The sequence below is a fragment of the Chenopodium album genome, chromosome 2 (assembly GCF_948465745.1).
Source record: "Chenopodium album chromosome 2, dcCheAlbu1.1, whole genome shotgun sequence".
Lineage (NCBI taxonomy): Eukaryota > Viridiplantae > Streptophyta > Magnoliopsida > Caryophyllales > Amaranthaceae > Chenopodium > Chenopodium album.
Genome location: NC_137835.1, coordinates 59,484,091 through 59,628,269, shown reverse-complemented (window position 1 = coordinate 59,628,269; position 144,179 = coordinate 59,484,091). Strand labels below are relative to the sequence as shown.

The window sequence follows — 144,179 nt, the reverse complement described above, 5'->3', positions numbered from 1 at the left end:
CCTTTAGTTCATTTGTAACTTAGACAGAAATAACCTAGTGTTTAGATACTCCTCTTAGTTTTAAACATTAATTTAGCTTAGTTTTCATCAAATTAATCATTGTAATAGTTGGTTTCAAGATTCATCCTCAAGAATTGGCACTTTGTATTCAACATTTCCAAGCCTCAATTAGTAACTTCCTTCTACTTTTCTCCATTTAATTTCTAATTTTATTTGTTGTTGCATGATATTTAAATCTTCTTAGTTCTTGATAATTTGTTATTGGATGATAGTTATTTCAATTGTTAATCAATTTTCCCCAATTATTGAAAAAGTTAAAACCCTAATACTTGTTTGCATGTTGATAAATATGAGTTGTGAGTAGTCTACTTGCTAGGGTTTGGGTGAAGCTCAAGCTTTTGGGTTAATTATGAAAATGTGGGAGAAGCATTGATGTTTGTATTGCAATTAAACTGATTATATGAGATTTCTTGTTAGTTCTTCAATGATAAGATTAGCTACCCTTGACTTAGGAGCTTGATAGCATGATATGCTTAGTTTGACATGGGAATGTAAATTGAGTATGTCATTACTTATTGCAATTTGATTATGTATCATCTATTTCTAGACTAATGAGGAATCTAAGTTTACTTTTGTGAGTTGTTTTCTAATTGCATGAGGTTGATTTTACATATTGTCCTTGCTATACCTTGTCTATTTTGCTCCCCGTTTGCCTAATTTCCTTGGTTGAGTGGATCCCATTCCCTAGTGTCTTTAATCCATCGATTTAGAATCATAGTTTGTTTGTCTACTTGACGAACCCCAATTGACATAGACTTTGAATTAGCTTAAGTGTTAAGATCTTTAGCAACCATATCCCGTTCCTTGTGGACCGAACTCTTACTTATCATTATGCTTGGTGTGTAAGGTGTTTGTTAGTAAATGTGTTTGATTGAGTGTAGAATGTGTGACCGTTCTAACGTTCATCAAAATTGCACCGTTGCCGGGGAGCGGTGTTGTTGATTGCTAATTGATTACTTGAGTCTAGTTCACCATAAAACAACAAAATTTCAAAAAGAGTGTATTTATTTTTTTTGCTACACTTGTAGCCTCGTTACTAATTGCAATTGTCGAGAGTGTATGCGCAGAAACAATAACAGGATTTTGGTGCCTTACGATCCCGAGATTGAGCAAACTTATAGGACAAGAAGGAGAGCCGGTTCTAGGCCATTAACTACTTCCCCAACTAGGTAGGTCAATTTTGAGGAAAGACAAGAACAAATGGCCGGCGAGGAACAACCGATCCAAAAACCCTTGAAGGAGTTGGGAACTCCGGGAGCTTATAGAGCTTCAAGTGGCATCGCTCCACCGGTTACTCAAGCCAATGATTTTGAAATACGCCCCACAATGATTAATTTGATCGAAAGGAGGCAATTTAGTGGAGCAAATCATGAGAGCCCTCTTGCACATTTGAACGAATTTGAAAAATATTGCAACACGATCAAGGTAAATGGGGTAACTCAAGAATTTGTGAGACTAGAACTATTTCCTTTCTTCTTGATAGGAAGGGCTATTGAATGGCTTGAGAAAGAAGTAAGGCCGAACTCCTTGAGAACTTGGGACGAGGTCATCACGGCTTTCTTAGGGAGCTTTTACTCTCAAAAGAAGAAGGCCGAGGCAAGGGCTTTGATACAAGTTTTCCATCAACGGGCTAGTGAAACCATTTATGAGGCTTGGGAGAGGTATAAAGAATATCAAAGGGAGTGTCCCCATCATGGCATTCCAACCTACCAAGTGCTTCAAATCTTCTATGGGGGCTTGAGCCCACAAGGAAAGACTAGCCTAGATGCGGGAGCGGATGGCTAGATTATGAACAAGACGGAGGAGCAAGTCATAGAGATAATTGAGGATGTGGTGAGGCACCACATGGATTGGCAAGAAGGAGAGAGAGAGTCTCTAAACAAGGGAGGAAATGCGGTTTACTCCGTTGATCACCTTAATGCCATCAACAATTTGACTTCCCAAATCGCCAACCTTAGAAAAGAGATGACGTCCATCAAGGCAAAACTAGAGACCTCTAGTTCAACATAAGAGCATCCTTCCCAATCTAAGGGGAGAGGTATGAATTCTAACTCTTCTCCCTCTACTTCTAATAACATGCCTCATGGATGTTTGTTTTGTGAAAATTGTGGGTCATATGACCATGATACCTCTTCTTGTAATTATGATTGCCAACCCCAAACCCAATACGAAGATGGTAATGAAAATGAAAATGAACAAGTCAATGCCTTGTCTTATGATAATAGATATAGGAATGACAATCAAAGATACTTACCACAAAATCGAAGAGAACAAGGGGGAAATTCCTATAACCAAAGAGGAAATGATTACGATTACCATAACCAAAATCAATGGGGAAATAGGAACCAAAGGGACCAAAATCCCCAATGTAACTACAACCAACAAGGTGGTTATGGTAACCATAATCATAATAATCAAGGAAACTATAGGAATCAAGGGCAATATCACCAAGGGGGAAACTCTAATAATCGGAACAATTGGAACAACAATAATAATAGAGGTTCTTCTAATCAAAATGCTTCCAATTCGAATGTTAGAGGTAATAGAGCTCCCCAAGACAACTACTATGCACAAGCACCACCTAGTAGGTCTAGCTTGGAGGAAATGATGGAAAGTCAAACTAAAATGTTCAATACTTTCATGGCCTCTAGTGAAAAGAAATTTAGTGAAGTCATGACCCATAATAAAATGCTTGAAACACAAATTTCTCAATTGGCCAATGCCTTGAAGGATGGGACTAGCACTTCTAAACTTCCACCCCAAGGACTAGATCCTAAGAGGTCCGTAAATGCTATATAAACAAGGAGTGGTAAAGTGTTGGAAGAAAGTGTTCCTAAAAGAAGCAATGAGAGAATGAACATGAGTGAGCCTCCCCTTAAGAGTGATTTTGAACAAGAGAGAAAGCAAAACCATGAGAATGAAAAAGAGAAAGAATGTGAGAAAGAAAAAGAATTTGAGAAAGAAAAAGAATGTGAAAAAGAGAAAGATTTTGAAAAAGAGAGTGAAGAGAAAAGAGAAAAAGAGAGAGAAACAAAACAATTGCAAAAGCTACCATATCCTCACAAATTTGTTAGAAACAAATTAGATGTGCAATTTGGAAAATTTCTTGAAACATTGAAACAAATTCACCTTTCAATTCCTTTTACCAATGCTATCAAGCAAATGCCTAACTATGCTAGGTTTTTGAAAGATATTTTGAGTGGAAGGAGAAAGTGTGAATTGGTGGAAACAGTGAATCTCACCGAGAATTGTAGTGCAATCATCATGAATAAAATGCCACCGAAATTGAAAGACCCCGGTAACTTTTCTATCCCTTGTGCTATATATAATATGCAAATTGATAATGCTTTATGTGATCTTGGGGCTAGTGTTAGCCTTATGCCATATTCGGTATATCAAAGACTTAAGATAGGGGAACTTCTACCCACCAACATTACCTTACAATTGGCCGATCATATCGTTCCATAAAATTTCCAAAAGGTAAGGTAGAGGATGTTCCTCTAAGGGTGGGAAAGTTTGTAATCCCGGTGGATTTTGTTGTGTTAGAGATGGATGAAGATGTAAACATTCCAATAATTCTAGGAAGACCTTTTCTTGCTACTTCGGGCGCTTTAATAGATGTTAAAAGTGCTAAAATTTCACTAAAAGTAGGAGATGAGGTGATAGAATTTGATTTGAATGAGAGCATAAAATATCCAAGCTCTAGTCTTGATAATTGTATGATGATTGACACTATTGATTCTATTGTGACTTCTATGCATGAGCACTTGCTCACTACTAACGATGCCCTTGAGAATGTCCTTTTGAATAAGGAAAAGATAGGTGAGCAAGGCAAGGAGATGACATTGTATGAAGGAATGCTTGAAGGAAGTACGGAAGAAAGCATTGAGCAAGTATGCATGGGAATCACAAGCAATGATGCTTTGGAAATAGCTACCTCAAGAGAAGGTAAGGGTGTTCTAATGGTAGAGTTAAAACCTCTACCATCACACCTAAGGTATGAGTTTTTGGGTCCTAATTCAACTTTTCCGGTAATAGTGAATTCTTCTTTGAACGAGTGCCAAACTCAAATGTTATGTGGTATTTTAAGAAACCACCAAGGTGCTTTGGGCTATACCATTGATAACCTCAATGGTATTAGTCCCGCTTTATGTATGCACCACATAACACTTGAGGAGGGTGCTAAGCCTTCCATTGAGAGGCAAAGGAAACTTAATACTCAAATGGGGGAGGTGGTGAAGAAAGAAATCACCAAACTCCTTGATGCCGGTATCATCTTCCCCATTTCGAGTTCTAGATGGGTTTCCCCCATTCATGTGGTCCCTTAAAAGGGAGGAATGACCGTAGTTGAAAGTGATAATGGTGATCTTATTTCAACTAGAACGGTGACCGGTTAGAGGATGTGCATAGACTATAGACGTCTAAATGCATCCACTAATAAGGATCATTTTCCTCTTCCTTTTATTGACCAAATGCTTGAAAGACTAACCAAGCACAAGTATTATTGCTTTCTTAATGGTTATTCGGGTTTCTTTCAAATCCCCATAAACCCGGATGATCAAGAGAAGACAACTTTTACTTGTCCATATGGTACTTTTACATATAGGAGAATGCCGTTTGGACTTTGAAATGCACCGGCAACCTTTCAAAGGTGCATGATGAGTATCTTTAGAGACATGCTTGAAGCCGAAATGTAAGTGTTCATGGATGATTTCTTGGTAGGGGGACTTTCATTTGAAGATTGTTTGTCCAATTTGGGCAAATGCTTAGCAAGATGTGAGAAGATCAACTTGGTCCTAAATTGGGAAAAATGTCACTTCATGGTTGAAGAGGGAATCTTCCTTGGTCACAAGATATCAAGCAAAGGGATTGAGGTCGACAAGGACAAAGTTGAAGTGATTGAAAAATTGCCACCTCCAATTAATGTGAGAGGAGTAAGATCCTTTTTGGGGCATGCCGGTTTTATAGGAGATTTATCAAGGATTTCTCACAAATTGCTAGACCCCTAAATGCTCTTCTTCAAAAGGATGCCATCTTTATTTTTGATGAAAAGTGTCTTCAAGCTTTCAACAAATTAAAGGAGGCTTTGATCTCTACTCCAATCGTGCAAGGGCCAAGATGGGATTTGCCGTTTGAACTTATGTGCGATGCTATGATGTTGCAATTGGAGGGGTGTTGGGAAAAAGAATTGAGAAGAAACTTCACGTCATTTAATACATGTCCAAGACCTTTAATGAAGCTCAACGGAACTACACCACAACGGAGAAGGAATTTCTTGCCGTAGTACATGCTTTTGAGAAGTTTTGGACCTACCTCATTAGTTCCAAAACTATTGTTTATACCGATCATACGACTATTAGGTACCTTGTGGCAAAGAAAGATTCCAAACCTCGCCTTCTTCGATGGGTCTTGTCTCTCCAACAATTTCATGTTGAAATCCGAGATAAGAAAGGGGACGATAATGTGGTTGCGGACCATCTTTCCCGATTAGAGAATGTGAAAGCTAGTGATGATGAAATCCCCATTTATGATGAATTGATAGATGATGTGCTCTATATCTTGAATGAGAAGGAGCTTCCATGGTTCGCCGACTTGGTGAACTATTTGGCTTGTGGAGAATTCCCTCCCAATTTCTCCAAAAACCAAAGGAAGAAGCTAAAAAAGGAAGCAAGGCACTATGTATGGGATGACCCCATTCTCTACAAGAGAGGAGTAGATGGTTTGCTCCGTAGGTATGTTCCGGATGAAGAAGTGCAAAATGTGCTCAAGATGTGTCATTTCGATCCTTGTGGAGGGAATATGGGAGCAAACAAAACAACATTGAAGGTTTTGCATAGCGGTTTGTGGTGGCCTCAAATCTTTAAGGATGCTTGGGGGTTTGTAAAGACTTGTGACCGGTGTCAACGAACCGGCAATATATCCAAGTGAAACGAGATGCCTCAACAACCGATTCTTGAGCTAGAGGTATTTGATGTGTGGGGTGTTGATTTCATGGGGCCATTCCCTACTTCTTATGGAAATCAATACATCCTTGTGGCGGTCGATTACGTATCAAAATGGGTTGAAGCCATTGCCTCCCCAACTAATGACCACAAGCTAGTCATGAAGATGTTCAAGAAAGTCATATTTCCAAGATTCAAAATTCATAGAGCAGTGGTAAGTGACAACGGTTCACATTTCGTTCATAGTGCTTTTCAAAAGATGCTAAGAAAGCACGGGGTTCACCAAAGATTCGGCCTTACCTATCATCCACAAACTAGTGGGCAAGCGGAAGTGTCCAACCGTGAAATTAAATTAATCCTTGAGAAGACGATTGCAAGGAATAGGAAGGATTGGTCAGAAAAGCTTGATGACGCTCTATGGGCATATAGAACGGCATACAAAACCCCAATAGGCACAACTCCATATCATCTTGTGTATGGAAAATCTTGTCATCTACCGGTGGAGCTTGAACACCGAACTCAATGGGCAATAAAAAAAATTAACTTCGACTTGGCTAGCGTGGGAGAGCAAAGATGGCTTGATTTACATGAGCTTTAAGAGCTAAGATTGGAGGCCTATGAGTGTGCTAGAAACTACAAAAATCGCACCAAGGATTGCCACGACCGCAATATTGAAAAGAAAGCATTTCTTAAAGGCGATAAGGTACTCCTCTACAACTCTAGGATGAAATTGTTTCCCGGGAAACTTTTATCAAGGTGGAGTGGTCCTTTTGCTGTCAAGAAAGTGTTTCCTCATGGAGCCGTGGAAGTTTGAGATTTGGACGGAAAAAGATCCTTTAAGGTGAATGGGCATCGCCTCAAGCTTTACTATGAGGGTGCTCATGTCGGTGTAATAAAATCAATTCAATGTAATCTTACCTCCTGAGTGTGGAGGTCATCAAGCTATTGACGTTAAAGAAGCGCTTCCGGGAGGCAACCCGAGTAAAAAAAAAGAAGAAAAAAAAAAAAAAAAAATCGAAGAGAAGTAGAAAATGAGAAATAGAACGATGAGTGAGCAAGAAAAAAAAGAAGAATGTTGGTAATATCTAATTTTGGCTAACATTTGATGGAATTATGTTCTTATGGTTTTGATACAGGAAAAAAAAGGGAGCAAAAAGGAAGCAAATAAGTAAATAAATCAAGCCATAAGCAGTGAGGAACGGGCGCTCCTCAACATTGCACGCCCGCTCCACAGAGGGTGAAATTCAACAGCCGAAACAAAAGGCTTTCCAAAGCTTAGGAGCGGGTGCTCCAAGGAACTGCACGCCCGCTCTGAAGCCAGGAGCGGGCGCTCCAATATTTGCACACCCCCTCCTCACAGGGTGACCACTTTTAAAGGAAAAAACATAAGGTTTTCCAAAGATTTGGAGTGGGCGCTCCAAATTCTACACGCCCACTCCTCACATGGTGATCCTTTTTTAAAAAAACAGTAGGTTCTCCAACATTTAGGAGCGGGCGCTCCAAGTCCATGCACGCCCGCTCCGTCAGATAGAGGGGAGCTCCTCCATGTGCACGCCCGCTCCTCAACGAAAACCAAAAAAATAAAAATGTTTGCCCAGGTCTGGAGCGGGCGCTCCCCCTTACTACACGCCCGCTCCACCTGTCCGGGTAAAAGAAAAGAAGAGAATCTTACTCCTCCTTTTAATCTCCTTCACCCATTTTCACCAATCATTCTTACATTTATATTCTCTCTCCTCATTCCCATCTACTTCTCACTCTAAAAACCCTCATTTTCTCCAACTTCTCTCTTCATTTTCATCATCAAATCCTAACTTTCTTCACTCTAAATTCATAAATTCTTATTCTCCATCAAATTCTCTCTCCAAAAACCACAATTTTTCACAAATTTGGGCAAAAATTTTGAAGACCCACAAGTTGAAATTGAAGAACAACAAAGGAAAAGGGCCAAGATTGCTAGAGAAGGAGGAAATTTGGGTAAATTTGAGGATTTTAGAGTATTCTCATACTATAATTGGTAAAATCTTCTTCCCTACTTTACTTTTCATCTTAAACCTTAGGGTTTTTTTTCTATCTATCTTTGAATTTGTTTATTTCATGAATGTTGTGTGATTAGTTGCATGATTAGGTGATTTAAACAAGCTTACTTGCCTTTGATAATTAATTTGTGGATTCTTGTGATTAATTATGGAGTAAGAGAATTGTAGCTAGTTTCTTGCTTAAGTTTGATTAACTTGTGCATGAAAATTGGTTAAATTGTGTGAGATTGTGAATTTGTTGTGTTAGAATTGTTGTGTTGGAATTGTTTGTTGGGTGTGTTGGAATTATATTGAATTGTGAGCAGGTACTTGGATTTATTCGGGGGTTTGAAGTTTCGGAGATTGTTTGTGGTGTCTTGTGAGTTTGTTTGTGGTGTTTTGAGTTAACTTTTTAATCCAAACCTCAATACAAAATGTTTCTTCGTTTATTTGGAGGTGCGGGAGGGAAGAAGAGGAAGACTACTTCAGGCATCCAAATAAATGAAAATCATCATTCTAAGAGCCCAACCAAAACCCCAACCGAAACAATAGATCAAACCAATCCTCCCCCTTTAATAAAAATACCGGAAAATCCAAAGGTTACCACAAAAAGCTATCCACACGAAAAATGCTTCCAACACGATTCTAAGACCAAGAGTCATGCCAAATGCTAGGAATTGACGACGGAATTCGTCAAGTGGCTGCAAATTTATGATGGTTAGACTTCCTTAAAAAAAGGGAGGAAACATTCGAATCACTCACTCTCGAATTCCTATCCACCCTAACCGTGAGAAAGACTAGTGGGGAAGGAGAGCCGATTGAGTGCGAGATTAAGTTTAACATGTTCAATAAACCTCAAACAATAAGCTTAACTCACCTCAATCAGATATTCGGGTGGCCCGTTAGCAACTAAATATCCAAACCCGATAGTTACAAGCTCACCAGTTATGACGAGTGTAACTGGTGGAACACTATCGCGGGGTACCCCACATTCACGTCCCAGTCTAGCCACGCTAGCCATATCATCCACCCCGTACTCCGTATATTCATGAGAATTATGGGGTATGCTTGCTTCACAAAGCAAGATCTCAGGAAGCTAACAAAAGAGGAGATTAAATGCCTCTTTATAGCTTCCCGATTTGAGGGGAATCTTGAGGGGAACGTGAATATGGGGTACATATTCATAAAGCGGTTCTGCGATATCAAGATTAGCACAGAGTTGACGGGTGAGATTAAGTGTGGTAGGATGATGACAATCATCGCCAAGGCATTGGGTTTCACCAGTTGGGTTAACCAATTAACCCCAATTGAAGGCCCAAATGCTCTTAACCTTGTCGGTTTTGCCACAATGAATATGATTGTGGAAATCCGGGGAAATGTGACCACCTACTCTTGGTTGGTCAAAGGGAAACACCGTTGCATTCTCCCTAATGCGGCGGTTATGAACACCGTGGAAACCACTTGGCAAGTGCAATGAGCCACTCCTCGGCAATGTTCCCGACCTTGATCAACCATCTCAACTCCGCCGCCATAGCATTTCAACCATTCCTAATTTCATGGGCGGTCAATCCTCCTCCTCATCTTCCTCCTTCAACCTCGAGTCGGCTTTCCACCGCCTTAACCTTCTAACCAAAGAATCTCCAAGAAAATGAATATCAAAGCTATGTCTCCCAAATGTCCTACCAAAACCTCGTTGAAAGGGGAGACTTTCTCCCCTATGTCAATTATCCTTACCGACCCGTTCAAGAAGGGTTGGTTGCGGGTTGGAACGACAACCAACCCACCTATCCATATTAGCAAGGACCCCGTAGCTCCATTTCGGAGCTACGTTCCATCCCTCCCTACGATTATACACAACCCGGAGGTTGTGATTTTAGGGGGGGACCCCTCTTACTACCACTTCCCCGAGACATTGATGTGTCTATTTTATGTAGTATTTTACCCCCGTCCCTTGGTCATAATTAGTAGTGTTTTTGGCTCTTTAGAGCCACTTTTATTACTAATTGGTGTTTTCTAGTGTTTTCGTAGATTTGGTTGACTTTTGCAGGGATTTATACTTTTGGAGTATTTTCCCGAGATATTTTGGAGCAATCACGAGCATTGGAGAAGCACGACCAGATTCTATAGCCCAGGGATGGTTAGAGCCATCGAACCGGTAATTAAGGGCTCGGTATAGGTGATACCGGGGCATTTAGACCGAGTATTCAAGACCGGAAGAGGAAACCCAGATTGGCCCGAAGAATTGGAGCCCAATCGAAGTCCAAATAGTGGCCCAAATGAACCGCCCGGCCAAGAAGGCTGGCGCCCGGAGGCGCGCCCGACCTGGCGGGAGAAGCTTTGGCTGGCGCCCGGCCGGGCGCGAGATTAGTATTAGGAGCAAAAAAGGCGCGCCCAATCGGGCGGTGCCTCGCCCGATCGGACGCGTGTATTTCTTAGTAGACGATTAGCGTCGTTTTAATTTGTTTTAGTTTAGGATTTTGTACGGAGTATAAATACTCCTCCGTAATACAATTTTAGGATCTCTTCTTCTCTCTTTTTACTTTTTCTTTACTCTCTTAATTATTCTCTTAGAATTCTCTCTCTAAACATTTGTTCTTAATTCTACTCTTAATTCCAGATTTATTTTGGTAACGATTCCTTTTCTCTTAATCTTAGTTATTTATTCTCTTCCTTTAATCATGTATTATTTAATTGCTTTGATTAGTTTGGTTTTTAATATGTGTGAGTAGTTTTATTTCTAGGGTTTATGGGGATCCATAAATAATATGAAGGGGTAATTTATTGTTGTTAATTATCAATGCTAGATTAATTTCCTATTGATTGGTTTAATGCTCTGTGACTATATTTGCGCACATCTTTTATGCATGAGTTTAACAATATTGATTCGAGATTCGACAGATGAGAATTGATGTTTAGGTCTAGTTTCAATAGGCAGGTTAATTTATAAATGGTTAGGTCGAGATTCGAAAGATGAGATTTAATACCGGTAAATTAATTGTGTGATTATAATACGTAGCGAAAGCCCTTTATAATCTGATTAATTATGCATTGATGAATGATTATTATATTCAACCCTTGAATATTATTTATTGGTGAACCTATGCCCTAGATCCTTTTATATATTGTTTTCTCTCTATTCTCAATCTTCATAGTTTAGTTTCTTATTCAAATATAAATATTGGTTACTTCATAATCTAGATTATTTTAGTTAATTAGGAATAGAAAGACTTGTTTCCCTGTGGAGATCGACCCTACTTCCCTATCTACTTTAGTTAGAGGACTTAGGTATTTACTTTTGATTTGGGGATACGACTTTACCCTGTCAAAATTTGGCGCCGTTGCCGGGGAAACGGTTTTATTTTTATTTCTGATTGTTTTTGTAGTCTAGATTATTTCCCTTTTGTCTCAGAGAGCGTTAGTTCTCTAAGACAAATCTCATATTTGCTTCTAGTTTTTGTTTATGCCCAGGTGTTCCAGATCAGGTTACATCCCATTCGATCCTGAGATCGAACGTTCTTTCGATAGACAGAAGAATTTCTACAAGCAAATCCTGGCGGATTCTGGTGATAATAACAATAATCACCGAGATCCTCCAACTGGTTCTAGCGATTCAGAGACATCATCAGACGTAGAATCAGAGATGACGGCTCCAAAGAAGCTTAGTGATTATTCACAACCAAAGCTTACGGATTTTCCACATCTCACCCCTACTCCGGCTCTTGATGGGGTTCAATTTGAAATCAAACCTCAATTTATAACGATGATAGAGAGGAAGCAATTCAGTGGAGCCAAGGGTGAAGACCCGAATCTTCACATTGCCGACTATTGTCAATATTGCAACACCATCAGGCAATCCGGGGTCACTCAAGACCAAATCAGGGAGATTCTCTTTCCCTTCTGTTTAACTGAAAAGCTAAATTGTGGTTTAATGGCTTAAATAGAACTACACTTGGTATAACTGACTGTGAAACTCTTGTTTTGAATTTCTATAACAAGTATTATCCTGCAGAGAGAACAACAGTACTACGGAGTGCGATCCAAAACTTTGCCCAAGACGCCGATGAGTCTTTATATGAGGCTTGGGAGAGGTTCAAGGACTTACAAAGAGAATGCCCTCACCATAATTTAGCGCAATGACTGTTAATCCAAGCCTTTTATAACGGCATTGGAAATTCCTCTAGAATAATTTTAGACTCTACAGCTAGTGGGAAATTCATGAATCTTAATGTTGATGATGCAGGTCAGGTTATTGAAGATATGGCGATACACAATTCCCAATATGGGAATCCCAGAGGATTTGCTAACAAGGGGAAGCATAGTGTCGACTCTGTATCCTTTTTGCAAGCTCAAGTAACCTCTATTTTCCAAAAATTAGATAATCTGAGCACTGCTAATGTAGCTAATGTTTCTGCAATTAATAATAATTCTAATGAGGCCTTCTGTGAAAATTGTGGTATTGTAGGTCATTGGGAGAAAGATTGCAGGAGTTCCGTGGAGCAAGTTAATGCCTTCCAAGCTTATAGGCAGAATAACCCATACTCCAACACCTACAATCCTGGGTATCGGAATCATCCGTACCTTTCCTACCGGAGCACTAACGTTCAAAGTCCACCACCACAAGAACCACAGGCGCCACAGCAGCAGAAATATTATCATCCCAATGCTAGCCAGAAGAACCAACCACAACAAACCCCCTCATCTTCCGACCCTTCTCTGGCGGAAATAAGAGCAATGTTGGTTAATATGCAAAAGCACATGGAGAGCAGAGATGCGACAATTGATCAAATTCTAGTGCATAATAAAATTATGGATAATCAAATTGCGCAACTCTCTGCTACTCTACAAGCCCGCCAACAGGGAGCTCTGCCGGCACAGCCGACTAGGCCTACGGATCAAGCATTTGCAATTACTCTAAGGAGTGGTTCAAACTATGAAGGGCCCTCTAAGCCCGGAGTTGATAAACCTGTTTTATTAAACAATGCTAATCTTGATTCCGTTAAACCAAACAATGTAGTTGATAGCCCTGCAGGGCTAAAGGATAATACTAACATATCTAATTATACATTGCAGGGTACAACTCCAGAGAAGGTGGCTACTCCAGACAAGAATAATAATGCTCCAAAGCCAATTATCAAACTTCCTTTCCCCAATCGTCAATTGAAGACAAACTTGGATAAGCAGTTTGGTAAGTTCCTGGAGGTGGTTAAAGATTTGAAGGTAACAGTTCCCTTTACTGAATTGATCACACAAATCCCCTCATATGCAAAATTTATGAAAGAAATATTGACGAGAAGAAGGTCTATTAGTGAGGTAGAGACAGTAGCTTTCACTGCAGAGTGTAGTGCCGTACTTCAAAATAAGTCTCCACCTAAATTAAAAGATCCAGGTAGTTTTTCTATCCCTTTTCATATTGGCAATCTCTTGATTGATAATGCATTATGTGATTTGGGTGCTAGTGTTAGCGTCATGCCATTATTTGTGTGTTCTAAGTTGAATATGGGTAAATTAAAAGCTACTAATATAACTCTACAAATGGCCGACCGTTCTTTCAAATACTCCTTAGGTGTTTTAGAGGATGTTCCCGTTAGAGTAGGTAAATTTTATATACCTGTAGATTTCGTTGTTCTTGATATGGCTGAGGATACGCAAACCCCAATTATTTTGGGTAGACCATTCCTTAACACTGCAGGAGCAGTCATAGATATAAGAAGTGGTAAGTTAACACTATCAGTAGGGGATGATAAAGTTGTTTTTAATCTGAATAATGCCCCTAAAAGCTCCATGACTGAGGTGAAATGTTTCAGTGTTAATGTGGTTGTAAATTATTCTAACAAGCCCCAAGCTCTTGAAAAAGATCCCTTGGAGGCGATATCTTGTGTTGCATCCTTTTCAGATAAGATAGACAAATGGCAAAAGGAAGTCGATGCAATAAAAAGAGCACTCTATAATGTTGGTCTTGGTTTCGAGGACGAACAAGTGGAACCGATCGAGCAAGTTGTGCGAATCGAGCCTACGGTAAGTGTTCCGCCAGATCGAGCTGCAAGTGTTGAACGCAATGACAATTTGAAGCAACATTCGATCGAAGAAGGGATTTTAGTGCGTAGCATTGAAAATCCCCCAATCCAAGTCAAGGAGGATCCACCAGATAAGGAGATTTGGCGTCCCACAGGGTATGTCAGGAAGCCGCATCGCAGCCTAAACATTGCTAGACCGGGTGAGAAACCACCCGATCAAGCGCTAGGCCAAGGGTCCTAGAAATTGTACTTGGTAAGAAGGTCGTGCGGGACCTAGATAAACCAGCGCTTTGCGGGAGGCAACCCGTATTTTTAATGCTTTTTAGACTAGTTTTTCTTTTCTTTTTCTTATGAGAGGAGAGACGAGGGAATTTAACGAGTTCTATAAGTGTTTGTACAGGTTTGAAGGAAAAGAGTTAGCCAAATTTTGGAGAAAAGAAGAAAATTAATATTTCGCCGATTTAGTCTCGGGCCCGACCGGGCGAAGCTCGCCCGATCGGGCGCGAGAGCAAGGATCTGAAAATAAGTAATTTCGCCCGACCGGGCAAGTGGCGCCCGACCGGGCGCGAAATTCATCGTATACGGACTAATTTGTCCGCCCGATCGGGCAAGCCTCGCCCGACCGGGCGCGAGAATGGCAAAATTTTTGACTTACAGATCGCCCGATCGGGCGAATTGCGCCCGACCGGGCGTGAGAGATAGAAGGAATCAGGTCGTTAGATCGCCCGACCGGGCGCGAGAACCAGTTATGAAAATTTTCCAGATTGCCCGACCGGGCGACACACTGCCCGACCGGGCGCGAGCGTATCCGCCCCCTTTTCTTCTTTCTTTTCTTCTTTCTTTCTCCATTTCTTCTTTCCTCCATTACTTTCTCTCTCTAAAACTCAAATTCTCTCTACCTTCTCTCTAAGATTTCTCCTCCATTTCTTACCCAAATTCAAAACTCTTTACATATTTGTGATCCTCTCTTCATCCTCTTCACTTTCATATAAAATTTTTTCAGTTTTAATTCAATAAATTTTCAAACCCATTTCTTGAACATGGCATCAAAGAGGGCTAGGTCCAGTTTTGGTAGGAGCACCAGTTCGAGGGAGGAATACGACCCGGACTTGCAACTCCCGTACTGGCCGACGATCCGGATTGTGAGCCGGGAACAAAAGGAACGACTAGATCATTTGGTCAGTCGTGAGGTAATTCCTTCTCGGTGGTTACACCGCCCTACCCTAGAATCATTTGGTTTGTATGATTTTGTTAAACGATTTTTGAATGACATTGGCATGAGAAAATTTGTTGACATGCACTATCCTACATACCGAGAACTTACTTGTGAATTCCTGTCCACTTTTCATGTTGTTAGTAGTAGAAATGGGCCAAATTTATTTTCAGGTTAAATAATAGAAATATTAGTTTAACTTTTGTAGAATTTTGTAAAATTTTTGAATTAAATTCTGAATTATCTCACCAGTGGCATGCGGACAATAAAATGGGTGACTTATATTATGCTTTGACTGGTTTACCTACCCCCGACCCCCAACCCCCAACATGCTAGTACCAAACCTATTCACCACCCTGTCCCAAAAATTTGGCAAAGATTTGCGGGTTTGTGTTTTTTAGGTAGGGCAGAGCCCCATAACGCTCAAACTAACGAACTAGCTGTTATAGGACATTATGTGTACGGGTACGGGAAATTGAACATAGGTAGGTTTATAGTTCACCATTTGAGTAGGCATGTCACAGCCAGCACCACTTCCAAGTCCCCTATCCGTTTAGGTGGCCTTATCACTCGAATAGCGGTGAAAAAGGCCGGTTTTGTAGTAGACGGACCCCACCAGCTGACCAACTGTGGACCAGATACCTACATGACTGCTAGGTATTTTGAGGATGTGGGGTGGGTTAGATCGGATAGCGAGCAAACACCATTTTGGTGTATTCGGACTGGGAACGAGCAACCTTTGCCCATTTTTCCCCTACCCAGTCCAGACTTGACCGCCTTTCCCCCAGGGAAACTTTCTTACACTTATGATGTTTTAGTTGCCAACGCTAGGGGACAGGCACCACCACCACCCCAGCCTCAGCCCGAGGTGGCTTTCTCTCCACCTCGTATGTCCCACTCCGTCCCTCATGTTAACTCTGACCCAGTTTGGGATCTTCAGAGTATAGGTCAGGCCCTAGGACGTATCGAGCATTCACATACTGACCTTAGGAGGATGGTAGGCTCCTTAGACCAGAGGTTAGGGTACCTAGAGAGGAACCAGGATAGAGTTCTCTACCCTATGTACGATGATTATGCTCGTCGGGGCAACATTCCCGACGACGCTATTCACCCTGACTGGTTTCAGCCTCCACCCCAGGGATACGATAGGGATCCCACTGCCCGTGGTATTTACACTGACTATTCTTCTTTCTTCGGGTACGGGTAGGACATTTCTTTCGGGGGACCGGCGGGGGGGAGTTTTCACGCTGATTATTTTGGTGGTAGCTCTTCTAGTGCAGGTGGTGCAGGTGGCAATGGAGGTGCGGGTTTCGGCTCGATGGACGAGGATGATGAGGACTAGCTATGTTGGGCTAGTTTCCGAGCCAATGTGTAATACCCCGTATTTTTATACGTATTTTATTTAAAGTATGTATTTTATAAAGTATTTAAATAGTTGTAATTATTTTAATTAAAGAATTTTTATTAATATTATTAAAGGAAAGTTTATTTAATTATTTTATTTAAAGCTTAGGGTTTTATTTTAGGAAAGTTTGATTTTTCAACAAGTTTAGTAGGAAAGGGATTAGGAAAACCTGGGAGAGGGTTAGTAGAGAAGGGGTATAAATATCCCACTTATGAGGCAAATCAAACTTTGCCAGAATGGAGAAAACCCAAGGTAAACTTCTCTCTCTCTCTTCCTTATTTTTTTTCCTTTTTCTTTTTTCCCCTTCCCCTTAAATTTTTGGCTGCCCTCCCTCACCACCGCTGCCAGCCACCGGCAGGCTGGTGGCCGCCGCTGCCAGCAGGCGCAAGCCGCCGGCAGCCGGCAACCGGTGGTGGCTGTCGCCCTCCTTCCCCTTTTTCCCCTTCTCTTTTTCGAACCTTATATATATAAAAAAAAAAATTTAAGCTTTCTTGTTTTAATTGAATCTATTCTTGGATCTAAATATAAATTATGAGTTTGGGGGTTTAATTTTGATGTTTGATAATTGTAATTGTATGAATTAATTTTCAGATTTGGTTTTTAATTAAAAAAACCCCAATTTTTGAAACCCTAGGTCCTTGATTTATGAAAATTATGAAAGCATATGAGGTATTAATGTTTAGATCTTCAATTTAAGTGTTTTAAGACTAAATTACAGCAAGTTTTAATTAGAAATAAATTGCTGGAATTTTATGTAGAGCACTTAATATTATGTTTTTGAAGGAAATTTAAATTACCCATTAAGTGGGACTTAATTAGAGTGTTTTAAATATAATTTCAGCTTATTCTAATTATTTTAAGAGGGGTTTTAGGATAGTATATATTGCTGGAAATTTGTTTAGAGTGGGTTTTAATGCTCTATTATAATTTTAATGTGTAGGAGACTTCGAAGTGAGCAATTTTTACTAGTCGTGACGATTTTAAGATCGTATTCAAGGTACGTTCGCGTACTTAGCATATTTTGATGATGTAGAATCATGCTAGGTTTAATTTCAATCAATTACAAGTAGTATCATGCTAAGGTTTATGTATTGAATCGTGAATTATTGGTGTTGGTGATTGAATTGTGAAGCATGAATTATTGTGATGGTTTATGGATTGGAAAGTTATATTTTGGCATGATTATATGGACTACATATTTATTTATGGCATGATAGAGAGCATGTTTAATTAAACTAATTGTTTAATTATGTTTGGAATATTGAAAAGAAATTTTATTATGGTTCATATAATTTTTATTGATGCTTTAAGCATGAGGAAGGAGCTATATAAGTGTCTATGTACACAAGGAATAAATTGTATGTCGGTGCCTTTGTGCACTTAAGGTGTGTTTAACACCGAGGGATAGGATTTGTGGTGCATTATGCGTTTAAGGTGTCTTTGACACTGAGGTAGAATTAAAAAGGGTTCAGAAGCATATGGAGAAGGTACCTTTTTCACTGAGATGTCGAGTGTTTTGAAACCCGCTTTATCTATGTTTTTCCGGCTCCTTCGAGGAGTCACGAGGCACTACCATTAGGGGGGATTTGAACTGTTTGATAAGGACGCAGTAAGATGTGTTGAATAGGCTTGAGTTGAGTATTTTCGGGAAGGTTAGCTAGGCCTTGGATAGTCATGACCGTGGTTGATCTTAGGCATATACCTCATGCTCGAGTTTTATTGCTTAAGGATTCTTGAATCTATGCATGTGCTTTTCTTTGAGCAAATTGATCTTGGGGTTTATTTTTTTGGCAATGTGAATTGCTTAAGGACGAGCATTTGGCTAGCTTGGGGGGATTTGATAAGTGGTTTATTTGACCACTTATTGTCTTAATTTAAACCCGTTTTGCATTCATCTCCCCCTCTTTCTAACCCGTTTTGAATGAAAATGTTTTGTCTCGGCCTTGCCCCCTCTTGTTTTGTGTTTGTCCATGTTTTGCAGGTCTATTGACTTAATTTGGCAAGCATTCAATGCATGGTTTGTGTTCAAGGCAAGGAAATTAGAGAAGGGAGAGGGCGCTCCAGTTGGAGCGGGCGTGCACCCCTCAGGAGCGGGCGCTCCAAACCTTCTGCCAAACTTAATGTCAAGTGCACCCTGTGAGGAGCGGGCGCTCCTAGCCGTGGAGGGGGCGCTCCTCCCCAAATTTTCAAAACTGTTTGAATTCTGAAGACAGCTGGAGAGGGCGTGCAGCATTCTGGAGCGGGCACTCCTGGCCGTGGAGCGGGCGCTCCTTCGCTGGGAATCCGTTTTCTTTTGACGGATTTCCTTATATGTTTCGGGGAGTATAAATACTTCCCCTTTAGTTCATTTGTACTTTAGACAGAAATAGTCTAGTTTTTAGATACTCCTCTTAGTTTAAAACATTAATTTAGCTTAGTTTTCATCAAATTAATCATTGTAATAGTTGGTTTCAAGATTCATCCTCAAGAATTGGCACTTTGTATTCAACATTTCCAAGCCCCAATTAGTAACTTCCTTCTACTTTTCTCCATTCAATTTCTAATTTTATTTGTTGTTGCATGATATTTAAATCTTCTTAGTTCTTGATAATTTGTTATTTGATGATAGTTATTTCAATTGTTAATCACTTTTCCCCAATTATTGAAGAAGTTAGAACCCTAATACTTGTTTGCATGTTGATAAATATGAGTTATAAGTAGTCTACTAGCTAGGGGTTGGGTGAAGCTCAACCTTTTGGGCTAATTATGCAAATGTGGGAGAAGCATTGATGTTTGTATTGCAATTAAACTGATTATATGAGATTGCTTGTTAGTTCTTCAATGATAGGATTAGCTACCCTTGACTTAGGAGCTTGATAGCATGATATGCTTAGTTTGACATGGGAATGTAAATTGAGTATGTCATTACTTATTGCAATTTGATTATGTATCATCTATTGCTATACTAATGAGGAATCTAAGTTTAGTAGTGTGAGTTGTTTTCTAATTACATGAGGTTGATTTTACATATTGTCCTTGCTATACCTTGTCTATTTTTCTCCCCGTTTGCCTAATTGCCTTGGTTGAGTGGATCTCATTCCCTAGTGTCTTTAATCCATCGATTTAGAATCATAGTTTGTTTGTCTACATGACGAACCCCAATTGACATAGACTTCGAATTAGCTTAAATTAAGTGTTAAGATCTTTAGCAACCATATCCCGTTCCTTGTGGACCGAACTCTTACTTATCATTATGCTTGGTATGTAAGATGTCTGTTAGTAAATGTGTTTGATTGAGTGTGGAATGTGAGACCGTTCTAACGTTCATCATCAGCATTTTTCCTTTCAGCCTTTTCTAGTTTCTTGATTCTTCTCTCCTCGGCCTCTTGAGCCTTTTCCTCTCTCAAACGAAGAATCTCTTGTTGAAGTTCTTCGATGGTTGGCATTGTTGTTGAACTAGGATTAGTTGTCGAAGAAAAGTGATTTGAAAGGGGTTGATCTTTGGGTGGTAAACGTAGAATGCGAGTGCCCGGGGGTCCTCTTTCCCAACCTTGGAAACCGGCCCTAAAGGAGTACGAAAGGATAAGTAAATCGACACGCTTGTTTTAAAAAGGAAAAAAAAAAGAAAAAGACGCAAAATATATTCAAACGGATAACATCACTATAGGGATTATTTCAAGTGTTAACCCCTAACTTGAACCCCACTGTGATCATACACTAAAGTACGGTGGCGTCCAAAGGGAAAGAAGATAGAGCAAAAGAGTCGCCAACAAGTTTTTTAGGAACTTGTAAACCGTTCACGAGGTGAAGGTTACACCCTTAACGATCCAAGAGATCGTCAACTACATAAGGTCTTGAACCAAATAGGGTTCGGGGATGAAGGTACAAATCCAACCTAAAAGAGATTGAACCTGCCCTAATAATAGGCCTCTACTTTATTCTGATCGTATTCATGTGCGCTTTTTGACTAACCTACAATCAGTAGGATTAACCCTAAACCTGTTTATCTATGTTAGTTGAATATTAATGCACAAATAATCTATTATTGGCGATCACTTGAATTATAATCATATTAACCCTAACAAGATTATTAATTATCTTATATAAGCATGATTACAAGTACCAAATTCCCTTTAAACATGCATTATAAAGTCGTGATCAAGAAATAACAATAAAAATCAAGCAACATAATAATTAGAATAACAATCATAATAAAAATAATCATAATAATAATAATAATATATTCATAATCATGTTAAAGCACAATAATAGCAAGATCCTAGGCATGATACCAACAAGATTAATAACAAACCCTAGCATGTCACTAAACATTAAAAATCAAAGCTTTAACCCTAACATCATACTAACATTCATAAATATTAGGAAGAACATAAACGGCATCATACTTTTAATCATACTTGATATTAAAGTTACCCTAGACATGATACTAGGAATTTATTGTTGTCACCCTAAACATCAAATTAAGGAAAAATCCTAACATTATACTAGAAATTAAAATAACAATCTAAGCAAGATTTCTATATCATAATATAAATAAAAACCATTAAAGTACTTACTTGGATGCCTCGTATCTCTTTCTAATAACAAAATACACACCTTAGTAACTTCAAGGAAAATAACAAAACAAAACAATTAAATTAAATAATAATTGGAAGAGAAATTTGGGATCAAACCCTCAGGAATTAAAACCTTTCACGTCTAGGGCGAAGGCAACTTCGAATATGGCTAGGTGTATCTAGATCTAATGAATGCGGAATTTTGTATTTGAGAAAAGGCTAGTTTAGAAAAGAGAGAGAGAGAGTAATCAAGAGAATCTTGATAAGAGTTGGTTAGAGTTGGTAAGAATAAGAATTGATGAAAATTGATGAATCAAACGTTATTTATAAAGAAAATCAGCCAAAAAGATAAAATATCAAAACAGAGTTCTGACGCAAAACACCGAGTTGGCGCCAGACGCTGACCTTAGCGCCAGACGCTGACCTTAGCGCCAGACGCTAAGGTTGGCGCCAGGCACCAAGTCTAGCGCCAGGCGCCAATCGTAGCGTTAGGCGCTACAGCTGGCATTTGGCGCTGACTCAGAAATCCACGCGTTTTCTTAAAATCAGGTAAAAATTGCTGTACGAGAGGATAAAATCGTATTTTCCTCAAAAAATGTTCTTTGATTCAAATTAAAACTCTAAAAAGTCAACAAAAGTCAATTTATCAATGCTAATTGAATTAGGAATGAAAAGAACCTTCTAGAAGAATCTAGAAGACTAAAACCATTTCTAATTGCATTAGGAATGATAAATCTATATTAGGCCCTCCTCTAGATCATTGGGCCGCATATAAGGCTCAAACCGGGCCCAGTTCAGTAAATTGCCTTAACTTCCTAAATATTCATCGGAATTGGGCTTATAATATATCATTGGAAAGCTCTTGTCAAGCCCCATCCAACTACACTACTATTGGACCCATATCATGGACCAACCAAACTGAATTAGCTATTTTCTTAAAATAAGTTTTCAAAAATAGAGAGAAGAGAAAAGAAATTAAAACTATCCGCAACACTAGACTTTCCACACTTTCACTTCATTCGATTATGATTCGACGCGAAAGGTACTCATCACTGGGTTTGGTTTTGGGGAGACACAAATGGGTGTCTACAGAAGCCCCCATTTTGACTGAGTTTGGAGAAGCGTAAGTTTCGAAAACAAAAGTCAAAGTATCGATAGGGACGGAGAATGATTCAGAACGTTCTACGATCCTAAATCATTCTTGTAACGCCGATACCTGCAAACTAGCGTTAGTTAAACAGATAAAAGAGTTAAGAAACGCGTATCTTGCACCGTCGAGCACACGTCTCTGAAAGTAACCGATTTGCTGTTGTATTCTGTTTTGATGAACTCCTGCCATGAGAATGTCATCCCTCTTGAAAACTGCTACGCTTGTAACTGCCTCTAATATAGAAGATTGCTTCGCTTGAAACGATCCTCTTCCGCTTTGATAATATTCCACGTCTAAGGGAACACTATCAAAGATTGCTTGAAACAATCCTCTTCCGACAATTTCGCTTGAAATCACCTTCAATTCTTTAAGACAACACTCCACAATCTTGGGAACGCCATCTTGCTGTTTCGATGTTCACTCATCTCTGAACAAAGAGCTACTTTTTTTTGGATATGTTCACGCGCCTCTGAACAAAGAGCTTCTTTTTTTTATATGTCCACGCGTCTCTGAACAATAGAGTTTCTTTATTTTTTGGATATGTCCACCCGTCTCTAAACAATAGAGCTTCTTTATTTTTTTGATATGTCCACGCGTCTCTGAACAAAAGAGCTTGATGATAGGATGCCCACGCGTCTCTGAACAAAAGATCTTGATGGAAATGTTCACGCGTCTCTGAACAAAAGAGCTTGAAAATAGGATGCCCACGCGTCTCTGAGCAAAAGAGCTTGATGGAAATGTTCACGCGTCTCTGAACAAAAGAGCTTGAAAATAGGATGCCCACACGTCTCTAAGCAAAGAGCTTCTGAATGATATGTCCACGCGTCTCTGAACAAAAGAGCTTGAATATTTATTGCGATAATATTCCGAAGAAAAATTTTCGAAGACCAACACTTGTCGATCTCTAAAGCTCGCTTGAACTTTGCTTCCGCTATGCCAGTACGTCGACGGTTTGCTGCTTGTGAACCATTATGCCCGTGATGAGCCAATTCTTAGGCGCTTTAAGCTAAGTGAGACGATCTTTCGTCAGGTCGATCACTTAGACTGTAATCAAACCGAGTACTTAATCATGTCAAATTGCTTATAGGGGCTAACTAGCGTACCAAGGAACCCGAAATTGCTGTATGAGGTCGAAATCACCTTTTTGAGAGGCTTCGAGCTCTGTCGCTGCTGAAATATCTCTGGCTCCAAGAATTGACTCTGTCGCCAGACGTTGAGATCTAGTGCCAAGCGCTGAAATCTATTTCCAGATGCTAGATGCTGTCGTCTGTCGCAGGAGTAGGGTCTTCCCTATTCTGCTGCACCAGTATTTATTTTTTACTATAGAAATTTGATAATCTGTTTAATTATCTTAGGGTTTACCTAAGGTTTAGCATTGTTTGACTCATTGACACGACATGACTCAAGGTATAAACTTGACTCACTGTGATTGACTCGAGGTTGACTTGACTCAAAGTGTTTGACACATGTGCTAGAATCAAATCAAGGTGATATGACACAACATGACTCAATGTGTACATGACTCGTGTGTGCATTGTAATGTGATCGTGCGACTCAAAAAAGCAAAAAAGCAAAAAATTTCCGTCATTTTTGTGGAGGGTACCGACTTTCTCCCGAAAAAGAAAGACGCGAAAAAGAATCGAAGTTTTTGAAGGTGCATGTTAAATGAGCTTAGTCAAATGTTGTTTGATACTATCTCTCAAGGTGCAAGGATTAATCCATCCTAGGCTATCTCAATGGTTGACTCAATGATGAAAGTATTTGGGTAACTTAGGCACGGAGGCTAAGCACTTCATACTTTGTGATGTAATGACAATTATGATTGATGAGGGATGTTGATATGACAAGGCATGCTTCAACGTTGTGTTAAGATTCCATGACAAAGGGTTCCTAATGGAAGGTATATTTGGTCGTGTATTTGTGATGTGTGTGAAAGTGACACTAAGGTTAGGCCGCAAGAGCTAAGTGTGTGAAAAGATATTATTTTTAGAAGAGTCAAATGACGGTGACTCTTAGGCTAGGTAAGCTAATGATGTAGGGATCGAGCCCCCAAGTCTAGCTCTACATGAATAGGGATGAGAATAGGAGATCCCTTGATATGATCATTGTGTGTGAATGCGAATATGAATGCATGTTTATTACGGCCGCATCTCGATTTGAGGTTGCCTACGTATCAGTTAGGAATCAGGCCGAACGTATTTCTAGCCGAACCTCGCACAAGTGTGTGTATAACTCAAAAAGTTCTTTTTTTAAGGGTTGTAACGTGGTTAGGCTAAAGGTTGAAGAAGAAGGGGATAAAAGGCTCAAGACCCTAGATAAGCCCCCAAGGTGTGCAACTTTGCTTTTGGATCTTTGTATATTTTATGCTTGAGTTTCTACTCTTTTTTAGCTCTCTTTTCTCTCTTTTTTTTGGTTTAGCTTTTATTTTTGTAAGTGTGGGCAATCCCGATCATGCGGTCTATCACTCACTTGGCATTCATGTTTCTTAGGCACGGTACCGAGCACTCGATAAGAGACGCAATCTGAGACGTGTTCTTATCAAAGACATTTTCATGTCAAAGACATTGGAACACTTGCCCTTTTGCACCCTTTTATTTTTTTCATTATTATTTTTTTTTATTTTGATCTTTTGAAATCACTCAAGCTTAAGTTACACACCATCCCATCCCAAGGTTAGGTAGATGTGGGTTGAAAAAAGAAAGGTTTGTCACTAGACAAGGCTCAAAGTGGTTTATCAAAAAAAGATTGCATATTTGAAGGGTGAAAGGTAATATGATGTGGCTACAAGAGGTGCCTCAAATCATTGGTATACCTTGTGCTTAATTCGACATGGATTTTTTTTTTTTAAGAGAATAAATGCTCATTTTATTAAAAAGGGGAAAAGAAAGAATCTACAAAATTAATCTAAGGGAAAAGAAAGGTTCTTATGCTAGACTTATTGGGTATAGGGTAAATAAAGAAAAAGAAAAAAAGATGTCATGAAATCTCGTCGTTGAAGCTCGCCTCTTGTCTTGTGTTGTTTGCTTTATCATCACTCGCTCTTCTTGCTAACTGGAGGTATGGGAAGCTTGTTATTATCAATCAAATGCTGGATAGCCTCCTTTAGCTTCCAATAGCTCTCGGTAGTATGACCCCTACCTTGATGGTACTTGCAGCGCACATTTGGATTCCAACTAGGCAATCTCCTCTCGAGCAGGGGATCTTGAAGAGGTCCAATAGGAGTGATGAGTCCCTTGGCATGAAGTCGATCGAAAGCATCATCGTAGCTAATTCCAATAGGGGTAAAATCCCTTTTTTGTTGCTTTCTAAATCCTAAGATCTCATTAAGGTCGAAAGTACCAACACTGTTGCTAGAGTAGGTGTTTTTGGAAGGAGAAAGATGGTCGTTCTTCTTCCCTTTACAGCCACTGTTACTATCGTTACTAATCTTGGCCTTCTTGTAACGCAAAGGAACATGAAGGAGATTTGAATCAATGAGATCTTGAACACGATCCTTGAGGGCGAGACATACTTCAGTGGTGTAACCACGACCTCTATGGTATTGACAATAAGAATTTGGATCCCAATTGGGAAAACGTTTTTCCGATGGAGGGTCTTGACTGGGACCAATGGAGTGAATATGACCTTGATCATGAAGACAGTCAAAAGCTTCATTGTAAGTCATTCCTATTGGTGTGTATTCTTCAATGGTCCGTTTTGCCCGTGGCTTAGGAGCATTGAGTTCTTCATTAAACCCTTGGCGAGGATTTTGTTCGATAGCCATCACCCGATTTGCTAATCCTTCTACTACGTTCAAGAGCATGGCAACGACATCTTGCAATTTTCAAACGTCCTCTTTTAGACTTGACGAGTCTTCCCTGGTATTATCTAAGAAAAGACTTTCATCCTCCCCAATCATGGACACTTCATCGAGAGAGGTTATATAAGTTGTCTCGATCATGGGCTCTCCTACAGGTGTGATAAGAAGTGATGGATCGAAGGATGCTTGATCTTCTTCGATGGCTAGAATTTCGAAAGTTTCATTGTTATCGATCAGATCTTGAATAGCTTTTTTGAGTTTCCAACACTCCTCAGTGTCGTGACCCTTTCCTTGGTGATATTTACAGTGCTTATTAGGGTCCCACTTGGTTGGCCTGGCTTCTGGAACTGGATCTTTGATAGGCCCTATGGGCATGACTAGTCCCTTGGGATGTAGCTTCTTGAAAGTTGTTTCATAACTCATACCAAGTGGAGTAAACACCCTTTTTTATCTTTGGATTCGTGATTTAGAGGCGTTCGTGGTATGTACCTCATTGATGGGAGAGGAATAAGAAGGATGGTCGTTCTTCTTTCCTCTCGCGCTATTATCTTTCAGAAGGTCATCTTCAATGTCAATGCCTATATTATAGACAGCCTTGAAAGTATTCAAGTTGTGTTGGTACTTTAAGTGCCTTGAATACTTCCCTTGGAGATTCTTGTTGAACATCCTCACAGACTCTTTTTCGATAGGAGCCTTGACCATATTAGCGGAAGTTTCCTTCCACTTGTTGAAGAAAGAAGTGAACCCTTCGTTTTCTTTTTGTTTTAACATCTCGAGTTGTCTATGGTATGTTTCGTCTTCGATGTTGCACTTATATCTATCTATGAAAGCGTTTGCTATGGACTCCCAGGTGGAGGTTTTTTCTTTCTCGAGAGAAAAGAACCATTGCTGGCAAACGGTCTCGAGAGATAGTGAGAACAGAGAGGGGAAAACCTTCTTATCGATACCCTTAAAGCTCATTATAGTTTCAAAAGCTCTTAGATGGAAGTGAGGGTTATCTGTTGACTTAAATTTAGGGATGTCAGTGGCGTTGAACTTATGCGGAAGAAGTTCCTTGTCCAGTGAGACCCCTTGTGAACTAATGCCCTGAAACTTATAGTCGCTAGATAGCTTGCTCAACCTTTCTTGCATGAGGGTCATTTGTTGTTGCTTCACAGGGTCATCAATTTTGAGGGTTAAAGCCTTTAACACTTCAGTCACGTCATTCAATTGATTCCTAAGTTCATTGACCTCTTCTTGACTTGCCATTATCTTTTTAGCCTTCCTCTTTTGACGAATTGGTTTATCAAAAAGTGAGACTTGAATAAAGAGGTTGTCCTTGATTAATAGCCCTTCTCTCCTCGACCAAGTACCGTGGAAAAGGAATTTGGGGGTATTCATTGTTAATTATTTGACTCAAATTTTATTCAACATGCAATGGATGGAGGAAGTGAAGAAAGATTGGAATAGAATGTGAAGAAAAATGATGTAGATGGAGGGATATGAAGAATTAGGAATAGAATGTACCCCAACTCAAATGACGGAAAAAAAACCGACTCATGCATGAACCTAAGACATGGTCATGGTGATATGTACTCAAAGTGTGTGCTAAGACTAGTGAGTGTAGGTGACATGTTAAGACTCGTGTCATGACCATGTGGCTAGACTATGTGACCAGACTCAATTAATGACTTAACAAGGTATTATTGACAGTAAAATTTAACCGAATTATTTAGCAAACTGGTTAATTAGACGCTAGGTGATGACTCAATCAATAATCCGAACTGTCGTCAAAACGACAGGACTGGCGTCGCACTGTGTAGTGTAGCGCTAGACGACAGAATTGTCGCCAGGCGCCACACTCCACAGAGTGGCGCTACAGTTCAGATTTTGGCGCCAATGCTGGAACTTCAATCTGAGACTGTTTTCGATGTTATTAATCAACAGGGGTATGCCTAAAGTCGTACTAGGTCAATTCTGATTAAAATATTAAACTTTATTTACTCAAATTAATTAATCAATTAATTAATTAGGCAAAGTTCTTTAAGTCATTAATTTATTAAATCTCAACACAAGTCAAACAAACGGTTAAAGAAAACATATACATGCACAACAAATAATGCACAATTAGTCAAGTAGGCACAATATGATGCAATGAGTTTGCAACCTAACCATGGCTCTAGTTCTCTAAAGTTCGAGATATGGTTTAGTTAATAGAGGGTCCATGGTTAATTGTCCGGATGCACCGCGCGGAAGCCTAACCGTGAAGGGTTGGCGCGAGTGGATGGGACACCACGAGTTTTAGAAAAAACTCGCTTCCATGGTTTGGTGAATTCAACATTCTCGGATGTACCCTTTGTTGCTCAGAGCGTTCAATCAGGTAGATGGAGCATGAATTCCCAGAGGGTTATGTCCATATGTAGAACACATATGGGTTTCAGAAAAGTGAGAAAAACTAAATCAGGAAGTAGGATCGAGCAAACAATGCGAAAAAATGGTTGAAATTAGAACGCATATTTCTGGCTCGGTATTGGAAGAATTTGGCGCTAGCAAACAGAGGTTGGCGCCAGGATTTAGCTGTAGCGTCTGGCGACAGAGCTGTCGTCTGGCGCTAAAGTTAAATGTGTGGCGCCAGCTTCTGTTCGCTGACGCTAATTCCTACATGCCTCAGCAGATTTCTGTGCTCGATAAAATTTTTCCAGTTTCGCGCAGTGTTATTTCGGTCCTAGTTGTGAATGATATTTCTCAAATTTCCTACGTGTAAAAATCCTATGTTTTAACTCATTACGGATGGTCTTTCCAATGAGATATTTTTTATGCATATGAAAATAATGTTAATCACAATTACGCACATGAAATACTTAGAACGTTTCGAGTCTCATCCACTCATTCTAAATCACTGCCGAAACAAATTCAGGAATTAAAATAGAAATCCTCCCAAGTGGAGTCGCCAAAAACTATAGGGAATATTTCAAGCGTTAACCCCTAGCTTGAACCCCACTGTGATCATACACTAAAGTACGGTGGCGTCCAAAGGGAAAGAAGATAGAGCAAAAGAGTCGCCAACAAGTTTTTTAGGAACTTGTAAACCGTTCACGAGGTGAAGGTAACACCCCTTAACGATCCAAGAGATCGTCAACTCCATAAGGTCTTGAACCAAATAGGGTTCGGGGATGAAGGTACAAATCCAACCTAAAAGAGATTGAACCTGCCCTAATAATAGGCCTCTACTTTATTCTGATCGTATTCATGTGCGCTTTTTGACTAACCTACAATAAATAGGATTAACCCTAAACCTGTTTATCTATGTTGGTTGAATATTAATGCACAAATAAATATATTATTGGCGATCACTTGAATTATAATCAAATTAACCCTAACAAGATTATTAATTATCTTATATAAGCGTGATTACAAGTACCAAATTCCCTTTAAACATGCATTATAAAGGCGTGACCAAGCAATAACAATAAAAATCAAGCAACATAATAATCAGAATAACAATCATAATAATAATAATAATAATAATAATAATAATAATAATAATAATAATAATAATAATAATAATAATAATAATAATAATAATAATAATAATAATAATAATAATAATAATAATAATAATAATAATAATAATAATAATAATAATAATAATAATAATAATAATAATAATAATAATAATAATAATAATAATAATAATAATAATAATATATTCATAATCATGTTAAAGCACAATAATAGCAAGATCCTAGGCATGATACTAACAAGATTAATAACAAACCCTAGCATGTCACTAAACATTAAAAATCAAAGATTTAACCCTAACATGATACTAACAATCATAAATATTAGGAAGAACATAAAAGGCATCATACTTGATATTAAAGTTACCCTAGACATGATACTAGGAATTTATTGTTGTCACCCTAAACATCAAATTAAGGAAAACATCCTAACATGATACTAGGAATCAAAATAACAATCTAAGCATGATTTCTATATCATAATATCAATAAAAACCATTAAAGTACTTACTTGGATGCCTCGTATCTCTTTCTAATAACAAAATACACGCGTTAGTAACTTCAAGGAAAATAACAAAACAAAACAATTAAATTAAATAATAATTGAAAGAGAAATTTGGGACCAAACCCTCAGAAATTAAAACCTTTCACGTCTAGGGCGAAGGCAACTTCGAATATGGCTAGGTGTATCTAGATCTAATGAATGCGGAATTTTGTATTTGAGAAAAGGCTAGTTTAGAAAAAAGAGAGAGAGAGTAATCAAGAGAATCTTGATGAGAGTTGGTTAGAGTTGGTAAGAATAAGAATTTATGAGATTTGAATAAAATTGATGAAAATTGATGAATCAAAACGGAGTTTTAAACACGTTATTTATAAAGAAAATCAGCCAAAAAGATAAAATATCAAAACAAAGTTCTGACGCAAAAAACCGAGTTGGCGCCAGACGCTGACCTTAGCGCCAGACGCTAAGGTTGGCTCCAGGCGCCAATCGTAGCGTCAGGCGCTACAGCTGGCGTTTGGCGCTGACTCAGAAATCCACGCGTTTTCTTAAAATCAGATAAAAATTGTCGTACAGGAGGATAAAATCGTATTTTCCTCAAAAAATGTTCTTTGATTCTAATTAAAACTCTAAAAAGTCAACAAAAGTCAATTTATCAATGCTAATTGAATTAGGAATGAAAAGAACCTTCTAGAAGAATCTAGAAGACTAAAACCATTCCTAATTTCATTAGGAATGATAAATCTATATAAGGCCCTCCTCTAGATCATTGGGCCGCATATAAGGCTCAAATCGGGCCCAGTTCAGTAAATTGGCCATAACTTCCTCAATATTCATCGGAATTGGGTTTATAATATATCGTTGGAAAGCTCTTGTCAAGCCCCATCCAACTACACTACTATTGGACCCATATCATGGACCAACCAAACTGAATTGGCTATTTTCTTAAAATAAGTTTTCAAAAACAGAGAGAAGAGAAAAGAAATTAAAACTATCCGCAACACTAGACTTTCCACACTTTCACTTCATTCGATTATGATTCAACACGAAAGGTACTCATCACTGGGTTTGGTTTTGGGGAGACACAAATGGGTGTCTACAATCACCCTTAACAATTCTTCAATGAAGATATTGTTCGGACAAGTCAATTTGTTTTTTGAGAAATCAAAACTGACTCGTCCAGTGGGCGCGCGCAAGTAACTCAGTTGCGCGCGGCTGTCGCGCGCAACGATATCACTTGCGCTGGGAGGGGGGGTCGTGCAACTCATTGAATTGCACGCGCCACCTGCTCGTTAATTGATTTTTTTTAATTCGAGCGTTTTTTTGTCATTGTTTTTTTTTTATTCAATTTTTTTTAACTTGATTTTTTTTATGCTATCCTTTGAATATGACGCTAAATCACGAATTGACAACTTCGTAATTGTTGTTTCGGGGTTTTTTGTCCCTTGGGAGAGTTACAACACTGAGACTGGATTCAGCAAAGGACGCTTGTACCTGCAAAGCAAACGGACCGCCGGATGGTCGGTGGTTCGCCTCCGAAGATTAAGTTAGTAAGCGTTCGGTAGCAAAACGTGCGGAAGTAAAGTTATCTGCTCGGATTCTAAGCTCAGGTAAAGTGTTGTCTGTTCTTTGAAAATGACAGCTCTGTATTAAGTGACGTATTGTCTCGTATTGCGTGTCTCTTCCTTCCCCGTCATAAATGTAAGAATGTCCCTATTTATAGGGTCTTTTGGAAGGTGTGCCCTCCCTAGGGTCTGGTGACCTAGGGATTAGGTCACGCCGCAAAACGGCGCCTCAAGGTTTGGGCCCTTGAAGGCCACCATTCAAGAGGCAATGCCTGAATGTCACGTGTCACTGAGCCCAAAAGGCCTTTGGGCATCTTTTTGGGTGACACGCGTCGCCCTCTGATTGGTCTATGCTGGATCATCAGTCTGTTTAGGGTAGAGGAATGTCAACCCTCCACGTGTCATCATCTCATAGGTCCAAATGGCACCTTTACTGAGGACACGTGGCGTTTTATGATTGGGCCACCTGGCCTGTTAAAAATACCCAAATCATTTGCCCCTCACAGGGGTCACGTGCATTGCACGTGGCACCTGTGATAGGTGTCTTCATATGACTGGGTGGATTTTCAAATTGCTTTTGGGGGAAAAAATTAGGGTTTCCCCTTTCTATAAATAGGAGGGTTTGACTTCATTTTTGTTTTCACACCTTTGCGAATCTTGGAGAATCTTTGGACTTTTGACTCTCAAAGACTCTTAAAGACCCTAACTTTTGTCAAGCATCCGACCCTCGGCTTTTCTGACCGACTACTTCAGCCAACCAGGCGCCTCAAATACCTTCTTCTAAGGTAACTGCATGCTCTTTTCTTTTATTTTTTCTTGCGTTTTTCATTTATTCAAATGGTTTCCCAAACGTACACGGCACGGCCTAGGTTAGCGATCAGCCGGTCACCGGGGACGGCTGAATCTAGAACTAGGAGTGCCGAATGCTCGTTCGAGAATTTCCTTTAAGTACATCTCCAAATCCGACAGTGTCTGTGCATCTGCAGGACACGATGGCTCGAACAAAGCAAACAACAAGGAGATATAGGCCGGATGGTACCTTTTACCATTCGGACAGTGAGACTCCAAATTCAGACGGCTCCATTAGGGTGCCAGCTAGTGAGATTTCTGAGCACCCCCCAAACCCTTCTTCTGACCTTCCCCGAACTCCAACTTACTACTCTCCCTCTTCTTCAAGCGGCACCCCCAGTGATACTATACTGCGGGAAGCCGACAGTCAGTACCAGGCCGAGCCTTCAGAACAGGCGTCGGAGGAGAGTCTACGGGAGGACCCTGGTGGCCCTAGCCGGAAGTCCCCTAGTTCTGGGGAAAGTTCTGATGACGATTCGGCCACGTCATCTTCTGATAGCGCGTCTGTTAAGTCAGAGGAGGCCCGAGCAAAAATTGAAACTGCAAGGGAGTCCTTGTCAGTAGAAAAGGGGGAAGGCTGGGCGGATCCGAGTGCTTCCAGGTGCTTGGAGCGCGCCCCCTACTATCACCATGTTCCGCAAAGCAAGCGGACCTCCATGACATCCGATCTTTCCAATTTCAGGCGCAAGACCGTAATGGGGCATGGCTTCTCCTTGTCCGTCCCCAACAAGGAGGATACTATAACCTGGCCCTCCCTGGCCAGTTATAAGGACAAAGCCTTCGGCTGCTACGAGGCGGTCCTTCAGGCTGGTTTACGCTTTTCTCTCCATCCGGCCGTGGAGAGGATTCTGGACGGATACCAACTGGGTATCTGGCAACTCGTCCCGAACTCATGGATAAATATCATCGGGTACGTTGCCGCATGTGAATGCTGGAGGTGGATCCCAGCTTTGAAGCATTTGCCCACATGCACTATCTCAGCCGAGCGCCTGCCAAGGGCGGCGAAGGCTGGTACACCTTGTCCACTTGCAAGGGGTACATGATGGCAGTCGGCAAAGAGAACAAATGGAAGGACTGGAGAACAAAGTTCTACATTGTCCATTCTTCTGAAAACCGATTGAACCAAAAATACAATCAGTGGAACAAGGATCCGCCCCTCCTGGCTGGCAAGAGCGCCTTGCCCCCTCTCCCTAGGCGGGCCCAGGAGGAAATTTTTGACCGGGATCTGTTTAAAGTGTCCGTTCGGACAAATGAACATGAGGAGAAAATAGTCGTCCCCTAGAGCTACATTCCCCTTTACAAGTGGCTAGAAGATGGGGTGTACTTGGCCGCTTGTGGTCTAAGCTCTGAGATGGCGAGAGGTAGTCGGCCGTCTGATTTTATGCAAACTTTAAATTGCTTTTCAGTGTATGTTTATAAAGCCTAACTCCCTGTTTTTGGTGCAGACAAAGCAATGGAAAATCTCTCGGCAACAAAGAAGTCGGTTGCCGTCTCTGCAGCTAAGTACCGCACCAACGTCCTCAACAGGGCGAGTGACGAGCGGAAAGCAGCCGGGACTCCTAAGGTAGTTGTTTATGATACTTGGTATATTTTTTCAATAGAGGTTAAATTTTGCCCGCCTGCTTTTCTGACGCCTTTCCTTTTGTTCATGTAGAGCGTTTCCACCAGGCCTTCTCCCTCCAAGCAATCCCAACCCAAAATTCAAAAAACAGGGGCAGGTGATGTGAGTGCATCCGGCAAGAACCGGAAGCACATCGCTCACAAGCCCAAGAGAGGGGACGGCTCTACTCTCGAAGCTGACAGGGAGGTCAGCAAACCGGATGCCACTCAGGCATCGAAGGGTGGCTTTAAGCAACCCAGCACTGTTGTAGGCTCAGCAGGAGAGAAGAGGCGTCATGGGAAGGAGAAGGAGGAGGAGGCTCAGCCGGACGGTATGAGCCGCATCTTTATTGAATTTCAATACTTAATATTGTTTCTTTGAACTTCCTTGACTAACTTATAATTTTGCAACTCCTGTGCAAAGGCCGACCGTCGTCCAGATGGCCAAGGAGATGTTGTGGGCGCTTGATCCAAAGGATAAGGCGTCCATAAGAGGAGTCGGCACCCTTAACTTGGATGCCATCTTGGGGAACCTCTGCGAGGTAAAAAAGTTAGCTAAATTTTCCTTAACATTTAGCACATATCCGACTGGTTTTGATCATCCGGCTTTTTCTTATTTCCAGGCCATCCTGCGCGTCCAGGGGCTAAGACGGCCAATCCAGGAAAAGTCTAAAGAGGTAACAGCCGCTAAAGCTCGAGTCGAGTCCGCCTTAGACCGAGCTCAATTTGAAATTGCTCATAATGAGCTTCTGACCCTTGATATGATGTATTCCCAGGCGGACGCCAACCTGCAGGTGAAGAAGGACTTGGATTCGGCACGCTCCAAAATCAACGACCTCAAGGCTGAAGTTAAAGGCCTTAAGGAAAATCTTGAGCCTCTTCAAGAGGCCAAGAAATAGGCCGAGAGGGCTAAGGAGCGGGTTGGTCGCCTGGAGGGGCGCCTGGCGAACCAGCAGAAGCAGCTGAAGGCCAAGTTCCAGTCCCGAGCTGAGGAGGAGAAGCAGGCCCTTGTCAAACAAATGATGGAAGACTATGAATCCATCATGCGGACGGCATGGGAGGCGGTACAGCCGGGTGCTGATTTTGGCATCTGGAAATCTAAGTTTGATCAGGCAAACGAGGATTTCAATGCTGAACTCCTTCGTCAGGCTGAAGAGGAGGCGAACAAGGATGACGCTGATGGTGAAGAGGCCGACTCCTCTTCAGGCTCCTCCGGGGACGAAGACGGGGAAGAGGAGGATGATGAAAATAAAGAGCAGCCGACAACTGATGATGCGGCTGCCAATGCTGACAATCCCTCTGCCCCTTAAAGCTTTTTAGTTATTTCTGCGGCCGAATGGCCATACATTTCATCTTCCGGCCTGCGTGCCGAGTATTTATGTATCTTTACCAACCGAGGGGTCAGGTAAGTTGACAATTCCTCTGGCTTTGCCAGCAAACAATCTTACCCAATCGTCTGGTGGCAATTGGTCTTTTTAATTTAAAATCATTCGGCCGTTTGGCTGAAGTTATTCATATTGTTGTCCTTCAAATTTTTCATTGCATGTTTTTTTTTTTTCGCTAAGTATTATAACCTGTATACCATGCGAATGTTCTTGCCCCTGGACGGATGTCGAGTGGTTTCAGTTGAGTAGATTGATTGACTTAGAAATTATTGATACTTAGAAGAGTATACATGGTTTCTAAGTCAATCAATCACTATGGTTATTGCCCCAAACCACGCGACAGACGGCCATCCGGAGCGAATGAATAATTTTTTTCATTCGGCCATTGGCTCAAACGAAATACAAGATTCTTGACTTAGCAAATCTACTAAAAAGAAATCCCTCGCCTGTTTTGCTCCAAGAGCTAAAAGCATGCTGGCTAAGTCTTATAACATGTATACCATGCGAATGTTCTTGCCCCTGGACGGATGTCGAGTGGTTTCGGTTGAGTAGATTGATTGACTTAGAAATTTTTGATACTTAGAAGAGTATACATGGTTTCTAAGTCAATCAATCACTATGGTGATTGCCCCAAACCACGCGACAGACGGCCATCCGGAGCGAATGAATAATTGTTTTCATTCGGCCATTGGCTCAAACGAAATACAAGATTCTTGACTTAGCAAATCTGCTAAAAAGAAATCCCTCGCCTGTTTTGCTCCAAGAGCTAAAAGCATGTGCATCCAGCCTAAGGCCTCGACGAGATAAGATGCTAAGTTTTAACTTAGTCTTAATTTTATTTTAGAATAAACCGCCTGTCTTGCCCCAAGAGCAAAGAGCAGGCGCATCCGACCCACAAGTCTTTTTTAATCTGCTAAGTATTTTAGCTCGTTTTCTTGGTAAGTAATAGTCCGCCTGTCCTGTGTTTGGGCAGAAATAGACGTATCTGGCCAAGAACCTCATTAGTTAACTTGACTTGTAGATTAGTAAAAATTTCCTCCTGTCTTGCCCCAGAGCAAAAACAGGCGCATCCGACCTAATGCCTCAATAGCCTCTACTTATGAAACAATAACCCTTTCCCGACTGTGCTAGAACAGTTAGAAAATTCTAGCCTTTAAGATTTCACTTTCGATTAAACCAAACGGCTGCGAATGTTGCCTTAGCATTCGGTAGGGTCGCTTGATGTATTTGTAGAGCAATGTGCCACCCAAATGGGAGATGCTTCTCCTCGACGAATTCGCCCGAATGGGCGTCGTCGGTTTTCTGACTCATGTTGGAGAAGACGGTCATACTCATGTTGGAGCAGACTATGACCATTTGGCCTCTATATGTTTTTCCTAATATCCGGCCGTTGGCCTCAAAATTATTTTATCCGGCCTTAGGCCTTTTAAAGATTTAAGAAAATATTCGTTAAGTGTTGGCATAAATTTAAAGAATTTCGTAGAAACGACTGCTTTAAAGCAGTCGGCTTCTTCAGAGGGATCGGGACGTCTGCTGTTGGGACAGACGCTATCCAAATACATTGGCCGTCTGTATTTTGTATAGGCGCCACTAATAATAAGAAAAGACAAGCTGGAAATGAAGGCATATTCTCATTAAACAAATTTTAAATGACAAAATTTGAGGTATTTACATTCGTACTTAGAAGTAGTACTTTTTCAAGTTGTCTACATTCCAAGTCCTAGGCAGCTTCCTGCCGTCTGGTTCTTCCAGGCGGTAGGTGCCGTCTCTTACTTCCTCATATATTCGGTAGGGGCCTTCCCAATTTGGGGTTAACTTTCCCTGCTCATTCGCCCTACCGACTTCCTCCATTTTCCGTAGCACAAAGTCCCCCACTTTGAGAGGACGCTTGTGTACTCTTTTGTTGTAAGCCCGTGTCATTCTCAGACGGTTAATCTGATGGCGCAAGGCAGCATTGCCCCTGCGCTCTGGAAGTGAGTCCAATGCCAGCCGCATGGCCTCCCAGTTAGCTTCTTCGTCATATAACATGACTCGAAGAGTCGGCTCATAGTGTTCAATGGGCAAGACAGCTTTTGCACCATACACCATGAGGAACGGGGTTTCTCCAGTCGCCCCTTTATCAGTCGTTCTGATGGACCAGAGGACGTGTGGTAATTCATCCGCCCAAAGACCACCAGCCCGTTCAATGTTCTTTTTAATCCCGTCTGAGATTAGCTTGTTGAAGGCTTCAACCTGACCGTTTGCTTGGGGCCGGCCGACTGATGCAAAGAGGCTTGAGACCCCTTGCTCTCCCAACCAAGTCTTGAGTTGAGGCATCTCAAATTGAGGACCATTGTCAAAAACCATAGACATAGGCACCCCAAAGCGAGTGATAATATTCCTCCAGATGAAGGAAATGACGTCTTTTGTCTTGATGTTTTTGACCGCCTCCGCCTCCACCCACTTGGTAAAGTAATCCACAGCTACCAATATGTAGCGCTTGCCGCCTGGAGCCGCGGTGTAAGGCCCAAGTATGTCCATGCCCCATTTGGCAAAGGGAATTGGGATGTGGATGGCCGTCAGGTTTGTGGCCGGACGATGGATGAGCTTGCCAAACTTTTGACACTTGTCACATTTTTTGACCATTTCCATAGCATCCGACTCCAGAGTTGGCCAGAAATAGAGCCGCCTGGCCTTGGCAGCTAAAGACCTGCCGCCTATATGGGAGGCGTAGAAACCCGCATGCAAATCTTCGAGTACCTCTTTACCCTTTTCTGGGGTAACACACTTCAATAGGGGTTTCAAGAAACCAGCTTTGAAGAGTTCTCCTTGTCTCGGCTCGAAATTTGCCGCTTTCTTTTTCAGAGCAGCCACCTCCTGAGGTGAATCAGGGAGCGTGTCGTCTGCAAGATAAGCCCGGATGCTGTCCATCCAGGTAGAGCTTCGGTCGAGAATTCCAATGGGGTCTTCATTAGATATACTTCTCTTTTCCATGACCTCCCAGAAGACCGACCGAGGCATTTCACAGGAGGCGGATGATGCTTGTTTTGACAGAGCATTCGCCTGATTATTTGAAGATCTGGGCACCTGAGTTAGATGGAACTCCTCAAGAGTCCCAACTTCACTTTTGACCGCCTGCAAATATTTTATCATGGCCGGATGAGTGGCCTCGTACGTTCCATTGACTTGGAGTACGACTAGTTGAGAATCAGAGCAGGCGGCAATCTTCTTTGCCCCTGCCGCCTTGCAGTACCGAATGCCGGCCAGCAGGGCCTCATACTCGGCCTCATTGTTAGAGACCTGGAACTTGAACCGTAGTGCATATTCGTACTTATCTCCCTCAGGAGATTGACAGATATTCCCTGCACCATAGTCGTTCACAGTGGAGCTCCCATCCACATACACTTTCCAAACCTTGTATGTATTGTCCGGTACAACCGGCCTTCTCATTTGGACAATAAAGTCGGCGAATGCTTGCCCCTTTATTGCCTTCCTTGGTTCGTAAGTGATTTCTAATCCTTGCATTTCGATAGCCCATTTAAGCATTCGTCCAGAAGACTCCAAGGTTGTGAGTGGCCGCTTGATCGGTTGGTCAGTATAGACCTCTACCACATGCGCCAAGAAGTAGGGTTTTAGCTTCTTGATGGCCATGTAAAGGGCAAGGCCAAATTTCTCAACCATGGGGTACCGAAGCTCTGCGTTCCTCAGAACATGGCTAATGAAATACACCGGGAGCTGGATGCCGTCTCTTTCAGCTAAGAGAACGGCACTGAGGGCATGATCAGAGACGGCTAAGTACATGAAGAGCTTCTCTTTGGGCAAAGGGATGACAAGCCTTGGCAAAGAGTGCAAATGAGTTTTCAGCTTTTAAAAGGCCGCCTCTGCATCATCCCCCCATTCAAAGTTGGTCTTCTTTTTTATTGCCTGGAAGAAGTAGAGACACTTGTCGCTTGACCGACTGAGGAATCTCCCCAAAGCCGCCAGGCAACCTGTTAATTTTTGCACTTCCTTCACAGTACGGGGCGACTGCATGTCGATTACCGACTATATTTTCTCAGGGTTGGCCTCTATTCCCCTTTGGTCAATCAAAAATCCGAGAAACTTCCCAGACTCAACGCCAAAGACACACTTTTTTGGGTTTAGTATGACCTTGTGCCGCCTGAGTGTAGCGAATGTTTCTCGGAGATCAGCAAGATGATCCGCCTGTTGTTTGGATTTGACTATCATGTCATCAATGTACGCCTCTACATTCCTTCCGATTTGATTAATGAAGACTGTATTAATCATTCGTTGGAAAGTAGCAGGCGCATTCTTCAAACCAAACGGCATCACCGTATAACAGAACAACCCCTGATCAGTGACGAATGCCGTCTTTTCTTGATCTTTTTTCCACAGGGGGATCTGATGGAAACCTGAATAGGCGTCCATAAAACTCATCAAGGCATGTCCGGCTGTTGAATCGACCAGACTGTCGATCTTAGGAAATGGATAACTATCCTTTGGACATGCCTTGTTGAGATCTGTGTAGTCAACACACATTCGCCAAGTTCCATTCGACTTTTTTACTAACACAACGTTAGCCACCCACTCAGGGAAATTGCACGGCCGAATGAACTTGGCGTCCAGTAGCTTTTTAACTTCGGCGGCTGCCGCCTGACTTCTTTCTTCGCCGTGGTTTCTTTTCTTTTGTCGGATGGACTTCTTTTTAGGATCCACGGCGAGTTTGTGGACAGTGAGATCCGGGCTGATGCCTGGCATCTCCTCCACTTCAAAGGAAAATATGTCTTTGAATTCTCTCAGCAGCTGGTGAAGGCTTTCACCCAGCTTTGCAAATGCAACCGTTCCCACCTTAACCGTCCGCTCTGGACAGCTGTCGTCCAGAGGGATATCGATGTGTTCACCAGCAGGCTGGGGACGGAGCTCATCCGACCGTTCCCTGGTCAGTGATTGCTATTGCTTTTCTTTTTTTACCACCACCAGCTGATCAGTCTTTCTTTTCTTTCCGGCTGGTGGGGCCGACTGTTCTTCCTCGACATCGTCGAGGTCGATCGTTTGCTTGCCCCGGCCGGATGCTGCGGCCGCGGGCTTAACATCCGAGAGGTAACACTCTCGAGCCGTCTTTTGGTCCCCATTAAGGGATCCGACTGTTCCATCATCCTTCTCATACTAGAGTAGCATGAGAGCAGGGATGATGACGGCCTTACACTCATTAAGAGTGGGGCGGCCAAAGATGAGGTTGTAAGCTGTGAGCTCTTCAACCACTAGGAAACGGATGGTCATGTGCCGACCGTCTCCCCTGCTTCCCAGGCGGACAGGTAAGTCAATGCGTCCGACTGAGTGCACAAGTCCTCCCCCAAACCCAACAAGGGTGTGGGAGACCTCCATCATGCTATCCGGTTTGTACTTGAGATTGGATAAGAATTTGAGGCTGATGAGGTCAGAGGAACTTCCTGTGTCAATCAGAATTCGACCAACCAGCTGGTTGGCGACCTTGCATTCAATGACAACAGGGTCATCATGCGGCCGACCGACTTTGCCTCTGTCCTGCTCGGTGATGACAACTTTAGGGAAGGCGGATGTGCCTGCCGCATCCCCTTCTTCAACAGAGTTGACCATCTTCCTCAGATGGTCCTTGGTGCCCCAAATGGTCGGGCCACCACCGGCAAAGCCGCCTGCTATGGTGTATACCAGTTCTTCATCAGTTTCGGCACTCACAGCAGGCTGGGGAGTCTTTTTCTTGGACTGCCCTTGATTTGCCTTTGAAGTCACTTTGGACTTCACATAGGACTTCAGCTGTCCTTTGTCGGCCAGACGGTCGAGCTCCCGCTTGAGACTGAAGCAGTCGTTCGTGTCATGGCCAACATCCTCATGGAAATGGCAATGCTTGTTCTTGTTCCGATTTTCAGCGGAACATTTCATAGGAGTCGGCTTCTCAAGAGTCAGCCGACCCTTAATTTCCAAGAGGATGGAGCAGCAGTCCTTGTGGAATTCGTACCTTGGGACGTACGGTTTCCACTCTTTTTTCTTCTTCTGGGCCGGTTTATCAGAGTTATCAATGGCCCAGACTTGTTTTTTCTTTTTGCTCTCTTCTGGCTTAGGAGCCGGCTGAGCAGGCCGACTCTCTTTCTGTCGGTCGGACTTCTTATGGTCCGACTGCTTATTGGAGGAGCAGAGTTCGGTCGCCTGTATATAGGCTTCCGCCTCTCGCAAGGCTCCTTGCAGAGTAAAGATTTGTTTGCGGACGAGTTCGTACTTAAAAGTAGACCCGTTCTTCAGACCCTTAAAGAAGTCTGTGAAAGCGACCTCATCAGACAGCCCATGAATCTGGATTCGGACCAGATTGAACCGCCTGACATAGGAACGCAAGCCTTCTCTATCTCCCTGTTGTACATTGCCCAAGTCAAGACTTGTCTTTTTGGCAGGGATGTTCATAGAGAAGTTTGAAGCAAACAAAAACGCAAGCGTCTTGAAGCTATTTATGCAACCAGCCGGCAGATTGCCAAACCACTGCTGGGCTATGCCCTTCAGGGTGGCTGGAAAGCAACGACACCATGCGGCATCATCCAACCCCTGTAGATACATGAGGTGGGTGTATGCTAGCAGGTGGTATTCTGGGTTGGAGGTCCCGTCATACGCTCCAACCAGAACATTTTTAACTTTAGCTGGCTGTACGACTTCAGTTATTTCCCTGGAGAAAGCAGAGGGTTGATCTCCAAGGTGTTGCAGCCTAAGCTGCCAGTCCATCGGCTGATAGCCGTATGCCGCCTGTCCTCCAAATAGGGCAGGCTGCATGTAAGGTAAAACCGGCGCCTGGTACAATGGTTGAGTCATGTACTGGGCCGACTGAATCATATGAGGGCCAGACTGAACCTGTGGGCTGCTTGCTGGGGTCTCATGTACAGACTGGGAACACCTTACAGAGGTATTCCGAAAGCTATCATGATAATTCGACGTTGAAGCCGACTCTGATAGCTGGGTCCTCTTCCGCTCAATGTATTGCCGAGCATCAGAGAATGTTTTCTTGCTACCATCCGGCTGTATGTGCCGGATGGCTTTTCTTGTGCCCGTTTCTGGGAAACGGAGCCGGGTAAGGTCAAATTGGGGCCGGGCCTTCTCCGTAGGGGCAGGATGAGGAGTCGGCTGACGGTCCCTAACCGACTTCTGTTTGCCAGCTTGGGCTGGCTTCTTGGCCGACTGCTCCTTTCTAGGAGTAGGCGACTTCTTATAGGCGAGTTGTTTGATTTCACCCCTGAGGCTGCTCAGGAGTCTCATTAGTTCATCTCGAGTGACGGGAGTCGATCCTGCCGCTTGGGAAGGATCACCCGGCCGCCCCGAGGGCTTTTTTGGCTGACCAGCAGTTTTGCTTGGCCCTGCCTGGTCAGGGTGACGCTCCCGCTTTTCCTTACTGCGGATGCGTCTAGAGATGAGGGATCCATTTGGATCCACATAGGTTTCGACGTCAGCGTCGTCACCTGAGTCATGGTCCGTCTGGACCACTATGTCTTCTGGAGGCCGATTGGCCTCTGGATTCGGTACAGGTACTTTTGAAGCCATTTCAGAGGTATTCTCCCCACAGACGGCGTCAAATGTTTCGGGGGTTTTTGTCCCTTGGGAGAGTTACAACACTGAGACTGGATTCAGCAAAGGACGCCTGTACCTGCAAAGCAAACGGACCGCCGGATGGTCGGTGGTCCGCCTCCGAAGATTAAGTTAGTAAGCGTTCGGTAGCAAAACGTGCGGAAGTAAAGTTATCTGCTCGGATTCCAAGCTCAGGTAAAGTGTTGTCTGTTCTTTGAAAATGACAGCTCTGTAGTAAGTGACGTATTGTCTCGTATTGCGTGTCTCTTCCTTCCCCGTCATAAATGTAAGAATGTCCCTATTTATAGGGTCTTTTTGGAAGGTGTGCCCTCCCTAGGGTCTGGTGACCTAGGGATTAGGTCACGCCGCAAAACGGCGCCTCAAGGTTTGGGCCCTTGAAGGCCGCCATTCAAGAGGCAATGCCTGAATGTCACGTGTCACTGAGCCCAAAAGGCCTTTGGGCATCTTTTTGGGTGACACGCGTCGCCCTCTGATTGGTCCATGCTGGATCATCAGTCTTTTAGGGCAGAGGAATGTCTACCCTCCACGTGTCATCATCTCATAGGTCCAAATGGCACCTTTACTGAGGACACGTGGCGTTTTCTGATTGGGCCACCTGGCCGGGTAAAAATACCCAAATCAATTGTCAACCTAGACCAAACTTAAAAGAGAAAAAGAAGACTATCCTAACACGTTGCACACAATCACATAAGCATGCCATAAGTCAAGATTCATGCAATGCCATTCTAGGGTCAAAAAATGCTTGGGTGTCTAAAGGTACCATATCTTAAGAAACGACGCATAAAATCAATCACTCAACGTGTTGATTCATGGCATCGTCCTCCCAACATTTTATTGGCGATATGGGTGGGATGATTGTTATTGATTTCTGGATAGAAGCCTAGTGTTGGAGACCCCTAGTCAATGAGCCAATCCCCAATGGTGTAAGTGTGTTATGCTTATGCATGATGCAATATTGCTAGTTTGGTTTTTACTCTTGTGAAAAAGGAAGATATTATGCGTTCTAGTCTCACTCTCTAACCTGTTAATTATTATGAGTACAGGTTATAGATTCAAGTTAGAAAGTCGCCATCTAATAGTAAAGCAATGGTCCTAATTCTAAAAATGCATATACTAATAAATCGCGACAACCATTGAAACGGACGCAATTTTTGCTATATTGCGACCTTTTAGTGCATACTCAGATTGGTTGTAATTTCACAAGTTTCTACAATAGGTATAAATACAGTCGTAATTCTTGATAATTGCGGTCGTTCCATACCTATGTATTATAGTCATAATTTTGGTATTTTGCGACTGTCTAAAGCTGTAGCAATTTTTAAAGTTTACGAAAATCTTTACCAGTCACAAAATATTTTATCAGCGACCGCCTTCACCTGTCGTAAATGAATTATTGCGATGACCCCGAAATCGGTCGTTGAAAATACAAAAAACGGTCACTTTTTTTTTTGGGAGCGCCTTTCAGTCGTAATTTTGTTTTTTGTGTTACGTTCTAGCAAATCACGACTTGACAGTTTCGACCGTTGATGGTTACAATTATTATTTGCGACCATTTTACATATTTTCAACCACCATTATAGACGATCGCAAAAATCTGGGTTTTTTTTGTTGTGAGGATGATTGGCGTCATATTTCCTTAGTACAGTTATCCCTTTGTTTCTCCTCAGCTCGTGTTAACATGTGTATATTTTTTTTTAGTAACATCCACATAATAGAAAAGAGGATGAATTGTTATGTATTTGTATAGTTTTTTCACAACACTAGCTAATTTGGCATCACCCCAAAGCCTATCTATAACTAATATATTAAATGGCATTCCTAAAAACGTGGATATGCCATGTAGTTCTTTTTTTTGTTGTGCCATGTCATCTTCCCAACATCTTATGATGCCACGTCATTACTCAAACAATGTCACATGCCACATCACCCAAGCAACCAACATTATTCCATATAAAAACATAAGTGACAGGGGGAAAACTACATTGTTGACTAATCCTCCCTAAGCCAAAGAAAATTTATAATCACTTAACAAATCTAAACACAAGTATAGAGGTAAGTCAAGAATTGAACCACTAGGAACGGTTCTTTCAAGTGCTTTCAATTGTGCGCCTAAGATAGGTCGAAGTCAAGGGTGAAGAGTAGAGTAACAAAGACTAATGAACTAGGAAACAAAGACTTAAATAAATAAAACACTAGGAAATTGGGATCAACAAGTAATCATGACAATTGCAACAACTTGAAAAGACCATGCTAATCAATGGTTGTTTCCACGGGTAAACAGGGAAGGTGGTGCGAAGTACGTGGTGGGAGGTCATCCACTATAGTAAAAAAGAAATATAACAACCATTATGAGTGGCCACTTTATTTGGACCCAAACATCTAAATATATGAGGTCAAACACCTTAGATGTCTTAATACAATTATGACCAAAAGACAACCTATGTTGCCTAGCAAAGTGACAAGCCTAACAAGTACAAGTACAAGATACCAGATATTCTTTAGTATCTAAGTCTGGTTTTATCTTATTCAAATGATCTATAGGCATATGTCCTAATCTTAGATGCCAAGACACTACTAATTGAATGAGAATCTAAGCAGGAATCTGATTGACTATGAACTGCAACACAACTTGACTCTTGTATATCTTGAAAGAAAGACTTCTCCAAGCAATACAAGCCATCTCTTAGTCTATCAAGCAGCAGCATCAGCTTGGTCAGAGTAGGGCCCATAATATAACATTCATCACAGGAGAAATAAGCCACACAATCCATGTCTTTGCACAATTTAGGAATTGAAATCAAATTAAAATGAAATCTAGGCACATGCATCACATCTTTCAGCAAAAGTGTATCACCAAACTTAATTGTTCCTTTATTCTGAACTGATAGTTTTCTGTCATCTGGTATAGTTATATTACTTGCAGAATTATCTAAGCTGGAATACTCATGAAAAAGACTAAGATCATGACTCATATGATTAATTGCACCACTATCTATAATCCATTGAGAAGTGCTGAAAGATAAGAGACAGAAAGTACCTGCTACCAATGCAGCTATTTTAGTCTTCTCATCATCATATTTCTTGTCCATAAGAGAAATAAGATGATTATACTATTCCACATATATTGTTACAGTATTTCCAGCTTTAATGTTGTTCTGAAACTCTTCTTCATCAAGATCACCATGTACTCCTGCTGCAATTCCCTTTCCTTTCCAATTTTCCTTGAAATGAGGTGAATAACCATTCACCTTCCAACGTCTGTCAATAGAATGTCCTGAGATCTTGCAATGATCACAGAAATAGTTAGATTGTCTCCTTTCTGATTGGTTCCATAACTGAAAACCTTGTGAGCCACAACTCTAGTAAACTTGTTCCTCTGCTGGCTGTTAGATTCATAGAACCTTCTCTTGTTTACTGCTGTAAATGCCATCCCTTGTGCTGATAAGAAGCACTGTACACTTCTTTGCATCTTTCTTCTTGCATTAACAATCTGTATGCATGAGAAATTGTAGGAAGAGGATAAATCATCAAGATATTAGCCCTTACATGACTGAATTCTTCTCTGAGCTTCATTAAAACTATGTAAGCCTTAGATCTTCTTGAGCCTTTAGAATTTTCTTAGTAATCTGGCATGTACAATTAGCACAAGTACATACAGGCAAAGGATTCTAAGCATCATACTCATCCCAAAGCATCTTCATCTTAGTAAAGAAAGTAGAATTGTTCTCAGAACCTTGATGAACATTAGCTAATTGTTGTTGTATAGAGTAAATCTGTGCACCAGAAGTTTGACCAAACTGTTCTTCCAAGTTTATCCAAATCTCTCTAGCAGTATCAAAATAGAGAATACTACGAGCAACAATCCCATCTAATATCCAGGACACTAAAACTCCAAATACCGTATATAGCAGAGCAATCTCGAAACAGATGAGAACGATAATATTCTTCAAAAGAGTGACAAAAAGCACATGTAGGATCAATAGGAAGCCCTATGGTAGAAAGAATGGTATGCTAAAGGCAAACCACTGTGTAATTATTTCCAATCAAAAAGTTTCCAACGAGGCAAAATTGGCATGGCCTGTTGGATTCTGATATAGCAGCTAGAATTCTCTCGCTCGACAAGCCGGTGTGTTTGATGGATGACTTTGTCTATTGGAAGTTTACTAGGAATGGTGTGTTTCTCAACTAAGTCTGCTTATGCTAATATTTGCGGGAATGGTTCTATGGGTAATGCAGATACTCAATCTTTTTATATAGAACACTTGGAACTGACAATAAATATTACTTCTAATTCAACTGGATGTCAAAAATACATTTCTACAAAGTACATGTAAAACAATCTCAAGGTTTTTTTTAATATTTTTGTTGCAAATTCTATGCTAATCCTGGGCTTGCACGGTACTTCAGGTTTATAAAATATATGTTATTTTTATTTATATACATATTATTTTTTTAAAAAGCATATTTTATTTTATATTTCCATTTTTTTTCAACATTGATCCTTTAGCTGTACTATAGATTTATAAAATTCATGTTATTTTTAAGTGAACCTCTTATTATTTCAATACATATATGTTATTTTTTATATAAGTACATGTTATTTTTATAAATGCATGTTTTTTTTATTCATGTTATTGAAGTAAATAAGTGAATAACATACTCCTTACGTCCCTTTTTTTATAGTCATTTATGTCATTTTTTGTGACCCAAAATGTTAGTCACATTTGCTTTTTTCAAAAACCATTAATATTATTTTTTTATCAAAATTCTCTCCTATTTGCAAAAATATTTGTGCAAATTTAACTTTTCCATGTAAATTTTACTTTCCCGTGTACTTTAATTACTCTCTCTCTACTTTTTTGCATACCTAATGTAAATTTACTTTTTCAATGTACTTTTGCTACTTATTTATGTTTATCAATTGCCGTGATTTTCTACCAAAAGAGACTATCAAAAGGGGACGAAAGGAGTATTATTTTAGCAAAATAACACAAGGTTTTAAACAAAATAAACTAAGACTTAGACAAAATAACTCAAGTATATTGGGTAGGGAGTACCGTGATCCAATATAATACTAATTGTATTTTAGTAAGCTTAAAAAATCTAACATATTGGTTCTTAAATAAACTTCAAGAGCTTGGTTCTCTCCTTTTATGAGTAGAATTTTATTTACATTATACATTGATTTCAAATATAGCAACAATCACAGTTCCATGTCTCTTAGTAGGTCATAATCTAACTTGTATTAGTTTATTTACATTCATTCTAAGTAGGCACAATCTAACTTGTATTGACTTATGTTTGGAGTTTATTCACCGGTCTCAAATTCTCAATCCTCAATCTATACCTGGGATACGGATACCATTCAGTTTGACAATACAATAGACTATGCAGTCACTGAAAATACAATAAAACATTTCACCCCATACAATATCCAGGAACGCTACGTAAAGATAGTAAAATCATATTTTCAATGAACTCTAGTAGCATAAGCCATACCCCTATGACATTATATCTGCTACCAACATCAGGTTTAACAACGCTCCTATCAACATGCTCATTCTGAAACACTCTGCTTTGTCTGTAGAAAACACAACGTACAAGCTAGCCAAATCCTCCATCACAGAAAAGAACTGAACTACGCATCAATAACATGACCTTTGTACCTTTTGCCACAATATTCCCTAACAAAAATTTCTCCGGAATTATGCTGGTTGTCAATTCTTTTAAATTACGCATGACAGGCTCAGTTAGATCTTTTTGATGATTTGAACCACGTCTTCATCCTCGAGTTCATGTTCCTGACAAGAAAGCACCAAAAAATGCATGATCAGAAGAATAAAGAATCATTTTCATCAAGAGTGGAAAGAAAAAGAGCATAGAATCCCAGGACTAACCTTGCCAACTCTTTGAGGCTTGTGCTTCACACTAGATCCCCAGACAAGAGCACTGTGCCAGAGAAAAGGAAAATTAATAACATAGTATTTTCTTATTGTAGATCAAGCAAAGACACTTTTTCTTATTGTAGATTAAGCAAAGACTCAAAAAGAGTTTTCGATAGTATTGAATGACTAAGGTTTGATAAATGAGCTAAAGAAAACACTAAGAACCCAGAGATTTGAAACCCAATGCAAGTATGAAATAGAATTCTAATCAAAGCTGGTAACTTTGCAAGCGGTTTAGAACAAGAGCCTAGCCTTAAAATTAAGGAGAGCTATTGGATGATCTATATACTCACAGGAAACTTGTTGGAAGCCTTTTTCACTTAACTGATTGTCGTTGAAATTATTTTAGTTGGGGGAAGTGATCTGTGTTAGTGGAAAAACAGACATAATCACCAATTAAAACTATGCGTAGACAAAATTAAGTATTCAAAATGAACAAGTGCATGAAACATCCACACTCATACTCACAGAAGGGGTCATGCAAGCTAGAGTTAAAAGACAAGCTTCAACAGAAAAAATCTGAGTAGCCTTAGCAAGGCGTGCTAATATTCCTTTCCTTGCTCCTATGGAATGTCACTCTATATGGTTTAAGATAAACTCACGAGTGATGAGGCACATTGGTTTTATTTCTCCATGGACAATAGAAACATCCACATTCCACAATGCAGTATAAATTTAGGCATCAACAACATTACTTACTTCTTGAATTGTTTAACCATATCCTTGTGAATTCGTTCACAGAAATCTTCCACAGTTCTCCTCCGAGATGAAAGGATGACAGGGTCATTATAATCTGGATTCAAACCCTTTGGTTTTGTGTAAATACGAGTAAGGTTCAGGTACTCCCAGACCTTCTCCAGCAAACCATCAAGGTTCCATTCTAGATGAGCACTGCAAAGTGATTTCAACAAAACAAGAAGTGGCTGTTAATCTTCACCAGAATCAACTGAAGTTGTGCTGGCATTGTAAAAACACAAAAGGACAATATATTAATGCAAAAGGATTTTTTGGACTTTGGATACAAAGAGGGGGGGGGGGGGGGGGGAGGAGGAAGCATTAATAATGATTCTTATGCAACAATACAAGTAATTTAAAAACAAAGTACCAAAAAAAAATTAATGACCTCTTAGTAAGACCACAGCATAAAACATCTGAGACTTTCTACAATTCAGAAAATAACTCGTTCAGCAATTCCTAATTACAAAGCCATGAAAGACAACGAAATTTTATTATAATAATGGGATTGCCAAACATTAGATTCTTAACAAAAATAACATAAATATAATCAATAATATAATAAACATATAAATAAAAACCAGGAATAAAGGAGGTGATATTAATTCTGAAGCCATGAAAGAAAACGAAATTTATCACACAGAACTAACAGAAGACAACCAAATCTGATTGATAACAAGAGTAACCTACCTGATTGGGCAGTAATGAGGAAGTTTATCCAGAATTTCCAACTCTTCAAGAGTGATCTGATCAATTTTGTTTATGACATATATGCACGGCATATAAACTCTACTTCCCTCAATAACATCAATGAGATCGTCTGCAGTTGCATCAAATCTAAGAGTGATATCAGCATTGTGGATCCTATATTCACTGCATATTGCCTTCACTGTATCTAGATCCAAATGTGTGTTGGCAACTGTTGAGGTCAAATTAATACCACCCTTTTCTTTCTTTCGGAAACTTAAATTGGGGGGTTCCTTGTTCAACCTGCTCCCAGAAAGACACAAGAGTAAGGCAGGGACATACAAAAGGAAAGAGTACAAAATTATGCACATCTAACAACACACAGTACCGTCAATACAGAAAACCAAATGGTCAGTTACCATGATAGAAATGAAAAAAAAAAAAATAAAAAATTACAGACACAGTCAAATCAATAGACAATAAAATCTCTACCCTTATAAAAACCAGAAGTTGTGTTACTATTTAAAATCTACAGTGTGCTTCCGTTTATACCCTCAAGCTATTTTTTTACTTTCGAAATTGCCCTTCATGCTTGATTTCAGCACTTTGTCTCCTTAGTCTTGTTTCAGTCCTGCTTTTTCCCCTTTTCATTTCATGCTCCACCATTCAATTCTTCGATTTGCTTTCTCTCTCCTTTGAACCAGTCTTTCCTTTCTCACTTCATTTTCTCTCTTCACTGCACTCATGAAAGAATGTTAAATTTTGCTTCAACATGAAAGACCTCATCACCAAGCATAGAGATTTCAATATCACTCCACCACCACCATCATCACAACTACCGTCATATTTTATCTCCACTCTTCGCCGCCGACCTCGCTTCAATGGTGCGGTGGAGTTTGATCAAGCATTAATGGAAAAAGCTTTTGAATGGTCAATGTCAAATAACTCAGTTGCAGTTACGGCGTCAAATAAAATGTTGCTATTCTTTGGGATCCCTAATTATCTGTTATAATGAATTAGGATTCAGGGCAATGCCCAATTTCATCTAATGGATCCTTCAATCATATACTCTTAGATTAATTTCTTAGCAATGCCCAATTTCTTCTTTTATGTAGTTAGGATCGGTTCATCCTATTTTATTTCCATTTTTCACAAACTCTTCGACTCTCCATTGTAGCGGCTTCTGATGAAGGTATGGTTCTTTAATTATTTTGTTGAATTATAAAGTTTTTAGCTTACTTTCAGGATTTGTGAAGGGTTTTTTTTTTTATTACATTTATCAAGATCTGATGAAATTTATTTGATTTTATATGTTTTTACGTTTTAGCTTACATTCGTTAAAAGCTGATGATTCTTTTTTTGATTTTTTTGGATTTAAAGGGAGCTCAAGGATCTATTAATGGAGATGATCCTTCTGCATTTGATTTAAGGTAAAAAAATATATATATCCTTGTATCTTTCTACATAAAATCATTTGAATATTTTTTCTTCAATCAGAGTATGCCGTTTTACATGTTACTCTGATTCAATTTTAGGATTCAGATAATTAAGTACTCTGTGTGAGTAATTTCTTGTTTGTATGATTTTATTTTTATTTATTTTTTAAACATTTCTAGATTGTATAGGTAGAAACACAAATGATGCATACATGCTTTGATTACCATTGATATATAATTTAATCTGATTAGATTTTATCCTGTAATGAAAGCTATCATTTTCTCTTGTTCTGTTTGTAGGTATGCTGAGTTTTATCACAATAATTAGAGATGAGTTCTTTTATCTTGCTTAGGTTCATAAATTTTCCTACACTGTTGATTGCTTTTTCTACTCATGGTTTGGACTTTTTTTTAATATGCTTGGTTGCTGCTTTTGAAAGTCACCAATAAATTAGAGGACAAAATAATTGATGATATAGTCTCATAATGCAGAGAGTTAGGGCAGTGGGTCTCCGAAATTCTGAATCCATATGCTTGCTGATGGAGATGATCAAATGATCCTTATGCATTCAATTAAAGGTAGAAAATTATATCCTTGTATCTTTCTACATAAAACTATTTGTTTTTACTCTGATGTTGGTTATTCATACCTTTGTTAGGTTAGATTAACTGTGTTGAAATCAGAGGGGTGGATTGGAAAAACTTATGGAGAATCGTAGCCTTCTGTTCACTCAATTAAGGTACAATTTTTTTGCTTTTTTTCCCCCCTATAATTTGGGATATAATGTGAGATTCATTGGGTTATATGTGTGGTTATATTTCATGGCTAAAAAAAGAGATTCTTGGGATCGAAAAAAATACTACTCCTATTGAAATCAATTACTCTGATATGTTGTTCATAATTTTCCTAAATTAGTCTATGGTTAATCTAGCTATTGTGATTATTGTTAAATTCAATTTTATATTAGGGTACCTTAAAATATTGGAACTTACATTATTTTCAGCTTCCGCCCCTACTTTTACATGGTTTGATTGAGCTTTAAAGGGTCATCTTTATACAAACTTTAATTTTTTTAGGTTGTTAATTATGATTTATGACCTTAAATTTTTTTTTACGTATTCAATTTTCAGCTCATTTTTTTTGTTGGGTGATCGATTTTCAGTTCAATAATTTTGGTCTGTGTAACTGGGTCATTGCATTTTTTGCTTAGATTTTTCTAGGTTGCTAATTTTTACTTGGATTTTGTCTTGGTGGTCTCTGAGTCTTAATATAGCTTAGTTTTATCAAGGTTGTCGATTTTGGGCTTGAATTTTTCCGGATTATCGATTTTAAGCTGGAAATTTTTTAGGTTTTCATAAAAGAGGAGATGTTTGGGGGAAAGGTTTTTGAAACAGGAATATCTGATGAGAGAGAAAAAGAACGGGGGTGGGGGAGTGAATTCATCAATTGCTGCTAAATTTTCATTTTTTTTCTGTGAGCTCTAATGTATACACGGTGATCTCTGATTAAATTCTGGTGGCGAGAAATTATTGTCAATTCCTGGCATTGATGTTTTAAAGCTCCAAATTCAAAGGGGGAACGAGCTGTAGCTATGTATGTAAACGCTAAAGCCTCATCTACTTTGCTTTATCATCATGGCAGTGTCGGCGATTTAGGTTCGATGTTTGAGCTTTTTGTGGAGCTTAGCAGTCGTCTTCGTGTTAATCTTATGGGTAAATTTCTAAATTTTTCTAATCTATGATATGCTTTAGCTTTCAAGGGTTATTAAATTTTTTTTATTTATATCTGTTTGCCCCATAAAGTATGAAATTTTATACCTCATGATAGACAATTTTCAAGTCCTTGTAAGTAGATGGTAAACAAGTCCTTTAGGGTTTTGGTTAATTTGGTATACATTAGGGGCATAGATAGCAAGATTAGGAAAGTCATGAACTGTACGAATCTAGGGTTTTGGATTTGGAGCGTATCTTGAATTTGGAACTTGTATAACAAGTTTGAGTGTAATTAAGAAGCACAAGTTATAAACAGAAGTTAAAAATATAAATTTTAAATTTTGATCCTCTTCTCATGAATAATGCTGTGGTAGAAGTTAGGCCTGTTGGTTTGATTTTACTTTGATTTTTACTGAACATCTTATTGCTTTTACAGAGGAAGGTCAAGTAGATCCAAGATCTGTGGGTCAGGGGATTGTAAAGGTTGAATATGAGAGAAGCTCACTGGAAATGAAGAACTTTGAGATGATCTCGAGAAGATACAAATTCAATTTTTTAGGTAAATTTATTTAATATTTATAGTGGGGTAAATTTATTTAAAATATTAGTACTGAAGATACCAAACCAACGGTAGGCCATGCTCACCATCATCATCAATACCGAATCTCAATAAAATCAACGGTGGAGGGAGAAATTGTTGAAAACGGTATCAAATTGATGATTGTGGGTGGCGGATTGGCGGTAATTGGTGGCGTTGGCTGTGATTTGGTGCGCAATTGAAGAATTGGTGATGTGGGGTTGTTCTGTTTGGTGCAAGGAGATGGAGCAACAGCAGGGCACCAGGGCCAGTGGCTGCTGTTTGTGAGGGAGAAGGGAGTTGTGGTTGGGTGAGGTGGGGGATTCTGGCTCGTTGGTGGGGTGTGTGGGTGTGGAAGTTTTTGGTGGTGAGGATTGGTTACGGTGGTCGGAAATTGGTGGAATCGGGGTTGTAGAAGGGTAGGGGTGGAATAGAGATTGGTTGGTGGGTTGTGTGGGAGGTTTGGCCTGTTGGGTGAGGGGGAGGTTGGCAGCAATAGTCAAGAAGGGGAGGGGCGGTTCTGGTGGTGGGATGGGACTAGAGTGGTATAGTGGTGGTGGGGATTGAGAGAGGGGTGGAGTAGTGGTGGTGTTTGGGGAAGGAGAGACAAGAACAAAAATTGTTTAAGGACGGAGCAGTAGGATCGTGGAGAAGAGTAGGGTCGAGGATTTGGGGGTTAGCGAGTAGGTAGGCTCGGGGTAGGGGAGGTGGGCTGGTCACCATCAACTAATTGGCACTTCTTTTCATCAATGGCACTTCTCATCACTATACTGGTGGATTTTCTGCGTAATTTTAATTTTATGTTTTGTTAAATTTGAATTTGAAGGGTATATTTAATTTGGATTTTTTTCGGAAATTTTTAAGATGTGGTTTTGGATTAGGGAGGAGATACTGACTTGGGCAAGGAAGAAGACGGGTGAGCCGGTTGTTAGATTGAATTCAGTTGCTGAAGCTGAGGCATTTGCTAAGAAATACAGTATGTATGTTGTTGGGTTGTTTCAGAATTTTGAGGTATTTTCTGTTCTGTAAAATTTTCCAATTATGTAGTTTTAGTCTTTGGTTCGGAGAATTTCGATGTATTATCATCGGCATTGGCAAATCTGTGTTATCTGTAATATGTTTTTCTGAGTTTGTATGCGTTGGTGTTGTTTATCTTGTGCTTACTGCAGCTGATTGACAACGAAGTCGATAACTTTTGTTTCAATGGTGTAATGTGGTGCGAGACTGCAACTTAGTAGTGTGATCTGCTGAATTATACTCCATAATAGATATGATTGGATGTTTGATATGTTCTGATAAATAAGGAGTATTATAAAGTGAATAGGATTGATATAATTAGGCAAGTGTGCACCTGCTTATGCATTTGCCTTGTGATGCCATAGAATCTCAATGACATATCATCGGTGCTATGAAATTACTCTCTAATAGCTCAAGTGCGCTGTGATGTTAGATTATCTTGATATTTATGTTGATGTTTGATTATCTAGATATTTATGTTAGCATTACAGGGTACTCGTAACTAATAAGACCAACATCAATGCTTGCAATCTGGTATCATCTTTTGAAGAGCATAATGACTCGTGAATCGGCAATCTGGCTTGCACCTTTCTAGCTGCAGTTTTTGTTACATTATTGTCTTCACCTCTTTTATACAAATGTGTAGTTTTAAATTTATGCGTTATTAAGGTTAAATTTATTCAGTATAAAAAGCTTATTCTTGCTTCTATTTTTTTAGCTTTGTGATTTCAAATTTGCACGTGCCTTGTCAAAAAAGACTGTTTTTCTTCACTCTGTCTAAGGTCGGGCTTATCTCCTGCTATTTGCCTCTTATACGCTGCAGACACCATAGCAAAAAGTTTTATCAGAATGTTGTCTCCTGTTGTATTCATTTGCGGCGCTATGAAAAGTGGCAAAACAACTTTCTGGTATGATAGGTATGAATGTTTTGGGTTTTGTCAATTTCTCATTACTATATTCGTGGTTTAATTCATCGTCTTCTCTTTAAATTGGTTGATTTTTGTGTTTTCTTTTTGCTTGAAATGCAGTTTTTTTTTTCTTAAAATATGGTGGATAATGCATGTACTGAGCACCCATTATTTGGTGGGGCAATATCAATGATCTTTCCCGATAGATTCTTGATTTTACATGCCAAATTTCCCAATTTCTTGCTTTTTATTTAAGTTATATTTGTGGAAAATTAACAATATTTTTAATTTTTGTTTTATGTGCAAATTTGAATTATATTTATAGGATTTGAGCAATGTACGGGAAGTCCCTGATCGTCACGTTGAATTTTAATTTTTTTTTAAGAGGTTCTAAATTATTTGTAATGATGGGTTTTGTGGGTAATTACTAATTAATGGAAGGGTCAATGTGGTTTTTGTTTTTGTGTGTATAGGAAGCGTTTGCTAACCCTAATCGAGATGAAGTCTCATTATAGAATTGTTAGAGTTGAAGCAAGAGGTTGCTGATGAAGGTAGTGTTGCTTGGTTCCTACAAGAACTTGCTAGGGAACAGGAGGATGCTGAAGGCGGTATGGTGAGTTTGTCAAGTTTTGTTTCGTTTAATTTCTTTTATGTTGGGTAACGTTCAATTATGTTATTGCTATTTGATTAATTGTGACAGGGTGTTAAATTTGATAATTGACCTATAATGGACTTTATTGTTGATAAATGTGAATTAAGATTAAGGGGTGAGAGAAAATTCCTCTGAATATATCTATTCATGACAGATTTAGTGACTTTCAAAGCAATAAATGTATGATGAAGACCTAATGATGCTAGATATGTCACTTGAACTTATGAAGTAGGCAAGGAAGATCATTTGAAGTTTTGAACGTGGCAGCTTAGTTGTCCAGAATTCAAAGTTGTATATTGCAACGGATTTAAAATATGACCAGTCTTTAACATTGAAGCCACTTTTAGAATGACAAAGTTGATCATCAACATCTTTTGTTAGGGTGAAATAGGTATTTAAACTACATATCATCATATCACCATCAGTTGTGGTTCATATTCTTTACTGTTTTTTTTAGCTAAATCAAGTGACTTGATGTCTTTTTACAGGTTTGTGCTAATGCGTTGAGTTTTTGAAAGAGTTGATGATGATGGACTACAGTGGTATCTTCTGCAGTTAGTCCTTCATTTTGAGCACTCAGGTAGATCACACCTATTTCATTTCCTTGATTAAACATTGACAAGAGATTCAGCCTATGAAAAATTAAATAAAATGAATAATTGAAATCTGTGAGTAATTTATGTTTGTATGATTTTTTTTTAAGAAGATTGTTATAATTTTTTCTGTTTTTTTTCATCATCTTTTTCGGAATCAATATTTTAGTCTACTCTCGAAATTGAAAGGCTTGTTTCCAATTTTTCTTTTCTTTTTGAATATGGGTTTTTGATTTGAAATTCTGAGTTTTTACCCTCTTTGATTCTATCTCTGTCCCTATAATTTGTAATTATTTTGGGGGCTATGTCATTTATTTACTCCTTTTATTATTGGGCTTAGAAAGTTAGTTTAGCTTTACTACGCTGATTATCTATTTTTGCTATTGCTCTCTTGGAGTTTGAAACTAGCATGCTTCATGTCCAGTCTTTTCCGTTAATCCAAGTAAGTGTCAGGTTAATTTGCTTAATTTGCAATGTTCCTGTTAAATTATTAAATAAAGTGGCACTCTGATAAGCTCTATTCTCTGATTTTAGTTGACAATTGCTTCTGTTTGGTTTTCTTCAAATTAATGGTCTTAACTTGCTCCAAAATCTGACTATGGTCTATATACTAAAAGGGAGGTGTAAGAAGTTACATGCTTCTAATTAGTGATTGTTTGGGCTGAAATTTTGCAGGATGGACTTTGTTTAGCTGATCTATCATGTAACCAAGTAAGCACTTGATCCCCTTGCTATGGTGGCTCGACAAACAGCAGTTCTCTTCGGAAGCTCTTCATAGGTATGATATGCGATTTCAACATCGTCCTATTGAGTTTGTCAAAGAGGTATGCTACATTTTGTTTGTAAATATTTCTTAATCAATTGAACTCATGCAACTACTCTAATATGTTTGAAAATCCCATAGTTAATTACAATAATATTGCCTACTTCTATTTCTTAGGGCCTTGCTGTAATGTGTCTATGCTGCCTATTAAGTCTTTTTTATGTAAATGTATTAACTACTATAACAAAAGAAAGTGAATACCAGGTGTAATTTAAAGAACTAATACTTAATTACTACTATTTTTTTTTTAATGTGAATGCCTCCATTTTAGTCGTCCAAACCTTGGAAGTGGTACTCATGAATCAAATTTATTTTGTCCTTTGTTCATCTTGTGCTTTAAGTTGAAGTTATGAGTCTTTTAGTTCATAACATTTTGACTAAAAAGAGATTATGGATTGATTTGCTTTATTCTTTAACCTTTACAATTAACATGCTTTAAGATGTCAGATGTGTGTAGTTTAATTTGAGGCAATTTGGGTATTTAAGATTGTATCATAGCAATTTGTGTGTATATGAAGGCTATTAGCTTAATTGGTGAAGCATTATGCTATCGTGCATAAGATGTGGGTTCAACACCTTATGCACAATTTATTTAGTATGTAAACTGTTTAGAGGATCATCTTTAGTATGTAAACTTGGAGTTGGTAAACAATACTTTTGAAAAAGATTTTAAATAAGTTTGTAAAACCATATGAGTCAAAATAAAATATAAAGGATGATGGATAAATGTGACACCAAATTATCTATATATTGGGGAGTCAAGAGAGGGCATGCCAGGAGAGAAAAGGGCATACCGGAAAAGGAAAGGGGCCGAGAGAGAGGGAGGCAGGAGACAAAATGAGAGAAAAAGAAGGTATGGGAATGAGTTGGGAGAAGAGGGAGAGAGATGGGGGGAAGGGAGAAGGTGTGCGAAAGAGAGAAAAAAAAAAAGGGACATGGGAAAGAGCGAGAGAGGAGCATGGATAGAGGGATGCATCGAGAAAGAAGAACCCAAGTTAGAGAAGGGCTGGGATAGAGAGAGGGGGTTGAGAGAGAGAAAATAAATCAGGAGTGGTTTGTGGCTTGATCGATTTATTTATATAACGAATAGTTTTATATATATAAAAAAATAAATAATGCAGTCTGTATTTATTTATAGTTTTTTTATATGAAAAAAATATTCTTTATATAAAAACTCTAAAGACCGCATTATTTATTTATATAAAGATTCATGGTTGCAAACGATAATTTCAAATTTGATAGGGATCATTCATCGGTTTTGTATATGAATTAAGATCTTTCCAATTTGAAATAGAAAATTAGGTGGTGTTTACTTAAGGTTTTATAAAATTGATTAGTAATTTCTCCTACCAAAAAAAAAAACAAAAAAAAAAAAAAAAACTAAATGTGTTTAACTGTGGTTTCTGGTCATTATAGTACAACTTTAGAAATTCTTCAATTCAATATATAGTGTTTTGCTATAGTGACTGTCCAGCAGCCCGTGCAATTTGGCATACATAGGTGCATCTGCCAATTACCCTTCCTTTTGGAATGGTAATCTAAAGGAATGGGTTAGCAAGAATCTCAAAGCGATGGTTTGATATATTCAGAAAAATGGCCAACTTGCTTCTCTCTTGCCTTGTGTTGGAATTGGAAGTGGAGAAATTGTGTTTGTTTTGGAAGGAATGCTGAAATCCCTATCAACCCTGGTAACTTTATCAGAAACTGTGTTGATGTAACATAGGCCGCAATGTATGAAAGTGGTTCTTCTGGAAGGAGCTTTCTTGATCAAAAGGACAGGAAGCAAGCATTCATTGGATGGTCAGCACCTCCTATGGACTTCTTTGCTCTCAATATAGATGGGGCTTCAAATGGCACACTAGGACTCGCAGGAGCAGGGGCTGTAATCAGAGATAATCGTGGGATCTTCATCAAGGGCTTTGCTGCTCCTCTTGGTTTATGCTCTGCATTCGAGGCAGAATTAGCTGCTGTTGAGATTGGCCTTGAGATGGCAAAGGCAATGGGCATACAGAAGCTACACTTACAGTTGGATAATCAAGCTTGCGTGGAGGCTCTAAGAATCCAGTTACCCAAAGAGGGGAGTGCTGTCATATGTTAAATAATTGTCACAGGTTATTAAATTGGGAGGGTTGGTCTGTTTTTGTTTTTCATTGTAATCGGGAAGGGAATAAAGTGGCCGATAGTTTGGCTAACTTAGGTGAAGTGGCCGATAGTTTGGCTAATTTAGGTGTCATCCAATCGGATTGTGTGATTTATTTCGATGTTCCGCCATCGAAAATAAAGCACCTACTCCATGAGGATATCGTAGGAGTGGCCTTGCCACGAATGGTTGTATCTTAGTTGTTATTGTGTACGGGTTCTCCCATATTTGCATAAAAAAAAAAAAATTACATTTTAAAAATCTAGAAATAGAAAGTATCTTTTCCTATTATGCATGGTATTTATATACACGTGTGTTGAAACGATTTCTGATTTCTGCTAATCGTTTTTTGGCTTAAACGTCATTTTAAAACAAATTATCTGTAAATCATTTTAAATGAACATAGGTTAATTATTTTTCATACGATTGTGTTCCGTTTTTATTGAAAATTAGATAACGTGATAGTATCCTTTAATACATTATGTTTAATTTTATATACAAAAACTTATTATCACTCATTTTTAATTTTTAAAAAATAAAGAAGCTCAAATATTGAGCTCATATCCATATTCAATAGAAAATCAAATTATAAAACAAAATTAATAGTTACATCAAACGAATGTACCAAATGTACTTAAAATTCAAAATACTTGCATTCGATAACAACACAACTCTTAGATACTAACATTCACAACCAATTTTTTTGTATACTTTATAGGAATAAGCATTTATCTACATCCAGTTTTTGTGAATTGGGCTATCGCGGCATTACTTTTACACATTTGTTTATAAACCATAGCAATAATTTTTTCTGCTTTATTACAATATCAGTAATTTTTAACAATAACTATAGCAATTACTATTACACGTTTGCTTATACTACAAATTATCAACACTCGGTTCTACTTTATTGGGCGATCGCGCGCATAAAGAGTTTAATATCAATTCTCAAAACTAAACCCAAAACCCAACCTACAAATGAATCGAATTAGTAACACATTTATTATAAACTAAAATTAATAACACTCTATTCGTGTTTATTGGGCTATCGCGCGCATCGCGCGCGATGGCTCAACTAGTTAGCTATAAAAACCATGAGGCGCCCTAAAATGCTTCGGGTTTTATCATTACTGAAGTGTGAAGTGAAGATAGGAGGCACTACAACCACACGTCTTTTCACAAAATGCCTAGTAGATTTAAAACCATGGGACCATGACACTGACAAGGTCTACGAGCAGGCAAAAATGGAGTTCTTAATCTTCATATGCCACATAAAATTAAGAGTAAATTACAATGCATGAGAAGAGTAGAGTATGGAAGATTTTACATTACCTAATGCCAAAGCCTTCAAGCTCCTTTTCTATAAGACGCTTGTGAGTTATTGGCTTTATTGCATCAAGAACAATTAATATGCAATTGCACGTCCTTGCAGTACTGATGACCTGGAAAGCACATAAATTGCTTACTTAAACTCAGTGAAGGTGCAAAAGGTTTTAAACTAAGGAAGCAGAAGTTAAATCAAGCAGCTATGAATGTTAAGACGGTCTTTCTAATAAAATGTTCTTCCTCCATTCTTTTTTAATCGCAATGTAAGGATGGAGAAAAAGGGTGGGGGGGGGGGGGGGAGGTGCACAGTTTAAGGGAAAAAAAAAACAGAAGTTTATTTAAGTCTTCTCGTGTCTGCTTTGATAAAATATGGCTGTAAATCGGTATTGCATAATCCTTCAAAATATAACAGACTGACAGACTGACTCACACACACACACAAGGGAGATAAAGAAGAGCTAGTCTTAAGGGGAATAGGTTGCAACTATCACTACAAAATGAGGTAAAGGACACAACTTTTTTGGCACTTGGTCTACTTTTACTTTTTTTATTGATAGGACTGATCCCCTGTTCAAAAGCCTTAGCATCTTGGGTAACAATAAGCAGGGGTGTATTAGGTCAAAATAACAGTGTTCATAAAAATCATAAAATTGAGCCAGTTACTAGAAATGTATCACAATGACTTTGGTAAAAACATAGAAAGAAATACTTCCATGTAGTTCTATCAATTATGTGTTTTTTTGTTACACTTTTTTTTAACATAAACAATGGAAATTCCAAGGAAATGCTTAGGTCACTTGTTTGATGACATAGGCAATGAAGGAATTACAACTTCCTAGGAATTTTGAGATCCCACATCATGAAAAGTTTACTACTTACCCCCTATGTCATTGACAATTCACACAACGAAAATTCCCTTATGTCACCGAAACAACTTTAGCAAATTCATGGGAGATATATGAAGGAACTTACTTCCTATGAAACACAAATTACAATAGCAATTAATTCCCAACGCAACTAACCAAAATACAGAATACTTTTTTGATTCACATGGGTATTAAATTCCTTTGGAAATTCACATTTCATGGGAAGTTACTTCCCCTGTGCAATTTTGCTAGCACTAAAAACAAAGTTCTGATTCCAATGAATGTCTCATAAACAAGTTCTGTGCTTAAATTTCAATGTTTTATTAGAAGTACAAATTTTCTAGGAAGCTCTTCCTCCTTTTCTAATTTATAGTGCTAACCAAACAACTACCCGAAATTGCAATTCCCATGAATTCCAACTTTCCCCACTTTTTTGGTTTACCAAATTGTGGTGAACCCACAGTCTGCCGTACAACCACTCCAAGTATACAAAAGGAAGGAGAAGATTATGCAACATCATCAAAGTTGGGTTACCTTGTTGCACCCTCCCTAGTGTTTCATTGAATGCCTTCGTTTGCTTGTACTTGGTCCCTACTTTTATGTTTCATAATCTTCCCCTTCCTTCTATATAGTTGGAGTGGTGGTTGTACAACAAAATGTGAGTTCATCACATCATATAAGATAAAAGCAATTACATTGAATGATAATGATAAGATAAAAATCAATTTTGGAGTAGGAGCCAAAAAATCTAAGAGCTTCAGAGTTTTCTTGGCCTCATGGGGTGCTACCGCAATTGCTAGTTTGATAACTTCAAAATTGAAAAAGGACAATTTTGGACGGTAAAGCGAAGTGGCTCAAAGAGGGCCATGATAACAGCTCGGTATTAGCTATGGTGAAATTTAAGCGGGAATTTGTCTTAGAAACTAGAAACAGACACTTTGGGCTATGGGCTTGGTGCCATAATGATGTGGCAAGGTCATCCCAGCCTATTTCAGCAAGTTGTTGGGGGTAAAAATCCTGGCTAAACTGGTGAATGAGAAAGAGTTAATGACCATATGTTTGGCACTGATGAAATGGAAACATTTATCTTATCATGGACCAACACTTCATTATACAGACTTACCAACAAAGTCTTCGTTACTTGACACAACAGCAAAGTGGGTGAAGAGTATCACAAATGGATGCGTAAATTAATAAATTTCGATTATGAAATCCAATATAAATGTAAGGCCTCGAACCGAGTGGTTGATGCTCCGTCAAGAAAAGGTGGGCTAGGAGTGCAATTTGGGTCGATGTCTTGTACCGCGGTTGTGGATTGGCCGAGTTGGATAGGGAAATCAAGGAGGACAAGTGGATGGGGGAGGTCAAACAACAACTAAAGGAGGAGAAAAGGGAACCAAATGGTTTTAAGGGAAGGAAAGTGCTACCACCAAAATCACAGTTCATTCCCAAGCTTCTAAAGGAATATCATGACTCCCGATGGGTGGTCCCGAGGGGGAGGTGAAAACTTATCTTCGAATGGCTACGGATTAGTTTTGGCTTGGTATGCACAAGGAAATTGGGGAATGGGTGCAACTTGTGATGTATGTCAACATAACAAGGTGTCTCAACAAAAACCTCTTAGGTTTTTCCAACCATTACCGATCCCACGGGTTATTGCGAAAGACATCTCAAAGGATGATTTCTTTCGGAAGTATGTAGTCAAACTTACATGGCTTCAATTGTATCCAATCGTGATAAGATATTTATGATTAAATTTTGGAAGGAACCATTCCACCTCATACCATCTTCAAACGGATGGCAAACAGAATTGTAAACAAGGGCCTAGAAATGTATCTTTGTTGTTTTGTAGCTATTCAGCCAAGGAATTGGGCACAATTGTTGTCGTGGGCCAAGTACTCCTATACCTCACATGGCCACAAAAATGATCCCATTTAAAGTGTTGTATGGGAGGGATCCCCCGAAATTTGGAGGTTGGGGAATAACCAAATGGCAGTGGAAGCTTTGAGGAGCAATGGAAAGAAAGGGATTTAATACTGAATGAGTTGTGTTTAAATTTGAATCGAGCACAGCTAGTAATGCGGAAGTATGCTGATCCATAACGTAAAGAGGCACAATTTGAAGTGGGTGGGGAGGTTTTTCTGATTTGCAGCCTTATAGGCAACGTTCATTGGCTAGCAGACCCTATTAAAAGCTAGCTGCACAATTCTATGGTCCATTTAAAACACTCCAATGCATTGGGAAGGTAGCACATCAATTGGAATTATGGTTCAAAAATGCGGTTTCGGTTACAATCACGGGAACGGTTACGGTGTCGCGGGAACGCTTATGATGCGTTGATCGCGGACCATGCCACGGTTGTCTCAATGCAAATTTGATTTCAAGATAGTAGAGGATTAGAGCCATTAGTGAGGTGATATGGGGGCATAGTAAAAAAATTTGAGCCATTAGGGGAGATATGGGGTGATTTAGGGTTGAAATGTTTGATTCGGACAAAATCGCGGCGTTATTTAATACCCCTTTTTGATGCGGACAATCTCGGTTCGGTCAATTGAATTTCCTTTACAAAACGGCCCAACTAAGACGTCGCGGCCTTGTTTTTATACCATGATTGGAATAGCCATTGAGTTGCACGGTGCACCCTGTGTTTCATATCTCTCAATTGAAGAAAGCAGTAGGGAGTGTTCTCGTCAACCCTACTGTACTAGTGAACCCTATTAGTTTACTACTGATCTAGAATTGGTTGCAAAACCTGAGGATGTTTTGGAAGTCAGGCAAAGGGTGAAAGGGGGAGTTTCTTTGATCAAATGAAAAGGTCTTCCAAGTTTTGAGCAACTTGAGAAGTCTTTGATAATCTGAACTTGTCGTTTCCATCTTTCCACCTTGAGGACAAGGTGGTTCATTTGCGGGGATGTGATGTGATGAATCCACATTCTGCTGTACAACCACCACTCCAAGTATACAAAAGGAGGGGGAAGATTATGCAACATCAGAGTGGGGACCAGCTAGAAGCAGACAAAGGCATGAAACACAAAGGAGGGCGCAACAGGCCAACAGGGTGAGCAACTAAAGACAAATATTATAGTACTTTTAAGTGACAGTTTGTATACATAAAGAAGATGGTTTAGCATCGTAGACTCTTAGTCATGTTGAGTATTAAAACAATTGTAAGGAGATTGGTAACCTGCAGTTACCCCTAGCGAGTGATAGCCTCAAGTTATCTTGTTAACCTTTTGGCCATTATCAATGAAAGCTTAAACCTTTCCCCTATTTTATTGTTATACTCTAATTAATATTGTTATTCTCATTCAATTCTTGTCACAAACAAGCACTAGGAAGTGACAGCTAAGTTGATTGAACTCTTAGGCCCTGTTTTTTTTAGCTTCTAGCAGAGCAAAGCAGGGATCATCAGGCAGATCATTTCAGCCGAGCCGATTATTATTATTATCATTATTATTATTATTATCATTATCATTGTCATTATCATTATCATTATCATTATTAACCATTGATTTAGGTGAGTGAAAACATGAATATATGTGTACCATATTTAACATAAGTTAATAGTAGAAAGAAAAAAGACAATGGTTTACTTATATTTATTTCACAAAATTTTTAAAATAAAATGATTTAATGAGTAATAATGATTTTACTTATAAATTTGTCTTAATCATATATTTTTAACACTAAAAATAATAATGATATACAAAGTACTACTTGAAAACAACCTCTTTTTTTTAATTCCTAAATTGTATGGAAAGATTTGAAAAATAATTCAACTCAATGAACTAACCATCAATACCCATATAAAATGTTTCTACACATTGTGATTCTAATATCAAATATTTATAAAAGAAATTGTTATTAATTATTATTATTATTTATTTAATTTGAAAGAATTGTTATAATTATTAGAAATTATTAATAAATAATATTATTAAATATTAATTCTTAATAGTTTGAATTATTAAATATTATTATTGATAATTATTATCATTAATAATTATTATGATTAATAAATATTAATTATTATTAATATTAATAATTATAAAAATTATTTTTAATATTAATAATTATTATAATTATTCAGAATAATAAATTATCATCATCAATACAATATTAATTATTATAATTGAATATTAATTATTAATATTGTTATTATTAATTATTATTTGAAAATAGAGCAGGCAGAGCTTTAATTTGAGCAGAACAGAGCAGGGCTCAGCACAGCACAGCTCGACAGCACAACACAGCACAGCAGCTCTAAAGAACAGGGCCTTAATTTCACCTTAAAAGCCGAGCCGGACATAAGTAGAGCGTAAGGCACTTTGACACTTCATTTTCATTTTAGGACAACATCATGAATTTTTTTTTTACAAAATGACCAAGTTGGACACTTTTACACATACATGGGTACCCAAATTGAGTAACATGACGTAAAAGTAGTTGTTTGGCTAATAACCACAAAGAATAGAGATCTCTTCCTAACAAACTATTCTGCTAAAAAAATGGTTTGTTCCATGCATAACTGCAACTTTCTAACCTTGATCACATGTATATAATGCCTTCGGCAACTCTCATGATAAAGCTACAACCCTTCCAGACTCATTACCCACCCAATGGTAAGCCACAACCTAATTTAACTTTAGTAAATAAAAATTATTTGTGTTTGCTAATATTTGTCAGGATAGCATATGCAACAATAGTATAGCTACTAGCTTAGTCTTTTAAAGACTTGCAAACAACTACCTATTGGCAACCATTAGAGTTGCTCTTATAATATTCTTGCTCAAATAGGAACCATTGCATTTAACTCTTTCAAGTTCAATAAAATTTGGTTGATTGTGGGGTTATAGTCATTTCTCTAAATGCCTACTCTCAATATGAATGTAAGAATGGAAAAACATAGATAAATGGCATTGTACAATTTTTTATAATGGGAGAGAATTGGAGACAATAATTTTTTAGTGGAAGAAAGAACTTCTATAGCTAGTAGCCCCAAAGGAAGTAGAGAAAAACAGAAAGTGTATTTGAGACAAATATTTACATCTGTTTAGATTATGAAAATTGAAGGGAAAGGAAGAGACAAGAAAATAAGGGATCCATCCTTCCTTGTTTGGTATCTTTTGTTAGGAGGGAAATGGAAGGATTCGTTAGTCTTAATAAAAATATAAGAGTGGAAAAACATAGATAAATGGCATTGTTACGGCTGAGAAATGGAGACTATAATTTTTAAGTAGAAGAAAGAACTTCTACTGCTAGTAGCCCCAAGGGAAGCACAAAAAAATTAGAAAGTTCATTTGGGACAAACATTTACACTTTGTTTGGATTGAGAAAGTTGGAGGGAAAGGAAAAGAAGGGATCCATCCTTCCTTGTTTGAATACCATTTATTAGGAAAGAAAGAAAGAAAGGGAAGGGAAGCGAAGGGAAGGGAAGGGAAAGGTAAGGATTCATTTTTTCTCCCTCTTAATGAATTAAATCCTTCCAATGTTGGAAAGATTGGCGGGCAACATGTAACGTTTTCTTCTCCGTCCATTTCCTTCTTCCCTCCCTTCCCTTTCCCTTCCACTTTTCTATCTAAACAAACCGTTAGGGAAAAATGGAAAGCTTGAATAGGGACGAAGTGATTATGCACTTCTAGTTGTAAGTATTTCATTAAAGATTAGAATTTCAGAAAACAGCCTCCAACAGAAATAACGGTGGCTCCTAGTGACTTGTTTGGTTTGCTTAGACCTAGCTAAGAAGTGGAATATGAGAGGTCATAGAATGCAAAACCAGGACTGGGTTTAGGTCATGAAACAGAGTTCAAATGTCATTAAGTTCTAAAGCTTTAATATGCTACAAGACAGCACATTAACTGTACCAGGGAAGATTATAAACTCAGTGGACTCATTTACTCAAAAATGGCTTGCCACATCAAAAACAAGATACATCATATATACCAACAAAAATCTGAAAATAAGTAAACACTAAACAGTTGAGCAGCAACAGCAGAATTTAAAATTTCACATCAATACAAATGAGCAGAGTTTCTACAAATAAACGATTCTTCCATTATCTAGGTTATCTTACACAGATTCTTCATACTGTTTTTAAGATAAATTATACAAAATGGGTTGGGAACCTTGGGAAACACAGCATGAAGATGAATGCATGCATATTTTTCAAATCTCCCAGGATTTGAAAGTTTCATTCTGACAGTTCTAGCTAAGTTCACGGAATATTTGACCAGAAACTGTTCAGCATAGAATTAGCTGATTCACTCTATAAGAAACAGCATTCATTGTGATTAACAATTTGGAATGACAGATCCATGGTTCATCTCTACAAATGACTTGCTACCTGATCATTATACTCTCGATGTCACTGATTTAAATCTCTTAACATTTAAATATTTGGGTAAAAGGTTAAGAGTGGTAGGATTTCAATACGATTCTACAATCTTATGGTCCACCAATCAAATCCAACATACAATGATAAATAAGAATAAACTATATAATACATATTTTTTTTTTTATTACTATTTAATTCAACAATCAGTAAAATTATTTCAACTATAGTTGCTGAATATTGATAACATTAAAGAAATTCATATAATTTTATAAAAACACTAAGCTGATCTATCTTGCTTGCAAGGAAGAAAAATGAATTGTTCAAAGAACAGTGAATAACATCCAGCGAACTCATATACAACGAAAGCAACCAAATAAAGACATGAATAGCAAGCCATAAGTTATTACCTGCCTTCCTCTACCTTTTCCATCCTTGGCACCCTCAATGATACCTGGTAGGTCCAACAGCTGCCAAACAAATTAACAAAGTGAGATGTCCCATCACTAATAGCAAGTGTAAGAGCATCACAGAACAGCTCTAAAATGGACAAGTAGTCAAGGTTACAAGCGTTGTAGATGGCCTAAATTAAAAGGTATAACAGACGATATTCCAAACACTTCATTGATAATACAAAAAGGACCATGCACCATCCAACTCCACTATCAAGGCAAAATTGAGGATAAAACAAGCGATGAAGCTAAATATCAACATGGACAAATCTAATAAAATCAGAGCACATTCTCATACATGAGCCGCCTATTCTCTTGTCTTGATTTCTAGGTTCAAGTCACAAAAACATATTTGGTTAACATAGCTTGAATTAAGATACCCCAACATATAGAACAAATAAAGGCAAGTGGATGATCACTACACGCATTGAAGAATGCTCAACTTGGGTCAACATATGCTAGGCAAGTTACTGAGACCTAAATTTATTCAAACAATTAGTAGACTGTTAAACCTCCTCCCCCCACCCCCACCCCCCCCCCCCCCCCCCCCCCAAAAAAAAAAAAAAAAAAAAAAAAAAAAAAAAAAAGCTTATTGTACACAAGTTTATGTCAGAAAATAAAAAGATTTACAATGACATGCTATTACAGTTTTCTTACATCAATACCTATGACAGATTGGCAATAAGAGTAGAAGCTGTGCTACTATGAGTCTTCAAATCATCTCAAATACACATGTTGGATACTCAATCGGACATTGATAAGACACTAAGATAAATTTGGGGGAAAATCATATAAATTATAATAAGATGATCGAGTTGACACTTCAGACATCCTTCTAACAAAATCAGAGTGGAAGTTTTAAATGCAATAATTATCTCCGGATGTAGGGCTAAACGGCTAAAGCAATCAAAACATGTTCACGTTGGATCCCTTCCAAAAAGATGGCTTCTCTTGGTCTCCCAATTCTTTAATTCCATGAGCCTTGGGCATACTATTATCACTGATCTTTGTAGCCTCATATATAGCATCATTAGAAGCTTAAAAATTTTATTTAAAACTCAGACTTTTCAAAGCTGACACACCAGCAAAATCATGCAATAAGAGACCTCAATATATTATATTCAAGGAAACCAGACACATCCCCAAAAAATAACATTTTTACCCTCACATTCCAATGAAAACAAGGGTATAGTCTTACAAAACAACAATAGGTACACATACATTGTCCAATAAAAATGATGTTCCATTAAACTTTTGACCATAATGAATATAATGATACAACAAAGTACAAGCTACTGAACCTAGAATTATATCAAAAATATTGCGATAAATTGATAGCTGAAGTATACCTGAATCTTAGCTCCTCTGTACATTATCACTCCAGGAATGCAAGTCAATGTAGTAAACTCATAAGAAGCAACCTATTCAACATAAACAAAAGGATTAGGAGAACTTCCAGTAGCAAGAATGTCTTCTCCTGTCTTTAGTCTTTCATCTGTTGTCTACTGCTCAATAAAATTAATCTGTTTTAATTTGCTAGCTCATCCCCTCCACGCCCCACCCCCTTCTGAATTCTGTACTTGTGGCTATGTGAGTGTGAAGATTAGAGTTAGAAAACTTGTGTGATGGTAGTCGGGAATAGGTGTGGGTACATGCAAATGCAAGAGAAGATAATAGTGAATAAAAGAGAGAGAACAAAAGGAAACAAGTCCAGCAGTCCAGCCCTTTTATTGCCAACAACTTGTGAACATGAGACCAGAGAAAAAGATGCAATACCTCAGAGAAAGTCCCAGTCAACTTATTTAGTAATGTTGATTTCCCAACCGATGGAAAGCCAACCAACCCAACTCGTGCATCTCCACTTTTTGTTACGTCAAAGCCTTCACCAGCACCCCCACCTCCTTTCGAGGTGGGTGTCAAAAGATCCCTCCGTAGCTTAGCAAGTTTAGCCTGAAAATTTAAAACAATCAAACCAAACAAAGTAAGACAAACCAGAAAATATATTCTCATACTTGACAGGAAACTGAACAAGACACAAAATTGACACAGCAACACAAAAGAAACTTTGATAACTATATAACTTTAACTAATTACTATACAAGTTAAAATAAAGAAATTCAACTTCATTATGCAAATATGCCATTTTTTCATTGAATTGAATGCTTCAGAAATAAAATAATGGGAACTGAATGCAGGGAATATGATTTCATACAAGCAATGGAGAATATGGTAAACAAACCAAAAACAAATTTTTGGTAGTGTGATTAATGTGAGTGTATTTCAGCTTCAGCCCCCCAGTAACATGGCTATTCACAACTTGTCTGGAAAATTCCATAAGCCATCATAAAATCAAAGCTATATCTTTTCAGATTCACGAGGCATTTTCTATATAATACAGACTTATGGAATATCTAAAATTTAGATCATAACTAAACTCATCATTTTATGCTAAATGGCTCCCATCATAATTAGATCATAACTAAACTCATCATCTTTTGTGGATGACTATACAGAATAATCACTTTTGGTTCATGTAGCCAACCGCACTCATGGGATTAAGGCTTTGATTGATTGATACACCAATAAGCCAATAAAAAGGCCTTCTTTAATTGGGTGTTTTACTTCTTTAGGATCAAGGTTTTGAAATAATAAGTGGTTTCAATAATGCTACTCCTTCTGTTTCAAATAGATGTCTTATTTGCCTTTTGCACATTTAGAGGAAGATGAACAAGAAAAGAAATTTAGGGACAAAAGTTTGAATAAGAAAAGAAATGAGATACTAATTTAGGGACAAAAGTTTGTGGTTGATTAGACTTTTATTTAAGGACAAAGGGAGTACTTTAATATAAAGGAAAATATAGTACTTTCAAAGTTTCAAGTAGCATTTTACTTAAGGATTTGTTAAATTTTGGAAAGGTATCAAAAAGATTGTAACATCCATTCGACCAAAGCAGATGTAAATTTCTAAAAGTTACGTGAGAGAAGTTAATGATATAAGACAGGGAAAGCTTGAGGAGTTTAATTAGGAGCTAGTGCACCTCATCTTGACATAAAAACAAAAAAATTTAACAATCTATCATTAAGGGTTTGTTCACTTCACCTGAATTCAACTAAAATGAATAGATTTTATTGATTAAACTAATGATTAATGCGAATGTCTCTAATAATTTATAAGTAAAATTGTAGAAAGTTGGTATTATGAAAACATACATTTACACAAATTTAAATGGATAAAATGACTATTTTTCATCATAGTTAAATCACAAAAGTTAGTTTAAGTAGATTTAGTATTTAGTAATAGCGTTTAGTGACTTGAATCAATATGTGTTAGATATATTAATGATAAAAATTGGTGTTTAGTGATTAACAAATACTACCTTCTTTGTTAAAGTTCATACCTTTTTCTGTTTCTCTTCTAAACACTTCTACTTATATCACTTTTGGCAAAATCCTTTATCTAACTTACCCCTCTTCGCCACAATATTTACAATTTTACACATTTTCACTCACTCCCTCTTACTTTTTCCACTTGTTTTTACACCTAACTAGTTAGCATTTATCTTATTGTATTTACCATATTCATAAACCCAATCACCACATCAACATTCTATATCCGATTATCATAATTTGTATACTAAGAGTAAATGTTAAGAGCTTTTAGAAATGAAAGAAATATATATTGTTGTATAAAATACAATTTTCATCGATTCATACTAAATGTTATTGATTAGAATTAATTAAATATGACTTTTGCTTACCATAACTAGTTTTTAGGAATTAAAATGGCCTCATATACATAAGGTTCATAAACATTAGATAATAACGAATACTATTAGCTATAGATAATATTCCCCGTTGATCACAATCAAACTAAGCCTTAGACTTTGTTCCCTTCCCCATATTTCAGGTACTAAACAAATAATGATGATTACAATTAGCTATAGATAATATTCCCCATTGGTCATAATCAAACTAAGCCTTAGACTTTATTCTCTTCCCCTTATTTTAGGTACTAAACACTTAATTCTTGTAATAATCATGTCACATAAGATCATATCATTAAAAATTAAGAACGGACCATAACTCCTCAATTCTAGTTGGCTATCGCCAAACATTTATAATTTTATATCAATAAGAAAAATAGACATTAAGAACAACTCCCTTTGTTTATTGAAAATCATTATGATTGAGCACGTTTGTAACGCACAATTTTAACCATAATATCTCTAATTACATATCAATAAAGATTTTTAAATTAAGATATTCGCAAAGCAATCTTTGATGCATTAGCCAAAACAAAATATTTTTCCTACTTACTCTTTAGCTCACCTATTCTCAATATCTTTGTTCATTTCAAGTAAATGCTTATAGCTATGAGAAGCTTATTTGTTCATCTCTCTAATCAAAATTAATAAAACTATTCACACCCATCCCTATAATGTCAATGCCACAAGAAAAAAAATAAATTTCGTACGATGAAAAGCTTAATTACTAAGCAATAATTACCTTCAACAGTCCAAGATGATTGGCAGTAGCCTTATTCTTCTGGGTCCTTGCCATCTGCATGAAATAAATATAGTCACTCCGTCGAATCCAAATATCAAATAAACCATTACTTAAAAAATACTCCCTCAATTTTTAAATACTTGCTCCATTTCTCTTGAACACGCATGCCGATGGTAATCTTTGATCACTAATATCTTAAATTATCAATAAGTATAAATTCTAACAATTGAAATTTAATAACCTATTCGTTGAGATGATTCCAACAAATACCCACAAGACTATATTTTTTTCTTATGTATAAATCACAAACATTAGTCTAGGACAAATGAATACTGTAAAAAATAGAAATGAAGCAAGTATTTAAAAACGGAGGGAGTACAACAGAAAACTAATTATAACAAACAGAACTCATATCAATTTAATTTTCTCCACAACTTTAATTTGAGCAAAATTAACCAACAAATAAACTTCAAATTGAAATAAAATTATAACAGATTCAATACCAAAAAACTAAATTTAATTGCATAGGAACCATCTCAATTAACTGGACAACTAAAACAAAATTAACCACCAAATAAATTTCAAATAGCAATAAAATTATAACAAATTAACTACCAAAGAAAATTAAATTAAAAAAAATAAAATAAAATAAAAAAATAAAAGAGTCGCAGAAAAACAGATATAGATTGGATTACCTCATCTTCGATATCTTTGATTTTCTGCATAACAGTCGCCATTTTTGCTGAGTTAAGGAAGTTATTCTTCGAGGAGTGTTTTTGATTTTTCTATTTCAAGGGCGATTGTATGAAGAGAGAGTTCTGGAAGAGTGCGAAAACGAAAAGAAATGAAAAAACCCCGAGAAAATAAAAATACGGAGAAAGAGTTGTTTCAATGTTTAGCAACGTAGTCCAGAGTTATTGTGGGCTGGACTCTGGAGCCGTGCACAATCCGGAGATGAGTTAAACCTTGTGAAGCTGCACCCAATTGGCCTAAGATGCACCCTTGTGCAGCTATTTTAAGTACAACATTAGCCCATAAGCCCACAAACCCAATTAAAAAAAACCATAAAACAAAACATCATATAATAATAATAACTAATATATAAAGCTAAACTTTTAGTCAGGCGACGAGACGACGACACGCCAAGTGTCACGCCACGTAGGATAAAATTATTAATATATAAAGCTAAACTTTTAGCCAGGCGACGAGACGACGACACTTGGCGTTTTAACTTTTCGCCATGTGTCACGCCACGTAGGATAAAATTATATAGAATTCAATTTGTAGGATAAAAAATTAGTTTATAATTCTATTCAGTCAAATTTGGATATTATTTTAGGATAAAATTGTTAATTTAGAATTTTATTTTCGATAAAGTACCAATATTTCATATGTACAAATTGAATTATTATTTTATTCAAAAAATAATTAATTTATAACTCTCATAAATTATCATATAAATTTATTTTTTGTATCATAATATTTTTTGGAACGAAGGAATTAGTTCAAAATGCACCACATCCATTATTTATAATATATTCTAATCAATTTGAATAATATATACTTCATAATCTAATATAATTTTATTACTAAGTGTAGACCTGTCACTGTCAATCGAGTCTGGTCACCAGTCATTTCAAACAGGGTCATTATTTCAGGTTACGGGTTAAGAAATATTTTTCACCAATATTATTATTATTAGTCATTAATTGAATGTCTACTAAATAGTTTAAATTGTCACAAAAACACATCAATTCCTAACTAATTTTGTATCAATGATATATTTTAAAAATTGACATATTGATTAAAAATTTATCTTAAAATTCAATAAATAACCCGGGCATTGCACGGGCACAAAACTAGTCTAATATATATATATAAATAAAGTAGGCTTTTTTAGAGAGCATTCGGCGCGCCACATAAGCAAAAGTATATTTTTGACCAATTAAAAATTAGATTTCTATTTTGTTTTAGAATTAAAAAATTCACTTGCCACCTACATAAAAGCGACGAATGAGATTTAAGAAATTTGCCACGTACGTAAAAAAAACAACGAATAATGATTTATTAGGATTTAATTTATTTTAAAAACTAAAAATTATCTTTTTAAAGTAATCATCTTAAGATATAGGATTTATATATCTAAGATAATCTTTATAGCGTTTATAATAAGAAATAAAAATTATTCCTTAATTATAATTAAATTAAAATTTATGATGCCTACCTATAAATTGACGCATCCTACAACACCAATAAAATTTCATATCAATACAAAACCAAATCAAGCGAATTTTGTGTCAGTTGTGTCAATTTTTTATGTCATCAATGGTTGCGTAATTCTTAGTTTAATTTTTAAAATCCATGTTTAAATGTAAATTTGTGATTATTGCTTACATTGTGTTTATTTAGAATACTTAATGATTATATGTTTATTTTTTATTTACTGAATTTTGTTTTTACATGTAGATCTAATATAATCAGATAATTAAATTCGAGCAAAAATGATTGAAAATCAAAGTACGAAGAGGTATTATATCTTTATAAATCGTTTACATTTATTAAATTTTTTATAAACCTTTTTAGTTTTTATTAATTAATTATATGATTAAAACAAATTTTTGTGATTTAGGTAGCATAATCAAGTCATCAAATTAACTTATTTTTTATTTTTAATTACAGGGTGATTGCGGGGCATGCCGCAATTAAAGCCAACTTTGTACAATTTCGTCCAAAATTAATTGAAATAAAAGTTTACGCCATTAGATATTTTTCAATCGTTACAAATAAAAAGCAATATCGCAAGCATTGTCAGTGACAACAAAACAATTATGATTTAATTTTTTTAAATACTATTGTTTTTTTAGGACGATGAAAAAATTCCAATGCATAGATTTGATTTTTTACAATTAAAATTTTTAGATCAATTTCACAATAATTTTTCACTTCTTGGTAAATATATATTGATATATTTTATAAGACTATAAAGATTAATTTTATATAAATTTATTTTTGCTAACATGTTTTATTTATCCATTTTGATTAGATGGAAGAGATATGGGTGTGAACGAAGTTGGTGATTCTATCAAAATAGAAGATAAATAGTATACATGTTTTTAATTATTTTTTTTAAATATTCTTATCTTTTAAAAAACAACAAATAATGATTTAGGATTTAAATTATTTAAAAATAAAAAATATCTTTTCACATTAAAGATTTTATCCTAATATGTAACCGATAAAATATCACATTTACAATTATTATTTTTTTGAAAGATATCATATTTGCAATTTATTCATATTTTTAAATCCAATTGTTATATAATTAACCACCACAATAAAATACAAAACAACAATAAATAAAGTCGCGTTAAAAATTACATTTAAAAAAAAAACTTTTGTAATAGGCAATAACACTTTAATTAAAATATTATGTGTTTTTTTGTCTGAAATTATTAGATAATAAAATAAATCAAATAATTAAAAAAAACATATAATCTATACAAAAATATATTTTCTTGAGATTTATATATGAAAAAACCGTGCATCGCACGGGCTTTCATCTTTTACTTTTGTATGATATAAATTAAAATAGTGAATTTTAGAATTGAAAACAAAAAAATAGTAATTTAATATTTAAATTATGAAAAAAAACAAAAATTATCTTTTATATTATCTTTTACATTAGGATTTATATTATTTTAACAAATAATTAGAAAATAAAAAATATATTTTTATTTAATGATTTTATCTAACTATCCGATGAATGAGATAATATTTATTTCAATTTATATATTCAAGTTCTATATACGTAAAATTTGAATAAGAATAATTTAAAACTTAAAAAAATATTTTACCTTAAATTAATGTTAAAATAATAGAATAGAAAATAAAAACAAAAAATATTAAGAAATTACAAAAAAAATATACAAAATGAAATATTTAAAAAATCGTGCATCGCACGGGCTTACATCTAGTATATATATATAAAGGGGAGTTTTTTCCCGAGTTTTTAGAGAGCAACATAGGATCTAATTTTCTCAGCGCGCCATGTAGGATTTAAATCTTAGTAGTAGCCAATTAAATAAGAGATTATTAATTTCTTTTAGAATTAAATAATTTAAATGTCATGTAAGCAAAATTGGCGAATGAGATTTTTAAGTTTAAATTAATTAAATATTATATATTATCTTTTAATATTAGGAATTTTATCTAAATATATAACAAATTTTAGGCTCATAAATACAAAAAAAAACATTATTTAAAAAAAATCAAACAAACCGTGCATCGCACGAGCTTCATCTAGTATATATATATATATATATATATATATATATATATATATATATATATATATATATATATATATATATATATATATATATATGTGTGTGTGTGTGTGTGTGTGTGTGAGTGTGTGTGTGTGTGTGTGTGTGTGTGTGTGTGTGTGGTGTGTGTGTGTAGGGTTGGGATCCAATGAGAAGGCTCTTAAAATGAGAAAGATGATAAGGAATCTCAACTGTTTAATTATTTAATCCAACGGACTAAACAGGCCCAACTAATTCCAAACATTGGCCAAACAGTAAAGCCCAACTTTCCTATTTTCTACTTCGTCGTAATTTGCTACCAGCTCCATGACTTTTCTATTTCTCACTCCTCACTCATCAAATTTCCTATTTCTTTTCAAAAAAATTTATATTAGTTGCATGATTCATCTAGAACCCTAATTTTATTGTTGATTGATTTTAATCGTGGTTCCTATTCTAATCCGGAGAAAGTTCTAATCGGAAGAAATTCTCAAATCAATGTCGTCAATAGCGCCACAACAAGAAGGTATTACTCCAATACTGTTTTTTTTAGTAGTTGGTTGGTTTTTCCGGATAACTTGTAACCTAAATACGATTTTACAATGTTAATTTTTTTTTTACTAGCATCAAATTTGGTCATTGATTATCTATCTAGGTCAATTTTTCCTATTGAAGTAATTGTAAAATTGTTGAGTAGAAAATCAAAATTTCTGCAATAGAAATTTTTATTGGGTTTGTTTTGTTGGTAATGATCTATGACTTTGTTTAATGCGTTGGTTTTCTGCTTTAGAATTTGATTGATATATCATATATGTAATGTAATCTATTCATGCTGCTAAAAATTTGCATATCCAGCTCTAAAAAATGCACATTCAATTAAAATATATGCATATTGAAAATATGCACAATAAATTGAGGTTTAATTTATTCGATGCAATTTGAATATTTGTAGCAGTAAGAAAACACAGGATGCAGGGGAGAGTAAGACTATCAAAATTATGCACATATAGCTTAAAATAAATGTATATATAGGTTAGAAAATATGCACAATTATTCTAAGGTTTATTTCATTGCCATCTTGAACATATTTGCATTTTTCAAATAAAAAAAATACTTAGACACATTTAGCAGTTTAGTTTATTGTATGTAAACAGCTGATAAGGGAGAAGAATATGAGGGTCTCTTAGGTAATTGAATAAGGCAATAAATATTATGAATGTTTAGAAGTTAAATTATGCATATTTAGTTATAAAAAATGCATGTATATATGTAAGTGTATGCATATTTGATTCAACTATACATAATCGTATATGATAATAGTGATTATATCATATACATATATACAATCTCATTGCATTATATTGGTCTCAGGTCCTGTAGTGCAAACTCCACCTATAATCCAATACATTCGTAGTCTTAGAACTGAAACAAAGGTAACTCCATATGGAACTAAGGAGTGGTATCCTTATTGTGAAGATGATATAAAGCCTTGCGAAGGGATGATATTTGAAAATTTAGGAAAAGTAGTAGAATTTATGAAAATTATGCTAAAGTATGTGGATTTGAAACACGTTTATCTACTTCATACAAAAATGTGAAAGGATATATTGGCCTGAAGTATTGTCTTTGCAGTAGAGAGGGTATCTTAATACCTAAGAGTCAAATAAGTATTGATGGGAAACAACTTCGCAGAAGAAGTACTAAGCGAATTGGTTGCAAAGCTAGAATAGTATGGAAAAACAACCCTATAGATGGAACATACACTGTGGTCAAATTTCATGAAGGCCATAACCATTGTCTTGCCACTCCTACATCAAGACAATATTTAAGGAATTCAAGAAAAATGACTATAGTTCATAAGAATTTTGTTTCTAGAAACTCAAGAGTGAACACCGGGTCTGTGAAATCCTTTAGATTACTCAAAGAAAATGTAGGAAATTATAATAATGTTGGTGCCACGATGCAAGACTTCAGAAACTTTCATAGGGATTTGAAAGAACACATCAAAGGTGATGATGGGAAGATGTTAATTGAAAATTTTATACGAAAAGTGAAGTGTTTGATGGATTTTACTTTGACTATGCTCTTGATGAAGAAGATCACATCTGTCACTTGTTTTGGGCAGATGCAATATGTCGTAAGAACTATGCATTGTTTGGCGACATGCTTTCTTTTGATTGTACTTATGACTCCAACAAATATTCAATGGTTTTGGTGCCTTTTACGGGAGTTGATCACCACAAGTCTTGCATTACCTTTGGGGTTGGCTTACTTGCAAAAGAAGATACAAAATCATTTGAATGGTTATTTAGGACATTTCTCAATGCTATGGGGCATTGTGAGCCAAAATATTTGATAACAGATCAAGACCCCGCAATGAAAGCTGCAATAAATGATGTGTTTCTCACCACTCGTCACCGACTTTGTATGTGGCACATAATGAAAAAAGTGCCTGAAAAAATAAGCCTTGAGCTCAAACAAGATGAAGACTTCCTTAAATCATTGAGTGCTTGTGTATGGGACATGGAGCAGGAACCATAAGAGTTTGAAGCCACGTGGAACTCTATGATGATTAAATATAAACTTCAACAGAATAAGTGGTTCAAACACATATATTCAATCAGGCAACATTGGATACCTAGCTACTTTAAAGATCTCAGGTTATGGAGCATTTTAAGGACAACATCCAGATCTAAAAGTGAGAATAGTTTTTTCAACAATTTCACCAATCCACATTTGACACTTGTTGAGTTTTATATGCGTTTTGAGAGTGCAATGGACGCACAAAGACACAAGCAAGATAAGATGAATACAGACTCAGTTCACTCTGCTCCTCAGTTTCAAACTCCCTGCCTATGGAGAAACATGCATCTGAAGTTTATACCCGTACTATGTTCTATATGTTCCAGGATAAGGTGTATAAAGCTTGTTTTAGATGCGGAATAGTTGATATAAGAAAGGAAGAGCATATAGAAACAGTAAGTGTCATGGACTCGGCTTGGCAGAAGACTCATGAAGTAATATATAATTCTGTAAATCTAATGACATCATGTTCTTGCAAGTTGTTTGAGAGATTGGGAATTTTATGCAAACATGCAATTTGTATTTTAAGTGCAAGACAAATTAGAAAGATTCCGGAGTACTACATTGTTGATCGTTGGACAAAAGAGGCAACTAAAAGGCCATTTTTTTGATATGAATGGTAACCTCCTTGAAGATTGTAGAAAGATGAACATGGTAAGTAAGATGTTAGGGGAGTTGTGGTCAGAAATTTTTAATAGTGTAGGCCTTGCAGAGAGAAATGAGGAAGATTTGCAACTTCTTCTCAATACTCTTAGAGAGTTTAGTAAGAATTTGGTAGAAAGAGGTACAAGTATTCAAATGACAAAAACTCAGGAGATGGAGCTTTTTGTTGGCCCTAGTGCATCTTCTACTCTCAACATACAAAATCCTATACAATCAAAGAACAAAGGCAAGAGGCATAGAATAGTAGGAGAAAAGGAGAAGATGATTTAGCAGAGTGAGAAACCCAAACGGAACTGTAAAGCGTGTGGGGCTTATGATTATCATGATAGTCGTAACTGTCCAAACAAAAAAGTATATTAACCATGGTAGACGTTTCTTACTCTCAATTCTCATATGTTATTTTTGGGGTTTTTGTGTAAAAACTAATGTAAATTCTCAAAATATATATATATTTTTTATGTATGCAGGTTTGATAATTATCGGCTTATAATCATTTTTATGGAGACAAGAGTGACTTAAGGCATGAAGAAAATCAAGCTAGCATAAGATATGAAGAATATAAATCATACGATGTTCATGTTCATGTTTTAGGATGAAACAACTCCTTATGTGGCTTATTAACTATTTATTTATATTTAATTCTTACCTTATTGAATCTTTGAACAAAAGTGTTATGTTATTGATAGAAGAGTAGAATGCACATTTTATTTATAAAATACGCACATTTGATATAAAAGTAATGCACTTTTATTATAAAAATTAGGGAAATTCTCTTTGGTAAACCTGTAGTTTTTAAAATTTTCAGTGGTGAATTACAAAAAAACTTATTATCATTGGTAAACTCGAATTTTATATATTAAGCTAATTATAACATCAATGACTAATTTTAACTAAACATTTAACCATAGTTAGGTTTAGTCTTTTTTTTTTTTTTTTTTTTTTTTTTTGCATTTAAATAATTTCTTTTTTTAAAAAAAAGTCACTCCTGTTTGAGGTAAAAATATTTCATGTACGTGGACCAATCCCGTAGCGACACGTGACCCAATCGAAGGGTGATACGTGTCACTATGGGAAGATGCCGCGTGTCCAAGGCATACAGAGCCCTTGAAATCAGCATTAAAAAGGCCTTAATACATCATGGCCCAAATTCCGAGAGATATTCATGAAAGCAGCAAAACGGCGCCCCCATATTACACGTGGCATCGCGTGATTGCGCAGCCAATCACGTCACAGAATTTTAGGGTACAAACCCTAAAGGGGCACAAACTCCCACCCCTATAAATACCCCAATCATTTAGGATGGGAGGGGTGGATTACGACATTACAAGCAAGAGCATTAAATAGCTCCAACTTCTCTCTACTTTCTCTCTCTAGCCTTTTCCGTTTCAGATCTCTAACTTGATCGTCGGAGGCGAATATTCCGGTTAAGGAATATTCGTTCATTTTTGCAGGTGTCCCAATCTCGTTGCCAGAAGAGCGTGACTAGTATCCAAGGAAATCCAAAAAACACCCGAAACATTTGGCGCCGTCTGTGGGGATACTCGTCCGCTATGGCAATAGATGGTCAGACACCAGGTGCCGGCCCTGGCCCCGGCCAGGACGGCCATGTAGAGGACATAATCCCTACAATCCTTACCAGCGATCCATTAACCGCCTCATTTCAAGAGGCCGATGATCCTCCTCTTACCGCTGCCTCTTTGAAGGTCGTGCTCAACAAACTTTGGAAAGAGTTTAAGAGCAACCGAGCTTCTACCTCTAGGCAACCGTTCAGGAAGGAAGGAGAAAGAGCTCCAAAGAAAGCTCAAAACAAAGCAACCAATGCGACAGATGCTAGGAACACCCCATTTTGCCAGCCGAATGGAAGGTCTCCAAGGGTGCCATGGACGAATTTCTCTGATCTGTTGGCGAAAATCAATTCGGCTGGGGGGACGAGTAGATGGCCTCGAAGAGAGGAGACAGAGCCGTCTAGAAGATGGAAGGATGCAAGGGACTACCTCCGGCATAAGCAGCGGGAACATGCCGCTTACTCGGACACGGCCTCAACTCCCACAATGCCGGATGAATTTTCCAACCACTTTTTTTCCCAGCATAGCAATTCGGCCATCTCCAGTAGGAGTCAAGCTGTGCGAACTCAAACCCCCATTCCAGTGCAATCGCCTTAGTATAAGCCCCCTCAGGGTCTTAACGACATTCTGCAGCCGAGCCCCCAGGTCTTCGGCCAGACTCCCTATTTGGCCGGATATCATGTGCAACCTCAGCTAATTGATTGGTAGATGCGATTACTGACTCTTGGAGATAAGCCGCCTCCGTTTTCGCAGGATATTTTAACCGCTCCTCAGCCGCCGAAGGTGAAAAGTGTACTCATGGGAGCCTATGATGGCACGGGCAACCCCGAGGAACATATCACCTCGTACAGAAACCTAATGTACTTGCAAAGTGTAGATGAAGCTACCTGGTGCAAATGCTTCCCGGCCACTTTGAAGGGTGTGGCGCGGGATTGGTTCAATAGCCTTCCGGCCGGCTGTATCAATTGCTTTACTACTCTTAGTTTGCTGTTCGTGGGAAATTTCTCTTACAACATACCACCTCGAAAGACAAGTCTTAATTTGGCGACAATTGTCCAAGGAAAAAATGAAAGCTTACGGTCGTACGTGCAGAGATTTAACCAAGAAAAAGCCCAAATTTATAATCTGCTGGATGAAATGGCTTACTCTGAATTTCTCCGGGGATTAAGGCATAATGGTTTTAAGTTTAACCTGGTAAGGAAAAAGATTCGGACATACGCATGTGTTCTACGGGAAGCCGAAGCTTATATTGAGGCGGCCGACTTTTGTTCTCTTACAAAAGCAGAGGCACCGGCCAAGGGAGCTGGGAAGAAACAATCTACTCAGCAAGACTTGGTTGGAAAAAAGAAAGATGGAAACAAAAGGAAAGAACTCTGGGTGGCCGACGGCCAGCAGCAGAAATCCAAGAAGGTCAAGACATATGAGCCCCAGTATGAGTTCAACAAGGACTGTTACTCCATCCTGATGGAAATCAAAGACAAATTTGAATTTGAAAAGCCCCAGCCGCTAAGAGGCCCGGCTCAGTACAGGAACAAGAACAAGTACTGTCATTACCACAAGGACGTACGACATGACACGAACGATTACATCAATTTGAAGAGATTGTTGAACAAGCTAGTCGAGAAGGGCATGATGAACTCTTATGTGATGAAGTCCAAGTTCACATACACACGGAGAGACAACACGTCCGAGAAAAAGAAGAAAAATGATAAAGATGATGGGAACAGTACCGATTTGGACTTTGTGGCCGTGATATCGGGGGGGTTTGCCTTAGGCAGCCCCACCATGAAGGCAATTAAGCAGAACGACTTGAATTTGGGAAATGTGATGCAGGCGGACGCTATAAAGGCTGAACCCTTCCCCGAGGTAACTGTGTCTAAAGCTGACCGGGGGGAAGTCAAAGCCCTGCACAATGACCCAATGATATTCATTATGAAGATAGCCAATTTAAAGGTGGGCCGAATACTGATAGATACGGGCAGCTCATATGATATCATCAGTCTGGCCGCCCTGAAAATTTTGAAGTTCCCAGAAGATGCTCTGAAAGACATCACTCATCCCTTGGTAGGATTTGGGGGAAACATCATTCACCCAGTCGGACAGATAGATCTGCTAGTCCGATTTAGGAAAAAAAGAGAAGGGAGGGACATGGTCGTTCGATTCCTGGTGGTAAAGGAGTTGACTGGCTACAATGTCATACTCGGTTGTCCCACCCTAAATGCTGCAAAGGCTGTGATTTTCCCCATTTAATGCTGTAAAAGTTTGAACGATCGGACGGAAAGATTGGTTCGATTCAAGGAAGTCAGAAAATGGCAAAAGAGTGCAACCAGATAGTTGTTAAGCCAACGATTCATGGACATGGAAAGCCATCCGAGTTGAAAGGGGAAGAACCCACACTCCAAGCATACCAGGTCGGCCAAAAGCGAAAACAGGTCATGTCCGACCAAGCATAGCAACTAATGGCTGTCGGTCGGCCCGATGAACTGAGACCCTATCCGGTTGGCAACCAACAAGATGTAGTGCTTGACCCCGATTAACCAGGTCGGACGGTTAGTGTCGGCACTAAAGCTATGGATCTGCTTGGAGATGAGTTGGTTCAATTATTGAGAGAATTCAAGGTTGTTTTTGCGTTTGAAGTTAGTGAAATACCAGGTATAAGCCCTAACCTGGCCGTGCATAAGTTGGCTGTGAATCCAGCCGTTAAACTTGTTCGCCAAAAGAAAAGAAATCATGGAGAAGAGAGGAATCAGGCGGCCGCAGCTGAGGTGAGAAAGCTGCTGGACGCCGGTTTCATTTGGCAATGCTATTACCCTGATTGGGTGGCTAATGTAGTACTTGTGAAGAAGCCGAATGGAACTTGGAGAATGTGCGTAGACTATACCGATTTGAACAAGGCATGTCCTAAGGATAGCTTTCCCTTGCCAAAGATTGACCGTTTGGTTGATTCTACGGCCGGGCATGCCCTCATGAGCTTTACGGACGCATACTCCGGCTTCCATCAAATTCCTCTATGGGAAGAAGATCAAGAGAAGACTGCATATGTGACTGAGCAGGGGCTAATGCTACAAGGTAATGCCGTTCGGCCTCAAAAATGCCCCTGCAACATTTCAGCGACTTGTCAACACGGTCTTTAGAGATCAGCTCGACCGGAATATGGAGGCATACATTGACGACATGATTGTCAAGTCAAAAGAGTCGGCCGAACATCGGAAGGATCTGCGAGAAACATTTACCGAACTCAGGCGGCATAAGATGATGTTAAACCCAAAGAAATGTGTCTTTGGTGTTGAGTCCAGTAAATTTCTCGGATTTTTAATTGATCAACGTGGAATTGAGGCTAACCCTGAAAAAATTCAAGCTGTCTTGGACATGAAGTCCCCAAGAACAATCAAAGAAGTGCAAAGGCTGACCGACTGTTTGGCAGCACTCGGTCGGTTTCTGCCAAGATCAGGGGACAAATGGCGATACTTTAATTTTTTCAGACCATAAAAAAGAAAGCTATGTTTGAGTAGACGGAGGAGGCAGAGGAAGCATTCGTACAGTTAAAAAGTCATCTACATACATTGGCTCGGCTCGTCAGTCCACTCAAAGATGAGAAGTTGTACATCTACCTCGCTATTTCAGAGCATTTCTTAAGTGCCGTTCTGCTTGTTGAATGGGACGACCACCAAATTTGGTACACAATGCCATGTGCAACAGATTTGGTACACCCAATCAGGGGACAAATTAGCCATGTGCTACACAATGCCGAGCTTAGGTACCCTCCTATTGAAAAATTTGGGCTAGCACTGTACATGGCATCTAAAAAGTTGCGGCCGTATTTCCTGGCACATTCAATAGTGGTTTATACTGATCAACCACTAAAGAAGCTGTTTGCAACTTTAGAAGCTAGTGGTCGCATGCTTAAGTGGGCCATAGAGATAAGGGGTTTTGACATCGCGTTCGAGCCCAGAAAAGCCATAAAAGGGCAGGCGTTTGTTGATTTCTTGGCTGAGATGACACGGCCGGATTTACAGTCGGCTGGAGACCAGATCTGGAAGGTGTTTGTAGATGGTAGTGCAACAGCGACCGGATGTGGTGCTGTAATTATTTGTCAATCTCCCGAGGGGGATAAGTTTGAGTATGCATTGAGATTTCAGTTTCAAGCCTCTAACAACGAGGCCGAGTATGAAGCTCTCCTGGCCGGCCTTAAAATGTGTAAGGCGGCAGGAGCAACCAAAGTGGACGTGAGTTCGGACTCCGTACTGGTAGTCGGCCAGGTGAATGGCGACTTTGAGGCAAGGGATTCGGCCATGATGAAATACTTGAAGATTGTCAAAGAGGAGGCCAAGGGCCTAGAGCATTTTTCTCTGCAACAAGTTCATCGTTCGTCTAATCATCAGGCGGATGCCCTCTCCAAATTAGCATCCTCAGCATCATGTGATACTCCCAGATCAGTGTTTTGGGAAGTGAAAGAAAAGAGGAGTATTGATGCCGAGCCAGTACAAATCATTGATAGAAGCTCTACTTGGATGGATGGAATGATTTCCTACCTAAGGGATGGATTACTCCCGGCCGATCCTAAAGAGAGCTGGATGATGAAGAAGAGGGTGGCCTGGTTTGAAATGAAGCACGGGGAGTTGTTTAAGAAAGCTTTTGTGAAGCCGTACCTGAAGTGTATTACTCTTGAAAAAGGGTGTGATGTGCTGGACGACCTTCATCAGGGGCAGTGCGGCTCCCACATTGGAGGACGAGCCCTGACTGAAAAGGCCACCCATATGGGTTACTACTGGCCAAGCTTAAATTCGGAAGCCATGAAAATGGTGAAAAAATGTGACAAGTGCCAGAGATTTGCAACCTTGATCCATCGCCCAGCCATGAGTTTGTCGGGTATAAGTAGTCCGCTCCCCTTTGCTAAATGGGGGATGGACATCTTAGGTCCCTACACGCCAGCATCTGGCCAAAGGCGATATGTGTTTGTAGCAGTAGACTACTTCACAAAATGGGTAGAGGCCGAGGCCGTTCGGGGCATCAAGTGGACGAATGTGTCAGCTTTCATATGGAAGAGCATAATTACTCGATTTGGCGTACCTCAGTCAATGGTGTTCGACAATGGACCCTAGTTCAAAACACCTCAACTCAAGGAATGGTTGGGAGATCAGGGCATAGCTCATTGCTTTGCTTCGATCGGCCGACCGCAAGCCAACGACCAGGTAGAAGAATACAACAAGCTGATCTCCAATGGTATCAAGCGTAAGCTTAAAAAAGCAGGCGGCCTATGGGCTGATGAGTTGGTCAATGTATTATGGTCCATACGAACAACAGCGAAGAGCTCCACAAGAGAAACCCCATTCTTTTTGGTCTATGGTGTTGAGGCAGTTCTCCCAATTGAGATGTACGAGCCTACTCTTAGGGTGATGTTATACGATGAAACGACCAATTGGGAGGCCATGAAGACCGTCTTGGACTTCCTTCTAGAGGCTAGGGGCAATGCGGTGCTTAGGCACGAAATTTATCGCTTAAGGATGACAAGGGCATATAATCGCCGAGTGTCAAAGCGTCCGCTAAAAATGGGGAATCTGGTACTAAGGAAAATGGAGGCTGTAGGCCGGGCAAATGAAGATGGCAAGCTGACCCCAAACCGGGAAGGGCCGTATCGAATCAGCGAAGAAGTCCGAGATGGCACTTACCATATCGAAGCCCTGAACGGCCGTCCAATTCCGCGTACATGGAACATGGACAATCTCAAAAAATATCATGTTTAAAAGTTTTTGTACTTAGCCAAAAAGTTGTATATATAGCTAGGTCTTGACGACCGAGCCTTGTAATTAAAGCTGTACGTCCCAACAATGTAATCTTGACAAAGTTAATGAAAAGTCAAGCATTGTTATCTTATTGTTATCCTTGTTAAATAAATCAAAGGCCGGGTAAAGGCCATAACAATGCTGCTTGCAACATAGCAACACGGTTTATTAAAGCTACACGAAATAATTTAAGATATAGCAAAACGGTCACAAAGACTGCAAAATAATATATACTTTGATACGTACAGACAATCGTTCGTCTCTCATTAGGACGGACGGAGAAAGGCACAAGGTACCCTAAATCCGTCAAGGAAATTTACCTTCTTAAAAGGGGGCAAGGGCATACCTAGGCAAAAAGCCCAGCCAAACTTAGAAATTTTAAAGTTGAGATATTACTTGAAATTTCGTGAGTATGTCCGAGCGATAGATTCAATGGACGGCTCACATAAGGCCCATAATACGGCCGCAATAGTAGTTTATTCGGCGTTACACCTAGTCCAAGGGCAATCATTACTATGATTTGATTAACTTGGTAGCAGTCATACCCTTTGAGGTATAAAAACTACAAAGTCAATCAAACCATTTAGAATATGGACTAGGCAAATGTCGAATAAAGGGGCATACCCCCTCCCATCGTACGAAAACGCAAAACATGTAAAAATACGTAAAATTTGCTAAGTACGAAATAGATGAAAAGGAAAACCGCTCACAAGGCGGCAAAGCTCGCATTAATTAAAACCGCTCAAAGGGCGGCAAAATATCTTACAAAAAACCGCTCAAAAAAGGCGGCACTTAATAAAAAGAAAAATTGTTCAACAAAAGCAGAAAAATGAAAAGTTGAAATCAGGGGACGGCCTGGGCTCTAGTTAGCTAGGTCTTGGCCTTGGACGGGTTCCTTAGAGGCAAGAAGGGACGTATCATCTAGCAGCCCGCACACTTGGTGCGCGGCCTGCTGGGCTGAAAGAGCAAAGTAGCAGCTGGCAACCCACCTTAGGTGCCTTGGTGCCCAAGTGGTGGGGTGCCAAGTGGCGCGAGGTAATTGGCTTGAGGGGGTGTGGTGGTCGGCTATGGGAGAGGAGTGGGGAGCAAGTTTGGCCCCCCTCTTCTCCAAATGGTCCTCACCTAACTTCTCTTGTGAGCATGCCACTTGTTGATTTATTAGTAGCTTAATTATTAATTTTATTTTTAATTTAAAATAAAATGGAAAAAAAGTCAAATCTCCCACATTGATGGGTGAGCTTTTCTCACTCTTGCAATTCCCTATAATAAATACCCAACTTGGGGTATTGGGATAAGCACTTGAGTAAGTGTTGAAAAAGGCATCATCATTGTGAAAACCTTTAAACACAATTAATTACTCTAGTTTAGGACGGGCTTAGCTAACTCCTAAGAAATAGACTATTTTTGGTGCTCGGGTTGCGTGTGGACTTCATTGGAGGTCCTCGTATGAGTGTGGCTAAGAGCTTTCGAAGTAAGAGCTCAATTAGTGAGCAAAGCACGCACCAAAGGTATTATTCTCTTTCTTAATCTTGCTGTTTAAGTTAATTATGCTTTATGGTTATAATTATTATGAGTGTGGTCTTGACTCGGGATTCCTTCCGCGGTGGGTCAGACTCACTGAAACCCAACACCGTGTTCCATTGTAAAGACCAGATGATGGTAGAATGTTACGCAACAGGTTAACTGGACTATTGGCTTTCAATATGAGCTCATGAGGACTTAATCCACTTGGACAGAGCTTATTCAGGAATTCAATGGGATAGATGGAACAATTATCATCGATCAATGAATCATAACTCTTGTAGGCTACTGCATCACCAGGGAACTTGTTCATCAAGATAGTATTTATAACATCAACATCTTCATTGACTGGTGTTAGTGACGAGGGGCGGAACTATGTCGTTGAAACTAATCCTCCCTCGGTCAAATAAAATTTATAAACACTTAACAAACCTATATACTAGTATAGAGGCAAGTCAAGGGTCGAACCCAAAGGAACGGTAATGTTCAAGCACTCTCAATCATGTGCCTAAGCTAGGTCGAAGACAAAGATAAAGAGAAAACACTAACAACTAACAAACAAAGAAACCAAACAAATAAAGCACAAGGAACGGGATCAACAAGCAATCATGACAATTGTAGCAACTCGGAAATACATGCAAGTTAATGGTTGCGAAGACTAATGGCAAGCTCAATCAAAAGAGTCAACAAAGCTATCTCCTAGAGGTCAAACTAGCGCCAACTACGAGAGACTCTAACTAGGAGCATCGCTAATCAAGCTCAATCGACAATTGCAAGCTACAAATCAATGGTACGTATCAATGTAGACAAACAATGCAATCTAGCATAATTCTCAAGGCCTAATTGAATTACACACATGCAAACTTCCATTAATCACTTTAATCTCAACAATTAATCAACACAATCCCCAAATTAGGCACAATCATCAATCATACAAGTTTCACCCAATTCCTAGCAAATAACTACTCTAACATCATCATCAAATCAACTAACAACTAAAGAAATCAAGAATCAACAATATATGAAGAACAACTACACTAATCAACAATTAAACATCAAAATCAAACCAAACAAATATGAAATCAAACAAAGCAATAAAATGAGATTGAGTTAAGAATGCTCATTGATAATAGAGAAGATCTCCAACACAATTGTCACCATTGAATCTTCAATCTCTCAATCACCATTGAAATTCCTCACTTTCTCTCTCTAAAATCCACTCCTAAACTAACCCTAAAACTAGAGAGAGAAGCTCTCAACTAAGCTAAAATTATGATCAAAATCTAAATGAAACTTATTCTAAACTTGCTTTGAAAATCGGGTTTACAAAGGTATATATAGGAAGCGCGAACAAAAACCGAGCAAGTAAGTACCCAGAGAGGCGCGGCCGCGCGAGCAGGGGTGGCGGGGCTGCACGCCCAGGCCCGTGTTTTGCGCGCCCGCGTGATTATGGGTTTCTTCGATCTTCTTGCGGCTTCGTGCGTTCTTTAAGGTCGCATGATTATGATGATGATGAACACTAAAGTAGGCAGTCCCTAAACACCATGATTGTGGGTTCAACACCACATTTTCATGAGAGCACAGCCTGAGAGCGCAAGAGCTAGAACTTGGAGAATCCACTTCCTTGCATCTTGAGCTTTCCAATTGCCATGAGCTTGCTCCAAAAGCTTCCTCCACCTTAGTAAATCACCAATATCAAGACCCGAACCTCGTACAATACCTACAACCATGAAAATAGAGCAAATAATGGAGAAAAGACTAGAAAAACCATAGAAATGCACAAAGGCTACAAATTAAGAGAGGAAAGGTAAGACTAAGACCAAAAGCATAAAACTAAGCATTTATTAAGCATGAAAGCCATGAATAGAAGGTTAAAACAACCTAAATGATCATCAAATACCCCGAAGCTTACGTTTTTCTCGTCCTCGAGCAAAACAAAACCAAGGGAGAAATGATGAGCTTATTCAAACAAACAAAAAGAAGAGAAGAGACAAGAATATACACTAACTCACTTTCGTAGGAATCACGGTCAATTTTAGCAACTAAAGACAAGCCATTTAAACCCCTAGATCGCCCTAGAGGACGAGTGATGCTCTTGTAAAGGTTTCCTAAGAGATTAAACTATAACTCTCGTAATAATAATACAAACAAGGCAAAGCATGAAAAAGAAACCAAAATACAAGAAAAGCAAACAAATGTTCATGAAAGGATTTTTCCAAATGTACAAGCATAAATGAATGCAAATCTTTCTAAACAAGTAAGGGAGTGCACGTTTCAAGATACCCGAGGTTGATTGAAACATAAATATGCTAAGCATAGGAACTAGAGAAACGCAATCCACTTTCATCCCAAACGGTTTTACCGCGTTCTCCCTACTAGTTTCATATCTTCCCCTAGTGAGCATCTCAAAAGTTCCACTAAGGAACCGAAAAAAGAGATAATTTTGGGAAAGACCTTTCGACCTAGAGGTTGAGTCATATATCGGGGGAGGGCATTATGAGTTAAAGCCGAAGGAAAGGGGATGCATTGTCAAGGAACCGGAAAAAGAGATAATTTTGGGCTACTTGACGTCTTGACAATGCATCCCCTTTCCTTCGGCTTTAACTCATAATGCCCTCCCCCGATATATGACTCAACCTCTAGGTCGAAAGGTCTTTCCCAATGGTTGTAACGTAAGGGCAAAAAGGGTGAGGGTAGGCTTAAAATTTTAAAATTTGGCGGTATTCTTAATTAGTGAAGCAAAGGGTGATCTATCCTCAACACCATAATCAAGTATCACAAAACAAAAAGAGACCAACACCCCCATGCTTATTCAAAGCTATATCCACAAGCATATATACAAAAAGCGTAAACGCTTCTCCCCAAGCTTAAAGGAAGCATTTTCCTCAATGCTTGAAAAGGGGAAAAGAATCACATCAAAACATTTTTGATTTTTCTTATTTTCATTTATTTTTTTTATTTTCATTTATTTCAAAGCAATTGTCCATGCCTCTTTAACTTAGGACGACTTTTACAATTTTGCATTTATTATATCCTTGCCTTTTTTTTTTTTTTTAACTTTGGACGACTTTTTCTATCATACATTTGCCATTATTCACAAAATATACACAAATCACAAGCTTGGTTACAAATAGAACCAATATCCAACCTTATATACCAAAAAATCCAAAAACATGACCATTTGCTTCACAAAAACCAAAAATGGAGGAAAATGAAACAAAAGGTTCAAAGTTCTAAAGATGTTGCTTGAAAAGAAGGGAAAAGGCTCAAATGGTTAGCAAGAAGGCAAATGTAAACCCAATGAACTAAAAAGAAAGAAAATTAACCTAGAAAAGAAAAATTACCACCCCGAAAAGATGCCTTTGTCCTCCCTAGATGGCTTGGTCTCGTGTTTGAGAATTATGAGTCAAGATTCTAGATTAGGTCCGCAATCGTCAAGGATCCATGCCGCTCATGCAAATATATGTTGAAGGCTTGAAAAATAATGAACCTCACATGGATGTAGCAATGATGTGTCTATTTTATACAGTATTTTACCCCCGTCCCTTGGTCATAATTAGTAGTGTTTTTGGCTCTTTAGAGCCACTTTTATTACTAATTGGTGTTTTCTAGTGTTTTCGTAGATTTGGTTGACTTTTGCAGGGATTTATGCTTTTGGAGTATTTTCCCGAGATATTTTGGAGCAATCACGAACATTGGAGAAGCACGACCAGATTCTATAGCCCAGGGCCGGTTAGAGCCATCGAACCGGTGATTAAGGGCTCGGTATAGGTGATACCGGGGCATTTGGACCGAGTATTCAAGACCGGAAGAGGAAATCCAGATTGGCCCGAAGAATTGGAGCCTAATCGTAGTCCAAATATTGGTCCAATTGAGCCGCCCGGCCAAAGAGGCTGGCGCCCGGAGGCGCGCCTGGTCGGGCGGGAGAAGCTTAGGCTGGCGCCCGGTGACGCGCCCGGCCAGGCGGGAGTTTAGTATTAGGGAGCAAAAAAGGCGCGCCCGATCGGGCGGTGCCTCTCCCGATGGGGAGCGTGTTTTTATTAGTTGGCGCTTAACGTCGTTTTAATTTGTTTTAGTTTAGGATTTTTTTACGGAGTATAAATACTCCCCCGTAATACGATTTTAGTATCTCTTCTTCTCCTTTTTACTCTTTCTTTACTCTCTTAATTATTTTCTTAGAATTCTCTCTCTCAACTCTTGTTCTTGATTATTTCCATTAATTTCAGATTTATTTTGGTAACGATTCCTCTTCTCTTAATCTTAGTTATTTATTTTATTCCTTTAATCATGTCTTATTTTATTGCTTTGATTAGTTTAGTTTTTACCATGTGTGAGTAGTTTTATTTCTAGGTGATATGTCTATTTTATATAGTATTTTATCCCCATCCTTTGGTCATATTTAGTAGTGTTTTTGGCCCTTTAGGGCCACTTTTATTACTAGTATGTGTTTTCTAGTGTTTTCGTAGTTTTGGTTAAGTTTTGCAGGGAATTGCACCTTTGGAGCATTTTCCCGGGATTTTTATGAAGCGACTACGAGCATTGGAAGAACACGACCACTTATGGAGCCCAAGGCCGGTTAGAGCCATCGAGCCGGTGATTAAGGGCTCGGTTATTTGGATCACGAGGCAATTGGACCATGTATTCGAGACCCGAGAGGAAATATGGATTGGGCCGAGTAATCTAGCCCAATCGTAGTCCAAGCCTTGAAGATGAAGACCGGGCCCGATCGGGCAAGCATACGCCCGATCGGGCGCGGCACTTTAGATTGGGCGTAGAAAAAAAGGCGGGCCCGATCGGGCGCCCCTTCGCCCGATCGGGCGCGTGTTTTTCCTAGTGTCTGATTAAGTTTAGTTTATTCTTGTTTTAGGAGAAGGATATATACGTTTTGTACGGATTAATTACATACCTTCTTTCTCTTAGATTTTCTCTCTCTACTTAGTATTTTTCTCTCTCTTAAATTCTCTCTAACTCTTGTTCTTAATTCCTTCATTAATTCCAGATTTAGTTTGGTACAATTTCTTCCCTTTTTAATTTCAGCTATTTAATTGTCTTCTTGTTCATGTTCTTATTTATTTATTTGTTTGGTTTAATTATGATGATTAGTGAGTAGTTTAATTCTAGGGTTTATGGGGATCCATAATCAATATGAAGGGATAGTGTGTTGATATTGCATGATAATTTCTTATTGAATTGTTTTAATTCTTTGCAATTAGATTATGAATCGAGCAGATGTAATTTGATTGTGAATGTTTAGCAATATTGAATTGATGAATCGAGCAGATGTTGATTTAATATTAAAGGCTATTTTTAATAGGAACTTAGGTCTAATAAATTGCGAGAGCCTGTTAGATCTATGTTGGTTAATAAATTGCGAGAGCCTGTTAATCATATTATCTATGCATTGTTAATTATTAATTACTTTGTTCTATCCCGGAATATTAATTATTGGTGAACCTGTGACCCTAGGTTTCCTTATTATTGATTCTTTTCTCCCTAAACTCACTCTTCGTAGTATAGAATTCACATCTAAAATATTGGTTACTTAGATAATTTAGATTATTTTAATTAATTAGAATTAAAAAGACCTGTTTCCCTGTGGAGTTCGACCCTACTTCCCTATCTACCTCAGTTGGTGATTTAGGTAATTACTTTTGATTAGGGGATACGACTTTACCCTGTCAAAATTTGGCGCCGTTGCCGGGGAAACGGTTTTATTTTTATTTTCTGATTATATTTTTGTAGTCTAGATTATCCCCCTTTTTGCCTCAGAGAACATTAGTTCTTTGAGGCAAATCTCATATTTGTCTCTAGTTCTTTGTTTATGCCCAGGTGTTCTAGATCAGGTGATATCCCTTTTGATCCTGAGATCGAGCGTTCTTTTCATAGGCAAAGGAGACTCTATAGACAAATTATGGCGGGTTCTGAGGAGGACAACGATCGAAGAGATTCTCCCCCTGATTCTAGTGATACAGATATTCCTTCAGATTCAGAATCAGAGATGACGGCCCAGAAGAAACTCAGCGATTATTCGCAACCGAAGCTCACAGACTTCCCGCACCTTACTCCTACTCCGGCTCTAGATGGAGTTCAATTTGAGATCAAGCCCCAATTTATCACTATGATAGAGAGGAAGCAGCTCAGCGGAGCTAAGGGTGAAGATCCTAATCTTCACATCGCAGATTTCTGCCAATATTGTAACACCATTAGACAAGCCGGGGTTACGCAGGACCAAATCAGGGAGATTCTTTTTCCCTTTTCATTATGTGGCAATGCAAAATTATGGTTTAATGGTTTGAATAGAATTGCACTTGGTATTACTAACTGGGAAACTCTTGCTTTGAATTTCTATAATAAATATTATCCTGCAGAGAGAACAGCGGTACTAAGAAGTGCTATTCAGAATTTCGCTCAAGAGGCCGACGAAACATTATATGAGGCTTGGGAGAGGTTCAAGGATCTACAGAGAGAGTGCCCCCACCACAATATAGCACAATGGCAATTGATCCAAGCATTCTATAATGGACTTGGAAATTCTTCTAGATCAGTACTAGATTCGGCAGCTAGTGGGAGGTTTATGAATTTAAATGTGGATGATACAGGGCAGGTTATCGAAGACATGGCAATACACAATTCCCAATATGGGAATCCGAGGGGGTTTGCAAATAAGGGAAAACATAATGTCGATTCCGTATCATTTTTGCAAGCTCAATTAACATCTATTTGCCAAAAATTAGATAATCTTACTACTGCTCCTAACTCTGTAGCTAATGTTTCTGCTGTTGCTAACCATGAAGCTTTTTGTGAAAATTGTGGAATTGTAGGTCATTGGGAGCAAGATTGTAGGAGCTCTATGGAACAAGTTAATGCCTTCCAAACCTATAGGCAAAATAACCCCTATTCCAATTCCTACAATGCCGGTTATAAAAACCATCCTTATCTTTCATACCGGAGTACCAATGTACAAAACCCTCCACCTCCACAACAACCACAACAGCAACCCCCACCACAGCAAAAATATTATCATCCTAATGCCGGCCAAAAAAGCCAAGCATCACCCTCATCATTTTTCGACCCTGCCATGACAGAAATTAGAGCGATGCTAGCTAATATGCAAAAGCACATGGAGAGTAGGGATGCGCAAATTGATTCTATTCTAGCCCATAATAAAATCATGGACAATCAAATTGCACAACTTTCATCCACCCTACAATCTCGTCAGCAGGGAGCTCTACCGTCACAACCTATCCATCCTACAAATCATGCTAATGCAATCACTCTAAGGAGTGGTTCACATTATGATGGACCTCCTATGCCACATGAAGATGGACCAGTTCCTGATCTAGATTCCTCTATACCAAACGGTAATCCTGCTAGCCCTGCAGGGCTACAAAAAGATACTAACCCTGCTAATGTTTCTGTGCAGGGTAAATTGCAAGATAAGGGAGGAGTTGTGCAGAGCCCAGTTATCAAGCTTCCATTCCCTAATAGACAACTGAAGAGTAAGCTTGATAAACAATTCGGTAAGTTTTTAGAGGTTGTGAAAAACCTGCAGGTAACAGTTCCTTTCACTGATTTAATCACTCAAGTACCTGCTTATGCTAAATTCATGAAAGACATTCTGACTAGGAAAAGGGCCTTTAATGAAGTAGAAACTGTAGCTTTCACAGAGGAGTGTAGCGCTTATTTGCAAAATAAATCACCCCCTAAATTAAAGGATCCCGGTAGTTTTTCTATCCCTTGTCACATTGGGAATGTTTTTATTGATAAAGCTTTATGTGATCTGGGTCCTAGTGTCAGTGTCATGCCATCATCTATATGTGCTAAATTAAATATGGGGGAATTAAAAATTACTAATATAACTTTGCAAATGGCAGATCGTTCGGTAAAATATCCCTTAGGTATTTTAGAGGACGTACCTGTCAGATTTGGTAAATTTTTTATTCCTGTCGATTTTGTTGTTTTAGATATGGCAGAGGACACACAAATACCCATTATATTAGGTAGGCCTTTCCTCCACACCGCAGGAGCTATTATTGATGTGAAAAATGGTAAACTAACCCTTTCTGTAGGTGACGATAACGTTACCTTTAATTTAGGGAAGGTTTTGAAAGGGCCTATGTTGGAGGAAAATTGTTGTTATATTGATACAATTGATATAATGGACGATATTTGTGTTGATAGCTTGCCACAGGTTCTTGCGAAGGATCCCTTGGAGGAAGTTCTCTGCGGGAATTTATCTAGCGACAATGCAAGCATTTGGGGTAATGAGGTACAAAGTATTGAAAAAGCTCTTTCCTTAGAAGAGTTAAGCCCCAGGGAGACAATGAAGGTAGTAAATTTAGTTCAGGAATCAAAACCTGCAGAGGTCAAGAAACCTGAGCTAAAACCTCTCCCTTCTCATTTAAAATATGTTTTTCTAGATGAGCAGGAACTACACCCCGTGATCATCAGTACTGCACTCACTGACCTACAATCTTCCCAACTTCTAGGGGTCCTCAAAACCCATAAGAAGGCTATAGGGTACAGTATTGATGATCTCAAGGGTATTAGCCCCGATTTTTGCATGCACAGGATTCATCTAGAGGAAAATTACAAGCCCTGCATTCAACCCCAACGAAGATTAAATCCAAACATGCAGGAAGTAGTCAAGAAAGAGGTGATGAAATTACTCGATGCAGGTATCATCTATCCTATTTCTGACTCCAAGTGGGTAAGTCCTGTGCAGGTAGTACCGAAGAAGGGTGGGATGACTGTGATAACTAATGATAAAAATGAATTAATTCCCAGTAGAACTGTAACAGGGTGGCGTATGTGCATAGACTATCGTAGACTAAATATCGCCACTAAAAAGGATCACTTCCCTCTCCCCTTTATTGATCAAATGCTTGAGAGGTTAGCTAATCACAAATTCTTTTGCTATTTGGACGGGTATTCGGGATTTTTCCAAATTCCGATTCACCCTGAAGATCAGGAAAAGACCACCTTTACATGCCCTTATGGCACTTTTGCATATCGTAGAATGCCCTTTGGTTTATGTAATGCACCTGCTACCTTTCAACGTTGCATGATGAGCATTTTTTCTGATTTCATAGAGTCTATTATGGAGGTCTTTATGGATGATTTTAGCGTATATGGTTCTTCATTTGATTCATGCTTAATTAATCTCGCTAAAATTTTGAAGAGATGTGAAGAATGCAATTTAGTACTTAATTGGGAGAAATGTCACTTTATGGCGACAGAGGGAGTAGTCCTTGGTCATATTATATCTGATAAGGGCATACAAGTAGATAAAGCTAAAATATCAGTGATTGAGCAATTACCTCCCCCAGTCAATGTTAAGGGAGTTAGAAGCTTCTTGGGTCATGCGGGGTTTTATCGCCGCTTTATCAAAGATTTTTCTAAAATTGCTAAACCATTGACACAGCTTTTGCTTAAGGATGCCCCATTTATTTTTACTGACGAGTGTCTTGAGGCTTTTCACAGGATTAAGCAGGCTTTGATATCGGCACCCATCATATGTGCTCCCGATTGGAACCTCCCTTTCGAGATCATGTGTGACGCAAGTGACTTTGCACTAGGAGCCGTGCTCGGACAGAGGAAGGATAAGGTTTTGTATGCTATCTATTATGCTAGCAAAACCTTAGATGAAGCCCAAGTCAACTATGCCACCACAGAAAAGGAGTTTCTTGCTGTTATTTATGCTTTAGAAAAATTTAGATCATATCTAGTTGGTTCTAAAGTTATTGTTTTTACTGATCATGCAGCATTGAAATACTTGATAGCCAAAGCGGAATCAAAGCCAAGGCTACTCCGTTAGGTTCTCTTGCTCCAAGATTTCAACATTGAAATAAAAGATAAAAAGGGAGCAGAGAACGTAGTGGCAGACCACTTGTCACGTATCAGGTATGCTGAGGGTAAGGATTCTTTACATATAGATGATTCTTTCCCTGATGACAACCTGTATGCAGTTGTAGAGCATCACCCTTGGTACGCCGATTTTGCTAATTATATAGTGGGTGGTACTCTACCTCCTGACTTGTCCTACCAACAGAAAAAGAAATTCCTTTATGATGTTAAACATTATTTTTGGGATGACCCTTTTTTGTTTCATGAGTGTGCAGATGGATTATTTCGCAGGTGTGTTCCCGAATGGGAGGTTCACGGCGTCCTTACCAGTTGTCATACTTCACCCTATGGTGGACATCATGGCCCCACTAAAACGGTGGCCAAGATTAATGAGTCAGGCTTCTTTTGGCCTACTATGTTTAAAGATGCTAACACTTTTGTGCAGGCTTGTGACTCTTGCCAGAGGACTGGCAACATTTCGCGGAGGCATGAGATGCCCCAAACTGGGATTCTAGAAGTTGAAATATTCGATGTTTGGGGTATCGATTATATGGGGCCGTTCCCATCTTCCAATGGGAATTGTTACATACTTGTAGCCGTCGATTATGTGTCCAAGTGGGTTGAAGCCATAGCTTCACCAACGAATGATTCCAAGGTAGTCATTAAGCTCTTCAAGAAGATCATATTTCCCAGGTTTGGTGTTCCACGAGCTATTATTAGTGATGGGGGTACCCACTTCCATGAAAGACAATTGGATAACCTCCTCAAGAAGTATGGCGTATATCACAGAACAGGGCTTAGTTACCACCCTCAAACTAGTGGTCAAGTTGAGGTCTCTAACAGGGAAATCAAGGCGATCCTAGAAAAGGTAGTAGCCAAGTCAAGGAAAGATTGGAGCATGAAGCTTGATGACACACTTTTGGCATACCGAACAACATTTAAAACACCGATCGGTACTTCACCTTATAGATTAGTTTATGGTAAGGCATGTCATCTTCCCGTAGAATTGGAGTACAAAGCCTTTTGGGCGATCAAAGAGCTTAATATGGATTCTAAGGCCGCGGGTAAGAAGAGACTCCTCCAACTCAATGAGTTGGATGAGTTTAGATTGTCGGCATATGATAGTGCGCGGATCTACAAGGAGAAGACCAAGAAGTGGCATGACAAGAGGATCTTACCAAGAGAGTTTGCACCGGGCGATAAGGTTCTTCTCTTTAATTCTAGATTGAAGATTTTCCCAGGAAAGTTGAAGTCTAGATGGTCCGGTCCCTTCACTGTCACAAAGGTGAAAAAATTTGGTTCGGTAGAGTTGGTGAATGACAAAGGTGAAGAATTCAAGGTGAATGGCCAAAGGTTGAAAGTGTATCATGAAGGTGCTACCATTAGAGATGTGGAGGAGACTCTCCTAACTCCACTTCCAACATGAGTTTCAAGGTGGTGAGAAGGTCGTGCGGGACCTAGATAAACCAGCGCTTTGCGGGAGGCAACCCGTATTTCATGCTTTCTAGGCTAGTTTTCCTTTTCCTCAATTCTTCTTATTTTATTTTCTTTTTTATTTTTACTTTTATTTTTTTTAGAGAGGCGAGGAGAGTGATATTTCACCAGTTTTAAGTGTTGTTGTACAGGTATGCATTTGACAGGTATAAAGACTTAGAAAAAAATTTGAAGAAGACACGAAATTGGAGAATAAGGCTCTCTCGGGCCCGATCGGGCGCGCAAGCTACCCAAAATTCAGCATCAATTTCGCCCGATCGGGCGACGTTGCCCGATCGGGCGCGTAAGTGAGCTAAAAATCGGAACTAATTTCGCCCGATCGGGCGCGCAAGCTAAGTTGGATTCAGGGGCTATTTTTGCCCGATCGGGCAAAATTTTTGGAAAATCGAGTAAAAGAAAAAGAAATGTCGGGCGAAGCTCGCCCGATCGGGCGAGAAAAAGGGCGAAAATTCGTTCGCATTCACGCCCGATCGGGCGCGCAACTTGAGTTCTGGATGTTCGCACTTTCGCCCGATCGGGCGCGCCATCAGGCCGACCCCCTTTATTTTATTTTCTCTTCTTTATTTCCTCATTTCCTCCTTATTTCATCTTCTTCATTTACTTTCTCTCTCTAAAACCTCCATTTTTAAACCTTAAACTTACACTTCAATCCAAGATCTTCTCCAATTCTTCCATCCAAAATCAAAATTTTTTACATATTCCATCTCCCCTCACCTTCCTCTACACTCTATACTAATTTTCCCCAATTTTCTCTCAACTTTTCCCAAACCCTAAGAGAGAAAAACCTCAAATTTTCTACTATTTTCAAAGATAATGGCCTCCAAGCGTTCAAGAAATCAAAGGGGTGAGAGCTGTAGTGCACCACAACCAACAATCAACCCGGACCTTCAAATTCCGGGATGGGAGGAGGTTGTAATCACCTCGGAGGAGCAACGGGTTCGGATGATCAACCTCATCGATCGTCAGGTAATTTCTACCCGTTTCATTCATCATCCTACTTTAGCTAGGCTAGGTCTTGATAAATACGTAGAAAAATTGTTTAAGGGCATAGGCATGAGTGGTTTGTTTCAAATGTGCCATGATACTTATGATTATTTAACATTGGAATTTATATCAAGTTTTAATGTTATCAAAATGCATGCACTTATCACTCATGTCCAATTTCGATTGTTAAACAACAATGTGAGATTAACTTTAAAAGAATTTGGTAAGTTGTTTGACTTGAAATCGGACAAGCCTATTGAACCCTCGCAAGACCACACCGCCGTGGTCTATAAGAGGTTAACAGGGGAGGATTTGGTGAACCTCCAACATGCCAAAGGGACGTGGATTCAACATCCCGTCCCCAAACTTTGGCAAAGATTTGTCGGCCTCACCATTTTTGGGAGGCATGAACCGGCAAATGTTCGGAGGGATGAATTGGAATTATTGGCTTCCTATATAATTCCTAATGCTGAAAAATTAAATATACCCCATAGGATAGCCAACCATTTCCAAAGGGCGGCCAATGCGGCCGAGGCTAGTAGGTCTAGAGCGCCTATTTACTTTGGGGGGTTAGTGACCCATATAGCTAGGAAACACTTAGGTTGGAACCCCGATGGCCATAGGAAAGTTGTGGGATCGAACCTAATGGACCTACCCTATTTAGGGAGCTTGAATTGGGTACTACCGGTGGGGAGTGATACTTGGTGGATTGTCCACCGACAATCGGGTAGGAGGGACCAAGCCTTTACCTTACCCAACCCCGCCTTGACCAAATTTGAGAGGGGGAAGCCCTCTTACACTTTCGAGTTAGATGGTCAAGGTGAGGTTCAACCTCCTCACCCCTCACCACAACCTCACCAATCCCCCATTCATCAATCCCCCATTCACCACTCACCCCACTACCAACCACCCCCACCTTTCACCTACGGCATGCCCACTTCCTCGGTCGATTACAATGTCGACCCAAATGCCCCATATGACTTTTCGGCTTTTAGGAGCCAGCTAGACCGCATTGAGACGGGGCAAGGAAGGGTAGAGGGCATGATGCAAAACTTAGACTCTAGGTTAAGCACCCTAGATGGGAGGGTTGATCTTATTGAGAGGAACCTATGGAGGGGCCTTTACCCCATGTATGATGATTATGCCCGTCGGGGGGCTATTCCTCCCGATTCCCTTACTCCCGATTGGTTCCAATACCCCCAAGGAGGGTATTCTCACCCCGGTGCTTATGGTACTTATGTGGACTACTCTTCGGTCCACGGATATGGGGGTATGGGTGGGAATGTAGACCCTAACTATTATGCCGGTGGTTCGGGGTATGGTGGTGGTGGCTCTAGCCATGGAGGGGCCGGCTCTAGCCACGGTGGGGGGTACTCTAGGATGGATGAGGATGAGGAGTAGGCTACTCTCCCAAGTCAATGAGGGAATTGCTTGATTTGGCTTGGGGGGGGGTGTTCTTTCATCTTAGAAATTCTCTTCCTTCTCTCCCTTTATTTGCTTTCTAGTATAGTTTTTATTTGCTTTCCTAGTGTAGTTTTTTTATTGCTTTCTTATATATGAAAAATACCAAAAAATTGAAAAAAAATTCAAAAATACGTTCCAATGAATTGTAAATCATGCTTCCCTGTGCCCCATACTTGAGAAAATTGTTTTGATTCTTGGTATTTGATGATGAATATTGTGGATTTGTTGGTCATGATTTGAAGTCTAATTGCTTGGATTCCTTAACTTGCGTCAATTTTGTCCAACTACTTGTGAATATAGTGCTTGACTAGTTGATTTGGTTAGGAAATGTGTGATAGTTCCATAATTCCTGGTATGTCAATGAATTCGAGTATTGATCTACAACTATGAGTAGTGTTTCATGACTTTTTATTATGCACATGAGGAGGACGAAGGCGTTCATTCTTTAGGTAGCCTTAAGAGTATTAGATACATTTGTTCCCTTCTTGTCACCCATGTTGTTGCTTGTTCCCTTTTATTGTTTATAGCCACATTACAAGCCTTAATTGCCCCATTGGTTACTAGTCCCAAGCTTGGCTTGGGGGAGCTATTAGTGAGTGAGGTGAGGGAGTTTTGTAGTGTGCACTTTATTTGCACAATTTGGGTGGGTTTTGAGAAGTAATTTGTTCTTGATCATATTTTTGTTTTTATGAGTTTGAAAGTTGTATATATTTGAGAAAAATAAAAGTGTGATGAAAAAAAGAAGTTCAAGGAAAAAAAGTGAAAAATATGAAAAGAAAAAGAAAGTGAACTTCTAAGAAAAAAAAAAAGAGGAAAAAAATGCTTGATGTTCAAATTCTCTAAGTGAAGGTTAATCAAAAGAAAGGAAAAAAGTTGAGTTTCAATGTAAATATTTCAAGTTATGAGCTCAAAGTTTGTTATTCACTCTTGTTCTACATTATCATATTTTTATGAGTGAAATTGTGACTGTTGGGATTGTTTTATTATTGGGAGTATATTTGGTGGATTGTTGTTTGAAGTTGGTTATGTTGGAGATGTGTATGATCATTATTTTTTATCATGGATTTATTAGGATTTGGCTCCCTTAATGCATAGCTTTTCTCTCACATAATCCCAAATTTATCCTACCTTTACCCTAGCCTTACATTACAAGCTTAAAAGACCTTCCGACCTTGTGCATAGAAGTTATGTAAATGTGAAAGTGTTGTTTTTCAATGCAAGTTATGACTTGACATATTTCGAGTCGACTGGTAGGATGAGCGTTCAATGTTTTTATACACACGAGAGTGTGAGTTGGGAGGGCATTGTTCACATTAAAGGGGTCGGGTGGAGAGCGATCGAGTACATTCTTTACTCGCCACATAAATGAGAGTCGAGTGTGTGAGCACTAGTCTTGAATTCTATATGCTCTTGTGGTTTGCTCTACTTGACAATTGTTGGGGAGGAAGGGTGAGTAGATGAATAAGATTGATTGACGTTGAAGCATGTTCATTTAATTTTACCTTGAATCGTTGGCTTTTGATTTGTTGATTGGGGTGAAGTATGTTTTATATGTTCATTGATGAGCTCTTTGCTTAGGGACAAGCAAAGGTTTGGCTTGGGGGAGTTTGATATGTCTATTTTATATAGTATTTTATCCCCGTCCTTTGGTCATATTTAGTAGTGTTTTTGGCCCTTTAGGGCCACTTTTATTACTAATATGTGTTTTCTAGTGTTTTCGTAGTTTTGGTTAAGTTTTGCAGGGAATTGCACCTTTGGAGCATTTTCCCGGGATTTTTATGAAGCGACTACGAGCATTGGAAGAACACGACCACTTATGGAGCCCAAGGCCGGTTAGAGCCATCGAGCCGGTGATTAAGGGCTCGGTTATTTGGATCACGAGGCAATTGGACCATGTATTCGAGACCCGAGAGGAAATATGGATTGGGCCGAGTAATCTAGCCCAATCGTAGTCCAAGCCTTGAAGATGAAGACCGGGCCCGATCGGGCAAGCATACGCCCGATCGGGCGCGGCACTTTAGATTGGGCGTAGAAAAAAAAGGCGGGCCCGATCGGGCGCGTGTTTTTCCTAGTGTCTGATTAAGTTTAGTTAATTCTTATTTTAGGAGAAGGATATATACGTTTTGTACGGATTAATTACGTACCTTCTTTCTCTTAGATTTTCTCTCTCTACTTAGTATTTTTCTCTCTAACTCTTGTTCTTAATTCCTTCATTAATTCCAGATTTAGTTTAGTACAATTTCTTCCCTTTTTAATTTCAGCTATTTAATTGTCTTCTTGTTCATGTTCTTATTTATTTATTTGTTTGGTTTAATTATGATGATTAGTGAGTAGTTTAATTCTATGGTTTATGGGGATCCATAATCAATATGAAGGGATAGTGTGTTGATATTGCATGATAATTTCTTATTGAATTGTTTTAATTCTTTGCAATTAGATTATGAATCGAGCAGATGTAATTTGATTGTGAATGTTTAGCAATATTGAATTGATGAATCGAGCAGATGTTGATTTAATATTAAAGGCTATTTTTAATAGGAACTTAGGTCTAATAAATTGCGAGAGCCTGTTAGATCTATGTTGGTTAATAAATTGCGAGAGCCTGTTAATCATATTATCTACGCATTATTAATTATTAATTACTTCGTTCTATCCCGGAATATTAATTATTGGTGAACCTGTGACCCTAGGTTTCCTTATTATTGATTCTTTTCTCCCTAAACTCACTCTTCGTAGTATAGAATTCACATCTAAAATATTGGTTACTTAGATAATTTAGATTATTTTAATTAATTAGACTTAAAAAGACCTGTTTCCCTGTGGAGTTCGACCCTACTTCCCTATCTACCTCAGTTGGTGATTTAGGTAATTACTTTTGATTAGGGGATACGACTTTACCCTGTCCCTAGGGTTTATGGGGATCCATAAATAATATGAAGGGGTAATTTATTGTTGCTAATTATCAATGCTAGATTAATTTCCTATTGATTGGTTTAATGCTCTGTGACTAGATTTGCGCAAATCTTTTATGCATGAGTTTAACAATATTGATTCGAGATTCGACAGATGAGAATTGATGTTTAGGTCTAGTTTCAATAGGCAGGTTAATTTATAAATGGTTAGGTCGAGATTCGAAAGATGAGATTTAATACCGGTAAATTAATTGTGTGATTATAATACGTAGCGAAAGCCCTTTATAATCTGATTGATGTATGCTTTGATGAATGATTATTATATTTTACCCTGGAATATTATTTATTGGTGAACCTATGCCCTAGATCCCTTTATATATAGTTTTCTCCCTATTCTCATTCTTTGTAGTTTAGTTTCATACTCAAATATAAATATTGGTTACTTCATAATCTAGATTATTTGAGGTAATTAGGAATAGAAAGACTTGTTTCCCTGTGGAGATCGACCCTACTTCCCTACCTGCTTTAGTTAGAGGACTTAGGAATTATTTTTGATTAGGGGATACGACTCTACCATGTCAAAATTTGGCGCCGATGCCGGGGAAACGGTTTTATTTTTATTTCTGATTGTTTTTGTAGTCTAGATTATTTCCCTTTTTGTCTTAGAGAGCGTTAGTTCTCTGAGACAAATCTCACATTTGCTTCTAGTTTTTTTTTTTGTTTATGCCCAGGTGTTCCAGATCAGGTTACATCCCATTCGATCTTGAGATTGAACGTTCCTTCCATAGACAGAAAAATCTCTACAAGCAAATCCTGGCGGATTCTGGTGATAATAACAATAATCACCGCGATCCCCCAACTGGTTCTAGCGATTCAGTGACATCATCAGATGCAGAATCAGAGATGACGGCTCCAAAGAAGCTTAGTGATTATTCACAACCAAAGCTTGCGGATTTTCCACATCTCACCCCTACTCCGACTCTTGATGGGGTTCAATTTGAAATTAAACCTCAATTTATAACGATGATAGAGAGGAAGCAATTCAGTGGAGCCAAGGGTGAAGACCCGAATCTTCACATTGCCGACTATTGTCAATATTGCAACACCATCAGACAAGCCGGGGTCACTCAAGACCAAATCAGGGAGATTCTCTTTCCTTTCTCATTAACTGGAAAAGCTAAATTGTGGTTTAATGGTTTAAATAGAAATACACTTGGTATAACTGACTGGGAAACTCTTGTTCTGAATTTCTATAACAAGTATTATCCTGCAGAGAGAACAGCCGTACTACGGAGTGCGATCCAGAACTTTGCCCAAGAAGCCGACGAATCTTTATATGAGGCTTGGGAGAGGTTTAAGGATTTACAAAGAGATTGCCCCCACCATAATTTAGCACAATGGCAGTTAATCCAAGCCTTTTATAATGGCCTTGGAAATTCATCTCGAATAATTTTAGACTCTGCAGCTAGTGGGAGGTTTATGAATCTTGATGTTGATGATGCAGGTCAGGTTATTGAAGACATGGCGATACACAATTCCCAATATGGGAACCCTAGAGGATTCGCTAACAAGGGGAAGCATAGTGTCGACTCTGTATCCTTTTTGCAAGCTCAACTAACCTCTATTTGCCAAAAATTAGATAATATGAGCACTGCTAATGTAGCCAATGTTTCTGCGATTAATAATAATTCTAATGAGGCTTTCTGTGAAAATTGTGGTATTGTAGGTCATTGGGAGCAGGATTGCAGGAGTTCCGTGGAGCAAGTTAATTCCTTTCAAGCTTATGGGCAGAATAACCCATACTCCAACACCTATAATCCGGGGTATCGGAATCATCCGTACCTCTCCTACCGGAGCACTAATGTTCAAAATCCACCACCACAAGAACCACAGGCGCCACAGCAACAACAACAGAAATATTATCATCCCAATGCTAGCCAAAAGAACCAACCACAACAACCCTCCTCATCTTCTGACCCTTCCCTGGTGGAAATTAGAGTAATGTTGGCTAATATGCAAAAGCACATGGAGAGCAGAGATGCGACAATTGATCAAATTCTAGCGCATAATAAAATTGTAGATAATCAAATTGCGCAACTCTCCGCTACTCTACAAGCCCGCCAACAGGGAGCCTTGCCGGCACAACCTACTAGGCCTACGGATCAAGCATTTGCAATTACTATACGGAGTGGTTCAAACTATGAAGGGCCCTCTAAGCCCAGAGTTGATGGACCTGTTTTATCAAATAATGCTAATCTTGATTCCATTAAACCAAACAATGTAGTTGATAGTCCTGCAGGGCTAAAGGATAATACTAACATATCTAATTCTACATTGCAGGGTACAACTCCAGAGAAGGTGGCTACTCCAGACAAGAATAATAATGCTCCAAAGCCAATTATCAAACTTCCTTTCCCCAATCGTCAGTTGAAGACAAACTTGGATAAGCAGTTTGGTAAGTTCCTGGAGGTGGTAAAAGATTTGAAGGTAACAATGCCCTTTACTGAATTAATCACACAAATCCCCTCGTATGCAAAATTTATGAAAGAAATATTGACGAGGAAAAGGTCTATTAGTGAGGTAGAGACAGTAGCTTTCACTGCAGAGTGTAGTGCCGTACTTCAAAATAAGTCTCCACCTAAATTAAAAGATCCGGTTAGTTTTTCTATCCCTTGTCATATTGGAAATCTCTTGATTGATAATGCATTATGTGATTTGGGTGCTAGTGTTAGCGTCATGCCATTATCTGTGTGTTCTAAGTTGAATATGGGTAAATTAAAAGCTACCAATATAACTCTACAAATGGCCGACCGTTCTTTCAAATACCCCTTAGGTGTTTTAGAGGATGTCCCCGTCAGAGTAGGTAAATTTTATATACCTGTAGATTTTGTTGTTCTTGATATGGCTGAGGATATGTAAACCCCAATTATTTTGGGTAGACCATTCCTTAACACTGCAGGAGCAGTCATAGATGTAAGAAGTGGTAAGTTAACATTATCAGTAGGGGATGATAAAGTTGTTTTTAATCTGAATAATGCCCCTAAAAGCTCCATGACTGAGGAGAAATGTTTTAGTGTTAATGTGGTTGTAAATTATTCTAACAAGCCCCAAGCTCTTGAAAAAGATCCCTTGGAGGCGGTATCTTGTGTTGCATCCTTTTAAGATGAGATAGACAAATGGCAAAAGGAAGTCGATGCAATATAAAGAGCACTCTACAATGTTGGTCTTGGTTTTGAGGATGAAAAGGTGGAACCGATCAAGCAAGTTGTGCAAACCGAGCCTACGGTAAGTGTTCCGCCGGATCGAGTTGTAATTGTTGAACGCAATGACAATTTGAAGCAATCCTCGATCAAAGAAGGATCTTTGGTGCGTAGCATTGAAGATCCCCCAGTCCAAGTCAAGGAGGATCCACCAGATAAGGTGATTTGGCGTCCCACAGGGTATGTCAGGAAGCCGCATCGCAGCCTGAACACCGCTAGACCGGGTGAGAAACCACCCGATCAAGCGTTAGACCAAGTGTCCTAGATATTGTACTTGGTAAGAAGGTCGTGTGAGACCTAGATAAACCAGCGCTTTGCGGGAGGCAACCCGTATTTTTAATGCTTTTTAGACTAGTTTTTCTTTTCTTTTTCTTATAAGAGGAGAGATGAGGGAATTTCATGAGTTTTATAAGTGTTTGAAGGAAAAGAGTTAGCCAATTTTTGAAGAAAGAAGAAAATAGTACTTGGACGATTTAGTCTCGGGCCCGATCGGGCGAAGCTCGCCCGACCGGGCGCGAGAGCAAGGTCTAAAAATAGAGTAATTTCGCCCGACCGGGAGAGTGGCGCCCGACCGGGCGCGGCATTCGTCGTATACGGACTACTTTATCCGCCCGATCGGGCAAGACTCGCCCGACCGGGCGCGAGAAGGGCGACTTTTTAAACCTCAAGATCGCCCGATCGGGCGAAAGGCGCCCGACCGGGCGCGAGACCAGGAGGAATTTGGGTATTATAGATCACTCGACCGGGCGAACGGCTCCCGACCGGGCGAACGGCGCCCAACCGGGCGCGAGACTTGGTCAAAATTAGATTGAAAGATCGCCCGACCGGGCGAACGCCGCCCGACCGGGCGAACGCCGCCCGACCGGGCGAACGCCGCCCGACCGGGCGCGAGGGTTAGCGTAGTTTTCATGATTTAGATCGCCCGACCGGGCGACCCACCGCCCGACCGGGCGCGAGCGTATCCGCCCCCTTCTTCTTCTTTCTTTTCTTCTTTCTTTCTCCATTTCTTCTTTCCTCCATTACTTTCTCTCTCTAAAACTCAAATTCTCTCTACCTTCTCTCTAAGATTTCTCCTCCGTTTCTTACCCAAATTCAAAACTCTTTACATATTTGTGGTCCTCTCTTCATCCTCTTCACTTTCATATAAAAATTTTTCAGTTTTAATTCAATAAATTTTCAAACCCATTTCTTGAACATGGCTTCAAAGAGGGCTAGGTCCATTTTTGGTAGGAGCTCCAGTTCGAGGGAGGAATACGACCCGGACTTGCAACTCCCGTACTGGCCGATGATCTGGATTGTGAGCCGAGAACAAAAGGAACGGCTAGAGCATTTGATCGGTCGTGAGGTAATTCCTTCTCGGTGGTTACACCGCCCTACTCTAGAATCATTTGGTTTGTATGATTTTGTAAAACGATTTTTGAATGACATTGGCATGAGAAAATTTGTTGATATGCACTATCCTACATACTGAGAACTTACTTGTGAATTCCTGTCCACTTTTCATGTTGTTAGTAGTAGAAATGGGCCAAATTTATTTTTCAGGTTAAATAATAGAAATATTAGTTTAACTTTTGTAGAATTTTGTAAAATTTTTGAATTAAATTCTGAATTATCTCACCAGTGGCATGCGGACTATAAAATGGGTGACTTATATTATGCTTTGACTGGTTTACCTACCCCCGACCCCCAACATGCTAGTACCAAACCTATTCACCACCCTGTCCCAAAAATCAGGCAAAGATTTGCGGGTTTGTGTTTTTTAGGTAGGGCCGAGCCCCATAACGCTCAATCTAACGAACTAGTTGTCATAGGACACTATGTGTACGGGTACGGGAAATTGAACATAGGTAGGTTTATAGTTCACCATTTGAGTAGGCATGCCACATCCAGCACCACTTCCAAGACCCCTATCCGTTTAGGTGGCCTTATCACTCGAATAGCGGTGAAAAAGGCCGGTTTTGTAGTAGACGGACCCCACCAGCTGACCAACTGTGGACCAGATACCTACATGACTGCTAGGTATTTTGAGGATGTGGGGTGGGTTAGACCGGACAGCGAGCAGACACCCTTTTGGTGTATTCGGACTGGGAACGAGCAACCTTTGCCCATTTTCCCCTACCCAGTCCTGACTTGACCGCCTTTCCCCCAGGGCAACCTTCTTACACTTATGATGTTTTAGTTACCAACGCTAGGGGGCAGGCACCACCACCACCAGTTCCACCACCCCAGCCTCAGCCCGAGGTGGCTTTCTCTCCACCTCGTATGTCCCACTCCGTCCCTCATGTTGACTCTGACCCAGTTTGGGATCTTCAGAGTATAGGTCAGGCCCTAGGACGTATCGAGCATTCACATATTGACCTTAGGAGGATGGTAGGCTCCATAGACTAGAGATTAGGGTACCTAGAGAGGAACCAGGGTAGAGCTCTCTACCCTATGTACGATGATTATGCTCGTCGGGGCAACATTCCCGACGATGCTATTCACCCTGACTGGTTTCAGCCTCCACCCCAGGGATACGATAGGGATCCCACTGCCCGTGGTATTTACACTGACTATTCTTCTTTCTTTGGGTACGGCCAGGACATTCCTTTCGGGGGACCGGCGGGGGGAGGGAGTTTTCACGTTGATTATTTTGGTGGTAGCTCTTCTGGTGCAGGTGGTGCAGGTGGCAGTGGAGGTGCAGGTTTCGGCTCGATGGATGAGGATGATGAGGACTAGCTATGCTGGGCTAGTCTTGAGCTAATGAGGACATTGTTTGATTCTGGCTTGGGGGAGATTTTGGTTTGGTTTATTTCTTTCTTTTTCTCTTTTCTTTTATTTTTGGTTAGATTTCTTGCTTTCTAGGTTAGTTTTATTGCTTTCTTATATATATAAAAATACAAAAAAAAAAAAATTGAAAAATAAAAAAAAATTCAAAAATACGTTCCAATGAATTATAAATTATGCTTCCCTGTGCCCCTTACTTGAGAAAATTGTTTTGATTCTTGGTATTTGATGATAAGCATTGTGGATTAGTTGATCATGATTTGATGTTTGATTGCCTTGAAACCTTAATATGCGTCAACTTTGTCCAACTACTTGTGAATATAGTGCTTGACTAGTTGATTTGGTTAGGAATGTGTGATAGTTCCATAGTTCCTGGTATGTCAATGAATTTGAGTATTGGTTTGAAACTATTAGTAATATTTATATGATTCATTTTATGCACATTGAGGAGGACGAAGGCATTTGTTCTTTTTAGGTAGCCTCCAGATATTGTAGTTACATTTGTTCCCTTCTTGCTACCCATGTTGTTGCCTTGACCTTTTGTTGTTTATTAGCCGCATTACAAGCCTATTTTGCCCCATTGGTTACTAGTTCCAAGCTTTGCTTGGGGGAGCTATTAGTGAGTGAGGTGAGGGAGTTTGTGGTGTGCTTATTATTAGCACAATTTGGGTGGGATTTGAGAAGTTGTTTTGTTGTTATTCATGTTTATTTTTGATGAGTTTGAGAGTTATAATTTCTTGAAAAAAAATAAAGCATGATGTTATGAAAAAAAAGAGAGAAGTTCAAGAAAAAAAAATGTAAAAAAATAAGTGAACTTCAAAAGAAAAGAAAAAAATACTCAATGTTCAAATGTTCTAGTTGGAGGTTGATCAAAGAAAAAAATAGAGCTTCGATGAAAAAATTCAAGTTTGGAAAATAAAGTTTGTTTATTCACTCTACTTCTTCATTATTATATCTTATGAGTGAAATTGTAAGAGTTGGGACTATTTATTAATTGGAGTATATTTGGTTGATGTTAGAGTTGGTTATGTAGGAGATGTATGATCACCATTTATTTTGATCATGAGTTTTATTAGGATATGGCTCCTTTAAGCATAGCTTTTCTCTCACTTATTCCCAAATTTATCCTACCCTTTACCCTAGCCTTACATTACAAGCTTTAAAGACCTTCCGACCTTTGTGCATAGAATTGTATGAATGTGAAAGTGTTGTTTATCAATGCAAGTTATGATTTGGCATATTTCGAGTCGACTAGTAGGATTGAGCGTTCATTGTTTTATACAAACGAGAGTGTGAGTTGGGAGGGCATTGTTCACATAAAGGGGTTGGATGGAGAGCGATCGAGTACATCTTTTACTCGCCACATAAATGAGAGTTGAGTGTGTGAGCACTAGTCTTGAATTCTATATGATCTTGTGGTTTGCTCTATTTGACAATTGTTAGGGAAGAAAGGTAGTTGGATGGATTTGATTGGTTGACTCTGGAGCATGTTTATTTGATTTACTCTGAATCGTTTGTGCTTGATTTTTACTTTTTGGGGTGAAGCATATTTATTGATTCATTGATGAGATCTTTGCTTAAGGACAAGCAAAGGTTTGGCTTGGGGGAGTTTGATGTGTCTATTTTATACAGTATTTTACCCCCGTCCCTTGGTCATAATTAGTAGTGTTTTTAGCTATTTAGAGCCACTTTTATTACTAATAATTGGTGTTTTCTAGTGTTTTCGTAGATTTGGTTGACTTTTGCAGGGATTTATGCTTTTGGAGTATTTTCCCGAGATATTTTGGAGCAATCACGAACATTGGAGAAGCACGACCAGATTCTATAGCCCAGGGCCGGTTAGAGCCATCGAACCGGTGATTAAGGGCTCGGTATAGGTGATACCGGGGCATTTGGACCGAGTATTCAAGACCGGAAGAGGAAATCCAGATTGGCCCGAAGAATTGGAGCCCAATCGTAGTCCAAATATTAGCCCAATTGAGCCGCCCGGCCAAAGAGGCTGGCGTCCGGAGGCGCGCCCGGTCGGGCGGGAGAAGCTTAGGCTGGCGCCCGGTGACGCGCCCGGCCGGGCGGGAGTTTAGTATTAGGGAGCAAAAATGGCGCGCCCGATCGGGCGGTGCCTCGCCCGATCGGGCGCGTGTTTTTATTAGTTGGCGCTTAACGTCGTTTTAATTTGTTTTAGTTTAGGATTTTTTTACGGAGTATAAATACTCCCCCGTAATACGATTTTAGTATCTCTTCTCCTCCTTTTTACTCTTTCTTTACTCTCTTAATTATTTTCTTAGAATTCTCTCTCTCAACTCTTGTTCTTGATTATTTCCATTAATTCCAGATTTATTTTGGTAACGATTCCTCTTCTCTTAATCTTAGTTATTTATTTTATTCCTTTAATCATGTCTTATTTTATTGCTTTGATTAGTTAGTTTTTACCATGTGTGAGTAGTTTTATTTCTAGGGTTTATGGGGATCCATAAATAATATGAAGGGGTAATTTATTGTTGCTAATTATCAATGCTAGATTAATTTCCTATTGATTGGTTTAATGCTCTGTGACTAGATTTGCGCAGATCTTTTATGCATGAGTTTAACAATATTGATTCGAGATTCGACAGATGAGAATTGATGTTTAGGTCTAGTTTCAATAGGCAGGTTAATTTATAAATGGTTAGGTCGAGATTCGAAAGATGAGATTTAATACCGGTAAATTAATTGTGTGATTATAATACGTAGCGAAAGCCCTTTATAATCTGATTGATGTATGCTTTGATGAATGATTATTATATTTTACCCTGGAATATTATTTATTGGTGAACCTATGCCCTAGATCCCTTTATATATAGTTTTCTCCCTTTTCTCATTCTTTGTAGTTTAGTTTCATACTCAAATATAAATATTGGTTACTTCATAATCTAGATTATTTGAGGTAATTAGGAATAGAAAGACTTGTTTCCCTGTGGAGATCGACCCTACTTCCCTACCTGCTTTAGTTAGAGGACTTAGGAATTATTTTTGATTAGGGGATACGACTTTACCCTGTCAAGCAAAAAGTCACTATTGGTGTCAATTCGACTATAGGAAGCAACTACCAACATGCCACAAACAAGTAGAATCCGGTTTCATGGTCCCACTAGTTCTAACCAACTACCTTAGCATGCTTTATCCTAGAATCAACCAAGCATACTCTCAAACCATGCACAACATTTCCATTTAAGAAGAAAAACATTCAACTATACAAGTCCAAAAGTATTATGTCCAAAGCAAGAACAAAACAAATATACATTGCAAATTTGCCTTGATAGAAACAAAAATCTTTTTGGATTTTTTCAAAATATAAGAACATGGAAAAGCATATACAAAGGTGCATAGCATATGTGAATCAACATCCCATCAAACATGATAGAATACCCTCCCCCAAGCTTGAATGAGACAATACACTCAAACATAAATCATAGAAACCATGGGAGGGGAAAACAAGGAGAGCAATCCAACAAACCAACATACGTCCAACAAGTCATCATCCACTTGAGAAAGAGCAAGGAAGGATATTATCGGATATTAGGTGGGTGTAAATACCCGAAGTTGACCCAATTAAACCTTTTAAAGCTAATTTCCTCAAGAACTAAACCTTGCCTTCCATATGCTAGCAAAAATAGGAGTCACACTTCCTTGATTCTTGATCCAAATCAAAGCACCAAAGTATATCAAGTCATATACCTAGCAAAAGGCACACAAACATTTCCATGAGAGAAAATCTATTCTAAAAAGAAAAGAAAATGAAAGCAATAAAACACGGGTTACTTCCCGAGAAAGGCTTGCTTAAGGTCCAAGCTTGACCGCTCTAGTAAATAATATTGCAACGAACGCAAGAGCTTGTCAAATGCACTACTACACATTTCATAAGAAATTAAGTGTGCACATGACAAAAATAAGGCATGCAACAATCTTAGTGCACACCTATGAGGAGAGAGATGCCAAGAGAAGGAAGAAGAATCAAAAGAAAACTCAACAAAATAAGAAGAAAAAGAAAAAGAAGAAGAAGAAGAAGAAGAAGAAAAAGAAGGCAAACTCTCGTCAAAATATTTTTGGGCGGCAACATCTCCCTTTTCCTCAATTAAGGACAAATGAGACACATACAAATCATCATAGACAAGGGGGTTCCCAATAGGCTCATTAACAAAGGAAGGGAGGGATATAGGAGTGTAAGGGATATGGTTGAATCTTCTTGAAAAAGGGGTATGAGATAAGGGAAAAAGGGTAGCTACTCCATCACCACAAGGTCTCACATTGCCAATGAGGGCATAAAAATCAATCATAAAATCTTCAAAAGAAGAACACTCATGATCATCATCTCCCTCAAACATCCAACTTCCAAGAGGAACAACATAATCTTCTCCACTACATTCATGAACAACAACTCCTTCAATTTCCTTAAAGCCTAAAGTCTTATAACCATGCATGAATGGATGTAAATTCATTTCAAAATCATCTCTCTTCCATGAAGCATTCTCAATGAACTTACTTAAAAGGCCATGGGTATTCCTTTGACACTCAATAAACACATTGGACATAACCTCAAACAAGTCCAAATACTCATGGGTAGAAGAGTCACATACATGCACTTGAGACTCATCACAATCAACAAAGGAAGAGATGTCAAGATTCAAAATATCATCAAAATCATCATCACTCTTGACTCCCTTTCCTTCACTCATATGCTCACTAATAGGACTCTCACACACTCTTGGTTGCTCGTGAATATAATTATCATCATTCTCAACACACACATTGGATTTGGAATTTTTACAAGCAAGCGTCAAGAGTGATATTTGGCGTTCTAGCTCTTTACCAACCCTTCTTCTCTCCTCCATTAGATCTTCCCAATTAGCATTAAGAGATTCAAAAGATGTATGATATTGAGGCTCAACAAAAGAAGAAGAAGTACAACCAAGATTGGAAGAATCAACATTAAAATCATGAGCATATACATTACATTGGGAGGAAGGGGCACAATCAAACTTATGAGATTTGTTAACTTGAGAATGCACATCATTATCATGAACAAAAGGGGAAATAGAATCAAAAGCATTTGTTCTAGGTTCAACTATGGGATCACGTGACACATCATGGGAAATCATGTTAGCATTAAAAGAATTAACACATTGCACATCAAAAATTGAAACATGATTACCCCTATTATGAACATCCCAAGCAAACCAAACATAAAAATCCCAAGCATCATCAATTGAAAATGCTTTAAATCTACCATTATGCATGCATTCAACTTCATTCCTAGTTTGTTCATTCAAACAAAAATAACAAATCTCACAAGCCTCCCAAAGACTACAACAATTATAGTCAAGAAATCCCTTAAGTCTATGGAAATATTCACAAAAAGGCTAATTGTTATATTGAGGAAAAGATAGACATGCCATTTTTATATAAAGCAAACAAAAATCAAATCAAAGAAAAGTATATACAAAGACCTAGACTCAAGCAATCAAAAACACTCAAACATAGACATCGTTCCCCGGCAACGGCGCCATTTTGACGAGGGGAGGAACTAGGTCTTTGAAACTAATCCTCCCTCGGTCAAACAAAATTTCTAAACACTTAACAAACCTATATACTAGTATAGAGTAAAGTCAAGGATCGAACCCAAAGGAATGGTAATGTTCAAGCGCTCTCAATTATGCGCCTAAGCTAGGTCGAAGACAAAGATAAAGAGAGAAAACTAACAACCAACAAATAAAGAAACCAAACAAATAAAGCACTAGGAACGGGATCAAAAAGCAATCATGATAATTGTAGCAACTCGGAAATACATGCAAGTCAATGGTTGCGAAGACTAATGGCAAGCTCAATCAAAAGAGTCAACAAGCTATCTCCTAGAAATCAAACTAGCGCCAACTACGAGAGACTCTAACTAGGAGCATCATTAATCAAGCTCAATCGACAATTGCAAGCTACAAATCAATGGTTCGTATCAATGTAGACTCACAATGCTATCTACCTTAATTCTCAAGGCCTAATCGAATTACACACATGCAAACTTACATTAATCACTTTAATCTCAACAATTAATCAACACAATCCCCAAATTAGGCACAACCAATCAATCATACAAGTTTCACCCAATTCGTAGCAAACAACTACTCTAACATCATCATCAAATCAACTAACAACTAAAGAAATCAAGAATCAACAATATATGAAGAACAACTACACTAATCAACAAACAAACATCAAAATCAAACCAAACAAATATGAAATAAAACAAACCAATAAAATGAGATTGAGTTAAGAATGCTCATTGATAATAGAGAAGATCTCCAACACAATTGTCACCATTAAATCTTCAATCTCTCAATCACCATTGAAATTCCTCCTTTTCTCTCTCTAAAATCTACTCCTAAACTAATCCTAAAACTAGAGAGAGAAGCTCTCAACTAAGCTAAAATTATGATCAAAATCTAAATGAAACTTATTCTAAACTTGCTTTAAAAATCGAGTTTACAAAGGTATATATAGGAGGTAGGAACAAAAACCGAGCAAGAAGTACCCAGAGAGGCACGGTCGCGCGAGCAGGGGTGGCGGTGTGCGCCCGCACCTGTGCTTTGCGCACCCGCGTGATTATGGGTTTCTTCGATCTTCTTACGGCTTTGTGCGTTCGCTAAGGTCGCACGATTATGATGACGATGATCACTAAAGTAGGAAGTTCCTAAACACCATGATTGTGGGTTCAACACCACATTTTCATGAGAGCACAGCCTGAGAGCGCAAGAGCTAGAACTTGGAGAATCCACTTCCTTGCATCTTGAGCTTTCCAATTGCCATGAGCTTGCTCCAAAAGCTTCCTCCACCTTAGGAAATCACCAATAACATGACCCGAACCTCGTACAATACCTACAACGCATCTTGAGCTTTCCAATAGCCATGAGCTTGCTCCAAAAGCTTCCTCCACCTTAGGAAATCACCAATAACATGACCCGAACCTCGTACAATACCTACAACCACAAAAATAGAGAAAATAAAGGAGAAAAGACTAGAAAAACCATAGAAATGCACAAAAGCTACAAATTAAGAGAGGAAAGGTAAGACTAAGACCAAAAGCATAAAACTAAACATTTATTAAGCATGAAAGCCATGAAAAGAAGGTAAAAATAACCTAAATGCTCATCAAATTGGTGCCATTTATGACACCTATCAGTTAGTATAGCTCTAGTGGGGAATATATCTGCACTAAATGGAGGCATTTCCATTTTTGGAAAAGCAACTGAAGTCAAATGCATATCCTAAGGTGTAGCAGTATCATAAGGCTGTATAATTTCTACTTGCAATTGAACTAATGCATTTTCACTGTTCTGCAGCTCTCCATTTCCAAGTGCCAGCAAAAAATCTACATATGCTAGATCGTGTCTAGCACGAATATTTTCTGTTAATCTAAATTTAATTAATAGTGGCCATAAAGCTAAACTAACAAAGGTAGCAGCAACTGCTTCGTGTTGTTTTCTTTGGGGGACAACATGATCTTGCCTAAAATCTCCTGCAAAGACAACAATTTTACCTCCAAACAATAATCTAAGATTGCATATATCCCTGAGCAACAGATCAAGTGACTCAAAATTTTCTTTTTTTGCCATCGAACCCTCATCCCAAATGATGAGTGTCATTTCTCTTAGTAGTGCAGCTAGACTGCCCTGTTTAAGCACATTACAGGAAAGTGACTCTAGAGGATCTACAGGAATTTTAAAGCGCTAATGTGTAGTTCTTCCAGAAGGAATTTAAGATGCAGCTATACCCAATGTTTCTGTTGGCAAAACAATCTTATTCACGAGTCTTATTTCTACATACAAAGAATTATATAGAAAGGTCTTTCCTGTTCCACCAAGACCATTTATGAAAAAAGCTCTAGGCATTTGTCTTGTAACATGATCCATTATGACATTAAATGCCTCTCGTTGAGCTTGATTTAACTGATTTTTACACTACAAACGCTGTTTTGGTATTGGAGCATTTAATGCATCCTCTATATCTTTTGTTCTGCGTGTTTCATCATCATTAGGTTGAACTAAATGGTTTAATCCATACACAGCAAGAGAGCTTCCCATTGATTCTAAAAACCATTCTATTGATTTAACAATAAGTTGTCTAACTTTCTATGCATCAGAATTGTACTTATGTCTAAAATCCTCAAATAGAAAACTAAAATATTTCATGAAAAGAGGGATACGATTGCTAGGCTGACAAAATTAAACATAAGCACAGTAGCAAAGAGCTTGCGAATTGCAAGTGGCATCTGAACAACACATCCTTCCCTTAAACATAAATCAACCGAATCATCTTATTCTTACAACTTTAATTTAAGTGCAGCTTGTTCAAAGGTGTCATATAGATGACCATTAACTGTACGCAGATCTTCAATGACTTTGGACTCCTTACATTGTGCAGCACTATTCTAAGATAATATCTCTTGATGAGTGTCATTTATGGCATTCATTTAGCTTCTTTTAGGATAAATTTTCTTTACTTTTGCATCTCTTTTATTTCCTTTTCTCTACTTTTACTTGTATATTCTCTTATTTGCATTTTCTTCTTTACTTGTTTGCTTTTCTTTGATTCTAGCAAGTTGGTGATGTTGGAGAGGCTCAATGGCATTTCTCTCGGGGTTATTAAGCCAAGTATGTGTCCTCGTCCCTCCTTTAGAAGCCCAAAAGCAAAGGAGTCCAAGAGTCAAGTCTTCAAGGTTGCGCCCTCATACCACGTGGACGTGAAATGACGGTGTTGAACCCACCAAGATGGCTCTTAGAAACTACCTATATCATCATGCCTCATCCGGAGCTCACGGGGTCAACTTCAACCACACAAAAGGGTATGCCATGCTCCCTTGGCGCGGCCGTGCACACAGGAGGAGCGGTTGCACATTCTCTCTATCCTATTTCTGTACCCATTTTATTGCGGTCGTGATAAGGAGTGAGAGGCCGCGCCTTTTGAGGTCACTTTTGGACGTCTAACTAACTTCTTATTAGTTAGATTTACTATGTATATATTTCCTTCATTTCTAGAGAGGGAATGAATTAGAAAATAGAATTAATCTTTGTTTTAGTTTTTGATGAAGTTTTAGAGATAGAAGCTCTAGATTTTGATGATTGTTCTTAGATTTTAGAGAGAGAACTTTAGTAATGGTGATGAATGCTACTTTCAATATTCTACCTCTTTGATTTGATCAAAGTTTTGTAAGAATTCTATACTCTTTAATGCAATTTCATGTTTGATTTTGATTTTAATTGAATTACTTGTTGTTTGCTTAATTTGATTTTGAAAAGTTTGAGCATATTTTGTTTACTATGTTGATTATGAAATTTGTGATTAGATTAGCTTTGTTGTTTAAATTTGCAATGAGTAGTGAGTAGATTACTTGTTGGGGATAGGGTGAAGCATGTATAAGTGATAATACATGGTTAATTGGGGGAATTTAATTGATTATCATTGTGATTAAATTGGTTAGTGAAACATTCATACAAACACTTAAACTTATACTTACAGACAGTTCCCTCAATGGTTTGCCTTAGGAGGGTTTTTTATAGGGTTTCCTAGGTTTTCCTTCTTTGGAAGGTTTGTTCTCTGTTTTGGCCCTTTCGATCCCCTCTCTGATCGATGACTACAATCCCCATGGAGAATATCATAGTTCATGAACTAATTGATACGCAAGAAAGTGACTACAATTCCCCAAATAACTCTCTAGAAATTCAAAAAATTGATAGTGAGGAAAAATCCAATAATAATGAGGTAGTTAAGTGGGTTATGGACGAAGAAGATGAAGATGTGATGAGTGGCATTTATGCCACTCTTTTATCCTTTTTCTCTAAGGATTCCCCCCTCATTTGCACTTGTTTGGCCCTTTTTCTAAGCATTTTTACTTAGTTTTGCTTCCTCTTTTCTTTTCTCCTTTATCTTCCTTTTTCTTAGTCTTCTCGCTTTGTTTTTATTTTGATTTCCATGCTTTTGTTTTGTAGGTATTATGTGCCGAAAGAAAGAGGATATCAAGAAGCCAAGCTAACTGTTGTGCGCGGGGTGCTGTGCGGCGCACGTGTTTGGCTGTGCGGGCGCGCAGCCCTGTTAGAACCCGCGCAACCAGACTGAAGAAACAGAGCCTAACCAGAGATTTTGCGCGACTTGCTGTGCGTCTTCTGTGCGGGCGCGCAACCTGATGCGTGGGCGCGCAGGCCTATTGTGCGGGCGCGCTTATTTTCCCCGTACCCTCAAAGTTGCGGCCGCACACTACGCTGAGAGGGCGCACAAACCTACTGCGCGGGCGCGCACGGCTGGGGGGAGCCACATATATATAGATGGGACTCTTTGCGCCTTGTTGTCCAAGTATCTTTCTTTTGGGGGGAGCCACATATATATAGATGGGACTCTTTGTTATAAAAAACACTTAGTACTAATTCCATAGAACATTATCCTAATCTAGAGAGAGAAAATAGATTGTTATTCAAGCATCCTTTATTTTATTCAACTTTGCTCAAGTTTTAATCTTCCATCAATCAAGCAAGTATCCAAGTTTTCATCTTTCTTTAATCCTTTCTTTAGTAATCTCTTCTCCTTTCCTTTAATATTATTTATTTGTTTTATTGTTACTTAATTTTGTCAATCTTATTAGTTTATCTAGTTATTATTGATTTCAATCATGTTTTGTTTTGAGTTTCTTAAGTTTATTTCTAGTTTTGATATTATGTTTAATCTCCCTTCTCTAGGCTAAACTTTTAGCTAGGGGAAGGGGGTGGAAGATATGATTTGATATTAGATGAATGATGATGGTTGGATTGAACTTATGCCATATATTGATGAAAGACATGATTTTTATTAGCTTGGGATTATTGTTGCACTCTATTTGATGTTTTCTAGTTTAAATGCATGAAAGTGATTTGAACTAGATTAGAATCACCTCTATTTTAATGATTGCATGAGAATGAGTTATGAAAGTGGAGTTTTTATGGATTGTGCTTCTTTATTCTCTTGATTTGATTGTAACTAATAGGATGCATGAGAATGATCCTTATTAGTGTAGACCTCTTTCATTCATTTGCCTAGACTATCGCATGAGAATAAATTGTTTAGGTAGAACCTTGTGTTCTTTGGCATATGTTTCATGATAATCACCATTATTCTCCTCTTTCTAATCATATTGGACACCCCCGTATCCCTAGCGTCATTTTCTATTGATTTTAATCATCATTTTCTCGCTTACTTGTAGTTTTAGTGTTCTACTCAACAAAACCAACAAAAACAATCCCCTTTTCACTCTTGCATTCACTACTACAAAATCGGCTAAAGAGACCCAAAATAAGAGACTCGTTAACTACATAACCGGTCTCTCATAAAAGAGAGACCCGTTATCTTCAATAACAGGTCTCTCAAAATATAACTAAGACCAGTCATTTAAGATAACCGGTCTCAAGGTATAAACAAAGACCTGTCCTTCTATATAACCGGTCTCTTGATTTTTTAATTTTTTAATTCGAAAAATCAAACACGTACACTTGTCACTATGAAGGACACGGGGATCTCCTACTAAAAATCCCTAATCCTTGAAATACTTCATCCGCCGCTTTTGCCTCATCACTCTCTCCTCTTTCTACTTCATATTTTACTTTTGGAGTACTCATCTCTTTCTTTCTCCTCCTTTAATCTCTTATCCTTCTCACCCCATTTATAATTGTCTTCATGTTTTTCTCAATTACAAGAAGTGACTCACTTCATCATGTCAAAATTTCAAGATCTACTCCATCATGTTTGTAAATTTTTGTAAGTGTTGATCTTCATTTTTTTCGTTGTCTTTAATGAAAATCTGATTTTCTTATCATTGTTTATAATTTTTGTTTTTTAAATTATTTTTTCTCAATTCTTCATTAGTTATGATAATAGATTTTCATTTAGTTTTCATGTTAATGTTTTTGTTTTAAAAACTTATTTTCGCAAAAAAAAAAATATGAGATTTGAACTTGATGTGTTTTTCCGGTTCTATTTTGAGGGTTTAATTATTTCAGTCGATTTTTGGGTTAATTCCCTTTTTCTTTAACGTTTTTATTTCATTTTTTCTCTTAGATCTTTTGTAGAGTTAGATCTAGTTTAGTTAACTTTTCGTTCACTTTTTTTTTTTTATATATAATATTGTTCGTTTTATTCTTCTTATATGATAGCCAGATCTGATATTAGTGATATATTAATGAATTTCTTTTATTTTCCTTTCAATATCGGATTTTAGTTCTTAAGATTTTTATTTTTTTTCGTTTTAAAATTTTATCTATTCAGGTTTTCCTGCCAAATCATTATATAGCTAGTTTTTTGAAATTGTTTTTTTTATTTTTCTATTTTTTCTATTGTGTTTTTTTTTTCTATTGTGTGTGTAATCGCCATTTAACCAAACTTTTAGTTTTCATCAAGTATTGCATTAGTATTGATTTTTTTTTCTGTTCAATTATTATATTTTTTTTCACTACTTTCTTGGTTTGTTCTTTTGATTTTTTATTTTTTTATTATGTTGGTATAGTTTTTCTGATTTATTTTACTGGAGACTAATTTTTTTTTGGTTTTAATGTGTGTATATTTGTCTTTACAGGTAAAGATTTTTGCAAGTTATCATCTACAAGATTTTTGAAGTTAGATGTTATCATTTATAGAGTTTTGTATTTTTATTTTATTTTGGTGTATTGGATTTTCAATTATATTTGTAATTTTTGAGATATATGACATTCAAGAATTAATTTTGTACTCCGTAAACAATAATGTATAAAATAATTAAATGAGTTATATTGATGATTATATTTACAATTTCGTATCAAATAAGCTATTTTTTTATTTTAAATAATATCCGAGAGACCTGTTAAGTTTAATAACCGGTCTCAAATTTCTCAAAAAAGAGACTGCTTATCTTCCATAGGCGGTCTCAGAATTTGAAAAAAAAAGAGACTGCCTATCTTCAATAAGCGGTCTCAGTTTTCTCATTCTAGAGACCGCCTCTAGTCAAGCAGTCTCTTTGCCAAAGAGACCGCTTAGCTAGAGACCGCCTCTAAGGCAGTCTCTTTGGCTGATTTAAACGGGTCTCTTAGGCCAATTTTGTAGTAGTGATTAGTGATATTTGATGTTGAATTAGCGTGCTTCCCTAGTGGTTCGACCCTTTACTTTCCACTAACTAGTTTAGTGTAGGTTTAGGTATTATAAATGATTAATTTGGTTAGGGTGGTAGCTTAACGGCCTATTTAACCCTCGATCAAATTTTGGCGTCGTTGCCGGGGAGGCGGCTTGTTTAACGTCTCTTATTGCTTTTGTTAGAGTCATTTTGCTTTCTTTTCTTTTTGTTTTTTTGTTTTATCATCCTTGTCATTGCTAATTGTTTGCTTAGCTTTGGAGAATTCTTAGGAGGTCTCAAGGAGCACCCTCACATCAAATTGACCACATAATCAACCGAACCTTGAGACAAGTCCGTAGGCTTTATCAAGACGAGGGAAGAGGTTTTGGTGATATAGTTGATAGTGAGAGTGATACTTACTCTTCAAGTTTACCACGCGAATCAATGGCGGGACAAGAGAATGATGTTTTGTTTTGTGAGTTCGGAAATCCGGAGGATTATGAGCTCACGGGAGGGATTTTGCTACCCGTCACAGAAACCAACTTCTCAATCCATCCACTATATACTCGAATGGTCCAATCGGAGCAATTTTCCGGAAGTGCAAGTGAGGACCCTATTGAACATTTGGACCGATTCCTTGAATTGTGCGCAATGATGCAAACCAATGAAGTGAGTCAAGACTACATTCGTATGCACCTTTTCCGGCAATCTCTCACCGGACGAGCAAAGAAATGGCTAAAGCAAGTAAAGCCTAACAATCTCACAACATGGAAGGAGGTGGTAAAGGCGTTCTTGAAGCGCTTAATCTCCGAAGAGAAGACCGCCGAAATGAGAAGGAAAATTGCATCATTTGAGCAAGAGGCCGATGAAAGTCTTGGTGAAGCATGAGAGAGATTCAAAGAGTTGGTACAAGCATGTCCCCACCATGAGTACAATCAACGGTTGCTCATGCGGTTTTTCTACAACGGATTGGAGCCCATGTCAAGAGCCAATTTGGATGCGGGGGCGGGTGGTCAATTAATCAAGATCCCTCAAAATCAAGTTGAAGCCACAATAGAAGAGGTAGAAAAGAATTACTCTTGGGGGGGCCGAAGAAGAAACGCTCCAAAGAGAGGTGGTATTTACGAATTGGAGAAAATTGATAAATTACAACATCAAATTGATCAACTAACAAAAGGGCTTTCCAAGTTGAACACGAGTGTGAATGCAAGTTCAAGTGGTGGAGCAAGCTCTTCTCAAGTTAACTCTTTCTCTTGTCAAAATTGTGGAGGAACGAACCATGATACATCCTATTGTGGAGGTTTAAGCCCCAAACATGTAACGGCATACAACACAAGGCAAGAGGGATTTAGAGGAAGCGACGGTGGAGTAGCTTGGAGACAACCACTACCCGGGTTTGTACCTCAACCTCAACAATGGAACCAACAAGCTCAACCTTCCTATAACTCCAACCCTCAATATCAAAATCCACCTCCATCTCAACCCCAAAACCCAAGAGGAAGCTATCCAAGGAACAACCAATACACCAATCAAACCCAAGCACCTCAAAGAAATCATCAAGAATAAACACCTCAAGCGGAGCTAACTCAAACTCAACTCCTCCAAGCCATGCATGTGCAAATGCAATCTTTTGGGCAACAAATGCAAGAGATAAGAGCTCACAACAAGATGGTTGATTCACAACTAGCTCAATTGGCCGAGAGAACTCCTTTCAATTCACCATCCACTCTACCCGGACAACCACAACCTAACCCATCTCACAATCCAAAACCCGATACATGCAAGGCGGTCACATTGAGGTCGGGAACTTCCTATGAAGGACCAAATGAAGGGGATAGTGAGGAAAAGAAGGGAGGAGAGGAGAGTGTGAATGAAAACAAGGCAGGTGAGAAAGAAAAAGGTGATGAGATAGAAGGAGGTTCGGAGAAGAAGAAGCTTGACAATGAGAAGACAACTTCAATTCCTAGCGAGGCTAGGAATCTTGATGGACCAGTTCCTTTTCCCGATCAGCTTGCGGAGAGGAAGTTGAATGACAAGTTCACAAAATTTCTTAGTGTCATGAAGAATTTGCATATCAACCTCCCTTTTCTTGAAGTTGTGACACAAATGCCATCTTACTCCAAGTTCCTTAAGGATATTCTCACCAAAAAGAGGAAGCTTAATGATGAACTTATCACCCTTCTACATCAAGTGAGTGCTCTTGTCCAACATAAGATTCCCAAGAAGGAAAAAGACCCAGGAAGTTTCACTTTCCCGGTGAAAATTGGGAACATGGAAGCTAGGGGCGCCTTAGCTGATCTTGGAGCAAGTGTTAGTTTAATCCCTCTATCCATTGCTCAAAAACTCAATATAGAGATGATCCCTACTAGGAAGACAATTCAATTGGCCGATCGATCGGTGAAATTACCTTGTGGAGAGCTTGAGGATGTTCCAATTCAAGTGGGACACATCTACGTGCCTTGTGACTTTGTAGTGATGGATATGGAGGAAGATGTTAACACTCCTTTGAATTTGGGACATGAAGCTCTTAAAACTTTGGGGGAGGTCATCAATTGCAAGAACAACACCATCACATGTGAAGTGGCCGATGAAAAGATTGTCTTTGAATTTTCTAAGTTGCTCAAGACCCCCATGGTTGAAAAATGCTATAGAGTTGAATGTTGTGAATGAAGAGTTAGATCGTTTGGGGAGGGTTGTGATGAGACCTCAAGATCCAATGATAGAAGCCCTTACATGCAAAGAAGAGTTTCACTCTCAAGAGGCTAAAGAATTTGTCATGGCAATGGAGGAATCCTCAAAGGAGGAAGTTGAACAACAAGTTAAGATCGAGCTTGAGTCCAAGGAGGAGAAATTGGAGGAGAGTTCTAAGCCTCCTCCCAAGGTAGAACTCAAGCCCCTTCCCCCTTCTTTGAAATATGCTTTTCTTTATAAGGAGGGAAAATACCCTATTATTGTCAACGCTACCCTAGATGGTATTAATTTGGAAAAACTTCTTGATGTTTTAAGAAAATATAGGGATGTGATAGGGTATAGCATTAATGATATCAAAGGTATTAGCCCTTCTTTATGCATGCATCGTATTTATCTTGAAGATGATCATTCCACCTCCATTGAACCTCAAAGAAGGTTGAACCCCAACCTTCAAGAGGTTGTAAAGAAAGAAATTTTGAAACTACGTGAGGCGGGCATCATCTATGCTATCTTCGATAGCAAATGGGTTAGCCCGGTTCATGTAGTTCCAAAGAAGGGTGGGATGACCATAATCAAGGATGAAAAGGGAGAGGAAATCTCCACCCGGACGGTGATCGGGTGGAGAATGTGCATTGATTATAGGAGATTGAACAAAAACACCAAGAAAGATAATTTTCCTCTCCCTTTCATTGACCAAATGCTTGAAAGGCTTTCTAACCATGCTTTCTTTTGTTTCTTGGATAGGTATTCCGGATTTTTTCAAATCCCTATCCATCCAAGTGATCAAGAGAAAACTACTTTCACATGTCCATATGGGACAATTGCATACTGAAGAATGCCATTCGGATTATGCAATGCTCCCTCTACTTTTCAAAGATGCATGACTTCCATTTTCTCTGAGATGCTTGAAAAAGAAATTGAGGTTTTCATGGATGATTTTAGTGTTGGTGGCTCGTCTTTTGACACTTGTCTTTTTAACCTTGAAAAAGTTTTGAAAAGGTGTCAAGAGACGAGTTTGGTTTTAAATTTGGAAAAGTGCCATTTTATGGTTGAGGAGGGCATTGTCCTCAGCCATAAGGTTTCAAAAAATGGCATTGAGGTTGATCCGACCAAGGTTTCGGTGATTGAAAAGTTGCCCCCTCCTACTTCCATCACGGGGGTACGGGCTTTTCTTGGGCATGCTGGTTTTTACCGGAGGTTTATCAAAGATTTTTCTTCAATCGCCAAACCTTTGTTCGAATTACTCAAAAAATAGGTTGTTTTTAACTTCAATGAGGCTTGCCTTGAGGCGTTTCGTAAGCTCAAGGAAGCTCTCATTTCTTCTCCCGTTGTGCAAGCTCTGGATTGGAGCTTGCCTTTTGAGCTAATGTGCGATGCTACCGTTCTTGGTCAAAAGAAACAAGGAAAATCATGTGTCATCTACTATGCAAGTAGGACTCTAGATGAGGCTCAAAAGAATTACACAACAACGGAGAAAGAGATGTTAGCGGTAGTGTTTGCATTCGATAAGTTTCGGTCCTATCTCATATGCTCAAAAGTTATTGTGTACACGGATCACATCGCGGTGCGGTATCTCATGACCAAGAAATAAGCAAAGCCTCGCTTGATTCGTTGGGTTCTCTCTCTCCAAGACTTTCACATGGAAATGAGGGACAAAAAAGGAGCAGAGAACTATGTAGAAGATCATTTGTCTAGGCTACCATTTGAGAACAAGGAGGATGTACCGATTAATGATGAGATAGGATTCGAGGCTCTCATGGATTTGGTGTCAACTTCTACCCCTTGGTACGCGGATATAGCCAACTATCTTGCGTGTGGAGTCGTTCTTCCGGAGTACTCTTCTCAACAAAAAAAGAAGTTTTTCAAGGAAGTGAGAAGATACTTTTGGAATGACCCATACCTATTCAAGCAATGTGGAGATGGCCTTTATCGGAAGTGTGTTCCAGATCACGAAATTCAAGGAGTTCTTGAGCATTGCCACTCACTACCATGTGGAGGGCATGGTGGTGTCGACAAAACAGTGGCAAAAATCTCTCAATCTTTATTGTGGTGGCCGACGATGGATAGAGACGCCCACCAATTCGTTGCGCAATGTGATAGATGTCAAAGGAGCGGAGGCATTACCAAGAGGGACGAAATGCCCCAACAAAGTGTTTTAAAAGTTGAACCCTTCGATGTTTGGGGGGGTTGATTTTATGGGGCCTTTCGTTTCTTCTTGTGGGAATCTATATATCTTGGTAGCGGTCGATTATGTGACGAAATGGATTGAAGCCATACCCTCACCTACCAATGATCACAAGGTTGTGCTTAAGCTTCTAAAGAAGATCATTTTTCCTAGGTTTGGAGTTCCAAGGGTGCTAATTAGTGATGGAGGCTCTCATTTCGCCAAAAAGCAATTTGAAGCTCTTCTCAAGAGGTATGGCGTTCATCACAAGGTTGGATTACCTTACCACCCTCAAACTCAAGGACAAGTGGAGGTCTCGAATCGTGAAATCAAAAATCTTCTTGAAAGGATGGTGAACAAATCAAGGAAAGATTGGTCTCTCAAACTTGATGACACACTATGGGCTCTTAGGACGGCGTACAAGACTCCAATCGGCACAACCCCCTATAGGATGTTCTATGGAAAGGCTTGTCACTTGCCGGTTGAGTTAGAATACAAGGCTTGGTGGGCCATCAAAGAGCTCAATATGGATTTATCGTTGGCCGGTGAGAAGAGATTTCTTAAGCTCAATGAACTTGAAGAGCTTAGAGATGATGCTTATGAGAGCTCAAGGTTATATAAGGAGAAGACCAAAAAGTGGCATGACCAACATATTCGAAACAAGAACTTTAAGGTTGGAGACAAGGTTTTGCTTTTCAACTCAAGGCTTCGTTTGTTTCCGGGTAAACTCAAATCAAAGTGGTCGGGTCCTTTTGTGATATCAAAGACTACTCCTTATGGCTCCTTTGAGTTAGATGCGGATGGTAACAAGTTTTTGGTTAATGGTAATCGTTTAAAGCATTACTTTTGCAAGGAAGAAGTTGGTATCATCGAATGTATAATGCTTGATCCTTTGGATCCTAAGCCTCCCACTTGAAGAATTTTTCTCATGGTCAAGCTAGTGACCTCATAAAGAAGCGCTTCTCGGGAGGCAACCCGAGTTTCTAACTCCTTTCTATATTTTTTTTAGAATATTCCGATTTCACTTTCTCCTTTTTGAATTTGAATTTGAATTTGATTTTTTCCCCTTTTTGGTTGATAGGTGTCTGGATGATGAAGGAACAAGGATTTTCTATTTCGAAGATGTGAGGATAAATCGAATTTTACTCTGTGCGACCCCGTGCACGACATCTGCGCGGGCGCGCAGTGTGAAGTGTGCGGGCGCGCAAGCACTGTCAGAACCCGCATATATTTATTCACAAATTGGAGCTCGAGGCAGAAGGTTTGCGCGACCTAGTGCGCGACTTCTGTGCGGGCGCACAGAGCTGGGAAAATCGGGTTTTAACCCTTTTCTTCCCCATTTCATCCTTATAATTTCGAAACCCAATTTTTCATGCTCTCTTCTCTCTCCTATCAAACTCAAACCCTAACCTTCAAATTTAACCCATTTCTCACAAATTCCATTGATTTTCCTTCAAATCCATCAAAAACTTTCACTCTACTCACAAATTCACCCACTTTCTCTCTCCAAAATACCCAAAAATCCTCCATTTTCATGGTTTGCAAGCTTAATTGAAGGTTGTGTTCTTGGAGGCTCTTAGTGGTGTTCAAGCTTCTACAAAGTGGTATAACTCTAAATTTTGCTATTTTATTACTTAATTTCACTTGTTTATGCAAAATTTTTAGTTATTAAACATGAATTAGCTTGAGTGAATTGCATGTGATTTCGATTTTCTTTGTTAAGGATTTGTTGGTTATTAGTGTGAAATTTAGTGATTTTGGGGACATTGTTGTTAATACTATTGTTTTGGAAGCCATTTTCATGAATTTAAGTTGAGAAATTTGGTGTTTGTATTGATGATAATGCAACTACTTTCATGAGAATTGCTTACTATCATAATGTATTTTGATTGACTGCTTTGATGTTGATTCTTGTTGTCTTGGGCACTATATTTTTGTGGTTAGTTGTTAGTACTAACCCTTTTGCAGATTGTTGAGACTTGGGTTGTTGTTGTTGTTTTCCAATTGTTGGTTGAGTTCAAAGGTAGTTCTCCTTTTGGTTGGGTTGTTTGTATTGCTTGAACATAATGAGCAAAAGGAAGAGCAGAAAGGAGCCCAGGTTAAGGGTTGAGGAACCGAGTACCCAACAAACTCAAGCTTAAGGACCAAATGTTCCCCCTAAATTGAGATTCTTGAATAAGGTCCATGCTACGTTCTTCAACGACCTTCACGGACGAAAGTTAAATCCTTCCCGACACTATGATCAACGCTCCATCAGAGCTTTGGGGATTGACAATGATATAAGGTCGCTCCTTGACAACTTGGGGATGAGTGAGTTCATCAAACATCAATTCCGAACTTATAATAGGAGCCCACCTTCGAATTCTTGGCCTCTTTTGAAAAGGAGCCTCTTGGGAACGACTTGCAAATTTCCTTCAAACTGTTCAACAACCAGAACACTATGACTCTTAGTGATCTTAATGTATTGTTTGATTTGAACCCCGAGGCGGACCTCCTTGCCCCTTCATTGAGCCTGTTCCCTGAGTACGATGCATTTAGATGGTGGCAAACGATTACCGACTTTGAAGAGTTCAACACCAGGTATTCGGTGGCCAACCATATTATCCACCCTGTGCTCCGTATTCTACACCGCATTCTGGGGTTTGCGGTGTTTAGCAAGCAGGACTTGAGTAAGCTCTCGCATGAGGAGCTATTTACTTTGTGGGTTGCCACTAGGGAGGAATTGAAAGGGCGGCTCAATATGGGGTACTGGTTCGTCGTGTGCTGCGAGGAAATCAAGTCGGGGCACAAGACTGGATAAATTGCCCTCAGTGGGATGATTACAAGGATTTTCAAGAAGCTTAACTATGAACGCTTCTTCCCCTCGTGCACTCAAGTTGGGGCCGACAAAGATCTATTCATCGACATACAGCAAATGAGAAGGTCGGGGTTCCTCCAAGGAACTTCAGATGCCAACAATTTTCATGCCTGGATGGTTGACCGCGAGAACCATTGTATCTTGCCTTACCCCAGCCGTACATCCTTGGAGCGGAACGCAAGGAATGTATGGAAGATCTCGCGAGACAATGGTGTGCTACCCACTTCTCTGGGTGGCGCAAGGAATATGGAAGTCGACCAACAACAACAGCAACAACAGCAGCAACAAAAACAACAACAACAACAACAACAACAACAACAACAGCAACAGCAGCAGCAACAACAACAACAACAACATCATAAGCAACAGCAACAGCATCAAGGCATGAGTAGCCTTGAACAACAAATGATGAGCATGCAACTTGGCATGCAGAGCCTAATGGAGAACCAACAGGGTATGTTTATGCAAACCCAAGCTCTTTATGGTGCGGCCGTGGATAGGGGTGAGGTCACCCCCCCCCCCCGGTAAATTACCCCTATTGGCCACCCCAACAAGGCCCGGTCCCTGGGTGGCAAGAATCACAACCTACTTGGCCCTATTGGCAAGGGCCCTCCTCCCACGGTGTTTCCCAAGTAGACTACCCGACGGAAACTGGGTACGATTATCGTGCCCCCGGGGGGGAGCGATTTTAGGGGTGACCCCAACTATCCATATGTGGACCCTACCCACCCTTCCCCTCTTCAGCTTCCCGCCCCTTTCGACCCGTTGCCTCAATGGCAACAAGACCTCTTCCGAGGTCACTATGGTTGGTCTCCAGGTTACTCCGGTGGTTGGGACCCACATGACATCCCTCCGGACGGTTTCTCTTACGACACCGAGGATGATGGAGATGATGACGACGCCGGCCCTAGTGGCCACTAGCCCCCTTTGTTCTTTATTTCTCCCCTTTGCCCCCTCCCAATGTTTTAATTTGGCGCACCGTGGACGGTGCATTGTTTTAGTGTGGGGGGTTGTGTAAGAGGAAAAGGGATGTTTTTTTTATAGTGTGGGGGAAGGCTTGTCATCATGCTAGTGTGGGGGGGATTTCATTGTAGGTGGTAGAGCTCTCATGGTTCGGTTGGCTTTATCATGTTTTGATGTTGATTTATCTGCTTGATTGTGATGATTATGTCCCTGGGTGATTTTGATAAGTTTTTCCTAATGAATTTTCAAGCGTTTGTGTAGGTGATGGTGCTCCCATGAAGAAAAATCCAAACTCCCGATAGTCCAAACTTCCCTTAATCCAAATTTCTTTTAGTTTATTTTATTTTATTTCTATTTCTTCATTTTGTTTAAATTTTTAGTTTCTTTCTTTGATTTTTAACTTTTTTATTTTATTTTTGTTTCATCTCAGTCGTTTATTTCATTTTGGCTCACTTTTCAAGCTTGGAAATGGAGATAAAGGAAGTTAAGGGGAAAATCGAGCCCCCCTCGGTGAGATTGCATAATTTATCTTGTCTTCATTTCAAGCGGCATTTGGTGAGACCTTTCCTCTCTTTTATTTTCTTTTTCTTTGGGTGTTTAGCTTAGGTTTAGCTTAGGAAGAAGTTGAATGGTTCGAGGATGTTTGCTTTTGGTTCTATGGAACCTGGGTTCGTTGATGTTGTTATCGAACGATCACTTGTGTGACAATTGGGATTTAATTGAATTATATGCCTCGTATGTGAACCTTTTTGATTTCTTCCTCTTTCTTTTGTTTTGTTTTCCCCTTTTTGTGTTACAAGCATAATTATGACAATTTGAAATGATTTTTGATGTGTAATTTGCTCACTCTTTTGGATTGGTTTGCCTCGATGTGTCTTTGAATGCTTATCTTCCTAGTTGATGAGGGTTTGCATGGTTTGAGAATGCTTTGGGTTGAATTAGACACATTGTAAGCTAAGGTAGCCCGGTTTATAACTTTTGAGGACGTTTGAACCCCTAGTTCACGGGAAAGTGGTAAGATGGTGTTGCTCTCTATGGTGGATAGGATTCCCTTGGTTAGTATTTGCTATATTTTTTATCCCGTGTGAGCGTCATTTGTTTTAACCTTCATCATTCTTGTGAGCGGCATTTAGGATCCTTAACTATGCATATCTTAATCTTTGTGTTGGCATCTGGCTCCCAAGATCGTGACCATATAATTCTAGAGGAGGAAGAGGGCATTTCTTCTTATTTTTGTTTGTTTTCTTTGTGTTTTGTTACAAATTTGGTTTTCATTTTTTTTTACATTCACCCTCTTGCTAACCAATTTGAGCCTTATTTCCCCTTTCTTGACTTAGCCATATTACAAACCTATCGGCCTATGTTCTACCAACCCTTGTAGTTAGTGAAGCATTGGCTTGTGAGGTTCGAGTTTGATAATGTTGAAATTGAGCAAGAAAGTTGTGTAATTTGGTTCAAATAAGGTTTTGAAAGGTTATTCATGAAAAGAGTACGCAAATAGGTTTGGAAAGAAAGTTGAAACTCATGAAAACTTAAAAAAAAAAAAAATGAATAATTTTTTTTTTTTTTGAAGTAATGTGGTGTGGGTTTTTTTGAAAGGTTGTAAGTTTGAGAATAGGTTCAATTCTTAGGATGTTCTTGAGAGATGGCCACTCTTATGCTTCACTTAGGAATTGCCACCAAAATTTTCAAATTGTTTCCCAACCATAACCCCTAGCCATGACATTACAACCCTACTTAAGACCCTTTGATTCTAGAGGGGTGTGGTCAAAGAACGGTGGAGGGAGATAGATTTCAACCCTATGGAGAGAGTATGCATAGTTGAGATGTCGGGATGACCCTATGATTCCACATAAAATTTTCTTTTTCCGGTTTCCTCGAGGAACCATGAGGAGCTAGCTAGGGGATGAATTGAAGCTAGTGGAGAGAACGCGGACCGTCTTGGTTGGGGCTAGGGCGGAGAATGAAATCATTAGTTTTCTACGCTTAGATTAGGTTTGTCTTTTTCAACCTTGAGCATCTTGGAACGTGTTTTCCATCTTTGAATTGAGAAAGATAAGTATTCTTTGGTGCATTTATTTGCAAATGAGTCCAAATTGAGCATTCCATTACCTTGAGGCTTGATTGGTTTTGCTAAAACCTTGTCATGTTATGTTTGTTGTGTTTGTCTTTTTATTCCGGTTTTCCTTGCTTGAGGACAAGCAAGAGGCAAGTGTGGGGGATTTTGATGAGTGGCATTTATGCCACTCTTTTATCCTTTTTCTCTAAGGATTCCCCTCCATTTGCACTTGTTTGGCCCTTTTTCTAAGCATTTTTACTTAGTTTTGCTTCCTCTTTTCTTTTCTCCTTTATCTTCCCTTTTCTTAGTCTTCTCGCTTTGTTTTTATTTTGATTTCCATGCTTTTGTTTTGTAGGTATTATGTGCCGAAAGAAAGAGGATATCATTGTGATGAATGTAAAGATGAGGATGATCCAATATTACCTTTTAGGGGCTGGTTAAAAGCTTCTCCGTGGAAGCAAGCTAGAGATGAGAGTAATGAGGCGTATGTGAAACCACAAGTAACATGTGCTAAATCCCTTTTCATTACCAAACCTAAACCTTCACCTGATGTTCTATCGAAGAAAAAAACTGGAGAGGTTGTAAATAAACTTTCTGATTGTGTTATCTCCCCTAGGAAAAAGTCAGTGATTGGTAGTGATGATGTTTCTGACCCGCAGACTGTTGGAGAAGAGGAAGTAGAGGCAAGGATGACTATGCTGACATGATTGTTTCGCAATCTCCTCAACTGAAACCTACTTAAGATAATGCAGGTGGGGGGGGGGGTGGGAAGGGAAAAAAGGTATGGTGTAGACATCTACTTTTGGCCTCTTGTCCCGACAGGAAGTGCAATGACGATAAATAAAACCAGCTTCGTGTTGGATCGAAGTGAAGAATACTTATGGATAACTGGCTAAAGCGCAAAGACACAAAAAGACTAGCCTAACCCAAAACAAATACAAAACAAAGTCCAATTAACTAAACCCGATCAAAATTAGGCTTAAGCCCGTTCTTAAGACCCAATAATGACGGATTTGGAGGCGCCTAGGTTAAATTTAATGCTGCCGCAGAAAAAGCCGTGCGCATCTCAATTAGTTGCATTGGTCTGGTGCGTGCAACTAATTCAGTTGCGCAAAACACCCAGCGCAACTTCTAGATAAGCGCTCGCGGGAGATTCCGAATTTCATAAAAATATAAAATCGAATCTTACCATAAAGCCTCGCGCAAGACATTCAGTTGAGCAGCGCAACTAAATCACTTGCGCTTGGATGCCGCGCGCAAATCATCCAGATGCGCGCGACACCTGCTGTGGCAGAATGCTTAAAACCCTAATTGCACCCATTCCCTATAAATAGGGGCTTAATACGAGGCTTAAACACACATAAATTAACCTAAAATCCTGGAAAAAACTCTTGTGAACTTGTGCTACCTAACCCTCTTGTCCTAAACACTCACCCCTTTTAATCTTTGTTATTACAGTGGAAGTTCCAGAACAAGAAGGAGTCCATACGTGTTCTAAACGGAGATCTAAGCTAGCAAAGAGAAATGGTAAATTCCTGAGCACTTAGATAAATCACATCTACTTTTCTTGTTTAAAAGAACTTTAATCAATAAAAAAGTGTTGTTTCACCACTTTAAAAGGATATTTAATTAATCAATTCTACTTAGTATCTTGTGTTAAATAAGATTAGAATTGAATAATTAATTGATTGGTTGATCACTTAAGCCAAGGCGAATCTTGTTTAATTTTGCTCCTTTTACGAATTTGAATTAAATAAAGAATAACGACTTTGCAATGTAATTCCTACGTGATTAAGGCTTGTAAATAAATTAACTAACTTAGTTTTAGGTATCGTGGTGCATATATTGTTTGGTGATGAAATTGTGAAAAAGGAATAGCTAGTAGAGGCCGCACTAGGGCTAGAATAACGATTCTCCTTTAAAGGGAACGTTATGTAGACCAATTTGGGCATGGGTGAACTTACGATTTGTGCTAATTATCCCATGAAATCCACATGGGAGAAAGGGATGAACGAGGTATATGGGTTTTCTCGAAACTCATTGGCGACTCCTACTTCTTTCTTACAAAATAGTGTAATGATAGAATCAATTCTAATTCAAGGTCCCCCAAACAGTCAAGATTTCAAATCCTAATACACCCTAACAAGTGTAAATTCCTAGGCTTTTTAAATGGCCATGGGCATCTGAGGAAGGATCCTCTATGATGGGAACACCCTTCTTACAGTAGCGACTCCACTGGGGACTTAGAGGTTACAAGATTAGTTCTTAGTTATGGTCCAAGGTTTCCAACACTAGGTTGCCTATGGGTTGTAACGGGAATTAACTTGGATAATCTCTAGTTAGAGAGCGAAACTTGAACGCATAATATCTTCCTTTTGCACAAAAGTTAAAAACCAAACAAGCAACATTGCATCATGCATAATCATAGCACACTTTAAACCTTTGGAGATTGGCTCATTGACTAGGGGTTGCCAACACTAGGCTTCTATCCCGAAATCAATAACAATCATCCCACCCAAATCCCAAAAAATGTTGGGAGAGCGATGCCATGAGTCAACACGTTGAGTGATTGATTTGTGCATCATTTCTTAAGATATGGTACCTTTGGACACCCAAGCCTTTGACCTTAGAATGACATTATGTGTATCTTGGCTTATGGTATGCTTATGTGATTACGTGGCTATATGCGACGTGTTAGGATAACTTTCTTTTTTTTCTCTTTAGTTTGGTTTAGGTTCCAAATTACGAAGTTGTCTCTTCGTAATTTTGAGTCATATTCTAAGGGTAACATAAAAAAATAGAAAAAAAAAATACGATGGCAAATATAAAAAAAAACGCTAGAATTAAAAAAAAATTTACGAGTAGGTGGCGCGCGCAACTCAGACCCCAGCCAGCACAAGTGATTCGGATGCGCGCGCCAGCCGCGCGCTGCCTAGTCACTTGCGTGAGCCTACTGTTACGAGCCATTTTGATTTTTTCAAAAACAAATTGGCTCATTCAAACAATATTTTCATTGAAGAATTGTTTAAAGGTGATGTTATCCATTCGAATATATCTTGCGTTCTTTCTTCTTCTTTTTGTCTTTTAAACAAGCGTATCGATATACTTATCCTTTCGTACTCCTTTTAAGGCCAGTTTTCAAGCTTGGGAATGAATACTCCCGGGCACTCGCATTCTACGTTTACCATCAAACAATCCACCCCTTTCAAACCACCTTCCCTCGACAACTAGTTCTAGTCCAGCAAAAATGTCAACCATTAAGAAACTTCAAGAAGAGATTGCTCTCTTAAGAGAAGAAAAGGCTCAAGAGGCCAAGGAAAGAAGAATTAAGAATCTTGAAGGCTGAAAAGAAAAATGCCGAGACTCTAGCCTTACAACAAAAGATTGAACAATTATCCGTTAAAGAAAAGTCGTTGGAGAAGCTTGTTTTTCATTCTACAATGGGTAACAAGTACTTCGACGTAGAAAAGTTTTCTCCTCCCGCAGGATTTGCTTTACCGGAAAAGTTCGTAGCTACGGACTTGCCAATATTGAAGGTGACCAATAATCCACAAAAACACTTAATGTGTTTTACTGGCACCATGGAATTAAAGGGACTTGATCCTAAGCTTTATGCTCTTACTTTCCCTTTATCTCTAGACCCAACTGCGAGAGAGTGGTACTATGGGCTAGATCCAAAATTCAAAACAACATGGGAAGATGTAGTTTCGGCTTTCATTACCCAATATGAGAGTAACGTAGAGTTCAAATCAACTCTACGTGAAATCAAAATGCTTAAGCAAGGTGACGATGAAGGTTTCCTTGCTTTCTATGGTAGATGGTGAGAAAAGGCGGCTCACCTTGCCCAAAGGCACCTGAACTCGAGTTAGTACAAAATTTCATTGACAATTGTCATGAAAAGTACAACAAGCATCTACGTTACCTTGGTTTAAACACTTTTCAAAAGGTCTATTCTGTCGCTACTAGGATTGAAGATGATCTTGCTAAAGAAAAAGCAAACAAACCTTATCATCATCAACCTAGGAATAACTACAAAAAGGGGAATGATAATACTTCATCCTCTATTGATGTATTTGCGACCTCCACGCAATATCATAATACGAATCAATATAACAGTAGTGATCCTAGGAGAAGATGGACAAAAGAAAGAAAATTTACACCATTTCCTGTGAGCTATATAGAATTATTAGAAAAATTGAGCGAAAAAGGTCTACTTGCACCAACAGGGCCAACACCACCCACTCCACCAGAAAGAAGGTACGCTCAATGGGATGGTAGTGCTTATTGTGCTTATCATAGGGGCGTTAGGCATGATACTGAACGTTGCTATGTCCTAAAACACGAGGTACAAGATCTAGTAGACGATGGGAAAATTCCCACTCCTAAACCTAACAACAATGGGAAGTGATACGCTCAATCCTTTGGACTACATCACACCTATAGGAAAACCTCTAACCACAGCACTCATAGGGGCAACTAATGAAGTGTGTAGGTTATGGGACGACGACTTCCAAGACTTATATGTCTTTAAGTACGCCACCGTCCCACCTCCATATTGTCTTCAAAATGAGACAAATGGAACGCTTGATTGGGATCATTTCTTTGGGAAGTCACAAAACTTATCAAATCTCTCCTTAGATGAACAATGACATCAAGCACAACTCATGGAACATCTTGAAATGGAGGCACGTTCAAAGCCTCTAGAAGAAATTTGGTTCACGAGTCCTACAACTAACCCAAATGAGATAGATCATCTAACTCGTTCTAGGCGAGTTTATCAAGCACCACCAAGTGGATATTCGACCACACAAAATCAAACTCAAGGTCAAGTACAAAACCCAATACCACCTCCACTTGAGGTGGAAGATCCATTGGTCAAACAACTTCGCCAATCCAAGTTGAATGTTAGCATTTGGGAACTCCTCAGTACTTCTAACGAACATAGGAATTCTCATATGAATGCTATAATGGCTTTGTTTGTAAGTACAAACAACCCCCCAAGATCTCGTTAGCTTTCTTACTAGCGAGTAATCCGACAAATCAATCATTTTCACTAATGATGATTTGCCTTCAAAAGACACTACCCACAACAATGCATTATACTTAACTGTGGGGTGCAAAGGGTACAATATCCCTCTTACTTTAGTAGACAATGGGTTAGCTGTAAATGTATGCCCATTGCGAACAGCAAAATATCTAGGCCTTAATCCAAAAAAAGATTTTCAATCAACAACAGAAAGCATTAGGGCCTATGACAACTCGAGGAGATCGGTGCGTGGAATTGTTAAGCTATCAATTACCACAAGCCCAATTTAAAAGATGGTTGAATTCCATGTCATGGATATTAAACCCACATTCAAGCTTCTACTTGGACGTCCTTGGATACACGAGCTTGGTGCAATACCATCCTCACTCAAATGATTAGGTTGAATTATCAAGGGCTTCCTATGAATATACATGCTTCACCTCTCAAAATAGCCATAAATGACTAATCGCTTCTAGAAATAAACCATGATAATGATGAAGAGGACATGTGGGGATTTGTCGCGGAGCCAATCTACACAATCGAAATGGAAGAAAGCCTTGAAGAATCATTCAGTCTTGATCCATATTCCACCCAGGCCATATAGTAAACAACATCTTGTTTAAGAGTAGTTACTTTCCTGGGATGCCTTTGGGAATGGAATGAAGAAATCTCTTTTACTTCCTATCCCAAAGAAAAGTCTCTCATTTCAATTAGGATACAAACCAACCAAGGAAGAACTAGAGTCTCACGATGCTAAAAACAAAGCACGTAGAGACAACAATAAGAAAGGGATGATCACTTTGCTCCCATCTTACCAAAGAACCCTTAATAAACAATTCATTAGGGAGGGAGAAGATTACCCTTGCTATGACTTTCAAGAACCATTAGTTCTGGAAGGAATCAAGAAGCCTGGATTTGAGATATTTCATGATTGCTACTTCTTGAATTACGATCTTGAAATCGTTGAATCAAAACACCCAACCTCAGGGTGCTATGATAGGCAAGCATTCAACTTGCTATTTAGACTAGAGCAAAACCATGTTGCTACCATGACTAATCAAAATGCCATCTAAGATGAAGCTTTCGACCCAACCTTGTTGATCACCCCTTCTAATGAAACCTTCGAACATGGATGGAGAAAATCTTTCAAGTGGACCAATCATAAAGGTGATAAGCTGGAGATCGTCACAGGCGACGAGAAGATGTTTGAAGAATCGGATGACGAGTTTAGCTTAGACTTTAAGGAAGCTGAAAATGTGAGCCTTGTGGACATTGCTGAATCTTTATTTTCTAGTTCTAAGGTCGAAGATCCCAAAAAGGATTCTTCTCTTGATGTACTCTCTTTTGAATTCAATAAAATGAGCTCTATTTCCGAGTATATGCCTTCTCTTGAATCTTTTGAATACTATAATAATCAATCTGATGAAGATGATAAAATTAATAAATTGGTTAAACTAATGACTGAACGAGAACAAAAGAATCTTATAATTGAAGAAACTGAAACAATCAATATAGGAACTAATGAAAACAAAAAGGAAGTCAAAATTAGCTTAACTTTAAATCCGGAAGAGCGATCGATTCTTATATCGACGCTCAAAGAATTCGAAGACGTGTTCGCTTGGTCATACAAGGACATGCATGGAATAGATAGAAAAATTGTGGAACATACCATTCCCTTGAACCCTACCTCTAAACTAGTAAAACAAAAACTTCGACGAATGAAGCCTGATGTCGCTTTGAAAATAAAAGAAGAAATACAAAAGCAATTAGACGCAGGTTTCATTCGCGTATGTAATTACCCAGAATGGGTAGCGAACATCGTCCCAGTCCCTAAAAAGGATGGACGAGTTCGCATGTGTGTCGACTTTAGGGACCTTAACAAGGATAGCCTTAACGACGACTTTTCTCTACCTCATATTGATATATTGGTAGATAACACGACTGAACATGCGATGTTATCCTTTATGGATGGATACGCAGGTTACAACCAAATCCTAATGGCAAAAGAAGATGAAGAAAAGACGTGCTTTATCACCCCTTGGGGTACATATTGCTACATAGTCATGCCATTTGGTTTAAAAAATGCAGGAGCTATGTACCAAAGAACGACTATGACTCTCTTGCATGATATGATGCATAAAGAAATAGAAGTGTATGTGGATGATATGATTGTAAAGTCCAAAGATAGAATGGGACACATAAAAGCTTTACGCAAATTTTTCACTCGCATAAAAGAATATAAAATGCGATTGAATCCACAAAAATGCGCCTTCGGAGTAACTTCTAGAAAGTTACTCGGATATGTAGTG

The 144,179-nt window shown here is 38.8% G+C and overlaps 3 protein-coding genes and 5 non-coding genes across 8 annotated transcripts; 2 read left to right on the top strand and 6 right to left on the bottom strand.

The window, feature by feature from the left end:
- Positions 1-1,654: 1,654 nt before the first annotated feature.
- On the bottom strand, positions 1,655-1,760 carry LOC145607898 (small nucleolar RNA R71). The gene has a single exon (XR_014105657.1). It is a non-coding gene; the product is annotated as a small nucleolar RNA R71 (small nucleolar RNA).
- Positions 1,761-12,037: 10,277 nt separating this feature from the next.
- LOC145607485 (small nucleolar RNA R71) lies at positions 12,038-12,144 on the bottom strand. Its single transcript, XR_014105570.1, has one exon. It is a non-coding gene; the product is annotated as a small nucleolar RNA R71 (small nucleolar RNA).
- A 36,306-nt stretch (positions 12,145-48,450) lies between these two features.
- LOC145599048 (developmentally-regulated G-protein 3-like) lies at positions 48,451-74,695 on the bottom strand. The gene is made up of 10 exons (XM_081655464.1): positions 74,532-74,695; positions 73,837-73,890; positions 71,107-71,280; positions 70,680-70,751; positions 69,289-69,348; positions 61,688-61,797; positions 50,500-50,799; positions 49,774-49,965; positions 49,027-49,078; positions 48,451-48,930 (listed from the first exon to the last, which is right to left on the bottom strand). Exons 1-10 carry the CDS (start codon positions 74,571-74,573, stop codon positions 48,880-48,882), a joined length of 1,107 nt encoding a protein of 368 aa, XP_081511590.1. The 5' UTR covers positions 74,574-74,695; the 3' UTR covers positions 48,451-48,879.
- A 3,943-nt stretch (positions 74,696-78,638) lies between these two features.
- LOC145573593 (protein FAR-RED IMPAIRED RESPONSE 1-like) lies at positions 78,639-80,681 on the top strand. Its single transcript, XM_081631799.1, has 4 exons — positions 78,639-78,666; positions 79,512-79,692; positions 79,773-80,149; positions 80,266-80,681. Exons 1-4 carry the CDS (start codon positions 78,639-78,641, stop codon positions 80,679-80,681), a joined length of 1,002 nt encoding a protein of 333 aa, XP_081487925.1.
- A 5,953-nt stretch (positions 80,682-86,634) lies between these two features.
- LOC145573577 (uncharacterized) lies at positions 86,635-88,053 on the top strand. Its single transcript, XM_081631798.1, has 2 exons — positions 86,635-87,316; positions 87,626-88,053. The coding sequence occupies exons 1-2, from the start codon at positions 86,635-86,637 to the stop codon at positions 88,051-88,053; spliced, it is 1,110 nt and encodes a 369-aa protein (XP_081487924.1).
- An 8,581-nt stretch (positions 88,054-96,634) lies between these two features.
- Positions 96,635-96,741, bottom strand: LOC145608176 (small nucleolar RNA R71). The gene has a single exon (XR_014105746.1). It is a non-coding gene; the product is annotated as a small nucleolar RNA R71 (small nucleolar RNA).
- Positions 96,742-108,239: 11,498 nt separating this feature from the next.
- LOC145607857 (small nucleolar RNA R71) lies at positions 108,240-108,346 on the bottom strand. The gene has a single exon (XR_014105650.1). It is a non-coding gene; the product is annotated as a small nucleolar RNA R71 (small nucleolar RNA).
- An 18,589-nt stretch (positions 108,347-126,935) lies between these two features.
- LOC145607035 (small nucleolar RNA R71) lies at positions 126,936-127,043 on the bottom strand. The gene has a single exon (XR_014105486.1). It is a non-coding gene; the product is annotated as a small nucleolar RNA R71 (small nucleolar RNA).
- Between the last annotated feature and the right edge of the window lie 17,136 nt (positions 127,044-144,179).

Bases quoted from the DNA above. Each gene is read 5' to 3' on its own strand.
- LOC145599048 (XM_081655464.1), bottom strand. From the start codon at position 74,573: ATGGCGACTGTTATGCAGAAAATCAAAGATATCGAAGATGAG. The intron at 70,752-71,106 runs GTATTGCATCTT...TATGTTGAATAG, and splicing joins TGACTGGGACTTTCTCTGAG to GTTGCTTCTTATGAGTTTAC. The intron at 48,931-49,026 runs GTTAGTCCTGGG...CTTTCTTGTCAG, and splicing joins AGCCTCAAAGAGTTGGCAAG to GAACATGAACTCGAGGATGA.
- LOC145573593 (XM_081631799.1), top strand. From the start codon at position 78,639: ATGTCGTCAATAGCGCCACAACAAGAAG. The intron at 78,667-79,511 runs GTATTACTCCAA...TATTGGTCTCAG, and splicing joins AATAGCGCCACAACAAGAAG to GTCCTGTAGTGCAAACTCCA. The intron at 79,693-79,772 runs GTATGTGGATTT...TTGTCTTTGCAG, and splicing joins TTTATGAAAATTATGCTAAA to TAGAGAGGGTATCTTAATAC.
- LOC145573577 (XM_081631798.1), top strand. From the start codon at position 86,635: ATGCCATGTGCAACAGATTTGGTACACCCAATCAGGGGACAAATTAGC. The intron at 87,317-87,625 runs GTTCGTCTAATC...CTCTTGAAAAAG, and splicing joins TTCTCTGCAACAAGTTCATC to GGTGTGATGTGCTGGACGAC.